The following is a 140568-nucleotide window of genomic DNA, read 5'->3' on the forward strand; positions in this document are numbered from 1 at the left end:
TACAAAGTCAGACCGCTAGTCCACCTAGCTCAGTATTGTCTACACTGACTGGCAGCAACTTCCCAGGGCTTCAGCTAGGCATCTACATTAGCTTTACCTAAAGATGTTAAGGAGTGAACTTGTAAGCTTTCATCTGCTGTTACCACAAAACCTGTTGGGATGGGAAACCTGGTGTAGAAATAACCTGCTATTCACCCTGAGGTCCCAGGGCTGGTTGCAACTTTGCAAACATTTTAAATACAACATTAGTAACAACTTGCAATTACAAAATGCAATCACACACACACAAAAACAGTGTGAGTCCTGGAAACATGCATCATCTCAAGACCAGGGCAAAGCGTGTGTCTGCTTACCTAGTTACAGGTAGGTACCGGTAGCCGTGTTGGTCTGCCATAGTCGAAACAAAACAAAATAAAAAAATCCTTCCAGTAGCACCTTAGAGACCAACTAAGTTTGTTATTGGTATGAGCTTTCGTGTGCACGCAGACTTCTTCAGATAAGTTATTTTTTTACCCTGCTTTTTGACCAGTCTCCAAATAATCATGAAATTCAGCTTCTGTAAGAACCTTGCAATTGCACAGGCTTCAAGCCACATAAGACACAGATCTGTGAAGAAGAAATGGGAGAAACAACAAATGGGGTGGTGAGTTTTTAAAATATTGGAACTGAAAACAAACAAGACAGAAAGGTCCTAGATCCGACGGCTTCTGGTGTGCTGCCTTGAACTGTACTAATCTCGGGAATTTCCAATCTGTCTAGAAGCCTGCTTGAACAGTGTGTGTTTGTGGCGAAGTTTTCTCACTTGTTTATGCATTATTCAGTTTGGTTGGGGTTTATTATGGCTGGCCCAAACCAACCGTCCTTCGGTAGGTTCGCTTTACCCCTTGGAGGCGAAAAGTAAAGTAAAATATATGCTTGCAACAGGCTTGTAGCGGCGGGGGGGGGGGGGGAGAGCGTAGGAGAGCGGGTTTTTTCGGAGCGCGAGAACCTCCGTTCCTTGGCTCCTCCTCTCCCTCACACCGCGCGCTGCACGTGGCGAGAGGCGGCGGGGGCGGAGCTTATAAATTCTGCTGCGGTAGCTGGCGCGCTCCATTCGTCCACCAGCCGCCGCGATGGTGGCGGTGGCGCGGCAGCAGCGGACAGAGGCCGGGCACGCTGTGGAGACAGTCGGGACTGTTGGCGCCCTGAAAAGTTCGTATTCGAAGCGCAGGCCGGAGGGATGCTTGAAGCCGACGGGACGCGACGAAGGAGCGGGGAAAAGGGACGGCGGCTTTGAAGACGAGAGAGTGAGTGACCGACCGATAGGTTTCTTCGCGCCCTATCCGCTCTTGCTTCGCGGGGGTCGGCTTATGGCTTCGCGCGGTTTTTCCCTATCACGCTCCTGCGGCTTCTCTCTCTCTCGCCCTCCGCGGGTCTCCTGCTGGCACCTCAGCCCGAGCGAAATCTCGCGCTCGAGGGGTGACCCGTTGAAATCAACTGCGAAGTCGCTCACGATTAGCTAACTTCCGTTGTTTTCCAGCGGTTCGACGCTTGCACTTCTGGATCCCTCTGGCCCGGAGTCCCGTTTCTAATATTCGACAAGAAGGGCTTGAGGGAACCCCCCCCCCCAATCCCTCTCCACGTTTCTTGTCGCTCAGCAACGGGGTAAGGCTCCAGCAAACTGCTCCTGAACCTGGAGGTTCCATTTTACTGCCCTGGCTGATAGCCGTTGACGCGAGTCTCATGGCCACGAATTTCACCCTTTTTTATATATAAAAAAGCCGGCTATGTTAGTGGTTACTTGTATGTCCTGCTGCGGAACCGAATTGGGCACATTTGATTTTGCGGCGTGTGGAGGGAGCGAGGGCCGTCGGTGTGAGAGTGGTTCCGTCCCCCCGTTGGATCTGGACCCTGTTCATTTCCCCAATCCCCGCGAAGCTCTTTTGTTTCTCGACATCACTGAGGTTATAAGTAAATGCTGTTATTGTCACTTCGGTTTTGTTTGGTGGTGATAAGATACAGTATAGGTTCTTGCTCCAACTCTTGATAGTGGTGAAGAAAATGTTCAATGTGCGCAGCAGGTTTTGGATTTCGTGTTTCTTATCAGTGGCAGGGCAGGGAATGAAGGAAGAATAAATGATGGTGCTCCTGAGTATTAATTGTGGGAGCTCGTAGTTAAAAGTTGTGGAAACTTAAGCCTAGTCATCTGTCCCTAGAAAGCAGAAATGCAGTTCTGAAATTGAGAGTTGGAACCTGTGTGTATGTGTGGTTCGGTGGTCTATGTATAAGATGTGAGAGTAGTTAGTCCAGTTTGCATTTTGGGTCCTTTTGAATCTTCTAGGTACCCATGTTATTAAATCTAGACTAAATGTTTTGCCTTTGGTTCTGAGCACGCACACCATGCCCTCAGTTCACTCAGATTAAAACCTACATGTTGTCCATGCATATACAGTATGTTGAAATTAGTAGGAGGAATTATCCATTTACTTTGATAAATATATTTAAGGTGATTAAATGATTTTAAGGGCTAACTTAACTGTTGATGTGTTATTTAAACAGTGCATTCCCAGTTTGTTTCTTGTTCTATTGCTGAACTGCTCCCACTACTTTGGAAGAGCATGTAGGGCCATCACAATTTACTTAAAATTAAGTTCAGTGTAAGAGGTTGAAGATCGCAGCCTGATTTGCTGTAATGCTGTCCCCTCTGGTAACACTTTAAAAATGATTATTTAACTTTTGAGCATGCATATACTCATAAGGTAAAAGTGATCACTAGGTGAGCCTATTCCTGCCTATGATAGTTTATTCTCTCGTATCCAGCTAGTTACTTTACCTGTGTAAGGCAATTTCAGAAATTTGTTGCTGATTGATACTGTTTTTACTTATTTTAAAAAAATCTGCTTTATTGGGTTTTCTAAAATTACAGTGAAGAAGTGCATAGTTCCCACTCTTTGTCCTTGTTGTTCATTAAGGTGAATCTAATAGCTAAAACAGAGTAAGTGCATGACTTAAATGAACTCCCGAACATGTTAAGAAGAAAATCCTTTTTAACAATCAGTGGGATTTCTGAAGTTAAAGATTGAGTTTTAGATCTTTTTGGAAACTTTTACTTTATAATAATAATAATAATAATAATAATAATTTATTATTTATACCCCGCCCATCTGGCCAGGTCTCCCCAGCCACTTTAAACTAGCATTGTGTTGTGGTCTGTGTTTGTTTGCATAATGGACAAATATATTCTCAAAAGGTTAAAAAACAACTATTATGACAGTTGGGTTTGATTCCTTGTTGATGTAGTGTTTAATTTGCTGTAGAGTTAAGTAACTTCCAATCCAGATTTTTTAAAGAAAATCTTTCCATGAAAGGAAGTATTGAAAATCCTTTTCAAGAAATGAAAATCTTCCCAAATAATTGGTTGAAAAGGTAACTTTAAGCATCATATCTCTGCTTGGTTTTGGTTTTCACAGCTTGCATATTTTAATTGTGGTATTTCAAAACTGTCTAGCCACTCCTGAAAGTAAGGGGTGGGGGGGGTAATTAGTGTAGCACATGGAGGAATAATAATTACCATAATATACCCTTGGTTCAGATATTCTGTAGAAAATGGTATAAAGTTAACAGACACAAAATACACCAGTTTTGTTAATAACATTTTCAAGTGCTGATGTTTGGATGTTTTATCTTGCTGCCCAGAAAAGAATTAAAGTACATAAATGAGATTACAGTACGTTTAAGAATTCCACACGTTTATAGAACGTATAGCTTTTTAATTGTGTGATTTGTTAGGATAATATTATAAGGGAATATTGTTGTGTCTACATTATACCTTTAAATTGCATTCAAAACACATTTTTCCTCTCAGAGCTCTAGGTATTGTAGTTAGTTAATGGTTGCTTGGAATTGTAACTCTTTGAGGGGTAAACTACAGTGCTGAGAATTCTTTTAAGAGGGAAAATGCATTGTAAGTGTGTAGGCAGGTTAATATACTTCTGAAAAGTTATTAGGGGCAAAACCTAGAATATGTCAACTGTCCTTAATTGCGGCAAAGTGAACACCACATCAAACTAGATTAATAGATTTGCAAAACCCAGCACAAGCAAATGAATATGTTGTGTAGATAATAAGGCAGACTTAGTCACTTTTGCATGGCTATCAGAAACATGGTTCTCTTTACTAGGGGGTCAAAAATTGAATTAGTTTCTTTTGTCAAGCTACATGGATATGACTATATTTCTACATGATATATGAAACATGTATCCTGTTTTTAATTCTTATTTTGATTAGATTGTATATTCTAGAGAGCATTTTTATATATTCTATTGTATTAACTAGCCATCATCATGTTGTAGCATGTGGTGGAGGAGTGGTACTTATGAGTTCTTATCTTCAGCATTGTGGTTTATTGAGAAGAGAGCTGAGGTTGGTATGGAGCAAATGCACCAGCAGGAACGCTGGATGAACCACCTTGTTCCTCTCCTCCCAGTAAGCTGCAGACTGGAGGTCAGGTCAATGCTGCCACATCAGCAGCTGCTACTGTGGTAATTCACTGTGAGGAAATAATTGAACAGAGCAAAAGCATAACAGACATGTCAAAAATATATAAAAAGTCTGAACACTGTAATTGGCAGTTCTTACAGAGAAATCAGAATTTTGTTTGCTCCGGCAGGTCTGGTAAGATCGGTACATAGGTAATGGTTTAGTATTGTGCCATAGTATATGGTGTAACTAGTCTCTCATTTATTCTGTATTAAAATGCATATTCTTCCTAGAAATATTAAAAAATAAGCTTGATTTCAGAAATTTGTTACTGTAAAAAAATGTTTCTGTATGTTTAATATTCAGGGAAGGAAACAGCTCTTCTCTAAGTGACAACTGTTCTGGGATGCCTTGTGCCCAATGTTAATTGCACAGTTTGTAGCCCTCTAAACACAAGGGTACATTTTAGGAAAAACTCCCAAACAAATCTTCTTTTTCACAGATCTGTACTTTCCCCCGAGCACGATTCAAAGTGTTGGTGCTGACCTTTAAAGCCCTAAATGGCCTCGGTCCAGTATACCTGAAGGAGCGTCTCCACCCCCATCATTCTGCCCGGACACTGAGGTCCAGTGCCAAGGGCCTTCTGGCGGTTCCCTCACTGTGAGAAGCCAAGTTACAGGGAACCAGGCAGAGGGCATTCTCGGTAGTGGCACCCAACCTCTGGAACACCCTCCCACCAGGTGTCAGAGAAAACCAGCTACCAGACTTTTAGAAGACATCTGAAGGCAGCCCTGTTTAGGGAAGCTTTTAATGTTTAATAGAACATTGTTTTTTAATATTTTGTTGGAAGCTGCCCAGAGTGGCTGGGGAAACCCAGCCTGATGGGCGGGGTATAATAATAATAATAATAATAATAATAATAATAATTAATAATAAATTAATTAATAATACCTCTTCAAAAAGTATAAAACTTTATTAGTAGTGTCTCAGTAAAGGTAAAGGTAAAGGTAAAGGGACCCCTGACCATCAGGTCCAGTCGTGTCCGACTCTGGGGTTGCGGCGCTCATCTCGCTCTATAGGCCAAGGGAGCCGGCGTTTGTCCGCAGACAGCTTCCGGGTCATGTGGCCAGCATGACAAAGCCGCTTCTGGCGAACCAGAGCAGCGCACGGAAACGCCGTTTACCTTCCCGCTGGAGCGGTCCCTATTTATCTACTTGCACTTTAATGTGCTTTCGAACTGCTAGGTGGGCAGGAGCTGGGACCGAGCAACGGGAGCTCACCCCGTGGCAGGGATTCGAACTGCCGACCTTCTGATCAGCAAGCCCTAGACTCTGTGGTTTAACCCACAGCGCCACCTGGGTCCCTAGTGTCTCAGTACAATGTGCTAAATCTGACCTTTTAGTATCAAATATCAACATGCTTACAGGTGATCTTAATCTGCATACTCTCAATGTTTGTTTTGAATTTAGAGTTTAAGAAGATAGCGTGTCAAGAAAACTGCAGTGTCCTGGAGGGTGAGAATTAGGGTCTGGCTGTGTGCATGCTGAGAAGCTGAAAAATTCCAGAATTCTCTCTTTGCCTGTATCCTATTAGCTATTGAATGTTCAGGGTTGGGGCTAGAAGCCCTGTAGCACTTAGGCAGCACAGCAAGAGTTTGAGGGAGGCAGGAGTCCCATTCATTTCTTTAGCACATCTGAAGATCTCTCTCAACCCCATCCCGCTGGCCTGAATAGATATCAGGTTGGCCATTCTGGAAACAGAATGCTAGACTCCTGGACTGGTCCTGTGAAATTATCCAACAAGGTTCTTCATGTGTTCTTGATCTTAGTGTTGTTGTTTTTTTGAATGCTCACTGATAGTATGCATCCCACACATAATCTCTGGCCCACCACAAATCATACACCCACACCTCCAGGAAAACTTTATCTACAAGATGGCATTGAATCTTGGCCAGTGCCACACTGAGCAGAAGCACTGATAAGTGCATGTACCCAAGCCCTTGAGAGTATCTTGCACCAAAAGTATTTGGTCGTACTGTATGTCAATCAGCGTCATCTCATAGAGGATGTTTGGGGTTGCCCAAATATTATTTTTTGTAATTGTCATATAACTGTTTTGACTGGAGAAAATTAGTGTAGATCTTGAAAGCTATAGTCATCCAATCATGGATATGCTTGTTTTGGAGGTTCAAGGACAGACTTTGACTGGTTGAGCTCTATTTTGATCTTCCAGAGAAATAAAGAACTAGAAACTTGTAACCAACTTAAGTAATTCAGTGTGCCCAAACACTTTTCTTTACCCTCACCCCCATAGACTGCATAGCTCTGTGATAAATGCTGGTTGTGCAAATTTTCTGCAGTTTTATTGATATTCAAAATGTTGCATATTGCTGGAGATGCATAAGGCCTTTGGTGCTAATAGACCTCCATGAATAATTTATGGTCCTTGGAATACAAGCATCCTTGGAATACAATTTTGTAGAGAATGGAAATAATAATGTTGGAGACTTCTATGCCATTGTTTTGGCTGGGAAACATGTACTGTATCTCCCTCTAGTGCCTAGTTCATAAATAACAGCCCACCATAATTCATTCCCTTAGCTCAAGAGTTACTGCTGTAAAAAACACACATGTAAACTTAATCTTCTTAACAAAAAAAAACAAACCCCTCAGAATTGCTTCTGAAATACTAATAACAGTATTTGGTTGATTATTTTACCTTATAGGATTGCCTTCAACACTAACTAAGTTCCTGCCAACCTAGCAGTTCAAATGCACGCCAAAAAAAAGTGCAAGTAGATAAATGGGTACCGCTCCAGTAGGAAGGTAAACGGCGTTTCCGTGCGCTGCTCTGGTTTCAGTGTTCCATTGTGCCAGAAGCGGCTTAGTCATGCTGGCCACATGACCCAGAAAAACTGTCTGCGGACAAACATCGGTTTCCTCTGCCTGTAAAGCGAGATGAGCACCGCAACCCCAGAGTCACTTGCTACTGGACTTAACTGTCAGGGGTCCTTTACCTTTTACCTTTTTAGGTTCATTTAGTTCAGTGGGTCTACTCTGTAGAACTTAGGATACAAACCACAGTTGTAAAATGTGATACTTTCGATAAAAGTGCAAGAATAAAAGCAGTTGCAGTTTTGAATATACTTACATTTAATATGCTTACACGTATTTTAAATTTCTACTTGCATTTCATTTAAATATATTGCTGCATGTTCTCCAGTGCAAAACAAAAGTAACAACTGATAACCGAATTTAATTGCAGTTACCGTAGGCAGTTATTGAGCCTAGTGGTATTGGGGGGGAGCCTTAACTTGCCTGCACTGAAATGCATTCTTTTATTATTAAACTTTTGGGGTGGAAAAGAGGCATTCCTGCTTCAGAGTTAATAGGGAATTTGAACATCCAGGTGCAGTAGGAATTAAAAACAGAAACAGAATGGGCAATGATGGGAGATATTTAGAGACAATAAAGTAATTGTGTAGAAAGCAAATGTTACTACTACTACTACGATTACTGGCATTTTTATCACTTTTTCAATCCACAAGAATTCCCGGAGTGGTGTACAAATTTCTGTGAGGACACTCCCTGCTCTCAGGTTCAAGATTTAGGGGACAAAAGAAAAAGAGACTGGGAGGAAGTAAGAAAAAAACAAGTTACAGTTTTAATAACAGTTTCTGCAATTCATTACCGATTTAGGTTGAAGACAAAATAGAAAAGGAACCAAAGATGGAAGTGATACAGAAAAACATAACGTCAAATACAATGGGTATATTTTTGCCAGATCAAAGTTGTTTGAAAAAATTTACCATCCCTAAAAGAGCTCCTGATAAAGGTACAGTAGACAAATAACAAAAAACTCATTTTTGATCATGTGTTATAGATCTGCCATAATTTAATAAGCAAAGAAACAATGTGATAGAAATCATGTCATTTTCAAACAATTCATGTCATTGTACTTCATTGTATATACTTTCCCAGGCCAGTTGTATCCTGACAGTTTCTGATGTTTCTGATAGGAATTGACACTATCTGTGCATTTTCGTCTCTCTTCTGAAGATTTTCCCCATATGATTGGCTGCCATAGCACCAATGTTATATGGATTGTTATCCCTAAAATGAGTTGCCTGACTTTGTCACTACAGTTCTAGTCAACAAATCCAAACCTTTTTATTGTGCTAGGCCTTCAAATTTTAGGTTTAGCTTTTGTCTGTGCTGGATTTATCCTTGTTTTCAACGTTTTTATTCTAGTTCAGCCCATCTTCAGCCTTTTTATTCAATAATACTATTCTGTGAACTCAAACAGAGATGTACCTTCATTATCCATGATAATATTTCAATAAAGATTGATTGAATTAATTTTTTTGCATATTATTCTGTATCAGATTCAAAATTTAGTCACATTTGCAAAGAGAATCTTTATGGTTTACTTGTGTTTAAGCATCCTTGCCAGCTGTGGGAAGTGGCAGATGCTAATACTATTGTCATTATTATTAAATTTAAATCCTGCCCTTCCTCCCAAAGGAGCCTAGGATGTAAGATTCTTCTGAGTACAGTAGAACCTCCACTTACAACCGCCTCTACTAGGGCCCAATCCAAGTTGTGACTGCGGCAAACCTGGAAGTAAATATCGGGTTTGCTGCAATTCATGCATGTGCAAAAGCGGCTTCTGCTGTTTGTGCCTGTGCAGAAGCGGCTGCTGCCGTCTGCACATGCGCAGAAACGCGCTGCTGCCGTCTGCACATGCACACAGTGGCGCTTCTACCAGTGACCCAGATCAACTTACGGACAGACCTCTGGAACTGATCACGTCTGTAAGTAGACGTTCCACCGTAGTTCTTCCTGCAAGGATTCCCACCTTCTGCTTTAAATATTTTCCTCCACTATGATGTGCCACCACTTTCTGAGTAATTGTATGGCAAAAAAGGGCTGCTCCCATTAGGGATGCACAAACATGCTTTAATCTGTTCCGATCTGCACTTTCATCTGGTATTTTTCCTTCCACTGTAGTTGGCTTATTTTGCACTAGTCTATGTTCCATTTTATCTACTAACGCAGAAACATGTGTAGCTTTTATAGAGCACGTAGACATGCATAACTCAGCTACCCACAGATATTTACAAATTTGTTACCTCTGTGTATTGCCTTTCAAATTTAATTAATTTCTACAGGGAATGCCCTGTTAGTCTTTTGCAGCAAAACAACAAGGGGCTTAAAAATCAAAGTTAATGAAGTGCCTAATTGGCCATCATATTCATCATAATGCTATCCATGGTTGCAAACATAACCATGTCTAATAGTCCCATTGTATTCAGAGGGGCTTACTCCCAGGTAAAAGGGGTTAGGATTGCAGCCGTTCTTGCTACCTTGGTTTTGCCGGCCACTATGAACTTGCCATCCTATCTCTTTTCCCTCACTCAGGCATCGGCTATATTTCGTTTAGCAGTTCAGTTATAAGTCAAGAAAATATGAAGGGTGAGGTAAAGGAAGGTAATTTTAAATTTAATGTCATTTTTAAGGCAGAAAGTTCAGGTGGTCAGCAATGGGTAGTCAGAGACAAATGATTCTTTCTACTTTCTACTCTTTCCATAGGGAAAGAACAGCATTGAATGATACATTCAACTGAGTTTGAAAACAAATAAAATGTAGCAGAAAGGCTGAAATCCTAACCCCATTTACCTGGCAGTAAGCCTCACTGAAGTTCATTGAGATTTACTTCTGAGTAAACATAGTCATGTAGTCTTTATTGTAGCAAAAAATAATTAAGAGCAAGAACAGTAAAGAGGCACTTGTATACCTCAATAAATATGCAAAAGCTATGATGCAAAGCAATTGACTTACATATTTATAACGTGCATGTTAAAAAGTTGTCAAAAACAAAGACGAAAGCTTTCACAGGAAGACTCCTTGCCACAATGGGGGGGGGGTATGCATGAAAAATGGTTTACAAAGGGACATGAACCATCTTAATAATTATCTCAGTCTCTACTTGTATTCTCTTTCAAATAAAGGTTTACTTGAAGCTTGCAACCAAATTAGCTTAAATTAGTATGTGAACTTCATCCCATATCCCTGTTTTTGCATCTTTTTGCTTCCTTAGTTTTGCAAGGTCACAAGGCTGCCATGACAGTAGAAGCCATAACTAGCATAATTCCTGACTCAGCAACCATATTCTTTGATCTGTTGACCAGCTTTCCTATAATTCCTGTCTGTCTCCCACCCTTCCATAACACCTGTTCTTACACTGTGAATTTTCTACAAAGCTTGCTTTCTGATCACCATTCTTCCTTGAGTTTCCTTTCTTTTCTTCCTTTTCTGTTTCTTTTTACCACATAGAGGGGGATGCTATTCCTAATAGGGATGACTCCCCCTACTGGAGAAAGACAGTGTCTTCCTTCAACTTGCAACATCCTCTCCAGAGGGACAGTTGTGTGTGGAAAGAAATGCTTGCTTGAGTGCTTGTTTTGTGTGGATTTTCCCTTTGTCTAGTCCTTCCTTCATCATGTATGCTAGATCATCTGAATGAGTTTTTTCACTGTGTTTTCCTGTTGATTGCCCACCTTCATTTCTTTATTTTAAAGTTTTGCTCTCCTTGCCCTCCACCCTCTCCATCTTGTATCCCACAGATTGATGGAAACACAGACATATATAGAGGGGCCGGGGGAGGAAAAAGGAACCCCCTGGTTTCTTTATATCCTAGGACTTCTTCTCAGTCCTTTCGCTGCCTCTGTACAAATTTTAATCCAACCCAAACTGGCAGCTTCCCTTCCCTTACAGAAGCTGGATTGGAAACTCCTTAGTACCTAAGCAGCAGGATGCTTCATGCCACCACACTAGTTCAACCAAGCAGTGTCACTCACATGTGTCCCTGTATAACATAGATACTACTTTAACTGTCAATGAATTAATTTCCATGACCTAATTTAAGCAAGTTTTTCTCTCGAGATTTTTTTTACTAAACCTTGTAACTTGACAGTAATCTCTTTGGGAGATTCTTTTGCCTGTGACAATCACGGTGTTGCCAAGAATGTTGCTTAGTAATCCTCATGACTGGAATTCTAATAGATTTCTTAATTTTTTTTATTTATTTGTGTTTAGGTTTGCTAACGGAGTGTTCCAATAATCAGAGAGAGTGTACTGAGATTAAAGAACGGCTGAGTCAAAGCTGCCTTGACAAAGAATGTAACCTCGAGTCTTTGTGGCAGTTCAATAAGATAGAAATGGTTCACAATAAAGATCTGGAAGAAGAATTTGTCACAAAGAGGTGAATTGTGCTTATATGAAGATAAATTAATCTATTTTATTTATCATATTTGTCTTCCACCCTTACTCCCAATAAGTTTATATGTGGTGTTTTCACATTGTATTCTAAAAACAATTACATGAAAAAGAGAGAGAGACTGACTTGCCCAAACCCACCTAGTTACAGGTAGGTAGCTGTGTTGGTCTGCCGTAGTCAAAACAAAAAATAAAAAAATTCCTTCCAGTAGCACCTTGGAGACCAGCTAAGTTTGTTCTTGGTATGAGCTTTCATGTGCATGCACACTTCTTCAGATACCTACCTAGTGAACCCCACTGCATGGCTGGGGTTTGAACTCATGTCTTCTCCATTCCAAATCCAACACGCTTGACCATTACATGTGCAAAAGCTATAGGAGCCCTATCAGAAAACACACACACACACACACACAAAACTAGCTATCGATGGTCATAATTGAACACAGATGCTGAAGTTTAGTTCTGGTTTCTCCTAGTCCCACTTGGGCAATTCCTTCTCCAGGCCTGAACCATACACATTGGACTGCATGATGCTTCTACTGTCTAGGCCACCTGCCTTCCCTTTTGTTATAACCCCCCCCCCCATCCTGAACCACATATGCTAAGCTCCATTCCGCAGGAAATACATGCCCATTCATCCTGAATCATCCACCTCCTTGAGACTCACATGGTTCAATGAATTGTAGTAACAAGATTAACAGTATTACAGTTTTCAGTTTTAGAGATAGGCAGCTGCTTTACTCATCAGACCAGGCTCTCTCTTTCTTGGATATAAAACAATCCATGGCATGTAGAAGTGCCATCATACTAAAACAGCCAGTTATAATGTACTAAAGAAAACCAGCAACTATTAAGCAGCCATCCATTTGCAATGTGGTCAGGGCCAGATTGTTACCTTTTCTTGCAAGTGGGTATAAAGCAAATCAAATACGACAGTATTGTGAAATTGCTTATAATCTAAGAAAGTGAAGAAGCATGTATCTGAAATGTATAAAATTATTTGGAAATGTGTATTAAGTTGTTTTTTTTATTGCTAGGACTAAGTTGCGTGAAGCAGGAAGGCAAGATAAAGAAACATCTAGCTTTTTACTTGTTTCTCAGAAGGAAGTCTCAAACATTTGTCAGAGTGGCCTGCACACTGGTCATTCCAAGAAAGAACAACTAGATATTATGAAGCAACTTGGAAATCCTCAACTTGGGATATATTTATTCAGACACATTGATGTTGCTCTGAATTATGCATCCAAACACTCACTCCCAATAGAAAATATAATTATTTTCAGGGTAAGTATTATACAGAAATGGTAAATACTAGGCAAGTATTGTGTAGCATGAGGAGTTGTCGTTTTGTGTCAAAATCTCTTCTCCCAATAATTTTTCTCTGAATATAATGCATTTTTGTATGCAGAAACCAAATTTAGGTTGCTAGGTAGGATGCTGAAAGTTGGGACCATTCTCTGAAATGCTACTGGCTCCATGCGCAAGGCCAGCTAGACAGGTGTAGCTTTATAGTCTCAATGCGTGGGTCAGACGATGGTGTTGGGAGGAGCAGTTTGGATTTGTTAAGCGCTGAGTGTGTTCCAGTCACAACAAAGAGGTAATTACAGGCCATCTTCAAACAGTGAAAGGGCAGTCCTCATTCATAACCTAACACAGAAATACCATCAGATAATAGTGGTTAGTATACCTCAGATTCATATACATTTTTACTAAAATCTCAAGAATTTATATTTTAATTTCCTATGCAGGATTTAAATATCTTGCATTTGGACAAGTGTTATAGCTACTCTAGTTATTAAGCCTCTATGGGTGAGTGATAAGATAACATTTGGGGGGGGGGCGGGGTTAAAAGAAACCCAGCTGAAATCAGAATATAGGAGTGGATTCTTGATATTTGTCTGTATATGTTTTATTTTCATGTTCGTTAACTCACAGTTCATTATTTTACATTGACTGGTTTTTTTGGGGGGGGGTTGAAGTTACATGCTCTTAAGGGGAGTGGAACCTTTTTCTGTGTTTAAAAAGCACTTTGTTCTATATAGTTACTTCAAAGGAAAAGATGTCCAGCTAGGTAACTGAATGCTATCATATGAGCATTTTACTGAAAATAACTGTTTTGTTTGATTAAATCTGATAGGTTCTCTTAGGAAAAGTGAAAAAAATCCAGCCTCCTAAAGGCAAAAAGAAAGTTGCTTTGGATCCAACTCCAAACTTTGACTGCCATGTGTCCAGAAATCATCCTTCAGTTAAGGATTCATTGGAGGACCAGGCCATTGGTTCTTTGGTAGGGAATGCTTAACTTTTGCACATGTGACCTAATCAGATGTCATATATTTCATTATGCTTGTTGTATTCTTGAAACTGTTTGTTTTATTTTTAATTTTTATTATTTTTTTATAGTAACAGGGTGAGTACAGAATACAATTTAAAAACAGTACAATCATCAGAGGCTGCTGCAAAACTAGAAAACTGTTTTGTAAAAATTGTAAAACATGCTTGAAAGCCCACCTTAATAAAGTCTTTGCCCGACACCCAAAAGACACGTTGACACCAAACTATCTTCTCTGAAAAGGACACTGAGGCCCCATGACAGGGAAGGTCCCCTCTCTGGAGGAGGTCCTCAGATGAAGAATGAAGGAATGCTATTGTTGCTATTGGGTTGTGATGGGATTTGAAATGTGAAAAAACACAGACTCTGACCTGGTAATTCCTTAGGAAGAGAGTTCTACAACTGCGCATTACCCTATCCTTTGGCTGTACTCAATCAGACTTTGTAGCTTTATTTTAAGAAGCACGCTAGCTGATAGTTGGTGAAAAAGGTCATTTAGATAAGCCAGACACAACCCATTTAGAGTTTTAAAGGTTAATACCAGCACATTGAATTGGATGCAGAAGTGAACTGGGAGCCAGTGTAATTGGTGCAATGTGTTAAACTCTCCTGGCCTACCCAACTCCCACCCCCACCAAACATTTGTACAACTCCATTTTGCAGCCATGGAAGTTTTGAAACCATTTTCAAAGCAGACGCACAAAGAGCACATCATAGTTTAAGGTGATAAAAAGCACTCCTGACCACAGTCTGCACTTGCTAGTGTTAACTCTAGAGACATTCCCAATCTGCAAACTTGGTGCTTTAAGGGTTGTGCAACTTCCCATCTCCACCTAGAGCATGTCTCCCAAACCACAGCACCCCTATCTTCTCAGATTTAAGTACAAGATACCCCTTTTTGCAGATGGCATGCTGGGTTTTTTTTCCAGTGGACCCACAGAACTCTTATCCCCAAATTTATGACAATCATATGTAGGTCTGCCTCTGAAGACGGTTCAGAAACTTTAGCTAGTGCAGAATTCAAAAGCAGGTTGCTCACCTGAGCAACAGGGTTTGACCATATTGCACTGATCCTGGTCCAACTGCACTGGCTACCAATTAGTTTCTGGGCCCTATTCAAAATGCTGGTTTTGACTGATAAGACCTTAAATCGCCCAGGACCACAATACTTCAAGGACTGCCTCTTCCCATATGAACCTACCCAGACCCTGAGATTATCTTTTGAGGTCCTCCTCCATGTGCCTTCACAAAAGATCCAGAGGGTGGCAACATGAGAATGGGCCTTTTTTGCAGTGGCTCCCTGTCTGTGGAATGCTCTCCCCAGGGAAGCGCCAGGCAAAAACAATCCTTTGACCAGGCCTTTGGTTGATTCACATCTTAAGCTCTTTTAAAATGGGTTTGGGGGGATACTGGGTTGTTCTTGTTTTTATGCATTTTGTGGTTTTATATTCTAGTTTTATCCTGGGAGCCAGTGTTAGTAACTGAGATATGAAAGCTAAGAGCTAAATGGCACCTTAAACCTAGGTTATGGGTGCAGCAACAGAATGTCTAGGCACACTTTTTTACAACAAGAATGCAAAGCTGAAAATGATTGAATTGCGGCTAAAATATTACGTTCATTTTTCACATGGTCTAGTCCTTCTGTTACCCCCCCCCCCAATAGTCTTAAGAGGGTCTCTTCTTCAGTCTTCAGAGAGAAGCTGGAAGTGGAGAGAGGCGGAAAAGGGGCCTCCTGTCCTTCCACTCTGCAGTTTCAGTCTGAAATCGTGAGGTGCAGTACTGCGCCCAGAGCTCAGAAACTGCTTGCACTAATGAAATTCCCTGTCACAAAATGCACCTAGAACAATGGGAGTTTCAAACACTGCTGGGAACCTGTTGGTATAGAACAGTATGTAAATTTAATAAATTAAATAAAATAATAGACTATTTTAGCCACTTGTACAGATACAAAGTTAACTAGCCGAAGTTGGGGGCAATGTCCATAGGGCATAGGCCAATACGCACCCACCATACAGATTGGCTGCTAAAGTGGAAAAAGATGATGTACTTAGGTCTCCCAATTTCTAGGTAAAATTCAGTATGCAAGAAACACTTGTTAAAATATAGGGAGGCCTAGACCTAGAACACTGAGCCAGTCTTAACAATAATCCTATGGGGGGCAATAAACAATTAAAAAGAAAATTCTGGCCAGACTGGTATATGTGCTTAGGGGCCTCCCACGTACACCCCCCACCAACCACCCTGGAAATACTTCATTCCAACTGATGTATTAAGAAAAAAAATTGTGAGCTGCAAACAGACCTCATCTGGCATATACCAAACTGCAGCTCCCAATGACAAACTTACAAATATTATCTAATTGCACAAGTTCCATAATGGCAACAGGAAGCAGAATATGAAATCCCACATTAGACAGATAGAACTAGATTTTCTTAGCTAAACAACTGGGCAGCACTAGACTCCTAAGCATCTGGGAAACCCTGCAACTTCAACCCCCATCATAGCTGCTATCGCACAAGCCTGGGTGGCAATAGCAAACCAAGTGCACTTTGACCCATTTGCCCACCTCACCATCAGACACAATCAATCCACATATAACAGCCAAAAATCTTGACTTATGAAAAACATGGGCAGAGTAAGTATCTCTCACAGAACATACATACATATTTTTTTGGTACGGCTTTTCACAGTTCAAGCCATGCTCAAGGCAACGTGGGACTCTAACTAAAAAACCTGAGATTTAGAGTCTCATACTCTACCAATTGAGCTAACAATCAGAGCTAACTAAGTGGAACAATTTTTACATAAACCAAAAGATCTAAAGTACAGATCATATTATAAAGATAATAAAGTATATGAGCAAAATTTGGCCAAGATGTCCTGAATGTAGCAGACACACTCCGGATCTCTTGCAAACAGCACATACCATCACCTCAAGAAAACTCAGTAATTCCCTATACACAGTATGTAATACACTAAGGCCAATTAGACATACGTGGAACCAACAATTAGAAGCCTGTCTTGATAACTGCACAGTGGGGAAAAGACCTGTGTTGCATCAAACCAGGTACTCATGACATTAGACTTAGAAAATATTCCTCCAGGAAACCAACACACCTTGGATGCATGGACCTGACACCCACAGATCATTGCTGTTGATGTAAACAGTCACAAGCAGGGTTAACTCACCTGTTATGGAGCTGTCCAGTAATCAAACCCTCTGGGTCAGAAGTACAGACTAGAATTAACTTGGTTCTGGACAAATCCCTATTAAATAGCAGGCATCATTGGCTACATAGCTGCTGGGAAGGCAAGTTTCATTGAGCCATGCTCACAGCAAAATGAATAACCCACCCAACATTGAAAGCCCAAGTCACACCAGGCACAGAAAACTGGATACAAGACCTACAGCTAGCAGCACATGAGAAAATTCTGCTCTATGAGCTACATAAAAACACCCTTGGATTTGGAGGACCATTTGGGAACTTTTCACCTATAGCCAGAAGAAGTGGGAGACATACAGTAACAAAGGGATGGGAACTTGTCCAGTTCAACAATTCATAATCTGGGACTCAAGCAGAGCATTGATGCCCCTTTATTGTCACCCTTATCTGAGCACATGAGCCTGGACCATGAATAACTTGCCAAACAACCAAACACCAGAAATTAAAATGAAAAAGAATAACAAAGGGGTGTGTGTGTGTGTGTAAGTAAGTAAGTAACTGAAATCCAATGTGCAAATACCAGAATGGGAGGGGATAAGTTTGGGCCAGGCCATAATCCCCATCCCCCATCTCTCATGGAATGTGGATGTCTGCATATAGCTAAAGAGCTATGTGTGATGATTGTAACAACTTGGGGGTTGATGTCATTATAACCAACTTCCTTTTACAATAGCTTTTCATGATTTTGGTAGCAATTGCTTTATAGCAGGGATGTCTGGTAGATCCCTGGCTGATCCTGGTAGATCGTGGGATCCATAACATGTACAAAAAGTTACGGGGGAAATGCTTTAAAACTCTGTGTAACCCTCCCCCCAAAAAAGCTCAACAACTGGGCAATCAACACCCCCCCCCCCCCGCGCACACTCCTCCTCCCTCCAATGACAATGGGTAGATCACTGCCAGTTTTTTTATACTGGAAGTAGATTGCAGTCTCTTGGGAGTTGGACATGCGTGCTTTATAGTTTGAGTTCATACAGAAAGGGTTAATGCTTCTGTAATTGATCTAGTTGGACTCCTTTGTGGTGCTAGGTGCACATAGGCCTCTTGCTTGTGGCAGGACTGACAATTGGGATGAGGGCAGGTCAGGAAACTGCTGCGGGAAGCAATATGACTTACTATTTTGATTACTACAATGCATTGTATGTGGGACTGCCTTTGAAGATGGTTCAGAAGTTTCAGTTGCTGCAGAATATGTCCCTTTTAGTATTAGAGCATTACAAGCACATGACTGTACTGTTATCATCTTCACTGGCTACTGGTCTGTTTCTTTTACCCATTCAAAGTGCTGGTTATGACCATTTAAGCCTGTCAAGGCTTGAGAACTTGGTATCTGAAGAATCGGCTCTTCACCTATGTGCTAACTGAAGGCTCTGGTGCTGAGCGCATTGCAAGCCCTACCTTTTATAACCCCAGAGCAGACCTGACTGACCCAAGTCTTCACTCAGGTCAACTCGGGAGCCCTGCCTGTTGGAAGCCCAGTTTTATTGCTGATAGGCTCCCGAGTTCTTGTAGGAAGTTTGGCACAGGAAGAGAGAGTTAATGAGATAGGGAACAGGTATATATAAATAAAAAATTTTTTAAAAAAATCTGCCCATGCCTTTTCAAAGTTTAAGGCAGCTTCTAATCAAATATTAAAATTGCAATAAAATAATTAGTACCGTAATTAAAGCTCTTACACTAAATATTTGAATGTTTCCACAATAACTATAGTGTTTGATTTTAGATTTTTTTTCTTTAATTTTAGTTTTGTATGCTGTTATAAATGGAAAGAGAGAGATTTTTTTTAATGTAGTGGATGTTTTACAAGTCAATATTGCTGAAATATGACCAAAACCTGAAGTTATTTTAGCTTTGTCTATGATGCAATTTTACTAATCCTGCAAGTGATATTTTTGTGATATTTTTCATATTTGCAGATATATTTTTATGAATACAATGAACATTCAAAACCAGTGGACAAGCCTAGGCAGTGCCTTCCATATGCAGTAATAGAAGTAAAATGCATTAATCAGAAAAATGCAACTGTCTCTGTTTCAACATCTTTGCAGTGCAGACCTCAAAAATTGCCTAAGCATGTGGGTAAGCTGATTTTATAAATGTGTATTCTTAAATTAATACACTTATGCCTGTTCCCGCCCCCTCCCATTTTGTATGACACTTGGGTCAAACTCTGTTTTGTACTAGGCTGCTGTGTTCTTCAGCTTCATGCTTCCACCACTTACAGGCCTGGTTCATGCATGGCATTGCCCGTATTTTTAGGCAGAGTGTAGATTTTTGTTTTTTTAAATGTCTGAATCCAGTCCAACAGACTATCTATGACTTGTTCCTGGATGACAAGCAAACAGCAATGTATTTCCTGGGCTCGTGAAAAGTAACTCGTTTAAGCTATGGTTTGACATTATGTCTGAACCCTAACAGCATTGTTTTAACCATGCTTTGTTCAGCCACTCTAGATGTTCCCCTATGCTACAATGGCACTATTTGCTCACCTGTGAAACATCTTGTTTATTTGTTTGTTATTGCCCTAAGGTCCCTGGGCAGGTTACAGCATTAAAATACAATATTGAAAACAATTCAAAACAGCTTATAGCCATAAAAATAAGATGGATCCTGAAAACATACACATTTCAAGTGTCAAAAGCAAAGGTCTTCCGCATTCTCCAAAACCAGATATACCTCCGTGGGGAGGGAGTTCCACAGCTTAGGGCTCACTACAGATAATGCCCTCTACTGGCCTACCCCGACCCCGAGTCTCTGACAAACCATGGGTTAATGTAAATGCAGCTGTTTCCTCGGGTCTTTGTCTATTTAGATTGCCTTTTTTTCTTGTGTCGTTCAGCTATTCTGTTTCTCTACCATTTCCCCCTGCCTGCCTATTACTCTTGTCTGTTGTCTCGCCTCTCTTTCTGGCAACAAGGTTTAGCTTTTTCTGTCCTTAGATCTAGAGTAGTCTTTAAAATAAAATTAAAAAATCCCCTTTTATTGCTTTCACCTGCCTTGCATATCTTTCCTTTAGGCAGCAATCCTAAGTTCACTTACTTGGGAGGAATTCCTATTGAAGCCAATGGAACTTACTTCTGAGTAAACATACATACATACACCTTATTTTTGTCATCTGGTATTCCTCCCTGTATATGAACCTGCTGCCTCTTCTAGCAGAGGGAAACTTTTGGCATAATTGGGCTTGTCAGGCCTCCCCAATTGGCTTGCAACACTGCTTTGGACAGGCCACACCCACCCATCACTAAACTGATGTTGTATGTTGCCAAGCATGACACTGGTAAAGCCATGGCAGCAAGTGCTCCCAATTGTGCCTTTGCAACCACAGATTGAATTCGATGTTGTTCAAATATCTGGTGAAAGCAGCATGACTTGCATATGGTGCCAAATTAAAATGACAGAATGCAAGCCATAGTTGCAGATGAACCATTGTGAGTGCACTCTTAAGTCATGCATTCCAGTTGCTCCTTTCCCGTGACTGATGTCAGATGCTCTGTAGCTTTTCTCCCTTTCTTCTCTTCCCGTCTTCTCTCCTTGTGCATGTAGCTGTTCCTTCCTTAAAGTATGTCTGTGCAAAGTTACTTTCCATCCAGACTGACCTTTTTCCTCACAGAATGTTGTGAATGTTCAGTTTGTTCTTTTTTTTAAAAAATTATTATTTTCAAAAGCCAAAAAGATACAAATAAATACAAATAAAAAGAAAAATAATAAAAGGTATAAATCACAAAGAATACAACTAAAAGTTCAGAAATAACAAAGAAAAATAATAATCAGTTTGTTCTTTTTAAAAAGATTAATGGTTGGTGGAAATGTTAGGCACATTAATTTGTCTACTTAAGTTTCAATTGTTCAGTAGCCAATAAGATCGCAACTGTTCTTTGATGTCATAGGAAGCATCACTCCTAGAGCTGCCACATTTTAACCTGAAGATATTGCACATAGTTTGGTCAAAAATACCTTCACAACCCTATACTTTAATCTGTTTCCTTGTATTTACAGGAAGAGGAAGAAGACTACCACTGGAAAACTGTACACGAGTGACAAGGATAGGCAAAAGCCAACTCATCTATGAACATTTCAGAAAGCCCATGATAGGTTGTGCAGTAAACTCAGAAAATAATGCATCTCCTTCATTTTCTGGAGGCATACAGAACTGGAACAGCCCTATAGTTGATACCCAAATGAAGCCCAAATCTACTGGAAGGTGGGATTCCAAACAAATAGAAACAAATGAAATTAATCTTCATTGTTCCCCTGATCTGGGTGTCAGCAGAAATGTTAGAAGTGCCCTTATTGAAAACTCTAACAAAAATCCTTTGAAAACTCACCCTGAGGTTTCTCCTGCCTGTGATAGTGGCTCAAGTACTGTAATTACTTCAAAACTGATTAAGGATCCAAGGTTAACAAAAAGGGAACAAGTCCTAGGGAAGCAAAATGGAGAAACAATCTTGGATGGGATTTCTCAGTGTGAGAAGGAGCTGGACTATAACTTGGAAATGAAAGTATCAGCTGCTTTAAACATGCCATATCCTGTAACTGAGAATTTTCTTCTTAACTCCAAAAATGCAGTTGGTCAGAAGCAATATATAGAGAAAACATCTTGGGAAGAAAATTTGAAAGGGATTATATTGCCATCTGTGTTAAACAGAAATAAAGATTCCCCAGTGAATGGTGAGCAAGGGTTATGTAATGTCAACAAAAACATTTTGGGTTCTCAGAATACTGATACAGATCACTGTTTGAAAACCTATGTAGGTGATAGTTCTTTAAAATCAAAGTTCTGCAAAACTAGTAATTCAAACAGAACCCTTATGGAAGATGTAACAGGAGAAAAAGGAACAAGACATTCAAAATTGCCCTCATTACACATAAATCCTTCTAAAACAATGATTAATGAATGGAAATTTCCAGACCAAAATCCAGAAAGTACAGCATTTGGCAATTATAAGATGGATAATAGAGGAGAAATGGAGAGCCAATTACAAGATGATGATGCTTACCGGTACATTTCTGAAATGCGTTGCTCAACCAATTTGGATACAAAATGTGCTCAAAACAATTTTACTTCATCAGAGGAAGAACACAACGATAGTGCTAACAGTTGTAGTGTCCATGATTACACATTACAGTCTGAAGTTTGTAAAAAACTGCATATTTCTGAAAATGTTATGGGAGAAGTCTGGGATGAAGATCTCAGTGGTGAGCAGTCTACAGAGAATCAAATGGATGCAGAGAATTTTGAACAAAATGACTGCCATGCCAAGATTGAAGCGCCTGTAATGATTAATAAAAAAATATATACAGCATGTGAAGTAGCAAACAGCTCAGTAGGTGAAAAAGAAGAGTGTACTATAGAGAAAGTAAAATATAATCCTATCTTAGAGAGAATCTTGCATCAATCCCCAGCTTGCTGTGGAAGTGACACAGTAACGAGAAATTTTAATGGAAAAAGTATGTGTCTTCCTGAGTCAGTGTCATTGGATAAAAATGTTTTTAGAGATAGCAAAGAATGTCTTCTTTCCTCAAGAATATCTGTTGATGAACAAAGGAACTGTAAAACAAACAACACAGCAAATACCAATGATTTTGATCAAATTTACACAAGCGAGTTGGAAGAAAAAGGTAAAAGATACACCCCTACAATGCAGATGCCTTCCTCAACAGAAAGTTCAGCAGAGGAAACATCAGAAAAAGAAGATTCTGTGAAGAAGGATGGGATAAGTGATATAAAATGCTGTGTGGAGACTTCAGTGAAGCCTGAAATTATGGATTTGGAAAGCTCAGGTTCTGACTTCAACTTCAGTGGTCAAAGTAGAGGCTCAACAACAGAAGCAAAGCTGATAAAAATAAACAATAGCAAAGAAAAATGTGAAGACCTGCATAACCAAGCATTTCTAACTAAAGGTACAGACAAGGTGACTTATCAAGAAGAATATTGCACTACCTCTGTTCCTGTACCTTTGGATAATATAAAGTATATAGAATCAAAAAAACCTCAATCTCCGTCTGAGATTTCAGGTCTTTCAAATGCAAATTTTGAAGAGTTGAACGATAATTCCTCTTGTGAAGATGATAGTCTAGAAGCATTTGAACAGGATTTAGAGGTAAAATGCAATCACCAGAACCTGAACGTTGTTAGTGACTTTGAAAATACATTAGGAGAGTGTAAAAAATGTATCTCCACATCACAGAAGCCATGTAAACATGAAAATTATTTGGAGAAAATGGATGAGTATCATTATTTACAAGGGCGTATGGATTGGGATAATCTCTCTGAAAAACCTAGTCAGAATACAAAGGTTTCTGGAAATCCCTCTGTGGTGGAGAATAAAAATGATTTGGAAGAAAAACCTGAATTGTTTGTATTTCCTGACCTGCAGATTACAATCACCAACATAATTCAGCCAAAACTGAATTCCCCTCACAGCTCTTTCAGAATGAAGACAGATATGGGGAAATGTTCAGGACATAAAAAGGATATTAAATGGTTGCAGGAGAAAAATACCAAACATCACAGAAGGAAAGAACAGAACAATTCAGATGAGAAGTATATATTTTCTTCAGGGTCCAAGGGACAAGTTGAAACATTTGTGCAGTCTGAAGAGTATATTAAGAATGTTTTGAATACTCTTAACACTCAAGCATTGTTATGCAAAAACAAACATCTTTCCCAGAAAATAGATGGAGCAATGTTTCACTTAAGAAAAGCACATCGGAGGGTTCAAAAATCTTTAAAAATATTAGCAAAAGTTGGAAGGAAAAAATCAAGTGAATCATCAAAATCATGTGAAGCCCTACAATGTGGATCCTCATCTAGCTGCGTTTCAGATATGCCTTGTAGCTGTGATAACATGAGAAATGCAAAACTAACTAAACTTCAAACAGTCTCCGAGAAATCTACTAGCTTTGATACCATGGAATTGAAAAGTACAAAGCAAAGCAGTGACAAACACATTATGAGCAATGAGCAGAAGATTAATTTAAATGTCATCTCTGGATATAATACCCAAGAAAATGTAAGTACCAGCATGGTAAGCCTGGAGCACGACATCAGCTCTGAAGTTAATCGATGTACAAGCAAAGATAGTGTAAAATATTTGAATACAGCTGTTGAGGAAAAGGAGTCTTGTGTCAATCGAGAAGACAAAAGAAAAGATGAAAGGACTTGTGACTCTGATATCAAGGCAAATGCAATTAAACGTGCCATACCAGTTCAAGCTGCATCAGAATCTTCTGCAAAAGTGAACATTTTAAAACCAGATAATATTTCCATAATGCTGGGAAATGTTTTTTCTAATGAAAACAAAGCTCTGGAAATAGCCCCAGCACCGCAAATAAAGATAAGCTTGAGTGCCAAAGCTTCATCCAATGATTACGAACTGTCTCCTGTGTTTTTGGAAAATAACTGTTTTTCAAATGAACCTTTTAATAACTGCAGAGACCTCAGTCATGACATCAAACATCCAGAAGTAGGATTTGAACAAAAATCCATTGATTTTATCATTAAAGTATCAGAGATCTTGAGAAAGGCAGATGAAGCCACATCTTTGAATGTATTACTGGAACAAGTTACATTTTGCAGAAGCGTTCTTCCCTCCTTTGTTAGAGCTTTTGAAAAAAAGCAGGAATGCTCTTTTGAACATGTCTTGGTTTCGAGGGAGATACTTGAGAGTACTAAAGAAAGAAGGGTGCAGGCTATTAATAAATTGAAACCTTCTGCTATAGAATCCCTGATTGAACTACAGATCATAATGGAAACCATTGAATTCATTGAAAATAAGAAGAGACTTATAGAAGGTGTACCAACCTTCCGAAGCTTGCTTTGGTATGATGATTCACTGTGTAGTGAATTGTTTGGTGGGCAGTCAGGTTACCAACAACAATCAAATTTCTATCCTGCTTTTCAGAGGAGACTAGAATATAATGCTCTTAATGAGTTACAAACCCATCACAAACAATTAATGGATTCCTTTAATAACACAAGATGGGAACGTAATTCTTACTATTCCTTCTTGAAGTTGAGGCGAGAAATAGAGGAATGTGAACAAGCAATGAAAAGCAATTCCAATTTCTCTGATTTTTTCCTTTCTGTCCCATATGTTTGTGGAGCTAACTTTGGAGATACTCTTGATGACTTAGAACAGGCAAGAAAAAATACAGTAGATTTAATAAACAAATCTAAAACTCCTGGCATTAATCTGAGGGCAGAAAAGGAAGAGCATCTTTGGGTCATAATGGAGATTATTGCTACAAAGGTAGAATTCATAAAAACCTGTGAAGATGTGAATATAAAAGCATCACTGTTTGGACTTGAGCACATATTTTTTGATGCTGCTAAAAGTCTTGCTTGGACAGAGAGAGCTAAGTTTATAAATGGAGATTTTAAAGGTGAGGAAAGACAAGCAATCAAAATAAATGAAGCTGACCTATCTAAACTCTATGAGACTTATCAGCTTATGATAGAGGAGTTTGGAAGAAGAAACTTCAACAGTGCAGTTGAAGAACAGACTTTCAAGAAATCATCAGTAGACTCTTGTAATTGTGAAATGGCAGGCAAGCAACAAGAAGCAAATTATTGTGTTACAAAGTCCCTCATTGTATGCCAGGATATTGGTTGTATTGGTGAAATATTAGGTGAAGCACAGTCTTCAGATACTGAGAGATTACAACAGCTCTTGTGCAGATGTACGGAGCATATGGAAATGTTGAAACAGTATTTTCAGATTTTACAGGAAGAGAGTGACAGTGTTTTGATCACAAAAGAAAATGTGCTGGGATTCTTGAAAAGCAGTGGCATAAATTCTGTCATTTTGAAACCAGAAGCTGTTGAGGTGTATGTTGAAATGACAATGGTATATGAAACAGTTCTTTTTCTTAAAAACTCAATAGCAAGAAGAGTAGATAAACCAAGATTTCGAAGTTTATTATGGTTTGATAAATCACTTATACCTGAACTTTTTCAATGTCAAGAAAAAATGGCTTCCTTCTCTTACCGGAAAGGCAACCTTATAGAAATTATAGACTCTTCCATCTCTGAACTTAAAGATGAGTGGAAAGCTATTCGTGGCTTTGCACAAAATTTGAATTACTCATATGCGCTTCGTATTCTCTCAAGAGAGCTTGAAGAACTTTCAGAAACTAGAAACCTGCTGCAAATAAAGTCCTTCAGTTCTGTGTGTGTCAACTTGGTACCGTATACTATAAGTTTAAACTATGGAAGTACTGTGTCTGAACTAGAATGCAACTACAATCAGTTTTCTTCACTTCTTGACAAATTGATGATGTGTGAAAGGAAGGATTTAGGAAAAATGGCTCACATTATGAAAATAATGAAGACTATTGAGCATATGAAGTTTATCTGTTCTAAACAGGAAAAATCACCTTTGCCACTGGTTATATATCAGATGGTTAAAAACTGGAGAAAATCTTGCCAGTTGAAAAGACAAGGTCTGGATACTACTGAAGAACATAGCACCAAACACAGTATGTGCAGCAGTGGCCCCCCAGCTTCCCAGGCTTCAGATTCCCAGTCTCAACACAAAAGACCTGTCAGTATCACTTCAGAAGATTGTTCCAGTTCATCTGATGAGACGAGTGATCCCTCGTGTACAAAAAAGATGAAGGTAAAACCACTTGGCTCAACACTTTTGTTTTTAAAGAATGATATAGTGACAATGCTACATACTTTTATTTGGTTCTAAATATATTTAATGTATTATTTTTGTTCACAAATGTGATGATAGAATTCTTTGAAAAAATTGCCAGCATTACATATGGCTACTAGTCACAATGTATGTATATTGCTCAGCATTTGCAATATTGCTTCTAAACACTGCCTCTTGATACTGGAAGTTGTATTGTGGCTACTACTGACTGGTTATGTCCTAACTAAGCTTTCTATGGGAATATGGGTAGTATTAGTGGCATTCCAGGAACATTAAGGGCACATTAAATTACCAAATATTGCAAATAGGGATGTTGCAAATATTCAAACAGAGCTTGCCAAAAATGTAGGATTGGTGGGAGCAAGGCTGTCCTAGCCTTACCCACTGTCCAACACCAAAACTCATTGTTGGGGCATGGAAAGGATGTAGGAAGTGGCAAACAGTCCTCAGGCCCTGCAGGATTATCTTTTCCCACAAAAGACTGGGACTGCTGCAGTGGTGACCAATCTCATTCCTCACGAGAAAAGATGTTATGCTTAAGGTATCAAAAGTGCCCTCTGCTGCCTGCCTGCTTTCCATGTTCTGCCCAACCCAATGTATTAGACCCCTGGTGTGATGCAAATCATCCTTTGTATCTTTCTGAGCACATTCCAAGTGTTTGTAGGGGTTTACATAGAACAGTCTGAAAAAGCTCAAGCCTTTGTAAACATTTAGTTTGAATCTGTCTAAAAGTAATCACATAGTGAATGGGTTTTGGTCTAGGCTCACCTGGATAGTAGAGCATTGGAGCAATGTTGGGTAAGGCCACCATAAGGAACATTATTATGGTTTTGTAAAACCAAATAAGAAAATAATCTGGTGTTACAAACTAGCCCACATATTATTGCAGTTATGGAGGTTCCCCCCCCCAATAATAATCCTGCCTTTAATTGTATGATTCATATACAATTAAACGTTTGTATTTGAAGAAACTACTAAGAAGGGAAATGTTTTTCCTCCCCCTTTTATTAAAGATTTTCTTGGGTTAAAAAGAACATGCATCTCTATTTTCAGATCATAAAGTCCTTTTAACCGATCAGTTATATTTGTTGTGATGTGAGACATTGATGTTGTATACAATATAAGGTGGGGGGGTTAGTAAACTTTACTTCTTTTACATAGTCAAAACAAAATAAAAAATTCCTTCGAGTAGCACCTTAGAGACCAACTAAGTTTTACATAGTGTATGTGCAAGGCTAAGAAGGGAAATGTATGCACAACTGGAATTAGCATCATCGCTAGGTAGCAGGGCCAGTGGTCAGGAATGATGGGAACAGAGTCTCATGATCCAATCTAAAGTCTTATCCAACAGCACAAAACTCTTTCCCATTGTTTTTACATTTTGTAAAACTCACAGAAAAGTGTTAAAATAATTATTGTGCATAATACACTTACATCAGTTTGTTTTCGTATTTTCACTTACTAGATTGCTGATTCATTGACAACCACAGAAAAGATAAACGAAGAAGAAACTAGCAGGAATTTAAGGTATAAATAGTAAAACAGTATCAAAATACCATTGCCTAGTGGACCTATTTGAAACGTGTTACTTCCATAACTTTTCATACAAATTTTGTGGATCTGGCCCTTCTCAGTGTTAGAACTTTACTTAGACGATTTCTATCACACTGTTCAACCAAAAAGGCTCCCAGGCCTTTCATGCTATCAGGTGGAACTATATCGCATATGTTTGTAATCACCACTTGCAACAACAGCTTTCTAAGGCATCAATCAAAATATGGAACTCTGGAAATTATCCTTTTGATTATTTTGCTGGATTGTTTAATTCCATCTGCCTACCTTATTTCTACGAGTTACATTTTTTATGTTTAGATTATTTTATTTTTTATTCTGTTTTGGTTTGTACTTGTATTTTGAAAACCCAATTAAAAATTACTTATTTATTGAATTTATAAACCACCCTATATCCGAAGGTCTCAGGGTGGTTCACAGAACAAAACCAGAATATAAAACCACAAAATATATAATCAAAATATAATCAAAAAACAACCCAATAAGCGCACCCCTCCCCCCAAATCCCTCACATTTTAAAAGAGCATTGGGTTTAAAAATGATTTTAAAAAACAAAACGCCACCGGAAAGGCAACCAGGATGGCTTACATAGAAACAATTAAACTAAGACAATTCTTGTCCCCAGGCTTAAAATCTAAAAGCCCAACTACGAAAGGAAAACGGAATAGGTAGGAGTAGGGGGTGAAGGGAAGCAAACTTGGATACTACTCCTTAAAGTTAAATAGTACTTTTTTATATAAAAAGCAGCTGGGATGGAAACAATTCAGGGACAGGTCTTTCAGCAGAGGTGAGGGAAAGGTCCTGCTTCTCATGTCTCCTACTGTGGCAGGGTACTGTAATGGCTGATTCTAGATGACTGTTGAAGTAGAGAAGACAGTATTTGGCATATAATGTGCACATATCTAAAAAGACTTCTAATTAATGTTATTTGATACACATTTAGAACAGAATGTAAGCAGAGATGTTATAAAGGACGTGAAATGCAGAGGAGTATAAACAGTGTTAATTAAATTATTAACAGTGGCAATTCACAAAAATAGTTGTGTTGCTAATGTGACATCCTGGCATTGGCAAGCCAATTAATGCATGCCTTACAGACAGTACATGTACGTACTGTCTCCCCACATGAGCCCTATGCCATTCCCAGATTTGTTTCAAAGGGTTAAGGGAAATGCCAGAACAGATTTAGGGGGTACACACTGAGAGAGAAAAAAGTTCCATTGCACAGTAAAAAGTCTTGCATTGATAGAACAAATGGGTTGATTTCTCCCTGCATTTTTGATGTGCCATATATATTTTTTTTAACCAGCTGCCAAAGTAGCCTTTCATGTGAAATTCCTTATGGACCTTGATTAAAATAAACTCCGTTATCCACATTTATACAGCCAAGTTGTTCTTTTGAATATCATCAGATAGATCTGGTCAAGGAACAGTCTTCCTTGTTCTTTAAAAGTCATCTCTTCATAAAATGTAACCTGAGGTAACATTATTTATCTCTGAGGATTCATGTGTTTTTCTTGAAAGAAATTTCATTATTGAACAATCAGATAGATAACTTGAATTTTTAGCAAAATTTTCACATTTTGGTTTCTGTTCTCCTATTACATGATTTGTGTGCTCTTGTATGGAAGAAACCTGTGTTTGTGGGAAGGTCTGCTGAACAGTATTAGATCTAGTATTAGATCTTCACGAAATCTAAAGTTGATGAAACATACTTTTGAGAGGTCTTCAGCCAGTCTTGTTTTTGCTTTTTACTTCTATAAATTCCATCTATTAAACGCCTTTTAAAACATTTCCCTTATTTGGAGGTAGACATTTCCTACATACACCCTTTGAGGGATTAAGATTGCCCATTTGGGCAATGGACATAACATTTGAATATTCTGCACACATAGGCCAATAAGTTTCTCTCACATGCACCTTGAGTAAATTGTCCAGGGTCATTAAAACAAAAAGAGATTGTGAAGAGCTCCAAAAAGACCCCTCCAAACTGAGTGAAAGGTCAGTAAAAGTGCAAATGCAATTGAATGTAAACAATTGTAAAGCGATGGATGGTGGGGTGGGGTGGGGATACTTTATTTCACATTTACACTGGCAGTGACAAATCAGGAACAAGAACTTGAGGTTGACCCAGTATGTAGCAACAGTGAAAAAGTTAAATTATATGATAGGGATCATTGAGAAAGGAATTAAAACTGCTGATAATGTGATTATGATATGATATAATATAATGTGATTATACAAAACTATGGTGTGGCCACTTTTGGAGTACTGTGTACTGTTCTGGTCACCTCACCTCAAAAAGCATATTGTAGGGTTGGGGAAGGTTCAAAAAAGTGCAACCCAAATTACCAAAGGGATGAAGCAACTCCCCTAAGAAGAAAGGCTGCAGTATTTGGGGCTTTTTAGTTTGAGAGAAGGGGAGTAAGAGGTGACATGATAGAAGGTTTTAAAATTACGGCATGGAGAAATTGGGTAGAGAAAAGTTCTCTCTTGTACACAACACTAGAATTCATGGATATCTAATGAAGCTCTGTGTTTGAAAATTCAGGACAGATCAAAGAAATTTATTCTATATGTAGTATGTTCACTCCCACAGGAGGCAGTGATGGCAGCAATCATTCTGAATACCAGTTGCTGGAAACCACAGGAGGGGAGAGTGCTTTTACGCTCAAATCCTATTTGCTGGTTTCCCATGCCACTGTGTGTATAGGGTGCTGGACTAGATTGGCCATTGGCCTGAGCCAGCTGGCTTTTCTCACGTTTTTATCAAGCTAACACATGTTTTTATTTGATTATGATAACCTATGATCAGATCATTTGATGAATCTAGTAACCCACAAGATTAGCTACCCACACCTTTTCTTTTCCATTATTCACACTTAAGACAGCTGGAGAATAGTGATGCTGTGTTTCCACCTTGAAATGTTAGTATTGAAACAAAATATATTACAAGATTATAAAAATAGGAACCAAGCAAATGTTTAGAAATAAATACATAAACAATTTATGTTTCTGTGCATCTTCGAGTAAATTCAGATCAGGTCCAAATTCTAATAGGCCATTGATATTCTCATGTTTCAAAAATCACTAAAAAAAAAAGTTTGATTTTTGTTTTGCAGAGTGAGTGGAAAATATAATTTCCCCAAAGAGAAAGAACTACAGTTAAGCATTTCAACAGACAATATGTGGAATAAAAAACCTGGCAATTTGAGAGAGACAGCACCGATCTCACCTTCACAATTAAAAGATTTGAAAGCTGCTTATCCCTTTGAAAGCATTCAGTCTTCACTAAATGCCTCAGAACCAAAGTTCATTTGTTCAAACACATTAGCTGGTCAGCAGAATCTAGCAGATCTAAAAGATTTCAACAAGAGCAGCTGGAATGCAAAAGACCTTGACCAAGAATATATTGCATCCCACAATGAGGGAGGTGAAAGTCTTTCTTTACCTTCAGTGACAGTTGAGTTATTACAACAATCTCCTGAAAACTCTCCTACTAGAGATGATGCTAATTCTGTGTTGGGTACACTAAATGAGCACCATAACTTAAAATCAGATGTCCTGAGAAATGCTTCACATTTAATGCCTGAATGTAGCACAGCTTTGAGTTCACCTCTAAAATCTGATCGAAACGAAGGGAAATGTGAACAGGAAAAAAACATGACCCCCAACTGTACAACCACATATAATTTAGATCCTACAGTGATGACAGAACTAAATAAAGTCATGGAATTGGAGCATTTGCAGAGGGAACTATCATACAGCGAAAATAACAAAACTAACTTTTCACCTTTAAATCAAAATGAACATATTGAGGACACCTCTCAGTTGCAGAGTTCTCCTGTGCATATTTATGGTGCAGTTTATCCTTATTACTCTTGGTACTTATATCAAAATCATTGCAATACTCACTCAGTAACTCAGACATACCAGGAATTAAATTCCGGTGAAATGCATCCCCTGGCACCTGGCATGTCCACAACTACAAGCATAGTGTATAACACAGAGTCTAGTATGTTTTGTTCACAGACTTTTAGTCATTTCAGTGTTGGAGAATCACAAAGGTTTAACTTAGCCCAAACCTATCCAATGTATGGTTATGTCAGTTCTACCGTGGCCTTTCCATATACCAATTGGCAACAGCCATCGTGGTATACAGAAAATCAGCCTTGGACACAAGTTGCTTTTCCGTATCCTTCCAATAATGGCTCAGAAGATTATGTGGCTCTACAGTAGGAACTAAATCAATTTTTAAAATAAGCGTGTGGTTTTTTAAAAGTGGTATTTAGTTGCCCATTTTTATGTGTGTAGTAAAAATCTAGTAAGATCAACATGATACATTTGACATGAGTCAGATGCTTAAAATACCTTTTTGTGAATGAAGTAACCATGTCCAACAAGTAATACGGAGCTATCCAATGCATATAAGGTTCTGGGAGGCATTTCCCATGTGAACCAACCCTTGGAGGCATGTTGAACACCATTGCTGTTACTTTATCATATTCTTTTAGGTTTCATTCCTTTAAAAACAGACCTGAACTAGACCTTGGACTAATGTATCCTAGGAGAGTGGTTTAAGAATTTTTATAAAGCCCTGAAGGAAATTAATAAACTTTTATTTGAAAGTTAACAGACTGGTCCTGTACTGGTTCTTCATCTATAATTCAAGCAGAAACGTGTGCTGTTATAGTAAACATACCATCCAGAAATGAAACACCCATAGATGCCCCACATGCTATTTATTGCCAGTACTGTGAAGTCATAACTGCTGAATCTGCCCTTTGGATGTTATGCAAGTAATTATAGATGTAGCTGCACTTACAGAAGAGCAAAGGGTTGTGATGTTACATATGGAACAAAGGCCAGTACATTCATTATGCAGTAATGGGTTAAGAGGTATAAATCCTGTTTTTCTTCATTTTCAGCTGCCTGACAGTAGTCCTCTTTCTGTTCTTGGTTGAATTTTTTGTCCCTTTTTTTACTTCATTAAAATACTTATTAAATTTGATATTAAATAACGTAAAGGCTGTTGCCTTGCGTTTCAACCAAAATTAAAACTAAAAGGCAACTCTGAATCTTTCAGAATCTTTATACGTAACTTAATACTGGGCAGTTTATTTGGAACACAATTCTGCACCGTTTTACAAAATCTAAATTGGGGTACAGGTGAAATTAATAAAGCATAATAGAAATACTTAGACTCAAGTCACATTTTATTTCAGTGGTATATTTCATTTGTGATTCTGTTCCTATGAAGCATCTCCAAGTGATTTCACAATGCACTCTTATACACACACTGAAATTTGACGATGACACAATCCTTGTGTGAAAACAGGTAAAATGGGTGAGCAGAATTTCTCTACAGTAGTTCCTTACTGTGTAGTAGACATGTTTTTTGTGAGCATGGACTTTGATGAACAGCTGTGTAGCAATATATGTGCTGTGTCAACCCAGATAAGATTGGGGCTAGTACCTACACTGGACTTGCTGCAGTTCCTCTGCACTACTACCACTTTTTGGAAGAGACATGAGTTCATCTCTGCATTCCTCAGGAAAAATGTTTAGCTATGTCTGTGGAAAAGAGGTTAACTGCACTCAGCACTGTAATAGAAAGCCAAACTAGTGCTGTTAAATCCTGAGATGTGTGCTAATTCCACAGAGAGTATTTTTTCAAGTCCAGTAGACTGCAGCCTGTATTCATGGCTTGCGGCATGACATTAGATAGCTGTTGGCACTCTGGGACCTGATGTTTAAATCTGCGAACTACCCTGAGATCTTTTGATGAAGGGTGGTGAAATAAACAAATTAAGGTCTTACAGTAACTGTTCATCAATGTACCAAGCATACAATTACACAAGTGTATGGGCCACATGTGTGAAGCAGCACAGGATAACAGCCCTGAAACCATTTTTTACTCCTAAACTGACAAAAATGTTTCTCTGCGAGGAAGGGGGAGGGGGAGGGAATCTTCCCATTGTCTCAGGAATTGAAGCGATTACCATCTCAAAGCAATTGCCAGACATAACAGGAAGGGCAATCAGAGAAGGCATTATCAGGTTGCCTGGCAGGTGGTGGTGGTTAGTCCTGTCCAACTCTTCATGACCCCATGGACCAGAGCACACCAGGCACTCCTGTCTTCTACTGCCGTCCGCAGTTTGGTCACTCACGTTGGTAGCTTCGAGAACGCTGTCCAACCATCTTGTCCTCTGTCATCCCCTTCTCCTTGTGCCCTCCATCTTTCCCAGCATCAGGGTCTTTTCCAGGGAGTCTTCTCTTCTCGTGAGGTGGCTAAAGTATTGGAGCCTCAGCTTCAGGATCTGTCCTTCCAGTGAGCACTCAGGGCTGATTTCCTTCAAAATGGATAGGTTTGATCTTCTTGTAGTCCATGGGACTCTCAAGAGTCTAACAAAGTTCTCAGATTTCTGTTATAGACCACCCTTTTCTATGATGTAGGTATGATGCTTCTGGGGGTGGTCTTGGACTCCAGGGTGGGCAATTTTAAATGTCTGTATAAGGGCAGGCCGGCCTTTGTTCTAGGTTCCTTTTTTCTCCTGCGTGAGAGGGAGGACCCTGTTGCAACAGGTATCTGAAGAAGTGTGCATGCACACGAAAGCTCATACCAAGAACAAACTTAGTTGGTCTCTAAGGTGCTACTGGAATGAATTTTTTATTTTATTTTGTTTTGACTATGGCAGACCAACACGGCTACCTACCTGTAACCTGTTTCAACAGTTCAATAAATATCAAGCTTACTGGCTGCTTTGCTTCTAAATATTCTCTGGTTGGCCTCTGTTATTTTCTCCTACTGATAGAGAACCTACAACGGACTACAAGGGCTCTTGTGTACCCCATAAGGGAATAAGGACAGATTTTGTTTATTACAGTGGTATATAAATGCAAGCAAGCAAGCATGCAATCTTCTGCTCTTGAGCTGTATACCTCATTCAGTGCTGAAGAGGCTCCTAAAACAGTTAAAAGTAGTGCTTAAAAAAAGAGCACAAAGTAAAATCATAGAACATTATTAGAAACCGTGGCACTACTAAAAATTTCAGGACATTTAAAATGCCCAAGTAAATAATAAATTCACTGAATGTTCCAGAGAGTTGGTTTCATGGAAGTCTTGGGACAGGGGAAGAAGGATTTCAAATAGGAGGCACCACCATAAAAATAAAAACTTTCCAACGTTAAAAATCAAGCTTAACAGTATTTGTCAGTTCCCTGGTCTATGACAGAAAAAAAGTGCTTGTGGGCTCCTTCCCCAAAATGCACCCTACAGGCTGTGGCAGACCTACAATTTTGGGACCCCAAAGCCTGAATGGTCATGGGGGGCATCTTCAACGGGGTTCTTCCATGTCCGATCACCAGTTTAAAAATTTAAAAAACCACATCTCAGATTTTCCTTAAAATTGCTGTACAGTACTGCCACACTCCACAACATCTGTGCTCCTGACTCAAACTTTGGGATTGTTGAAATACAACAAAACCCAATTTGAGTTGTGTGACACAAATTGGGTCTACCAGACCCCCCCCCCGCAAAAAAAGAAAAATGTGCACTAAAACCGCTTCTGGGGCCCCTCGGGGGATTAGGGGCCGTGAAGCTTAAGCTTCAATCATTTCATAGTAGATACGCCCCTGCCTTCAGGCTTCGATCCCTTTTCCTCTCTCAACTCGCGAACGGAACAGAGGCGAGGTAAGAGGGCAAGTTCTGCCTTCCGGGCGATAGGTGGCGCTGCAGCAGGCCCGTTTCGCCGGAAGCGCCTCGACGTGAGGCGTGGGCGGAAGTGCGCAGCGCCGCCGCCATTACACGGTGCCGGAGGGAGAGAGGGGGTGAGGGACTTGAGGGTGAGGCTTGGGCCTGTGTCGCGCGCGCGCTCTCTAGGCGGGCCGTTGGGCTTGTGACCGTTGGTCCTGGCCTCCCCCTCCCCTCCCCCTCTCTATCTGTCCCCCGCGGTACCATTGGCTTGTCTTTTTTTTTCCCTTTCCCTCCCTTTTTTCTTCCTTTCCTTTGGGCCGGTCCAGTCTTGAACACGCCGCCCTGGCCACGCCGCCCGGCGCTGCTCCCTTCTCCCACAACTGAGCGGGCGGCTGGCCAGAATGGAGGACAAGAGCTTCACCAAGGAGCTGGACCAATGGATCGAGCAGCTCAACGAGTGCAAGCAGCTGAGCGAGAGCCAAGTGCGGAGCCTCTGCGAGAAGGTGCGTAACGTGGGGGGGGGGGGCGGATCCTACCGAAACAGAAACCGTACATAGATCTAAGAGGGAGACTAGAGAGAGAGAGAGGAGAAAACAAAGCTGAAAATGACTCGGGCAAAACGTTTTGACTTCTCCCTTTGCCAGTAAAACGGTAAAACCAAGGAGACAGATTTGAGAAGGCTAAAGGTGAAGAGAGTTCTCTTTAAAGGGCTGCCTACGGCTGTGTAAACGTACTCCCCCCCCCAAAAAAAGACATTTGCATATAGCATTTATATTAAAGGCAAAGCTGACAGTCGATGAATGAAGCCAGTGGAGTATATCAGTGTCATATTTTAAACTTAGGCTTTGCCTTTCTTGGACTGTGGCTGTCTCTGCTCTCTGCGAATTTCTCTCCATCCTCATCCTTCTTAGTAGCACTGTTAAGATTTTGATGCCTGGGGCCTGGTTTGAAATCTTGCTGTGTTCCTGGCGAAGGGCACTGTAGAATTGTAGGGAATGTTACAATTCACTCTCCTCCATTGCAATTCACTCTTCCCCACGCATGTTGCGGAGGGTGGGGGCCACAGATAGATGACCGCAACTGTATTGTTTTTTACAACAACAACAACAAAACAAAAAACCCCACAATGCTCTCAGCACCGGATTTCCTGCAGTAAGAGGTTGCTTTTGCCATTCGTCATTTACACGCTGACCCACAGAGTATGCGTCCACAACAGCAGGTTCTATTATATCCAGGTATGAGCCACAGTACTGTATCAGGTGAAATGATGCAATGCTTGTGTGGTCACTACGTTTTGAATGTATGTATCATACATTTTTTAGAGCGTTATGCAAAATAGCACACGCTTTGTTAAAGTGCTTTGGTCACTTTGAAGAGGAAAAATGGCTTTGTGACACAGTTCTGTATATTCCTTTACCTCCAGTGATGGCATTTTCCTCACCGTTTTGCACACACCTGATCCAGAAATTTTGGAACATTCTAGTTTCTTTATCCGAACTAGGTTACTTGCTTTCCTTCCCCTCACAAGGTTGAATACAAAGAAGCCTTGATTGAGTTTGACTTCTTTCAGAAGTTTTGGACAGCTTCCCTCGCAGAAGGCTTCTTTCATGGCTCTAGCTAGCCTATGAGAATATAGAGTTAACAGTGTGATCTATACTTACCTGCTCAATGGGAATTAGTCCCATGTAGGTGTGTATAGGATTGCAGCCTAAACAGTACAAATAATGTTTCCATTTTTCTTTTTGTTAGGAAAACAGCTGTATGTGCTTTCCACATATTTCAATAATGTAAATATTGCAGTGCTCTGTATAATTGGATACAGAACTACACCCACTTTTAAACTAAACATAAAACATCCATTACACTTAGCATTATGGACGTAGTTGCCCAGCCACCAGGAGTGTGACTTTGAAAGCTATGTAGTTACAGCCAAGAGGGAGCCACAAGAATCCCATAGTTTGTGCTTATTTCTTGAGTTTTATCATACCTTAATTTATTGGTATGTCTTTGAAATCAGAATTTTAAAAATGCATGGCTGCATATGTTTATGTAATCAGAAATATGCATAAATTAGTGCAAAAACATTGAAAAATGGCTTCCAGAAGACTACATTTCTAGCACTTTTACCACTAAAATTTATACATAAATCAAGGATCTGCATGATTTATGGAATTGAAATGAGATTCATATTATTTAATCCATAGTAGATCATATATTCTAACTTCTTAACAATGTTTGCTGCTGGTAGTAATGATAGGTCTGGAAATGGAGTGCACCTAGGATAATGGTTTTAAGAATATTGATTTTGCTTATCAATACAATTTTTCTTGGAGTTGATAAACACATCCTGAAGTGTCAGGCAAGTGCTTTTTGAACATTGTAGGGCCTTGCATTTGTTGAAATGGGGGTTGGGTAGAGGTTTTGGGTTTGGTTGGTGATACTTGCAAATGGGAGATAATAGGTAGTTCCTGAACACCTGGAAAATTCCTAAACATTATGCCAGTTGTGACTGTTGCCCATTGGGACTCGTAGGGCAGACTTCAGGGAGGCAAACAATAGGGTGGAGCCATAGCCAGTTACAGACAGAGCCAATTAATTCTAATTTTGCCCCCATCCTCTTTCCTGTTGAGTTCAACAAGGACAACACTGAGATTAAGGACAGTCACTAGATCTTCTGTTGCAGCAGTTTTTCTTTTCATTTGCATAAAAAAACTGAATATATTTTGGTTTCAAATCTGATTGGTTGTTTTTTCTCATATTAGGCTAAAGAGATACTTACAAAAGAATCAAATGTTCAGGAAGTACGTTGTCCTGTTACAGTTTGTGGAGATGTCCATGGTCAATTTCATGACCTTATGGAGCTCTTTAGAATTGGCGGGAAATCACCAGACACAAACTATCTCTTCATGGGAGATTATGTTGACAGAGGCTACTACTCAGTGGAAACTGTGACTCTTCTTGTGGCATTAAAGGTAAGGTTTGTAGGTTCTGACTCCTGTGGTTTTAGATTAAAATATGCTTAGTAAACATTTTGCAATGAGATAAGCTCCATGCCATCTGGAATATAATGGTGATACCAGCTGATGGATCATTACAACATGTGTTTGTTCTTTATGGCTAGGTGCGCTACCCAGAACGCATTACAATTCTGAGAGGCAATCATGAAAGCAGGCAAATTACACAAGTATATGGCTTCTATGATGAATGTCTACGGAAATACGGAAATGCCAATGTTTGGAAGTATTTCACAGATCTGTTTGACTATCTTCCACTTACAGCTCTAGTTGATGGACAGGTATGATACTATTATTTTAGTGATACTCATAAAAAAGCTTGGCTTTAGTAAACCCGGAAACCATCACCAAAAATGATGCAGATATGTGGAGGGAAAAGGGAACTCGTGACAGCCTAGCGTTTTATCCCATATGCGGTTTTGCCTTCATATTTGTTGGTAATAGTACTGCCCTGTACTAATGACTTAAATTTCATGTCTGTCAGGGAGCAAAGCATTGCTCGGGAAGAGAGGGGGGAGAGCATAGATGAAAGGGCAGAGAGAGAAAGTTGGGATTCAGCCAATCAGGGGGATGAGCGTAAATATCGAGCGCAATTACCAATAATAACTACAGATACTTCCTCACCCCCCAGCCCCCATCAGCAGACGTCTCAGGAAGAGCGAGAAAGCACTCACGCTGTCAGTAGCAGACAGGGGAGGGAACAAAGGGGGAGACGGAAGTTCAGACGTCATTTCAGGGCGACCAGAGGCTTCCTCTGCTGGAAAAGGCGCGAGGACTCTAGTCCGGAAGTCTGTTAGCTAGGAGTGCAGTCATGTTTTATCACTCTGTAATTATCAATGTCTAATAAACAGCTTTTAAAGCTCAACGCTTGAGTCGGCCGTTACTCACAGCAACATCAAAGGCAAGAGAAGCCGTGACAATGTCCTTAATTTGAATTGTTAGGTGTAAAATGCATATTTTTTGTATTTTGCAGATAACACTGTGAGGTGTGAAACATACTTGTGTATGGAATTCAGAAACCCTAGTTTAAGAAATGTTGATGCTTTTTGTTGAGTTAGAACCAAAAAAAAAGAAAAAAGAAAAAAAGATTAGCCATTAATTAAGCTACAGAACTTTTCACTGTGCAAAATATTGATCACTTTCTAGTGCTATTTAAATTTGAATTTAAAATGAGTTTGGCTTGAGTATAGAAGTGCCTATGTAACAAAAGTTTTATTGGTTGAAGTGACACTTCACTCTAGAACAAAGGAGCAATTTAAAACGTCCTAGGATTTTGAGTTACAGGTAGGTAGCCGTGTTGGTCTGCCATAGTCAAAACAAACAAACAAAATTCCTTCCAGTAGCACCTTAGAGACCAACTAAGTTTGTTTTTGGTATGAGCTTTCGTGTGCATGCACACTTCTTCAGATATTTCCCTCCTCTAGATGATGCAGATAGAAGGGGATTGATGAAATGCTATGAAATCAACTATATTCACAGAGGGTGCGGACATTGTTTTCATTACTCTTTGCCCTGTATTATTCTGGCTTAGATGTTAATGCATTTTGCCACATTTTTAGCATTGTGCTACTAAATTGATTGCTTTTGTGAAACTTGATTCAGTTTGCTGACATACTATGGGTAATGGTGATCACGTGGGTGCTGATATATAGCGATTATTATTAACCATAGTTAATTGAATCAATGCAGCTTCATAAACTGGCTTTTTGTTGACTTGTTTCAACAAACCATTGTTAATATTAATTATAGCTTGTCCAGGTTTAATGCAAGCTGTGTTTGAGCAGAAGCAAAACTTCTAAACTCCTGGCAGCTGAAGAGGAGGGGGGAGGGAGGAACCTTGAGTTTGAGGCTCACTGCAGCTTATTATTGTAACCCTAAACAATGGTTTTAGTGTTGCGTCTAAAGTGGCCCAAGGAAAAACCTGTTTCAGGTGATCACACAAGCTGGTGATTTTAATCTTCGGTAGAAATTTCTGTTCTCTCCGTGTGCAAAAACTGAGAAAGAAAGCAACACACAAGGCTCATTGTCAAGTGCATGTTGCAACGGTAGCATAAGAATTGGTTCTTGGTATCAGCAAATACCTCAAGAGAATGAAGAATACAACCTCTTGACAGTGCACATAATACATTTATTCTGGTTCTTATTCTTCAGATATTTTGTCTCCATGGAGGTCTTTCCCCATCTATAGATACACTGGATCATATTAGAGCTCTTGATCGTCTGCAGGAAGTTCCACATGAGGTAATATCAATGAAAATGCATTGTAACTCAGAGTATACATTGAATGGCAAATATATACATTAAATATAGAACAGGGTATGGTACTATACCCTATTCATGCCTGGCATGCTCTGGTCCATGGAGTCATGAAGAGTCGGACACGACTAAACAACAACAACAAATGGTATCATATCTTTGAACTGAATCAGGCAGATATAATAGCTAGAGAAAAGAGTTGGTTGCCTCAATTAGTCTGCAGATCTTTAACCTTTTAAATTATTTTTCATTCTAGTATTTATAAAAATGGGATGCAGTCCTAGTTATGTACCTGAGTAATTTCTGTTGACCTTTGTGGGCCTTACTTCTGAGTAGACATAATTGTACAGTATGAGGCATTCCCTGTTGCATGTGTGTGTGGAAATGTCTTTTAAGATTTTGCAAGCTCTGATCAATCTTAAAAACCAAGTGTTTTTCTTCTACAGTACTATTTTTTATGTGTGAACTTAATCAGTTGATTAAAACTTTTATGAATTTAATTGGATGACTAGAAAATGAACAGACCAGAACTTCTACTTTGTAGTTTACCATAATAGGGTCTGTAAGAACAAAATGTCTGCACAGCTTGGGTGTCATATCAAGCCCTGAATTGGTGGTATAGATACTTTGTTCCAATTATATTTTTTCAGCTCTCCCTAAATTCAAAGATCTCAGGGTGGGTGACAATATTTAAAATGATAACAACACATCTAGTTAATTAAATGAAAGCAGGTAAAAATGGGAAATTTTGTAAAGGTAAAGGGACCCTTGACCATTAGGTCCAGTCACGGACGACTCTGGGGTTGTGGTGCTCATCTTGCTTTATTGGCCGAGGGAGCCGGCGTACAGCTTCTGGTCTTGTGGACAGCATGACATGTGACGTGGTCATGTGAAATGTAGCAGTGGGCTAATATTCATAAATGCCCAGCCTGGTGTTGGAATGTCAAAAGCATTGGGGCCTGATTTATTTCCAGGAAGAAGGCATTTCATAGTCAGGATGCCACCACAGAGAAGGCCATGGACCACATATCTGCAATACTTCTTAACACAGATGTTTTCCAAATGGTTTATTATGTGCACTCATAGCAGTGATACATGACTCCTTCAATTGCACTGGATTTTAGTCAACACAGAATGCACTTGGATAACAACAGTTCTGTAGCAACTGGAGTTGCTCTCCTGTAACTTTACAAAGTGGCTAGTACATTGCTGCAGTTGAAATGTTTTAAAAGAGCAAGACTAGCTTTTTGAGAAGTTTGAGAATTTGTAGATCTTCTCTAGAAGTTTGTGCAGTTGGCATCCCCTTTCCTAAAAGCACTTTGCATCAGGATTTAGCATCTGCATTCCAACATATGTAGGGAGCACAAGGATATGTGGACTGATCCAGTCCCCAGCATCTCAGGTACACCCAGCTTTTCCAAGTTAAGCAGGGAAATCTCAATGAGAATTCTAAACATGCTTGAATAAGTGAGGATAGTGAGCATGCTTGAATAAGTGAGTCCACCCACCTTAGTGGGGGTGGGTGGAGTGGACAAAGTCATGCAGGGACCTTGGCAGACAATGCCTGAATAGGCTATTGTCTTGTATAAATTGAATTATTCTGGGCATTTGTAAATGTAATAATTTGGATGTCCATACATTATTTGAAAATTGTGGTGTTAATTACTTTAGAAAGTTGAGATTATGGTTGTAACCTGGCTTTGAAAGTTTACCACATGCTGGTGCACACACTTGGTTTAGAATGTTTTACTATAATCAGTGCATAAAATATTTGTAGCTCACTTTGGTTTGAGCTGCAAAGTAGATCATGGCTCCTTTCTTCTGTTTGCACCACAATGACTATGTAGTTTAAAAAGAGACACATACGTGCATCTACAGTGCTATATAGTTAGAAGGTACATTTTAAACTGATGCTGATGTCATGCAAAGTTTGCTAGATGAGTCAGTTCTGAGATTATGCATAGCTTTCACATTGGAAGGGTGTAGACCCTTTAACTAAAACATTTCATTTGTGTGCTTGAAGCTGGAATTATGCCTAGGTACTTTGCATGCAAGAGCTGATCTTGCAGGATCCTGGCATCCCTCAGCTGTTCTTTTGGATTCTGCTTCTTTGTTTAGCTGTCATCTGGTTTCCGTTCTTCCTTTTGGGAATTGCATTAGTTTTTCTCAGTGCCTTTACTGCCTCTGGTCCTTTCAACCTAGTTTTCGAAATTATACTTTTTCTTTACCAGTTTTCTCTAAACAGCAGTGTGGCTTTTCTGTTCAACTTGATCTTTTGCCAGATACACGCACATGCTTTATTTGGTATTGTTCACATACTGGTGAAGTTCAATTATATTTTCCTGTTTTTTATTTATTATGCTTTTTTATTTATTGTCTTATTTTTTCCTCCTGCTTTTAGTTTTTCTGCTCCATCTGTGTTTGATTGTTGCTGGTATTAACTTTTCTTTTTTGCTTGGAATGTATGTATTTTGTTTTGATGTTTTTACTTCATGCACCTCTTTGATTGCCAAACTCATCTGCTAAGTTTCTCATCACTTTTACAGGGGGGGTTGGGTAGGGGGTTTCTATTGATACTGTTCTGATTTTCACACTTGTTTTCTCTGAATAGGTTTCATTTTTTTCTTAGATTTCATTTTCAAATTCCTGAAAACTACATCAAACAACTTTTCCTATTTATCTGTAAAAGGTTTTTTATTATATAGAATATACAATACACTTAAGAAATCCAGGAGCTTAACACTTTTTAGATTACCTCTTGCAATATTTCCCCCCTTATGTAACATATTGTACCATTTTCTTTGAACAGGGCCCAATGTGTGATCTGTTATGGTCAGATCCAGATGATCGTGGTGGCTGGGGGATTTCTCCACGTGGTGCTGGCTATACATTTGGTCAAGATATCTCTGAAACATTTAACCATGCCAATGGGCTTACATTGGTGTCTCGTGCTCACCAACTTGTAATGGAGGTATAATTACTCTGTTGCATCTAGCCACCTAAGGCTTAAAAATGAAAGTCTGACTTTTTTGGAAAGAATGTTGTATAGTCTCAGCATCTTGAATTTTTATGCTATGTAGTAGGCACCAAAAATGTTCTGTATCTTAGAAGGTGTAAATTAGTATAGTATTCTTCAAGAATTATCAGAACACTATTCAGAGTAAATAAAAATGTTTACACCTGTCACAAATATATGGTTCAATTAACTTTATTTGCCAATGTGCCAGTTAATCCTGTAGTATTAATGTCTCTGTGACTGATTTCAGTTTATACTAAATTAATTTTAAAGTGACATTTCAAGTGAGCATCCTACATTTTCCAATTTACTAGTGGATAGGGTTTGATAATTCACCACAAGAGTTATAGAGAATGTTTAAAGATGTAAAAATTGGTGTTTGCATTTGAACATAATTAGTACATTCATTGAGATAGTGCAAAGCATGTTTGCTCTGACTGAAATAGTTTGTTTTGTACCAGTGAAAATATATAAAGCAAAGTAGGGTGCATTCCTAAGGTGGTGGGGAGGGAGAGTCAAAGATGGTCCTGCTGGGCTTGTGCCAGCACTGTGAAAGGGAGGACAAAGGAGCAGCCTTATGCTACTCCGTCCTTTTCTTTTTATTTAAACTATTTCCCTACCATTGGAACTAATGCAAGGGAGATAGAAAGGAATAAAGTTTTCAGCTCCTGGGCTGTAGTTTAGTCCCTGGTGTGGGGCTTGTCAGGGGACTGGGAATACATTAGATCAAAGTCTTTTGGCCCATCCCCAGCATGTTTCTTTTTCACTCCTGATCAGGGTAGAGCAAGAGTTGTGAAAGTTTCAGCTATGAGGAAGGGGAATTTAGCATCAGAGCTTGCTTTCTGCTGCCAGACAAGGGCATTAGATGCTTCCTATGACCCCTGGATCTCCCTCCCTCCTAAGGGTCATGGGATTACTGGCCTTATGCTTTTTAATCTAGTTACACCTTTTTAAGAAGAAATTGGTTGAGACTTTTCACTGAAAGCATTTTCTCCCCCCCCCCTTTGCAGGGTTACAACTGGTGTCATGATCGGAATGTGGTCACCATTTTCAGTGCACCCAATTACTGCTATCGTTGTGGGAACCAGGCTGCTATCATGGAACTAGATGACACTTTAAAATATTCCTTGTAAGAAACATTAGCTTGTTTTAACAATTGGGGTGGGGTTGCAAGGGGTAAAATTCTCTGGCTTGTGTTAAGTGTTGATGAATTCTATAGAGTGCACCACTTTTGCAGTATGGGTCTAGTTTACATATCATGCTGGGAGCCTAGTTATGGTTTAGCACAAATGTATGGACTCGTGGAGAGGAGATTGCAGCCAGTTTGCTCCTTTCCAGTTGTCTTGCTGTTGCACTGAGTGGGACAAAGCTTGGCTCAGCATGTTGTCAAAATCTGGGCTCGGGGATTAGCTCATCTGGACAAGCTACAAGACATAACCCATAGGACAAACTTTGGTCACAGCTTGTGGTCAGGCTGCAGAGAGCTAAACCACAAGTCTGAGTTTGGGTGACATGAAGTTATGGCTTAGTTCAGTAGCAGGCCAGGGGGGAGAAAAACTGCTCATATTCCAAGGCTTAGTGTGATGTGCAAACTAGGCCTTAATGTTCAGAAAATGATAGCTAAAACATAAGTAATATTTTTGAAACTATGTTAAGGAATACTGCATTTTGTTTTTAACATCACTCAAGTTAAATTGCTACCCTCGTCTAATGAAGGAACAGGACACATTAATTTGGGAATTACACCACAAAATAGTCACCTTCAATGTATGGACAGAATTTTAAACAAATCATGAATAAAACTATGCTAAATGAGTCCATTTTTATTTCAGTGGAACTTTTCCCTCTCAAGCCCTAATAGAGGGTGAAAGTATGGGAAATGATGACTGAAATATTGATAACCTTTGTTGCAGTTAATAAAAAATGCAATTTCCCTTTTTTGATTCAGTGTTGCATACCATTTAGTGAAATATGGGTAATTGTCTTCTGTAGTCAAGCAAGCACAAACATTGTCCTCTTGAAATCCTAAACCCTTGGCTGAAATGTTATTTTCAGTTTTGGCAAACCTGAATGATCATTATTGACCTGACATTCTGTAATAAAATAGCTTAATAATGGAACTCGTGGAAATGAGAGTAGGGAGAGGACAGGTATGGGATTTAATTAATAAAAATGCAACAGTGAGCACTTAGTGCAACAAAGCACTTAACCAGCCTTTTCCTTTTAACAGTCTTCAATTTGATCCAGCGCCTCGCCGTGGAGAGCCTCATGTTACTCGGCGTACCCCAGACTACTTCCTATAAACATCTCTTCCTCAGCCTGACCTTGATCAGTAGTAGTACACCTCGCAATTTTTTGAAAAGCAACAATTTGTGATAGGTTGAGGTCTGTCTCAGCGTAAAGCCTCTTCATGGACCAAACTGTGCCATAATGAGGATGATGAGCTTTTGAGCACAACTTCAGATGGACTTCAACGCACTAATCAATCCTTTATCAGCCAATCCAACAGCCAGTTTGCCTGCTGTAACTATAGTAATTGTTTTCTTCCGGACTATTCAAAGAGGAAAGGTAACTAACAAACTCATCTCCCTGTCATGCTTACTTGTAAATTTTAGTTGTAGTGTTTAACTGGCATGTATTAACATTTTGAAGTTTAAGAAAAATGCACAAACTAACTTCCTTCTTACGCCTATCGCCCTCTATTTTATTGACATAAGTAACTTAACTGCAGAAGAAAGTTCCTCTTGGGAGTATGTTGTCATAAGCTTTCCCTCCCTTTAAGCTAGATTACTGTTCTGTGTTGATCCTACCTTTTTCTGTATATTTGTCAAAGTGCTTGCATCTTATTTGATGTATTTGAGCAAATAAACTTGCAGATCATTACTCCAATCAGATGGGTACACTGAAATGAAATAATTTCTCTTTCTCATTCATTATAGGGGATTTATCAGTTGTTGGAATACTGCTTCTTGGCATTAAATATCTGGCAGCTAAACACGCAGGGCCAGGGCCACAAACATAGCATGAGACTGTTTGCACTCACTCTTCCTTCCATAGTAGTATAAAGGTAATAGCTAATAGTTTTCTAGTTTATATCATTACTTCTAAATATTTAGTACTCACATTTTGATATGCTGCATAAGACGGTGGCTATATTCCCTCAAAATGAAGTAAAATGCTAATTTGTTCTGTTTATGTAAAATTATATTAGCTCAAATTCACATTCCAGATTTAATTTAACAAAATGTGGGTGAACACACTGCCTATTTTTCCTTATAGTTGGTACCTTTTATAAACTTAGGAGAAATTACAACTTGCAAAAGAACTAACATTTACTCTCCCTCCACAACTTAGTTTACTGCAAAATAATCACTTAAAAAGCTTCTGTAAAGAATTAAATGACAATTCCATCCCACAATGTTAAGATGATTTAAGGCAACTTTATTCTTTGAGCATTCTTATTCCAGTACTGCATTTTTCCAGGGCTTGTTGATAGATGGGCAAAGATTTCATTTACAGTTCAGTTGCAGTTAGAAAAGACAAGTTAATCTTGTATTGAATTAGAGGGGAGAACATGATTCTGTGAAGATTGGATCTAGGCACCTTATTTTAAAAAATCAACGAAGTGTAACAAGTTCTTCAGAAGATGTTGGGTGGATGGCCACTGTCTGGTCAAAATCTGCTTTTGTTGCTCCCATTTTGACAGCCACAGCAAAGCCTTGAAGCATTTCATCACATCCTAACCCTTGCATATGAAGGCCTACCACCTTAAAAAAAAAAAAAAAACATGTTAATTAAGGCTTTGGTTTTGTATTGGTGCTTTAATGCTATAATCAGACATCTCATTGACTCCCCAAACCAACTTTCTCCATCAATAAAAATAGGCTTATATTTACAGTGTTCTCCTTCTCCAATATTGCTCCATTTGCTAGTTCTGCACAAAGCAGAGCCATGTGTAGTGTCTAGATAAGTATAAACAGACTAGTTGCTCACAGAATCTTTATTCTTCCCCGTTTTGCTCACCTTCTCCTGTTTAGTTGCACACACCAGTTTCATTACACACTTTGTTTTCCTTTTAGTTACAGCATGATACATTGGGATAAAAGAAGTTGTATAGGTTTTCACATTCTCGCTTCCATATGTAGTTCTAGCTTCCGCTGAAACAGACAAACAGTAAGACAGAAATAAGCATATAGCCTACATAGCTAAAGAAGAGGAACCACAAAGCACAGCAATAATTGCCTTGCTTTAAAAGCCAAAAGGCAGGCTAGACGTGTGAATTGCTATACTAAAGTTTCCCAAAGTCTGACGTGTCTAAATACAGATGTTATAAAGCAAGAATTGGGAAACTGCAACCCTCCAGCTGTTGTAGGCGTGTCAGGACATCCACCAATACTTCCTATAGCACCTACGATAGTTATTCATAAATATCACAATGCACAACACTTTTTCCTACTCAGTTGCCATTCACACTTGGCTGGCATCTCCTACATTGAAGCCACCTCTCAAGCACGCCCACATTTCAGTCAAGATGGACACACCTCCAGTTCTGAACAGATGAGATCTGCAAAGAGTGTCTCTCTGTGAGCAAATATGCAGTGGCTGGTGCAGGTTCCACCCCCCCTCCATGTGCAGGGCATGCTCACTGGCCCCCAAAAAAATTGGTGACCCCCTCCTGTAATCAAACAGCTCCCATAATCCCTAACCACTGGCCATGCAATATCTGAAGGGCCTCACGTTCCCCATCCTGGTTTAGAGGGCCTTGGCTGCCAATTTTGCAACTCACAACTCTTAAACCTTCCATGTTTTTAACAGTCCCAATTTTACATACTAATATAGTTTTTTATGCTTTGAACAAATTAAGAAAATGTCTTCTGCACTGAAGTTCAGGAGGATCCTTAACCATAGTCAAGGGGAAATGGGAGATGGGATGAAGCATACAATTCTACAGCCACTCTAAATTCTAGTTAGCATCTGCAATGTGTTTATGTAGACACAGCCTTTTGTTCTTTATATAGCCTTGCCAAGCCACTGATAAAATGGTATCACATGTCACAAACGCTTAAGGTTACAGCTCCATTTCATTTGCCCACTGAGCCATAGGAACAAGCAAGACAACAAGGCCTAAGAACCTACCTTCTGTTAGTCCCACCGTTCCAATAGGTGGGTGACTGAAGACCACGGTAGGAATGTTGGTGTAGTCAAGTTTAGAATCTTCTTTCCTGTCAAAAATCCTGTGTGCCAGTTTCCTTCCAGCAGCTATTGCAACTGTAAGAATGAAATTTAGGCGTGTCACCTGGCATAATAGCAGGCAACTGCCCATTGCCACTCTCCTCCAAGGGATGCGTGCAGTACAGGCAGCCCCCTCCTCATTTACGTGGCATAGGGTAGTAATGATAAAATGTGGTATCTGCCCCAGTGCAGGCGTGCTTACACATGAAGTGATCCAGTGGATGCAGCTGCATGCAGGAAGTACAAGCAGCCCCCCATTTATGCAGGGGTTACGTGCTGAGGCACCGCGAAGGTTGGTGAAATTGCATATAAGGTAATTGAAACCCATTGAAAAAGCCTGCAAATACCCCTTTCTGTCCCCGCCCTATTAGTTATGTCTTTATGACGTTTCCAGGTCAGTTCTGGGTTCAGCGCAATGCACATATACACAGTCACACATGTACTGAACACGTGTGAACAGGGAGCTACCTGTATTTACTTCTCTCCATTGCACTGCCCATTTATTCCTACTCTTTGCTTCCTGATTTTTAACCAGTTACTGATCTGTAAGAGGGCATCTCGCCTTATCCAACAATTGCTACGTCTACTCAAGAGCCTTTGTTGAAGAACTTTAACAAAAGGTCTCCTTTATCACCCCCTTTTCCCATGCTTCTTATGCCTGAAGAACCAGACCCAGTGATTTGTGAGTTTTTAATTTGCCAGGGATGGGGAAAACCTGGTCCTCCAGACATTAAGGAACTACAAGTCCCATTGTCCATGCTGGCTAGGGCTGATGGGAGCTGGAGTCCAACAACATCTGGAGGGCCAAAGGTTCCCGGTTCTCTGGCCTAGAACTTCATCTCATCTCCGGAATTTGCATTCTCCATATGACAGGGAACTAAAAAGCTTATGTATTGTTTACTTGGTGTGGCAGATCTAAAGGCAAACCTGATAGACTTCTAACAAGTCACATTGCCACACAATTCTTTAATTTTCTGCGAGTGTTTCAGAAATCAGTGATAAGGGAGATGCTAAGAGGTCACATCTTATTGATACAGTAGATTTACTATGATCAAAAGGCAGTAGTATTCTGTATAGCACCCAGAGAAGTGGATAAGCAGAAAATGATCCCCAGGCAACCACTTGATTACTTCCCCGTCTACCTCCCTGTTCTCCTCTCCCACGCTATTTTTGGTGCAGGACGCACAAGTTCCCACATAACGTTATAGAAGACCTTTGAGCAAAATAGCATACTAATGTTACCTGGTGTAAGTAGAGCTTTCCCACATACATCTCCAACAGCGTAAATCCCCTTTCTGCTGGTATTTTGGAACTCATCAACAATAATATGACCCATAGAATCTACTTTAATACTCTAAAAATGGAAAGGATAGTTTAAGTCAAACATGACATTCTGGGAAAAGAGTATCCAAGACAAACAGCACTGATTCATCTCTTATTTCTAAGCTGTGTAACTTTTCAGAAAAATTATATGAATAAAGGAAGGCAGGCCTTTTTCTTCCCACATAGCCTCAGCACATAAAACACACGGAACCATTTCAGAGGAGCCATGCATGAGCTGCATGCTTAGTGACAGGAGCTATGTGGGATATTTTTTCCATAACATTTAAATGCCATTTACTATGTTCAGAGCCTTGCATGTATTATTTCAATAATCCTATGAAAAATGTAGGTTAGCATAAAATTTGCTGGTGGTGGGTGAATTGTTACTTAATATGGTGGTCTGCTCTTTTTATAAGTATTTCTATTCATTCTTTTTAATACGCTAATCAGAACAGCTTTCTAACTGAACAAAATGAGTGTTTAACTGACTAAATACTTCAGCTCCACTCATAACCACAACATGATGCCAACTATCAAATAATCCAGATTCTATATGTAATGTATCAAAATCCCACATTGTATCAAAGAAATAAAACAATTCCTGCTCACCTGCTGGTCAAGATTTAGCCCCTCTGTGTTTGGCTTTCTACCGATGGCCCATAACAGACAATCAACACCCTCAATAGTTTTAAAGGTGGGTTTCTGACTAGGAGGAGAGGATGCTACAGTTACCGACAGCAGTCCTGAAGGTGACTTTGTGACCGACTTGACCTGTTGAGAAACAGGAGACTTGAGGACAAAGAGCAAAACAGTACGTACAATGACCATCAAGACTAGCTGCAAAGAAGGTGGATTTAGGGATCAACCCCTCATTTCCTGCTTCAGATTTGTTTTATTTATTAATCTTTTACAATATCTTTTTAAAAACTCTTCATTAGATTTGACATGTTGTCAAGTTATAGGCATGGCTGCACGCCTGCCACAATTCTGTAGAGAAAAACACAATTATGTTGCACCAGCACAGACACTAGCTTTCTTGGGATCTCTCAATTGCATTTGAAGAAAAACCAACAAGGGCTGCTGGAATCTTGAGAAGTCGCAGCAATGGCCAAATATGTTTTCCAGTGATCGGAGGGTGGGGTTGGAGTGTCATGCATTGCTCCTGTGCTTCAAACATGCAGAATAAATTATGCAAAATAAGTACTATGGGGGAAATGTATGCAAAATAGATTAAATAAAAAAGTGTTATGTGAAAAACTGGCTCTAATTGTTCTTGGCCTTTTCCAGTTTTATATCAAATTTAAAATGTAAGGCCACTGGACAGGGCCTGTCTGTGTTTTCTGAACAGTGTCTAGTTTGTTTTTAGGGGAGGGAGCCCAGGACCTCCATACACACTGCCCGCCCAGGCCTGTGCCACAAAGAGGTCACTTTGGTGCTGCTAATGCAGCAGAAACAATGCGAGAGGCAGCAGTTACGAGTTTCTGGTTTCTGCAGCCACAGCAGGCGCTGCGATTCTCCAGCAATTTTATTTCACCCCAGGAGGCACTCTTCATTGTCTCCTGAGACAGATGCCACCTTCAAATAATATAATTAATGCAAGTTGCAGAATTCAACCTTTCTTCATAGAGAATGTGTGACTGACTGGTATCGGTACTCAGCCTTGATTTAAGGAGAGCTGCAGCTTTCCCAAAATGTACCAACCAAGGTGCAATAAATAGGAGCTCTGTTTTTCTTCTTATGATCTGGCTACTAGCCCTATTAAAAGCAGCTATAAATACACCAATAAGAGAAGCAGCATAGGCAGTAAGTTGAAGAAAAAGGAGGGTGGGGGAGTATTTTGTTACATGTTTGCTACTTCCTCTCATTAAGTGTAATACCACTCATAGAAGGAATTAAAGCACAGTTCCTCAAACTGGGGCTTAATAAAAGGTACCGGTATTAATCCGTTAAAACAAACAACATAGCAAAACATGGGAACATCCCTGCATACTTTGCCCCGATAGACGATAAAATCATTCAGCCCCACAAAAACAATAAAAATGCACATTTTTTCTATTTTTAAATTAGATTTATACATCGTGCTTCATCACAAGATCTCAGGGCGCTACACAGGCTAAAATACAAAGGAAAAACACAAGTAAATAATTAAAAAAAACACAATACCCCCCTAATATAGGCATGCAGAGATGATGATATAGTACATAGATAATACCTGAGAATGTTTCCAGACTTCTACACCACCATGCTCCAGCTCCTGAGTACAGTTTGAGCTGATCATTGAATCAAAGTTTCTCAGCACCTGTCCAGGAAGAACATTAAATAAGTGTGCAGACACACAGCATATCCACATAACTCATTCAAGAGAGCTAGTGTAGCAGTTACAGCTTTTTCTGAACGCTTGTAATTTCCATATCACTCAATTTTTATAAGAAATTCCTGTAAACCACTTTGAGGTCCACGGGGAAAAACAATATATAAATACATTTAATAAATAGTAGTGGCTAACACCAGGCTTTAAACCTAGCAAGGGCAACTCACAAAACCACAATTCTCTAAGCCTCTCCACCCCAAACCCTCAACATGTGGATAATAATACTGGCCTACTTTACAGAGGTGTTGTACAGATTATTGAAGACATAATGGGAATTGAACAAACACTTAAGTATTATTTTTTCCTCTTGTTTTATTGCAATCAGGCTTTTTGCCCAGAAGGAACCTGGGCAAAGGTTTGCTGCTTTTCAGATTACAGGTCAATTTCACAAGAAATGAGAAGGGGTGGTACATTAATTGATTGATCAATCAATCCATATCAGTTAAAACCTCTTCCCCCACTTAAAATAATGCATACCGGTATATACATATATATTTTTGTATGCCACCTTTCCATAGTTCAAACCATGCTCAAGGTGGTTTCCAACATTCTAAAATGACATAATTATGAACAGCAAAAGTAGTAATAAACAATAAATAAAACATCAAAAATATACAACCAAATTAAACAATTTTCACATATATCATAGTAAGATCTAAAATAAAGATACAAAAATTAATACAGTACTGATAGCAACAACCCCCCTCAACAAAACACACTAAATAATGCCCCAGCCCAAGAGGCCGTTCAGCAGTCTTAGCTTTTGTGGCTGGAGTCAGTCCGGGCTCCAGACCAGGTGGGAAAAGGCCTGCAAGGCAGGGAGCAGGTCTTCCAGAACTCACAGCCAAGATGGTTTCTGGCCTGGATCTGGTTTATTGGGAATTCCTCTTCCTCATCCCCTAAGACAACTGTGAATTAAAAGCACTTGCAGCTCTCCACTTTACACAGCACTGACACCGGAAGAGCATGGCAGCCTGACTGCAATGGGAATGTGCATCCTAGCCAGTGAGTCAACCACAGAGGCTGCACCTGTGGCCTTGGACAGAGCAACAGCTGGACAACTCAAGTAACAGGGTCCGATTAGCCAGTGCTAAGAGATACCATGTCTTGCAGCAGACAGGTCCTGGATGTCTCATAGCAATTGCAAGAGAAGGTTTGCATGCAGCCGGCTGCCGGGGATTTAAGGAAGGGTCCTGCTTGCAGCTTTGGAGAACCAAGGGAGCTCCTTGGGAGAGGAGAAAAGCTAGAGAGGTTCCACTCAGCTGGCAAGTCAGAGTCTCTCTTCTTGTATAGCTTCTTGCAGAGGTTTTCAACCTTTTTGAGTCCATGGCTCCCTTGACCAACTACATTTTTTTCTGCAGCGCCCCCTGGCCAGCCCCAGAGGTACCATTCGCCGCGGAGCTTGTAGCCAGAGCTGCTGCAACAAACAGCTGGGCAAGCCTTTGGGAGGCAGAGATGCGAGAGAGCATCAAAGGAGGGAGGGAAGGAAAGAGAGAGAGAGGCCAGTGTTGCCCACGGCACCCCTGACTATCATTCAAGGCACCCCAGGGTGCCACAGCACGCTGGTTGAAAACCACTGGTTTATTGGAATGGTGTAAAGAAATCACCCTTTGGCTCATTTTTAAATGGCTTTTTACTCAAGAGTTCTGGGCACAGTCTTCCTGCGTGTCCATCTTGCCAGATGAGTGCTTCCTTGCCCAGCCAATCAGTGCAAGGAATTAAAAGCATGCACAACAGAACCCCAGCCTTGCTTTTGATTGCATTGGCCAATATAGAGCAGAGCAGTCAGGACAATGGAAAAGTGAGTGTGCCTTACCTCACCATAACGTATCAGTAAGGACGTCTTTGAACCCAGGGCTGAAAGAATGCCAGCTATTTCCACAGCTATGTATCCAGCACCGACGACAACACTGCGCCTGAAAGAATAATGGGTTTTGAGGCATATCACACACACCCTACGATGTTCCTGTTGGAAATATATTCTACTGCACCCTGAACTATGCTTTGGCTGAGTGCCTCGTACTAAGGCAGTAAGGATCTCCACTCAGCACACAGTTAAAACTATGGAAGCTGCTACGCAAAATGCAGTGATAGTCATCCATTTAGATGGTCCTAAAAGGGAATTGGACAATTGCACGGAGGGAGGACTATGCTATCAATAGCTACTAGTCATGAAATCTATATGCTACCTCCAGGATCAGAGACATACCTCTAGGTACCAGTCGCTGGGGAATAACAGCAGGAGAGGGCTACTGCTCTCATGTTCCACCTGTGGGTTTCCTATAGACATCTGGGCAACTACATGTGTTCAGGTGCAAGTAAACCTCCTCCCATCTTCCAGAGTTCTGGCCAATGAGTGCAGAAGCACTGGCAAACATTTGGCTACGTGCTGTAGGTGCGTTTTATAAATGACTAAATAATTATATGAAAGTTGGGTTAATTTAAATTAACTTAATGACTCAAACTGAGCTTTTTGCTGCACTGATTTGCAAACCACACCACCACAAGCCTGCTAAACTTTTCTCAAAATACAAACAATGCCAATACAGAGCAAACCGTGTGTGTGTGTGTGTGTGTAAGAACATGTCATTAGAAGGGATGAGGAGGAATGTTTTGCACGGATATTCAACTGCTCCTAAACATGAATTTTATAGGTTTCACGTATCTCCCCCAAATCAATGTGTCAAACATCTATTTACAAGCCAGACATGAGACTTTGTGCTGATTCTTGCTATTCTGAGCTGCAACCCAGAAAGTAGGATTGGGACAATCCAAAAGAACAGCTGTTGCATGAAGGAGCCTGAACTGTACAACCTCCAATTTTAGTACTACATAAAGTCAGTCAGAGGATGAGATGGTTGGACAGTGTTCTCGAAGCTACTAACATGAGTTTGGCCAAACTGCGAGAGGCAGTGAAGGATAGGCGTGCCTGGCGTGCTCTGGTCCATGGGGTCACGAAGAGTCGGACACGACTGAACAACAACAAAGTCAGTCAGCAAGGTAAGCCTCCTTTAGGTGCAATTCAGCCACTGTTAAACACTTGTAAACCCCATTGCTTTCAAAGGAAGACTGGGTGCAAACTTCTACCTACTTCCGTAATGGAAGCAAGCCTCACTTAATTCAGCAGGACTTACTTCTGAAGAGACGATGCATTTAATGCACTGTTAGGCACATACTTAAGCCATCTTGCATTAAAATTAATTGTGTTTACAAGTGCTTTAATTTGTCTGGATTTTGCCCGCAGATTTTTCTCAGGCAACAAAAGGAGCAAAGGCTCTAATCTAGCTCTGGTGTTGACTAATAGGACTCACCAGATGCTATATGGGGCATCTTTAGCAATTATGCAACTTGCAGCAGTAAATACAGCACTATGAGGGAACTCGCTAGCCTTTTTCCTGCACTTAGATATTTATAGAGATTTGAGGGATGTACGTGAGCCCCACCTCACCCCTCCTATCGCACAGTAACCCACAACCAGCATGCTCAAATAATCTCCATTACAATGTGGAAACTGAGAACAGGTTCACCCTGGATTGGCAACTTACTTGGGCAGCTCTTCAAGGTCAAAAAAACCATCACTAGTAATTCCCAAGCTGGCCCCTGCAAAGCAATGAGACACTACCCTGAATATCAAAGTCCACTTATGTATAAATAGATCTTAGCTATGCAAATATTCAACTTTTCTTACAGCTCATTCACTAATGCAGGCCCGCTTCATACAATACAATTCAATACTGCAAGCAGGAAAAACAGGCTTCTCCTAAACTGGGGTGAAGATGGTAAACATCTAAAAAATGTGGCGAATACACTACCACAATTATGTCTGCAGCAATCCTGAAATTGTAAGTTCCTTGGGGCAGGGGTTGCCGGACTTTTCAAAAATTACTCCATGTACATTTATGACCCTTAATAATTAACAGGTAGAGGGGGAACATTCCTGAAAAATGCATTTATTCCCCAAAGATCAGCAAAACACAACGAGCAGCACAGGCGATGGGGGCCAGTGCGTTTGCCAAGGATTAATGTTACAAAGTACAGAAAGCTGTTGCTTAATCTTTTGAAGCAAGAAGCTCAACTGTCATCTCAGCTTTTTTAGATCTTTCCTAATCACAGGACAAAGAGAGCTATTTCCATTTGCTTTACATCATCCTCCATCTAAGGAGCCTTCGTAAGGGAGCTGCTCCCAAAAAAAGTCTTGATGAGACTCTTGCCTTTTAGAATGAAATAGGGGGAGATAACAAGTAGGGCTGGGTGATACCTGGTTTTCAACATCACGATATATCACCAGCTAAATATCACAATATATGGATATACCACGATGTCTGAAATAAGGATGGAACTATGTAGATGTGAACAGTAGGGCTGGGTGGTATCTGGTTTTCAACTTTGTGATATATCACTTGCAAAATATCATGACCTATCAATATATCACCATCTGTGAAATAAGGATGGAGCTACCGTATGTAGAGGCATTGGCAGACTTCACGGTTTCCCCCACATTGTGATTTTTGCATAGTGCATGCGCGCACACAATCCATGAGTCACAATATATTGCCAGGTCAAAAATTATGAAACCAATATCACAATATGGACTTTGTTTCCATATTGTCCAATATGGACAATATATCAATACATCACTCAGCCCTAGTAACAGGGCAATGATGATGATGATGATGTTGTCATTAGCTTTGGCGCTATTTTTGGATGTGAAGTTACTTGATATTTCTGAACTATATGCTCATTTAAACTTTGATGTATGTTAAATGAACTTTCAACCACTGAATTTTTAGCGTTACATTTTAGTGATACGATAATTTTCATTATGTATCATTATTATTGGGGTACTGTGCTTAGACAGTTTAAGTGCTTTGAGAAACAGTTGTGTTTGCAAAAAATGTGGCATATAAATGACTTACCCAGTACCTCACTTTCACTGGGGACTGAAGGCTGCCCACCAGTTGCAATCAGGATATGGGGTGCTGTATATTTTTTACCATCCACTTCAATCGTGCATTTGCCATCAGGTGTGAACGAAGCATCACCACGAATAGTTTCTACATGAGACTAATGAAATTAAGTTGAAAATGAGCTGTCAATCTATAAAAGAATTTCACAAGACATTTTAGCTTTCCCTATGTTGTCACAGTGCTACCTTGTTGGTGTGCCAATTTCTCTCATCTGTTGATTCTCTCATGAATTTAAATAATTGAACAAGTCTGAGTTATCCAAAGCTCTCCTATATATTTTGTCATAAATTCAGAGAAACTTCTATACCAGGCTTCCTCAACCTCAGCCCTCCAGGTGTTTTTGGCCTACAACTCCCATGATCCGTAGCTAGCAGGACTAGTGGTCAGGGATGGTGGGGATTGTAGTCTCAAAACATCTGGAGGGCCAAGGTTGAGGAAGCCTCTATACTGATAGAGCAGGTAGAATTAAGGGCATGTTTACAATACAGATTTAAATTCATTACTTCCTCTCTCCAAACTTCTCTAGTGGAATTAGGATCTCAAATAGATAATTCTTTGTACCCTCAGTATACAAACTATAATTCCCAGGGTTACTTAGAGAACCTATGACAGATAGAAAAAAAGATTGATATAAAATCAACATATATTAGCAATGTAGTAGGGCTAAGACATTCTCAGAGGCAGGGCTGCAAATCCTAAACCATTTCCGGATTGGTGAGAGAGATTTTACAAAAGTGCTGTGCTCTGAAACTAAAAGGAAAATATTTCCAAGAGCGAAGGATGGTTGTCTCAAAGGAGTAAGCTGATGAACCAGCAGAGCCCTCTAGATTCTATACTGTGAAACTCATCGTTTGCAGCTGGAGGAAAGAGGCTTAACGATTGGTTGAGGTGCAAACAGGAACATTTACAAACCTTGTTCAAATTATTTTGATAGATATCCTTCAGTCGTTTCACATAAGCATCACGCTTTTCCTTAATTACTCTGTAATAAAATAAGTTGCGTGTGACAAAATTATCTCTCTCTTGCACTAGCAATACTATGGCTCAAAAAAAAAAAAAAAAAAAACCTTGTCCCTCCTTTCAAATCCCAATTCATTATTTGCTTTAGAAATTTACATCCCAACAAAAAAATAAAGATGCAGGTACATTGGGTAGGCAGAACTGTTTATAAAGCCAGAAGCCAACTCTTTGTAAGCCAACATAATAAAACCAGAAGATGAGCCAGTTTTTAAATAGCTTCAAAACTTTTTTCTCCATTGACTGAGCTGCTGTGCTGTCAGAAGATAGCCTTGTGTATCTCCCATGCATTTCGATGGGACAAGAATTTTAAAAAAAAAACCTCCTAGTAGATTGGAGAAATCTGTAGAATGGGATACATCCAGCTACTATTAATGATGCTCCAAATATTTCGCACAATCTTCCACTCAATTCAATGGGGCAACAAGCATATCAGAACCTCTTAGTAGACTGTACCCCACTCATCGCATTCGTCTGATGGTGCATGTTTATTTCCATAGAAGTAATTTTAACCCGACTTACCGCCAGTTAAACTTCACATCGGATACTTCAAAACCATAATCTGCATGATCATGGATGAATTCAGAGTGGACAGCAGTGTTCCACATTACCTGTTTGGGGAGGGGAGGGTGCCGTGAGAACACCAGGGTTTAATTTAAAAATAAATGAAAAACCCAAACACCGCTATTTATTGTATAATGCAGGATAATGTGAATAAACATTTTGATATGTTGGGGGGGGGAGGTATAATGCATAAGGATTTTACAATGGGACAGCGGTTTAGACATATCAGGCCCACACAACTTGCAACCACCATGATAAACGTAATCACTAGGCATGTACTGTAGCCTGCGAAATACTTTAAAACTCAATTTTAAATTCACTCAGTCTTTCTCTAAAGCAGTTCCTCTCCTGGTAACTACCAGCTTTTTTTTAATCAAGAATAGTCTGAAAGATTCCCACTCACCCCCAGAGGCAGTGTGACAGGAGACCTGTATCTTCAGGTCAACTGCCCATAACCTGCCATTTACAACTCTACCTGCTTTGCCCAAAGGATGGCTTCTAGGCAAAGGGCACACTCCATTGCAGCCTCCCTGCGGCTACTTGGAAGCATCTGCTGTCTGCAGCGGATGAAGACACCGGCCTTCAATTTTCTATTAAATGATTTTATGACCCAAATGTTTCTTTTTCATTTTATTTTCCCCAAATGAACACCACTGCATTAAGCTATTTTGATTGTCTTCCCATCAAAACGCGCCATGCAATTTCTTATTTTAATATTTGAGCCTGTTCACGAGAAGGCAAGAGAAAAACCAGTAACGTTTTCTTTCTAGCAATAAAGGACGCTTGCTTCATACATTGCAATGTTGGCTTCTCAACCCCTCAGAACCGGAGCAGCCAGAAGAGCCTTGGGAAATTAGGCACTTAGCAGGAGTAACAGCAATCCTAAACCAGACAGCGGAGAAGTGGAGCAATGGCTCCCCCGGTGTATACAAAGCCACACCAGCTCACAACGGCCAAGAGTGTAAAGACAGTAGTCTCTTTTTTCCTCCTTTTTAATTTTAATTTTGATTTTTAATTTTTTTGCTGCTGCAGCAGCTCACGCCTGACATAGATGGGGAATCCCCAAGGAAGGGTCCCTGGAGCGATCTACAAGGCTTAGGTCTAGCAGACCTCAAGCCTCTGGGACCCCCCACCACTGGTAGGACAACCAGTTAAGTGGAAAGGCACATGGTGTCTTTTACAAGCCATCTAACACCCCCCCCCAGCCATCTGTTATCATTATGTTATTATTTGGAATCTTGTCTTTATGTTGTATGTTGTAGGTTATATGTTGTATGTTGTGATTGTAAATTTTTAATTTGAAAAACTAAATAAATAATATATGTATATGTATATGTATAGACTCTTAGAGAGTCTAAGAGTCTATTTTAAAAACCATTTCTAGCTGTTACTGCCGCTGAGTTTTCACTTCACACATTTTTAAAAAACAACAAAACACAAATTAATAGTGACACGTTAAACGGTTTGTTTTTACCTTTTTAGGAACACATCCAACATTCACCTGAAAACGAAAAATAAAGTGTCAAGGTCCAACGCTACTAAGCAAGTATTTAGCAAACATGCACAAACCATAGCTGTCAACCCTCCCTGCTGTTCCCCAATGCTATAATAAGGGAATTTCCCGCCAAAAAAAGGGGGGAAGGTTGACAGCTATGGCACAAACAGGTTAAAAGATAATTTGTTATGGATAGGTTTTTATTATTTATTATTACAGTAGTTCAGAGGCATACTGCCCTAATATACAGCCAACGTGAGTGGTAGGCATTGCTATCTTCTTTATCCTCCATAAATTTGTCAAATCCCCTCTTAAAACCATTCAGCTGGTGGGCGTCCTTACATCTTGAGGTAGCAAATCCCATAGTTCAACAATGGACTGTGTGAAGGAAGTATTTTCCTTACCTGGATATAATAAATATGGAGATTATAAGTGACCTACCACTTGACCTACCTACCCTCTTGTAAGGGTGACTGAGATAATGTATGTGAAGTACTGAATGAGATGGAATTGCATTGCTGACTAACAAAACTACAGTATTTTAGATTTGGATTTTATTGTTGTCTTGTATAACATGTTACTACTGTCTTCGTATGAGTTAATTGCTTCCAAAGCTTGGTTACATTGTTGCCTATACATTTAAGAAATAAACATTTGACTACAATAAATATGAGGTATCGCAATTATAAATATAACAGTTGCCTCCTCCATTGCTGAAATTCTGTAGAAAGCTCCTCGGAAGCAGATGTGCAATGCAATTCAGTCACGTTCTAACGTGGCAAGAAACAGAACTCAGAATGGGGCTTTGCAGAAAGAAACAAGACATGACTCTTCCTCAGAGGAAGAGAGCAAGTTTAGCACCGCACTGCTTTGTGGTGTCACCCGACAGGCCCTGCCCCCATATAATTAAATGATTACAGCCATTCGTTCCAACTTGGGGGGTGGGGGTGGGAATGGTGACACTTGGGAATATTACAGAAGGTTAAAATGTACCCTGCACCACAGGCAACTGGGTAACCTGGCCCTCACAAATCAAGACCCAGAAAGGATGGCAACAAACACACGATTAAAAATTACACTTATACCATGTCTTTCCTCTGTGAACTGAAAGCAGATACACTGTATGTACTTTTATAACCCAAGGAAATATTTAATAAAAACAAAGTTTTAAAAAGATACATAATCTCCGTATTATGCTCACAACAACCCTGTGAGGTAGATTAGGCTGAGAGCAGAGATTGGTCCAAAGTCCACCATGAGCTTCATAGCTGAGGGGGAGATTTAAATCCTGGTCTTCCCAGGACTTTTTAACCACTACCATAATAAATGACATGTCGCACAGGCATAGCCAGGATTTTTGTTAGGTGGGGCAGAACTTGGGGGGGGGGGGTGCAGAAGCAATGTGATTGATCAGTTAAGTATTTCTATTGTTTTAGTTGATGGGGGCAGCTGTCCCCACCCCTTGGCTAAGCCCATGGACATGTGGTACATAACTTTGTGAAGTGTACCACATTTGGGGCACAGAAATAACGCTTGGCATGCGGAAAAACAGTGAAAGCACTCTTTCAGTAATTCAAAGTTTCAGGTTTTTTGTTTCCCCTGAGCCATTTGAAACGTAAAGCTACTAGGGCTGGCACACGAGGGTGGTGTATGGAACGTCCTAAAATTTAAGTCATAATTTCTGCCTAAAGAGCTAGACCTAAAGATAACACACAGTGGCCTTCTCTCTCTATCAAATGCATGCACACATTTCCTCTGTTCCTCCTTCCAAGATCAGTGTGTGTGTGTCTGTGTGCATGTGTGTGTGTGCACAAGGAAATAAAAAACGGAAAACAGATTAATGTTCTTATTACAATTTTCCTGTGCTCCTGATCATCCTTAAGTGTGGGGCGCGGGGCAATTACCACCCGAGAGATGTGCTCACAGCTCAGGGGTTTGAGCATCTGACTTGCACACAAGGAGGTCCCAAGGTTCAATCCCCAGGCAGGGGCTGGGCCTGGGAGAGACACGGGAGAGCCCTTGTCGGTCCGTGTTGACAATACTGAGCTTGAGGGACCACTGTTCAGCTTCATATAAGCATAGACTTGTAGAGCTGGAAGGGGTTCCAAGGGTCATCTAGCCCAACCCCCTGCAATGCAAAAATCTCAGCTGGATCATACACAGCAGGCGGCCGTCCAACCTTCCTTTGCAATGCGTTTCACGGAATCATAGAGTTAGAAGGGAACCCAGGGTCATCTAGTCCAGCCCCCTGCAAGGCAGGACTCCTAACTACACCATGAGCCACAGAGGGCCGTCCAACCTTCCCAGGCGCCGTGTTTCCTCCAGGCCAAGTTTTCTAAGCGCCAGCCGCCAGCCCACCTCCCTCTCCGGGACTCACGCAGGTGCCGCCGAGCCGCCCTCTCTCCACCACGGCCACCCGGGCCCCGAGCTCCGCCGCCCGCCGAGCGCTGGCCAGCCCGCCCGAGCCGCCCCCGAGCACCAGGTAGTCGAAGGCCGTCGAAGAGGAGGCGCGGAGCTGGGCCATGGCGGCGGCGGCGGCTGCTGCAGCGCGACTAGCAGGAAGGAGGAAGGCAGCCACGGCCAGGGGAGAACGCGGGCGCGGCCACCGCATCCCGCCTCCTGTCCTGCCCCCGCAGCAGGCGAGGCGAGGCGAGAGAAGGAGGGCAGGCGGCGCCGGCGGGGAAGGCAGGCCAGGCCAGGAAGCGGCGCTGCTTAGGCCGCCTCGGGGAGGGAAGGAGCCCCTGCGGGAGAAAGCGTGCCCTGCCGGATTTACGTATAAGCTAAACAAGCTATAGCTTGTTAAGGGAGAAAAGCTGGATGTATATTTCCAAAATATAAGATAAAAAAACAAATAAAATACAGCAAGTGTGTGGTGTGGACCGTGTGGTGTAGGCCCTATTTGTTAGGTGCAAATGGCTTTAGATACCTATTAGGTCCATAAATTTACCATATAGCATATATTCAACACAAAAAAAACAGCGACAATTTGTTTTTGACAAAGGACAGCAGGTCATATAAAAGGTCCCATTACCTTCAGTAGCTTAGGACCTGATCAAACCTAAATCCGGCCCTGAACATTTTTAATTTTTTAATGAATGTTTTATTGCAGATTTAAATTCAAACATTAGACATCATCATCATCACCATTTAGGATTCCCTGGATCCTTTGACTCCCCTCCACCCTTCCATGGTTACCATTTCAAACTTTTTCAACTGCTTCACTTACTTTCTCAAAAAAAATCATTTTTACCTTGGTTTTTAGTACACTGCAAGTGTTACTCAAATCCTGCCAAAATTTTTAGTTGTTTAGTTGTTGGAAGGGGCCCCAAGGGCCACCAGGGAGATAGATAGATAGATAGATAGATAGATAGATAGATAGATATAGATAAAAACAATTCTGTAACTTCTGCGTCCTCTTTTCTCAAGTCGATCCTTTTACATGGTTTTGTATGTTTTGTGGTATTTTATGCATTGTGACTTGCCATTATTTTTATTATACTTCTTTGTTTTAATTATTAACTGTTTAATTATTAAACAGCCAATCGGAAGCCACGCCTTCGTTTTTTTAACCATTTCGGCAGTCGAACAGACTCCCGGAACAGATTAAATTTGAGAACCAAGGTACCACTGTATAAGCTGTTTATTTTTAAATTACGTTTTTTTAAATTATGACTTTATTGTATTGGATCAGATTGTTCTTAGGTGTGCAATCTTTGCTGTCTATTTTGTTGTTTCTTCAGTTTGTCAACCGCCTTGTGCTTAGTAATGTAAAGGTGGTATGCAAATTAAAAGTGAAATGAAATGAAAACTTGCTCAGCCCACTTCAATGCTCAACAAACATTTGTTGTTTTAAAGTTTATTCATGATGCTAGTTGACCTTGGGCTAGTCACACTTCTTTGAAGTCTCTCAGCCCCACTCATCTCACAGAGTGTTTGTTGTGGGGCAGGAAGGGAAAGGAGAATGTTAGCCGCTTTGAGACTCCTTCGGGTAGTGATCAAGCGGGATATCAAATCCAAACTCCTCCTCTTCTTCCTCCAGTTATGCCACCCATTTTGCAGCTTCTCCTCCACCCTAACATTTGTCCGACTTCACCTCTAGGGTGCAGAATTAATTAGCGACAACTCAATAAAACCACATACAATTCTTTACAGACCAGCATCTTTACTGACGATTTTGTCACAGAACAACATATACAAAAAACAGAGTCCATTGCCTGTATTAGGGGGAAGTTATTGACAGAGGGAGACTGGGACTTCAACTTGATGCAGCCAGGGGGTGATCCAAACTTCAAAATAGCATCTGAATGTCTGAGAAGGGGCAAAAGGAGAAAGATGAATATTAAAATCAGCCCAATGTTGAAATCTATAAAGCTGTCCCATGTCATTATCCAATGGCTTGTTCAATATCCTGACCAGGTATTTCAAAAAGGAACTCACAGTTATTCCACCTTCCTCTTTGACAACCCCAAGGCAAGGAGATGTGGCCACAGTTCCTGCAACATTCATGCACAACTCCCTACTCTGGCCTCATGCCCAACGTGATCAAGGACAGAGGCCTCTTGCAATGCTCTGGCTTAGGAAACGGCACCCTTTCTTGCAGTGCTTTTGCTATCTGATAACCTCCATATATTACATGTGGAAAGATTCTGTATCAGCAAGGGAAGAGTCACTCGCTGCTCTCATGTTATGATGTTGCCACTACTGCACGACTTCTCATGTTGCACAGGGAGAAGTCCCAGGCCACAGGGGAGCAACGAAGGCCAGACTCCCTTGAAAAAGTGCCTTCTGTGGCTCTTGGTTCCCCTACACCAGTAGAGCCTGCCCCCGATTTACCAGGCAGCAGCAACCATTTCAAATTTTCCACAGTGCTCTTGTACACCTTTCTCCTACACAGTCACCCCAGAGCATTGTGGGAAATTCATCATGGCCATTTGTAGCCACTCACCGCTTGGTAGGTGGGGGTAGAGGCTCAGGGCAGGTGCCAGTAGGTGCCTAGTGCTGATATCAGGCCTGGGCACAACATAACTAACGCAAAAAAGCAGGGCTTTTTAAAGCCATAACTTGCTGGAACTCAGTTCTGGCACCTCTCAGGTGGGCACCATTGTCATTATAAAAGAACCAGAGAGTTCTGGCACCTCTTTTTCTAGGAAAAATAGCACTGGGAAGGAGCCATAGTGTAGGTTCCTCTCACATTGCCCAGTGCTTCTTACATTACCTAAGGTATTCTGTGAAAGGTACAGTCGTACCTTGGTTTGCAAATGCCACAAACCCAGAAGTGAGTATTCCGGTTTGCGAACGTTCTTTGGAACCCAAACATCCAACGTGGCTTATGTGGCTTCTGATTGGCTGCAGGAACTTTCTGCAGCAAATCAGAAGCCGCGCCTTGGCTGCCCAATGTTTTGGAAGTTGAACAGACTTCCAGAATGGATTCTGTTCAAATTCCGAGGTACTGTATTTTTAAAAAAGCTCCCAGATTCGAAAGTAACAAAATTTGCACCATCAGGACCTTTGAGAGGTAAGAATTAATCACAGCTGTCTCCCCAACATGAATTTTGCATGCTGTACATTTATGCAATGAAACACATCCAGCCGCCTTGGCTTGTGTGCTGCATGAACCAAGCATGTTCTCTGGCTCCCTTTGCCATGTGTATGAGTTCTGCAGCAGACCAGTCAATGTGAATAGTGTTTCTTGAAGATAAAATTTGAAATCTACAGTTTGGTTTTTTACACGTGGCTTCCCATATTAACTTATTGAATTATAACTGGGATGGGGAATCTGTGTCCATCAGCACCTGGAGAACAATAGGTTCTCCCCACTGCCCCATTTATCACTCCCAGGGGTAGGTATGTCAGCTTATTGCAGCAGCAAAAACAACAAATTATCGTGGCATCTTAAAAACTAGCAAATTTGGTTATGACACAAGCCGGCCTTCCCCAGCTTGATGCCCTTCAGGGTTTTGGTTTTTTCCCCGTTTTATATTGGTCACCGTGCTTATTTTGCACACATTTAAGTTCTAAATATAATGTTTGCACTTCTAGACTCATGGACATTGATAAAGCTGGGCACAGCTAAGTCGCCAGTGAAGGGATACCAATATGCATAGGACTCCATTCCCAGGGGCCAGGCCCCTCAAAGTTGATGGGCAGTGCCATTCAAATGATTTGGTGCACCACATCATTTGTTCAGTTATGTGGGATGGGGCCTACCCCCCCCCCCAATATTTTATTCAAGTTGGCCTCCCTGCAATATGGATAGCACAGCAGATCCTGGCTGGATCTAGACACACACACACAAAAAAAAAATGTATCAGGAAAACGTGTTGTAAACCTCGTAATGGGAAATCACGTTGCCGAAATTGTAACTTCACAGCGCCATCTGGTGTCACAGTGTTCTAGCGCATTTAAAATGCTTTTTCTTTACTAATGTATCTGAGTCCCTCGTAACATTCCACATTATTCCATTAGGAAACCAATGAGAAATCTGAACACATCTTACTTGTCTCAGTGTCTTTTTCGTCTGGAAATTACATCTGTCCAAGTCGGGCTCTGGATGTATCCTTTTGCTGCATACTGTCCGGCAGATATCAACATCAATTTGTATTTCACCCCTCTCACAACCTAGAGAACAATTTTCACTAAACCACACATAGCAAGGACAAATTGGAGAGAGGGAGGGAACTTCTTATATACTGAGGGAGCAGGAAGGGAAGATAATAGTTTTTGCAAAGGCCTTATATATTTTTTTCCTCCGAGAGGGAGGCATGTTGCTGAGTCATGTTGGTGCCTGTAGTTTGTATATTCATTTCACTGTTATCTATTTATTGGTTTTGAAGGACAAAAACCTGTTAAACCTGTTTGACTAGAGACTACATTGGGAGAAGGTGATGAAACAGCAATATTAACTGGGGTTCCATTTGGATCATATATAACCTCTTAAAACAGCTGCATTGGTTGCAGCCAGCTCATTTCTGCGCCTAATTCAATATGTTCATATTAGTGATTAAAGCCCTTAACAACTCAGGTCACAAATACCCGAAAGACCATCTCCTTCCCTATCAACTTTCTCTGGCGTTAAGATCAACAGAAGGGGGCCCACAGAAGCTCAGGATGGTGGCAGCCCAGAAGATGGCATTCTCTGTAGTGGCAGGAGAAATGTAGACCTTCCAGAAGGGCTTATTTAGCCACCAGCAGAGCAGCAGCTGAACCAAGATGCATGTCATAATAGCTCACTTCAACAGTGTGGCTTTCAGACGCACTACAGTACAGTGATAATTCCACCTGAGTGTGAGGTGACTTACGGGAATATTTCATATTGCATTGGCACCAGAAAATGACAGGTTTCGTTTCATTGCTGAATTTGTTGCCGTAACAGCCAGTTTCCTTACCTGCCGCATGGCTTTGTTTATGTGAAATTCTTTAAATAGAAAGATGTCATTTGAAATGTTGTTGTATCTGTAAACACCAAGCCTAGCAGCTCTCTGAACTCCTGGATCGTTGGTCTTCACAGTGATAGGAGATCCAGGTTTTATGGCTGATTTAGGCAAATGCCTCTTGCTACCTGTAGAAGCACAATTCACAAATGAATAATTATTTATAAATTTTGTCCAGCAGACACATGGAAATAACCTTGTGACGTATCAGCTAAGTTCTCAAGCCCAACTGATGGTGCGGCAGAGGAACTGCTTTTCTGTCGCAATCCCATGTCACTCTGGTCATTTGTGCAGAGAGAAGCCACACAAGTTGGGAAAATGGCTGATGGCTGCAAAAAGTAGAGAGGCTACCAGGAATGGACAGATTTGTCAGCTTCAGATGCATTTAATAATAATTAATAATAATTTTATTATTTATATCCCACTCATCTGGCTGGTTTCCTCATTTTCCCAATCTTAAATTCAGTTCTCTGCATTTGTGCAGAATTTGTAATTTAAAAAATATATCCTCATAAAATGTCATCACTTTTAGTACAAATTTCCAAAAAAGAAAAAAAACCCACCCACATTTTTGTATGCAGTTTTGTCTAATATACACATTTTGCAAGCATTTTTTCCTCAAATATAGTGCATTTCTAATGTTTTCACTCGTAAGTTCATTGTATGCACCCCGATACATGCATTTTTGCAAAAGTTATTTGGCTGGAAAACTGCATTGTGAAATTCAGAGAAGTGTGAATTTCAAAGGATGGCTGTCCTCTCAGTTCTCGTGTTTTTTTCAGAAAGTGCAGATTTAGCTTGGTTCACCTTTAAATGTGATTCCTGCTTTGCAGGGGGTTGGACTAGATGACCCTTGGGGTCCCTTCAAACACTACAATTCTATTATTCCATTATTCTACTTGCCCCACTCAAGCTCAGCTTAGTAGTATCTCCCATCAGAAATGATAACAAGAAAAACCCTTCACCAAGTACAGGGGTGGGGGGTGGGGGTTGGGCTGTATGCTTGAGTCCCTTTCTAATTCCTGGACCCAGCAAGGATTCAATTGCTGGAATAGCCAGGCCAGCTTCCTGGTTAGGTTTTGCCTAAGCAGGGGCAAAATAGGCTTTATTTCACAAGGGTCAAAGACCCAGTTTGGCAAGAAGAAGAAGAAAAACCCCACATTTGCATACACACAGAGGCTGAGAGCCTCAATGGGACTCCCCTGGAGGCTTTACCCAGAGCAAAAAAAACCTGGCTAGCCCCCAGTAGCTGTGGCACTGGTAAGTATGGGTCATGAAGGCAACAAAGAAAGTGTCTTTTGTCAGTCAGAAGAACAAAAAGGCAAAGCCGAGTTGCGTGTGTGAGCTAGAAGCTAGAAGTGGAGACTGGGATGGCGTGCAACTATATTTACACAGTGCATATGCATTGGCATGGCTGGGACATTACAGAGTGGAGCATTTAGGTTTCGGAATTTCACACCTCCACCTCCCTATTTTGGAAAACAAATGTATACGTCATTTGAATGAAAGCGGGGGCAAATCTGACCACAACACAAATTACAATTGGAGTAAGCACCTGGGAACCAGGCAAATAGTTTTGTGAGACAAATGTGACCCAGAGCTGCTTGCTTTGTTTTTAACTACACAGGGCTTTGTGGGTTTGCCTAAGGTGCTAGCTTGTCATTCGTTTGAAATACAAGCAATGGCTGTTTTGATGTGTGACTGTGCATGCGTGCATTGCACCGACCCCAGAAGTGGCCAGAAAAGGGGGCAGAGTGGGCTAACATGCTCTCTGCTGATGCTCGTGGGGGTCAGCAATGCAACCTGCATGCAAAATGGCCATCACCTGTATTCCCAACACCACCAAGAACAGTTGCTGCCTATCGGAGCCTCCAACTTTACTGAAGAAGCTTGTCACTTGCTGTTTGGTGAATTCAGACTGAAAAACTGGCAGCTTTCAAAGCTGATGTCGTATGGGGGGGGGACCAGCAGCTTCTTCCTTTCACTCACAGTTAAAACCCACTCTGTGGTTTTATCGTTACTCTGCAATCAGCAGTTGACTCACAGGACACGACAAGAGAGTGTCAAAACTGCAAACTTTCTCCAAAGGAAAGCTTGAAATGGCAATGCATTTAAACAATAGGTCAAGTTTCTGGCAGGACTGTGTTGTAACTTGGGAACACACTGTGCAACCCACAAAGTGCTGGTTTTGCAACTGTGTTAATGAAAAAAAGCAATTGTCTGGATTTATGCACGGTAAAAATTGTGCAGTTTCTCTCCCTTGAACAGTACAGGCTGGTTCATACGTTCATATTAACAACGTGATCACTACAAGTACAGATTGATCACAGCTAGAGAAATCAGATGATACATGCATGTGTGATCTAGCTTCACACAAAAGCAGGGACACACTGAATAGCCTCAAACATGACACCACACATGCTGAGCAGCCCCTCCCCTGGCATCTGTGTGCACAATGCAAACATCTGTAGGGAGGGGTTTTTCAAATGTGCGGGTGTATATGCAAAGCCCCTCCCTCCATACATTTGCCGTGTGTCCATGAATGGAGGGGGGTCACTTAGCATGCACAGTATATGGGGTGGGGCTACACACTCTTACATTGCGTTATTTACTCAGCAAATGTGTCTGAATGTTGCACACTGTGAATGTGTGTCCAAATCACTTTTAAGTGGAGATGTTTTATCCCAGTCTGTATCTGCCTTGGACTTGATTTTTTTTTTAATTCTTAATGCTTTTATTGTTGTGTTGATTTGAGATTTGCTTTTAGAAAGCGTTTCATAAATGGAATTAAATAAACAATCTACCACACTTCAGAATGTGTGTATAGCTCTGTTAGGGATAGACATAAATGCAATGGAGGAAGTGGTCCCTAATTTCACACACATTCCCAGCAGAATGTATGTGTGGCTCCACTGAGGCTATACGCGCATTGTAAAGAGCGAGAGAGGAAGTGGTTTGAAATTTCACACACATTCACAACATACTGAAGCCAACTGGATGCATATGGGGAACTGAGGATGGCACATGAATGATGTCTTCATCCACAGTGGTCACTGTGACAGCAGCAGTTAGTAGGCCCATCTTCTTCTATGGTCTTCTCTTTCTGTCCCCCTTTTCTTTTTCACTCTGAATGCCCAGCTGAGCAAATTCTCAAGTATTCCCACCCTTTGGTTGGCATCCCACTGCTAGTATTAAAAACAGCTGCATATTCATTTTAAATAGCCTTGAGAAACGCCTAAAACAATACCACACACACACACACACCAGTGTTAATCAAATATTAGGAGGGGAAAAACACCCTTAGCTTCTTCACCACTCAGAATATAAACCACAATGGAAAAAGAGAGATTTCGGCTTATCTAACAGCAGTCATTTTGTGAGACTGCTTTTTCTGTGCATTCATGTCTGAATAAAGAGAGAACCTCAACATCACCCCCACCATCATTATTAGTATACTGCTCTTCATCCAAAGATCACAGGGCAGTTCACAACATAAAAATGAAAGAAAAAAAAGAGAATACAAAAGGCACAATAAAACCAAAAACAAGCCAATACCCCCCCTTCCCACTTAGCATTAAGTTTTCGGCCCTGATCCCGAACCTTTAAGCACAGCCTGGCATCCAGCTACTTAGCAAGAGAAGTTTTCCATGCATGGAGATGTCATGGGCTTGGGAAGGAGGGAGTTCCATGTGCTGTACCTCTGTCTCAGAGGGTTTGCAAAGGAGCAACAGGTGGCGTCTCTAATCCTGTCTTCAAATGAAACATTATAAAATCTCAAGTTGACCTAACTGCTACTAGGAAACCTTGCAACAGCCTCTCTTTCACGAGGGTGTTACAGTCTTTGATTCAATCGCATACCCTCTCCACCCAGTGCAACCCTGTTTCTTAGACGTAAATAAAAAGTAGTGGTCTCAACGGATAATGGCTGCGCACAGAGCATACATCTAAAGTGCATGGCTTACCCCCAAAGAATCATGGGAACTGTAGCTCCACAGAGATGCAATTCCCAGCGCCCTTGAGAAACTACAGTTCCCATGATCATTTTGGGGGAAGCTGTGTACAGTGGTACCCCGGGTTACAGACGCTTCAGGTTACAGACTCCGCTAACCCAGAAATAGTACCTTGGGTTAAGAACTTTGCTTCAGGATGAGAACAGAAATCGCATGGCAGTAGCAGCGGGAGGCCCCATTAGCTAAAGTCTCAGGTTAAGAACAGTTTCAGGTTAAAAACGGACCTCCAGAATGAATTAAGTTCACAACCCGAGGTTCCATGTGCTTTAAGTGCATTGCGTGTAAACACCCAATATTGTACACAAACATGCAGATGTCATGGGAGAATACTAAAGCTATTTTCTGATCTTACCAGTTGAAGTGCTGGCCACATCGCAGAGAAGAAGGCAGCAAAGAAGAGCCATCTTCCTCCACTCAGTGGAGACCATGGCTACCTTCCTAGAGTAATCAGCAAAGAGACGAGGGCTGCTTGACTCAAGCACTTGCTTTTTTGCACCTAGCAGAGGAAGTGGGGTTTCCACTGCCTGTTCAGGAAATCTCATTGGTCAAGAAGAGCATATTAAAAAGCCTTGATTGCTATCTCCTGTTCCACTCATTGGCCCTTGCAATATCCATTAGCAAATTTCTTTTTGAAGAACTCTGGGTGATGTTAGCACCTAGTGCAGAACAGGGTTTGTTTGTTTGTTTTTGAAAAGGGAAGCCAGATCCGAAATGGGCAGGTAGAAGTAGTAAGAGGCAGTTCAGAAAAAAACATCGGGGGAGTTCAGTCAATCAAGTCATGCAAAAAGTTGTGCTATGTTAATAGAAAAGGGTTTAGCCCAGACGCTGATCAAGTATACCCATTTCTCTCTCCCCCTGCCAACGACCCTCCCCACAGACTCCACTGCTCCGGGTATTCACCAGTGCTTCTAGAACAAAGGAAATAGTTCTAGAACATGGTTCTAGCCATGTGGTGTTGCGATAAGGGTGGGAAGCCAGAAATATCCAATATCGCATTCATAGCATGGACCTTACTGGAGTCAACATGGATGTGAAATATTTGTGTCCCAAATGCACAAAATTATTAAAGCAGTTTGGAAACAGATAAGTCTTCTGTCTAGGTTCCTCACTGTAATGAGAGGCAGCCACAAGAGATACAAAGGAATTATGAGTTCTCAACTCTCCCAAGATCACTCTTTCCTCAAAATCCCAGTCCTGAGGAGCTCCTCCCACTCTGTGTAGATTTCTAAAGGCCATGGGATTTGACACTCACCAAGATTATGTACACATACAGAAAAGGCATAGGTGCATTGTAGCCGCTCATGCTGAGCATGAATTATAATCACATACCACTCGGCAACTGTAAATTTTCCTATAAGACCACTACCAGTGGTGGGCAAATCTGTCAATTTCTGTTTCTCTCAGTTTCTCATTTTCCTATTCTAAAGTTCTCCACCTTTCTACATCAATTTGCAAATTGTTTTTTTCTCTCTCTCCAAAAAAGTCATCTTGAAAAAATGATCAGTATTTTTGTGTGAATTTCTTTTACTGTGCACATTTCCCCCCCCCAAAAAAAAATTCTCTAGCCAAGTAATGTGTACAAAAAATTTAAATAGTGTGGTGAATTGTGCATGAAAATGCATATATTACTAGAGGCTCTCCTGCGGGTCTTAAAAGAGTGGAATGACTCCCATGATCTATCTTCAAAACAAAATAAAAAAATAAAAAAATCCTTCCAGTAGCACCTTAGAGACCAACTAAGTTTGTTCTTGGTATGAGCTTTCGTGTGCATGCACACTTCTTCAGATATCTGAAGAAGTGTGCATGCACATGAAAGAACAAATTTAGTTGGTCTCTAAAGTGCTACTGGAAGGATTTTTTTATTTTTTATTTTGTTTTGACTATGGCAGACCAACACGGCTACCTACCTGCAACATGATCTATCTTATTATTACACTTATCTTTCTCCTCTACAAAGAATACAGGCAAATTGTTCTGAAGCCATACTGGCTCTCCTACAGGACAAGCGAACCAAAACATTACAGACAGACATATGCTCAGTTGAGGCAAGCACAATTCACCAGGGGGCACTCTTACCCTTTCTAAGAAATTTGAAATTTGGCCAAACTGCAGGAGGCAGTGAAAGATAGGCGTGCCTGGCGTGCTCTAGTCCATGGGGTCACGAAGAGTCGGACACGACCGAATGACTGAACAACAACAAGAAACTTGATTCAGGACCATCCTTGAATCAAAGTTCAACTTGCTATGGACTCTTCTGCACCGCTCCCCAAAAGCCACATTTTTCAAATCTGTTTTCTGCGTTGTGGCCCTCTATGGTTCCATACCTATGGGAGCTGTTTGCTGTTCTTGAATTCCATTGTATTTCAGATCGATAATTGTGCTGCTCACTTAAAAAAACTCGCCCTTGGACCCTTCATAAAACCCACTCCCTCTTTCCAGGGGAAATAAGGAAAACGCCTGGGCTCTGCTTACTTCCCTCTTCCCTATATTTTGGGGGCATTGTTAGACTGCTACTATTTGACTAAACTTCATTTCCACGTCTAGCTAACAATACGATTCAGCAATCATCAATCCTGCTATCAGCTCTATAACCCATGCAGGTGGTATGCTGTTAGTCCACTGCGGCTCTAAAGGAGGAGTAAGATGCACTTCTGGGGAAGCAGAGGTCAGTGGATCTGCTGAATCGTATTGTTAGCTAGTCAGTTGCTTTCTAGTGGTGAAGCTTTTGCCAGAATGTGACAACCGGTCTCAGAAGGGGGAATAGCACATTATGTGACTTTTCTGGTGGGTCTGTCATTCCCTTACAACATTCCCCCCCACACACATGGAAAATCCACCCTGTGGTCCTTACTAACACAGCCAACAACTCGGCCTACTCAGAAGCCAGCCAAAGGGACTTCCTCTCAGGTAAATGTGTTCCTTCCTGCCTTTCCCACTTGCTACCTTGCATATGTAGTAAGGTTAAAGATTGCTGGGAAATGATATATAATGAATTGAAAATGATGTTACCTTTACCTAGATTTAAAGTAGATAATTAATTGAGCAAATTAAGTGAATTTGGATATGCAGAAGATATGTGAAAAAATTAATTTAAGGAGCTGCAGAAAGAGGGGGAAGGAAGTCAAACTCAGAAATGTTAGAATGATTGTAAAATTAATGAAATGTATAAATTTGAAAAGTATATGTATAAAAACTTGCTACCTTGCATCTAGCATGCAGGGGCCTGGTGGAGGAGGGAATAGAGGAGGAGTTAAGATACAGGGGGAAATGGGATAACCCCAAAACCCAAAACCTTGAAATTACAAATGCACATTACACAGCACAGTGGCATGTAACTGATTTAGAAATGCTTTTGGCATTATTGCTGGAAAGCGGGTTTTAGCGCCGGGGGGGGGGAACAGTGGGGATAACCCCTAAGCTAAATAACAGCACAGGGAGTGAACTAAGTGCATGAATAGTTGTGGCTAATCCTTGGGTAACAGAAGATCATATCATCTTACTTCTCTGAAATCCTTTGCAGCCCCACCTTTCTGAGTACATTGGTTGCCACTTCCTAAGCAAACACTTTCTCACAGCCACATGCCTAAATCACATCCTAATGCCGATTTGTTAATTATGAGCATGTTGACACTAAGCATGCACCTGGTTTTGCTACCTCTCAATCTCGGGGTTCTTCCAGATGGGGGCTGAATATTGCAAACTGATCATTGGCAGGCGACACATTTTTCAATAACTTTTCAGATTTCCCACCAAAAATGTAAGACAGCCCCAGGAAGTCTTCCAGCAAACAATCAGATCTTCTTCAGTTTTCTATCCCCTTCCTGCATGTTTCTCTGTGTGAATCTGATTGTGCCAGGATGTCCTCAAATTAGATGTGTTAGTAATACAGTGAGAGCAATTTTCTGCTTCAGATTCCATTTCCTGCGCTCCTGTCATAGTCATCCCTGATTGCCTCATCTCTTCGTCTCTCGGAAAGGTCAATTGTCCTCTGCCTGGAGCCAATGATGGATCACAGGGATGCTCTGGGAAGATCACACTAGGACTCAGGATTTTAAAACCTGATTTATTATTAGATGGTGTTGTTCATTAGTTTTATGGCAAGGACTATAAGTGAACATTCACTGTAACACTTACAGTTAACCTCCCTTTACCCTGCTTTTTAAAAAGACAATCATTCTCCATCGTGACTAAATGGCACCATTCTTGGGGACTTCCTGGGCTTGTCGGTAATTATTTGAAAAATGCAAGAGCACAGTCCAGACCAATGTAAGCAATGTGTGTCCATGGAAGAATTAAACACCTTCTTGACTTTCTCTCACTGAAGCGAATGAGATGCAAAAGTGCTTACTTACCTTTGGACGGCTCATGCCTCAAGTTTATTAAAAATCTTTGCATCCTATATTTTTACTCAAGTATTTTTAAGTCCCCTTAAAAGCAGATGTAGACCAAGTCTGATGCATCATAAAGGCTACAATCCTACACACACTTAGCTGAGAATAAGTCCCTTCGAACCCAGGTGGGTTTACTCCTGAGTAGACATGCATAGGGTTGCACTGGAAATCCCTCTGTTGACACTTTTTATTTCATTTTTTTTAATTTACAGGCTTTTAATTTACAAGCTTGCCATGTGACCTCCAAAAACAGACTCACAGTTATGAGAAAGTACATCACATCTGGCCTTGAAACAGAGGCCTCCTTGCACAATAATTTGGTTGTACCAGCCAATCTGAAAGCAAGCAAACCTGGACACTGAAGTTTCTAAGTTGCCAGAACACCTGTAATCAAAGTTGCACCTGCACCTGCATCACACCTGGCTCAGGTCTCCTCCCAATTCTCCTTGCTTCATGATCCACCATTTACTGGCAGAAGATTGGCAAGCTATTGATCATGAATTGTTAAAAAACAAAAAACAAAAACACCACCCTACATAGCAAGCTCCACAGCATGTTTCCCCCATAAGGTCACCTTGTCTGTTACCTTTGCAGGGAGAATTGCTCCTCCAGTAGAAAAGAAAATGGGGAAAGGGAAAGACCAATACAAAAAACATTGTCTTGAAAAAAGACCACTGAGTGGTGGAATGTGAACCTACCTAAAGCAGCACAATCCAAATGCAGGTGACTCTCACTTCAGGTACAGTGAACTCGCGAAGCCTGAAGGAAAGAAGAGCTGGAACAAAAGAAGTGTTCTCCTACCTGCAGGTGAGCCTCATTGTGGTTACATGGAATAGGGCCTCTTCTGACAACTGAGTCACCACAACCTGAAAGAGTCTTAGCACAAAGAGTTGCAGACGGAACACAATAGAGATTTCCTCCCTAACCTGTGATCTAGAATCACTAGTTTGTCCTACCAGCAAGTGAACCTCATTGTGGGCAATGGATTCAAACTACAAGAAAGAAGATTCCACCTAAACATTAGGAAGAACTTCCTGACAGTAAGAGCTGTTCGACAGTGGAATTTGCTGCCAAGGAGTGTGGTGGAGTCTCCTTCTTTGGAGGTCTTTAAGCAGAGGCTTGACAGCCATCTGTCAGGAATGCTTTGATGGTGTTTCCTGCTTGGCAGGGGGTTGGACTGGATGGCCCTTGTGGTCTCTTCCAACTCTATGATTCTATGAAAATAGCACCTCCTTTGCAGTGGCATCCTGATGGCAGAAGTTATTATTCCTCCCATTGGAAGCACATCTGGTGAGCACATTGGTTTTTCAAGTTCTCTTCTGGGGGGAAAAAAGATTGAATGAACAGGATTGCTCAATACAGGCTCCTTGGGAACTTTAGTTTGTACTTTATGTGTAATTACATTTATATCTTACCTTTCATCCAATGAGCTGAAGGTGGTGTGATGGTTGTATTGTGACCAAAAAGAACCTTAGCAGAAAGAGCTGTGGATGGAACACAATATAAATTTTATTTCCAGTGAAGCAAAGAGATGCTGACCTAGATGCCATTAAGTCAGAATGCATACACCTGTCTTGTTACTAGCATTGTGATATAGCATTTAGAGAGATCACTTGTTTGTGTGTGTTGCCACCTCAGAAAACTGAAGAGTATTTGATAGTTACCTTCCTTCAACTGCAACAAGTGAGAGGTTAAAGCCAAAACAAGCAATTGGTTAGATCTAGTTTTTAAACCGTTATTTTAAAAGTATCACCTTGAAAACAAAAGTACTGAAGATGATCCAGGTTTTAATATTAGAGTCAATGCTTTGTGCTGTGTGAGCTATGAATTAAATAGCTGTTCCTAGAAGTTTCTTAGCAAAAATAAAACATTTTTTTAAAAATCCAAAAACATGGTTGCAGCAGATGAATTTATCAGTTAAACTGTAAGCTGTAATGAGAGAGCTATTGCAATCACAGCCACATTAGGTATTGGTGATAGTTTTGCCTGCCCTGTTGCATCATTACCTTTTGAGGTCCATTTCCCATCTCTTACATAATGTTCTGCACAGGTGGTATAATGGTCCCCCTCATTATTTCATCCTCACAACCACCCTGTGAGGTAGGTTAGGCTAAGAGGCAGTGACTGGCCCAAGGTCACCCAGGAAGGACTTTCCTGGGAGAAATAATACACTTTCACTCAGGGTCTTGGAGTTGCTACATCCCTGAGCAGTTGCTCTGCATCTCCTCCTCCACAGGAGCCAAGGGCAAGCCATCTCTTTCGTATCATTGCCATCAGCAGCTTCATCCTCAAAATGCCTTCTTTGCTTTTTCACACTGGAATTGGCAAAGTCACCTTCATTTTGCTTGTGGTTTTTACCTTCCTCAAATGTGGCATGTTTGGGACCTTCTGGATTTAGAAACATCTCAAGGAACAAAAAACAACAACACCTCAACAATATTTTGGTGCCCATCTTCTGCAATTCCCCAATAGCTTCAAATACTCTGACCCGTGATGAGTGCATTTTGCTGCTGCTGCTGCTGCTGCTGCTGCTACCTGCGACACTTGCTATCCACCAAAATCTTGGCACACTCATTCTAAGGGAGGGTTACAGGTGCTAGATGCCACTCTCAGGGCTAGATGAAAAACAAAGAATTTATAACCTCAGGAAGTTGGTACACACAAGGACTTTCCAGAATTTCTAGCAAGGGACAAGAAATACCAGTAAGTACCGTATTTTCCAGCGTATAAGGCGACTGGGCGTATAAAACGACCCCCCCCCCAAATTTCCACTTAAAATATAGAGCTTGAGATATACTTGACCGCAGATTCTCTACCCGGCGTATAAGACGACCCCCGACTTTTGAGAAGATTTTCCTGGATTAAAAAGTAGTCTTATACGCCAGAATATACAGTATGTCTACAATGCTCCAAAAATCCCTCCCTTCTCATCTCTCCTATTCCTGGCTTCAGTAAAAAAAAAAAAACTTATTATCAAAGTATTACTAAGAACATTGCAGAGGGCTTTCAGTTATTGTGTTACCAGCTACACTTCATCAGCCTGGATCCACCAACACTTCTTGCTTCTAAGTCTTTCCTATGCTAAACTCTTCCCATTCTTGGCTTTTCTAGCTTCAGCAATGAAAACCTCACACATTTCCTAACATCAGATGGCTTCTCCAGTTGCCTTTTAAAAGAAAAACATTCCATTTCCCCTACCCATTTTTCACTGTGCTTTAAGCAAACTTCATATCTATGTGCTTTCATATGCTCCTTTTTACATCCAAAGATTAGTTCGTTTGAAAAGTAAGCAAAACTTGATTTATCCCCTTCATATTCCTTCATTTTCTCTTGGCTTCTCCAGTTGTCATGTGGTGTTTTTTTGTGATTATCCTTAAAAATCTTCATCTTGGTATTTTTCTGAGTTTTCTGTTTAGATTTTGCTTGGCTAAGCTTTCTTTTGGAGACTTTCTCAAAGTCCATCTTTTATCCACAATTGACTGTCCCTCTTTGATTAGGATTAATTTTTCTTTGGTCTTCTACTGTATTTTATTTCCGTTTCCATTTGATTTAAAAATTATTGCCTCTCCTAACACTTTTTAGACAGATACTATATATTTATAGGCTATATATAATCAGCTCACAGGTGAAAATTACTCTTTTTGTACCTCTTTTTGAAGTTGTAAACAGTAATGTTTCAGTAGAGTAAAACCCCTTTGTTTACTTAAAAAATCTAACCTAAACTGGTTTCAGTCGTGTTTACAAACCTGTTTCATCTTCCCCAGCCAGGTCTCTCTCCTAATCCCTCTGCCCCTTAACTCCTTCAGCTTTGACCAATGAGAGGGCCAACCCCAGCAGTATAGCCAGGGACAGGCTCACTCACTGGAATGTGGCTCGCTCCCTCCACCACCTGTCATAATGGCACATAAAAAGTCCCTTGCAGCATTAATACAGTGGGTGTAAATGTCTTCATTTTCAGCATGTAATGATTGCAGGGCTTTGGTGAGGAATTAGTATTTTCTTCCCACATTCATACATTCTGGAAATACCGGTAAATGTGTTTCACACTGTTCCTTTCATATTCTATGGGCCTTAACCCTTCATGTTTTTAGGATTGCAGCTGAAGATGTTGGATTGGGGAGGGCATGCTCATCACTTATTGGCATTTATTAACCCATCACATTCTCGAGTGACCACCATAGTGAAAAAGGGCTGAGGGAAGAGCTATGGGAAGAGGGGCTTGGGCCAATGGGCCTAGCCAAGGTGGCAGGGGGGCAGGTGCCCACCTAAATCGATAAAAATACTTAACTAACTGAGGTTTTGCCCTCCCTAACAAAAGCCTGCCCCCCCCCAACAAAAAAACTGGCTATACCCATGCTTGGCACTCAGTGGCCCCCATTGAATTCTATGGAACAAAATAAACAAGCTGCAATCTGGGGCACAGCTGAAAAAGACAGCAGTTGATTCTCACTCCTGACCCTTGAGACTGCATACATACATTTTAGTCTAGAATCAATGGAGTCTGAGTGCTGGTGTGTGTTTTTAAATGTACAGGCAGCAACTATTTTACGTTCATCCGATTGAGGTGTGACTGTCACACACTCATCTCGGTGGACCTGGAAGTGGCCCAAAAAGGGAGTGGAGCGAGATGGGGGCAGGGTGGGGGCTGGAACAGGGTGAGCTTACGCATGGTGAAGACCTCCATGCAAATGGGCAGTTGCCTGTAATCCACACGTTCTAGAGCTATTGCACATCTTTTGTCTGAAAAGTGCTTCTTGAGATTGTGTACACCCTATGGGAGCAATTCAGTGTTGTGTTATTATTGAATGTTCTGTCAGCGCAAGTGGTTCAACTTGCCAGATGGAACAGTCCCTCCTCTCTGAGACTCCATCCCAGCATGCTTTTCTGGGGGGTTCTCCTGACCCTCCCAGAGCCATTTTGGGGGAACACACAGGCAGGGGGCAGGGGGGAAGAAGAGAAGGGAGGACACTATTTCACAAGCAGATCTCCATATGCAGGGTTTCTGCTGAAAGGACTCATTAGTGTCATGAGACAAAGGTTCTTGAGAGCAGAAGCAATAAGGCCTACAAGGCCTACACAATCATTCAAGCATGCTAACTGCTAACTGTTAACAGCAAACTGCTAAGCCACTGTGACTCCTGACTCATCTTGACTGACTCAGTCTCCTTGTAAAAATAGCCATATCTCTGTGGGCCTCAGTGTGTGTCTCTGTGTGTCTCAGCCTGTGTGTAAGTTGTGTTGCTGCAGACAGAGCAGCTCCAGGACTTTAGTAAATCAGTAACTAAGACTGTGCCTCTATGAAGAGTCAGATAGCTGCTATGAGCACTCTGTGTATGCTCTTTAACTATGCTGTTTATGAACAACTTTGTTTCCTCAAGTAAAAGTTTTATTCTGTTTATGAAGAAGACTCTGCTTGATTAATTTACCATTGCGCAACAATTAGGTGACTCCCACCCTATACCTTTACAGAACATTCAAAACACATTATTCCCCTCGATTGATTCTGGACATGGCCGTTTGTTAAGGGTTTCTGGGGTCAGCTATGTAGCGTTTTGTCTCCAGGTAGGGACATCAAAGCATCAGCTGATGCATGAATGAGCATATGATTTCCTTCTTTGTACAGGTGCACATTCATCCCCACTGCCCAGCAGAGGCAAATTTCCATATGCAATGGTTTGTTGATGGTGGCTGGAGCATGCTGGGCTTGGAAGGGGGTGGGTGGAAAAGATGTGCTTCCTGGGAGGCATCTGTGCTCTGGCCACCAAAAGGTCATCTCAGGTGAGGGGAGCGGTGTCAGTGGCAACTGGTGAATGCAGTTTCTCAAGGCACAGACTTACGAAAACGTACCAACACTCAACCATGTTGCAAGAGATACTAGTTACCTTGCAAACCATATCAGTTGTACATGCCTGAGCATCAGCACTTGACCTGAAGGAATTGGTGGCAAAATTTGCAAAGCAAAAGTCATGCAAAGCGAAGGTTTCATGTGCCCGAAATTTAAACTTTTAAGAGGCTTAAATTTTAACATCACAGTTTACAGTTCAAATAAATATAGAAGTGAATAGGGATTTGCTATTTTTGGGAATACTGGGAAATAACAAAGTAAAAAGTAATATGCAAGAGCTGTATAAGATTATGATTCTAGCCGGAATGACAGTTATTGCACTGGGATGGAAAGAAAAGGCTAAATGGAAAATGGAAAAATGGAATGATTATGTTTTTGAATATGTACAATCTGAAATATTTGCACAGATAGCGGCAGAGGATAGTTGGGAAAATAAATGCCAAAGAATTACAAATAAATGGGCATTTTACAGGAATTGGATAGAAAGGGGTGAAGCCAACCCAAATATACAAGCTCGAATGAAGAGGCTGTGTACGTGGATAAAGATCTGAAGAAGGAAGGTCTGTCCAGAGGGGAGGTTGGGAGGGGAGGGGAGGGGAGGGTGGGAGGGGAGGGGGGAAGGACGGGGGGGGGGAATGTACTTTGAATGGATCTAGTGATGTAAACCTCTTCAGGAACCACATGTAATAATAAGTTAAATAAATAAATTTAATAAAAAAAACATCAGTTTACAGGATTATTTGATATTATTTGTGTGCTAAAACATTTTCTTTTGGATTTGAGAAAGATAAAGATTCTTGTATTACTTATATTTGCAATGTATGCTTATATATTTGCAATTTATGTCAAGTTTTGTGCTTTTTATTTTTTTCGACAATACATCTGCTTTTGAAATTTGAAGTTAGCATGGCGGGGTGCAAGTTGTTAGCCTTGCCTAGAGTGCAAAATAGCCTGCCATTGGCACTGCTTAGAAGTTGCTCTGTAATGCAGAGTAAGGGCAAGCTAAAAATTTTGTTGCCTTAAGGCAGCCTTAGCTTGTGCTGCCAGCTTTTTTTCTATCAGGACTTTTGTTCCATAAACAGTGGCGTGACAGGCAGAAGTTCAGCTGTTGTACCTTCAAGCTACCTGGAGATAAATATTGGGGAATCTACTGCCTGTAATGCAGCTGTTAAATGCAAAGTCGCATGCCCAGGAAACAAGGTGACAACTTCAGGAATGATGAGAAAACAGCAGTGATCCCTGAGTTGCATTTCCACTAGGAGCAGCTGGACCTAATTGCTTTTATAACCAATTAAGGTACACTTGCAAAGGTCTCCTTCAGCTCTGGAGGTTATTTATGGCTAGTAAACTCTAGAGAGATAGATGATTTACTTTGGGAATTTTTTTTCCAGCCAGAAACAGGTAAGCTCTGCAAAGGGACCGGTGACCAGCTAGCTTAAAAAAAAATTGTTTGTCCTTGTAATTGGAAGCTGTAGAGTAGAATCTTTATGTGACTGTTTGCTTGTCTGAGGTTTCATATTCTACCCTTAACACACATTTGAAGCATATTACTTCCCTCAGATAACTCTGGGTCCTGTAGTTAGTTAAGGGTTTGTGGGAATTGTAACTCATTGAGGGTAAACTACAATTCCCAGGGTTTTTGAGGGGGGAAATGTGCTTTAAACTATATTGTGTATATCAGTTATACAAGAAAGCTCACGTGGATGAACCGCAGTCAGTTTGTGAGTCAGGAAACTGAGAAAGCTCCCATACATCAGGTACATCAGTGTTGAAGCAACTGAAAAATAAATCTATAAATCCCAAGATACTTCCCTCTCCTATTTCTATTAAACTCTTAAAACCACAGGACCTCTGCTGTGGGTCTGAAGCTAGCAATCCATTATCCTTCAAAATAAATGAAGGCGGTTATGTGGCTTTGTAATTCTGAAAACATATTCTACAAGTGTCATCGAAACATTAGCTTGAACAGTATTAATGTTTTTACATTATGCTGTGGTACCATAAACTTTACAGAAGCAAGAATCACTAAGCTCAATGTGATTTTCTCTCAGTCAAGTAAGTGCAGAATTGCAGACGGAGACCTTTCTCTTATAGGCTCAGATGGCATCAACATTTGATAAGTCTGTAGGTGTTTCTTGGGCTGCTCGTGTGTGTGTTTTAATAAGCATTTTCACGCTTGTATACTTTAGTGTAATTAGGGAGACCCTGAGTATGCAGAAATCTCTCTGCTGTTTTTTTTCGGTGGTCCCATTTCGCTTCCAAGCTCTGGGTGGGGAACTTTTGGCCCTCCAGATTTTGCTGAACTACAACTCCCATGACCCCTGGCTATCAGCTATGCTTGCTGGGGAGAGTTGCTGTTCAGCAACACCTGGAGTGTCACAGGTTCCTCACACCTGTACTGTGCAATTAACCATGCAAATGTAATATTAGTGGAAAGTAGTGGGGCCTGTAACAAAACGTTGCAGTGTGAGGTGCTGTGGGAATACACTTCGTGGGTGCACCTGCACCTGCGGTCGTTTGTTTGTTATTAATTATGCGCTATTTAATGTGTCCCTCCGCAAAAAAGTGAAAGTGAAAGGAGGATCCAGCAGGCGGCTTGCCGCTGAGATCCCTCCGCCGGGACTTTTTGGCTCCAAGTTCAAATTGTTTGGTGGTCAGTTAATCTGCTTCCCGCCCTTTTCAGGGGCAGCAACAGTGTTCTGATTGGTAAAAGTATTGATCATGACGTTGTTTGTTCTTGTCAATAAAAGGCTGCGGCTCCCCGTGCTGGGCAGTGAGGAGGAGGGTTAGTCAGGAGAGATACGAGAGATAACAAGTGTAGAACAAGAGATAACTAGCTAGCGTGGAAGACGGTGGAACGGACAAGCCCAGAGAGAAGGTTGCGTGGCAAGGTACAGAGAGAACGAAATAACCCATGCGGGTCAGCCAAAGCCGTCTTCAAAGAGACCATGGTCGTAGTCTTTATTTCATTTTAGTTTAAATTTTACCGTTTACCAGTGTTTTATTTGGCCGCCGTTTTGGCCACCTTTATTTTGGTGCTTTACTTTCCGGAACAACTTAAGAGGTCGCAAACGCCTACAAATCCATCTACGAGGCATTCATTCATTCAACTCACTCATCCTTCAGATTCAGGCCGGCGGACAATCTACTTCATGGCACGGTGTGAGCTGGGCTCCGGAATTACCGGCTGTCCCGTCCGCAGGCTTGGCCGGTGCCCCGTGCAAGGGCACACGTGAAGCGCTGGCCACCAGATCCCCCAGCAACTGGTATTCTGCGTGCGGTTGACTTTGTCCTGTGCGCGGGAGGCTCCAGCCAAAGAATCCCCGCAAGGTGCTGCTGTCAAGGTCCAAGAGTCCATATTTTCCCCTCCCTGGCAGTCCACTGGGCTCCCTTGGCATGCACAATCATATACCTCCCTAGGCAGTTTGGAGAGTGATTGCTTTCCCCTTAGGGTTTTCCTCCTGAATAATTGTAGTACTTCTGCAAATCCTGGAGTTCACCCTGAGCCTGCTGATACTGTCCTCTTCTGCATGGGAGGCATCATTTGTAGCTACATAAGGGCTGGAACTCAAGAGATCACTTACAGTACACATTTGTTTATTTCATAACATTTATTACCACTTGATTGTAAAAAAATAAAAAAATCACCACACACCCTTAAAGCAAATTATATATGACGACAATTCTTTTGTAAGAATAAAATGTGTCTGCCTCAGACTTGAAGCACAGGGCAAAGGAAGAAGTGGCCTCAAAATTGATTAGCATTTTATTATTTAGCACCCGTTCCTTATACTAAACTGCTGTTGCCTTGGAGTTGAAATTTCCTTCCGGGTGCTCTTTTCTTTTTTCTTTCTTTTAGCACCTCAGACCATTGCTCTCAGAGTTCACACTTCACTTGCAATTCCATTGCAGATCACTTTGCATCTGGGCCACTTTCGACATGGCCCACGTTCTCCCCAAACTAGCTGCCTCAGGAAGATTTTAAAAAAGCATGCTCCCATGATGCTTTGTCCATCTCCCAACATTTCATAGATGAGAGATGGGGTGTTCTTATGCATTTGTAAAACCTTATTCCCACACCACCTGTGAGAAACCCCACATGGGAAGGGGGTATGGGTTTGTTCTTGTTCTTATTATATATTTTGTGTTCTTATTTTGTATTTTGATGCTGTGAACCTCCCCGAGATCTTCAGATGAAGGGCAGTATACAAATTTAATAATAATATCAACAACAGTAACAACAGCAGCAACAACAATAATAATTACACTTACATATACATGAGATATGTTCCTGAATGGTCTCTTGCCTACTGTACTCATTTGTTGTTAAATAGGCACCATCTATTAGCAAACACGCCAATAGCCCCCACTCACAGACTCAATTTCTAGAGACCACGAGAAAGAGAACACAATTTGGATAACTTTGTTGTGTGTGAGTGTGCGTGCACACACTAACGACAATTTTATAAAAAGACATTCTCCAAAGCAAAACAGGGACAAAACAGAGACTGCGATTCATCAGAATCAAGATAATAACAGACCCTGCTTAAGAGACAATACTTGAGTGATTGAATCTGTAAGATTGTGTACAAAGATGATTGTACTGTGTCATTGCAATGGACACATATATAATCAGTTACAGGTAGGTAGCCGTGTTGGTCTGCCATAGTCAAAACAAAATAAAAAATAAAAAGAAATCCTTCCAGTAGCACCTTAAGAGACCAACTAAGTTTGTTCTTGGTATGAGCTTTCGTGTGCATGCACATGAAAGCTCATACCAAGAACAAACTTAGTTGGTCTCTAAGGTGCTACTGGAAGGAGTTTTTTATTTTTTATTTTATTTTGTTTTGACATATATAATCAGTTCGGGATGCACTGCTAGCCTTTGTCTGCACACTGCACAGTCTTTGGAGTTAGGTACACACTCACACTTTATGGATGACTTCTGCCAGCCATCTGCTAACCTGGTTGCGAGCCCCAGCTGTGCTTGCTGGGACAGATGAGAGCTGTGGCCCAGAACATTTGCAGGCCAGCTGGCTGGGCAAAGGCTGCCTTATGTTCCGCTGGGTTGCATGGATGGGATGTGAGCTTAAAGTTGTATTTCATACTGCTAAAATATTATGTCTTTTTTATCTGGTTTGGAAATGACTATGGTATCATTCTTTACTGGTACAAGAAGGCACGAGACAATACAGACCCATATACATTACTTGGGAACTTTACAAGATTTGTATTCCTTGTTGGATTACGTAGCAGAAGTTTAGTGTTTGCTTTTATACCTGCTTGTTTTTATTATCTATATGTATAAGTGAGGTTATTTGGAGTGTTATGGGACACGTGCTCTTTCTGGGGTAGTTTGTCCAGCGTTGGTCCCCATCCTGCACTCAGCTCTCATCCATGGCTCCTAGAAACTGTCAGCATGTGAGAGTGACCACACCCCAGGAAATAGTTTTGACTGGCCAGCTAAACCAGGTGAGGGAAGCCAATGGATCTCAAACCCTCCATGAGTTAGGGACTTGACCTGCATTCGAAGACAGGCACTGATGGATTGAGCGGACAAGACCAATAGTGGGTCCGATGGTCAAGAAGGCGGTTTCTGCATGTGCCGTAGAGGGAAGTGAGAGGCAGGTGGGGATTGTCAACCTGAGAAGGTAGCCCACCTAGGAGAAGGAAAACTCTGATCCTAAACGTCCACTGCCTTTGGAGATATATTTGGGAGAAGAAAAGGCTAAGGAGTAAACCCTACACAAATCCCGAGTGGAGTCCCTAAGATGGTTGGATTGCACCTTGTACATCTCCTTCCAGCAACTCCAGCAGCCAAGCTGGTGCCAAACGTATTGCTCTGCTTTCCTTTGGACCATATCAGTGAAGCCTGGGACCCCCATACACACTGCTCAGGCTTGTGCCCCAGAGAGGTCGCTTCGGTGCTGCTAACGCAACAGTTTGACTTCACCCCTGGAAGCATACTCCATTGTCTCTTGAGACAAACCAGCAACAAATGTGGCTAAAAACCTGGTGGCTGAGCCCACAAGTCTGCCCCTTTATATACTCCTAGAGTAGACTAGAGGTAGGCAGCTTTCTGTCCAGGCTGCTTCAACAAGCCCTGTCCCTGTGTGGTCCTTGGCCACCAAATCCTTCATTCTTCCTCTGGCCACATCAGATAACAGCCTTTTTGTGTGTTGTAGGTGTGATGCATCTGGGTGATGAGTTTGGGTTACACCTCTTCCGTGATTGATGTTTCTGGGGGTGGGCTAGACTCCAGGGGGATTTTGAAATGTCTTTATAAGAGCATGCTGGCTTTGTTCTGGGTCTTTTTCCCTGAAAAGCACCGCTGTTGCAACAGCTTCAATAAAGATCAAGCTTACTAGCTGCTTTGCTTCTCAGTTTTCTCTGGTTGGCCTCTGTCATTTACTCCTACCAATGGAGAACCTGCAGAGGACTTTGCAAGGGCTCTTGTGTACCCCATAAGGGAATAAGGGCAGATTTTCTCTTACAACACCTGCACAATATAATCCCTGCTTAAAATGATTTTTTGTTAATTATTCAGGAAACTCACCTGTGTATAGTGTTCCTGCACCATATGTCAGTTTAAATCATGAATTTGGTGCACTTCCAGTCTGCTGCTATTCTGGAGTAGGATTCAGTTTAGATTGTGCCACAAACCTACTTTGCCTCCCCCCCACCACAAAAAACCCTCCATACTTTTTTTTTTTGCAAGAAGGAAAGTGACTGGAAAGGATGCAACATCATCTAACCTCTCTGCAAACAAATTAGGATGAACCTCTGCAAACAAATTAGAATGGATCTTGCTGGAAAATACAGATATATTGGACCTAGAAGGGTTTAACAACAGGTTTGGGTGGCATGCGTATCTGTGGAGGGAAAAAGTTAAAGTTCATAAAGATTTCTTAACACATGTATTTAAAAAATCCTTGTACGAAGTCTGGGAAAGATATAAAAACTTATTAGAAAGGAAGACGCCAAAATGGTTATCCCCAACAGAGATCCTGACAGTGAAAAAAGTAAATATGGCAGGGATCTGGATTACATATGAAGACCTATTGGTAGATTCAGATAAAGGATGGAAGTTAAAACCTTATGAGGCCGTAATGGATAAAATGACTGGATGGATACAATATCATCAAGTGAATGAAATATTTAAGGAGGATAAAAGAAAAGGCGGCTTTGAAAAAAGCAAATCTAAATTTCAAATGGAGATTGTGGAAGGGAAAGGGAAATTGCTGACCAAAATGTATGACTACTTATTAGAGTGGTACACAAAGGATGAACTTGTGAAAGAGGCTATGATAAAATGGGCGGTGGATTTGGGGTATAACATTCAGTATGATAGATGGCAGAAATTATGGAATCACACCATTAAATTTACGGCATGTACAGTATTAAAAGAGAATCTGATGAAAATGTTATACCGCTGGTACATAACCCCAACCAAATTAGCCAAAATGTATAGAACAGGAAACAAGAAATGTTGGAAGTGTAAGATGAAAGATGGGGACTTCTTCCATATGTGGTGGGGGTGTGAGAAAGTAAAGCAATACTGGGAAGCAATATATAATGAGCTAAAAAAGATGTTGCAATATACCTTTCACAAAATACCCGAAGCCTTTTTATTAGGATTAATGGGAAGTGACATCATAAAGAATGATCAAAAGATATTCCTGTATGCTACCACGGCGGCAAGAATTTTGCTGGCCCAAAAATGGAAAACGCCGGACCTACCTACAATTGAAGAGTGGCGGAACAAATTAATAGAATACTTGGAATTAGCTAGACTAACAGGAAGGATAAAAAACCAGAGAGACCAAAAGGTCACAACAGATTGGAGTAAATTTATTGAGTATTTTAAAAAGTCTGGTAATAAAACGATAACACCAACAGGATTTAACAAAATACTTGCAATGTGAAAATATTCGATAACAGATGTAGATAAGAACAAATTAAGAATGTAAATATGTAAGAATGTACATATGGGGAATGAACAATAATTAAAGCGAGAGAATGATGAGAAGACTGAAAACCAGGGATGGAAGGGAGGGAAGTCACAATACTCGGCAGAGTATAGGGATACACAAAGAAAATATTTGAATATAGAATACTTGGAATTAGCTAGACTAACAGGAAGGATAAAAAACCAGAGAGACCAAAAGGTCACAACAGATTGGAGTAAATTTATTGAGTATTTTAAAAAGTCTGGTAATAAAACGATAACACCAACAGGATTTAACAAAATACTTGCAATGTGAAAATATTCGATAACAGATGTAGATAAGAACAAATTAAGAATGTAAATATGTAAGAATGTACATATGGGGAATGAACAATAATTAAAGCGAGAGAATGATGAGAAGACTGAAAACCAGGGATGGAAGGGAGGGAAGTCACAATACTCGGCAGAGTATAGGGATACACAAAGAAAATATTTGAATACATAATTGTTTGCAACAAGTCATAGAATTATGTTTAATATTATGTGAATTCGTTGATGTAATTAATAAAAGCAATAAAAAACTTTTTTTTTAAAAAAAGGATGAACTCTCAATAAACAGGTCATCTGGAAATGTAATTAGTTCCTTAGTGGGTGAACTGAGCTTTCTTTTATTTTATGCAATTCAAATATGCAATACCACACCCACCCCACATTCTTTGCGGGAAAAGAAGAACCCGGGCTGGCTGGTCAGTCAGCTCCTATGCATTAATTACACCTAATTTCAGGAGGCTAAACTACCCCAGAAAATAAGGTGTGACTGATTAAAATACCTGAGCTTAATCCATAGTCTGTTTGTTGGAACATTTTGCCATGCGTAATCTTGTTTTTCAAAGTTCAGCTGCGACCCAGATCCTGCTGCTCTAGAAGCAGATGTATTTGGAACGGAACTCACAATCTGCATAGCTGTCTTCTAAGAAAAATGAGTTGCAGCTGAATTTATCCTCTGCGTCACTCACCGCTGCAAATACTTGGGCTCGAACCGACATTTTCAGTAAAGGAGTCTGAAGAACTTAGGAAAATAGTACAGTGGTACCTCGGGTTACATACACTTCAGGTTACATACGCTTCAGGTTACAGACTCCGCTAACCCAGAAATAATGCTTCATGTTAAGAACTTTGCTTCAGGATAAGAACAGAAATCGTGCTCTGGCGGCGCAGCGGCAGCAGGAGGTCCCATTAGCTGAAGTGGTGCTTCAGGTTAAGAACAGTTTCAGGTTAAGAACGGACGTCTGGAACGAATTAAGTACTTAACCAGAGGTACCACTGTATTGACAAGAGATGAAGCTCTAGGACTTCTTGACAAGTTAAAAATTAACAAATCTCTGGCTCCGGTTTATATTCATACAAGTGGTCTTTAAAAGCTCAAACATGAACTTGCTGATACAACAAATATAGGGGCTACTCTCTGCAATAAACCCAAATGCTTTGCTCCCGTTACCCTGGACACATAACTTCCTCCTCCTAGAACGTGGTGTGTGAGTGTGTCAGCTGCTTGCCTATTTTAGGAGAAGGTCAAACAGACTGCGTAAGAGCTTCGACACTGTGTCTCTGGTACAATGGCCTTGCTACATTAGAGTCACCGTGGTCTGCTGGCACAGGGAGATTTTGTTTCTGATCAGGGGGTGGACTTTGTTCAAAATTTGGCGTCCCCAAACGCACCTTCAGCTCAGCGTCCTGTGCAAGGGAACTGCCCACACCGCCCTAAATCCAGGACTGTTCTGATCCTATGCTGCAACAAGACAGTTCAGCCAGAGGATAGGATTGCACCATGAGTCATCCTAAGACTCTAATGGTGGACAAGGGTGACTGGAACTGGAAGCAAAAGAGGGTTATATTTAAAAAAATAAAAAACTCTGAAGGTACCCCAGACATATATGGTTGTAAATAAAAATAAAATCAAGAAGTGGACTGACAAAGGCCTGTGAGCTTCCAGGATGCTCAGAATGTTGAATCATCAAATTGTAGAGTTGGAAGGGACCTGAGGGTCATCTAGTCCAACCCCCTGCAATGCAGTGGAGGAAGAGGAAAGAGAAGAGGGAAATGACATGTTCAATTTCCAAACAGCTTATGATAGGGTTTTTGGAAGGTGGCTTTTCATTCCTTGCACTAGATGAAGAGGGATCCAGGAAGGGATGGGGATACACTGCAACTTTCCCTTGAAAGTCTTAGAATTCATAGAATCATAGAGTTGGAAGGAACCCTGAGAATCATTTAATCCAAGCCTCTGCAATGCAGGAAGATGCTGTTGTCCCATAAGGGGATCGAACCTGCAACCTTGTTGTTATCAGTACCATGCTCTAACCAACTGAGCTTTTGTCTCTCCTGTACTTCTGAATACCAGCCACAGCCTAGAATGCTGGACTAGATAAGCCTTTGGCCTGAACTCAAGGAGGGTGGGCAGGCAGGCAGGTGGGAGAACAGCAACAACATGGGACCTTGAATTGAGATAATAAAGAAGCCACTTGGGAGTTTTTGTTACAAGAAATTAGCAAATAAAACTAACAAGGTATCTATGTAAGTCAATGCAAAGCTACCAAGAAACACAAGTTTAGAAAAGAAAAAGGCCCATTCAATAATTACATGCAGAAATATTGTGCAATTTCCAGGAATTGAGAGACCACAGAAGGCTTCCTTTCCACTGAAAAGCACTACAGTAGTTTGTCATAGGATAGCTATGAAATTCTATCTGCGGTGCTTAAAATTGTAATGACCGGAGATTTAGGAAACAATGGCAGATTTGAGGTGTTGCCACTCATTTTCTGACACCTGGGTGCGAACCATCTCTCTGAGGGCCTTGTCCTTAAAAAACTAAAGTCCTTCCTGGTAGAAAACTAGGGCCCCAACGAGAAAGGTTTAGCACAGTCCCCTCCCTGATGTGCTGGCCTGCTGCGTGCATGGAGCTTGAATGCTCATTATTTAACCGGGGACAACATTCAAAAAGATGCCCGCCGTCCTACAGTTCACAGTACTAAAACCGAGAAAACGACTGCCTCGGTCTACCCACCTCCTTCACAGCAATGAGCACATTCGCACGTGCTTGTCGCGAACCCCGCCAGTTGGGGGTCAGCAGCCAGCAACCTCTACGCGCGCGAGGATTTAGCGCCGGACCTGCTTGCCGGCGCGCACGCAAAGTCGCCGCCAGGGGGCGCGCTAGATAAGCCAGGCGAGCGCGTGTACACGAAGAGCGCGAGAATAGGTTGTGTGAACGCGGCCTTCACTGCACCAAATCCTCAAAAGTCAGCCAGCCGGCTTAGGGAGGTTTAACGTGGGCTTGCTTTTAGGGTGAGCGTGGCGGAGGGGTCTCCTCGCAGCCTCCGGGAGGCTTGGCAAAGCAAAGGCTCCAAGCCGGGGGTTGCCTGCTGCCACATTACCTCCAGGAGGAGGAGGAGCTCCCCAGCAGGAGCCACCGCCCCTCCGCCGCGGGGAAAGGCGGAGCCCCAGCCTGACATCACAATCCGCCCCCCCTTCCCCAATCCGCGCCGGGCAGGACAGCAGGCAGGCAGCTACGGAGCGCCTGGGCGCCTTTGTAGCGGTGCCGTCGCTTCCCTGGCCTGCCGAGCGCGCCGCGATGCTGCGCCCTCGGATGCCGCGCTCGGAGCAGCACTGAACCGGCGGCGCGCACCATGAAGGAGTTGCCCGGCGCCTCGCTGCAGAAGGCTTGCCGCCTGCTCGTCATCTTCTGCGTCCTCCATCTCCTGGCCGTCGTCTTCTACTGCTTGGCCGGCAGCACACTCAGCTTCCAGTGGAGCCTGGAAGCGGCGGTGCCCCGCGGCCCTGCGCCCTCCCGGCGGGACCCCGCGGCGACGGCCCCCAATACCTCTAAGCCGAACGCCTCTTGCCCCGAGCCTTCTCCTCATCTGGGTAAGTCTCGGGATCGGCCGGCCTCTCACTCTCCAGCTTGCTTCCTCGTGTCCCGTCCCCCACTCTCCTTCGCCAGCCCCGACGGCCCTTTGCCCACCACGCTGCCGTCGCGGGTTGCCCCCCCCCCCATCTCAGCCTCCTGAACCCCACGCGCTTCCCTGGCTCTTCCTCCCAGCTCCCCACTTTCTTCCCCCACCCTTTCCTGTTCCTGTCTCTTCGACTGCCCGTCCTTCTTTCGGAAGCCTCTTTTCAACCCAGGCGCGGATTCTCGTGCGCCTCTAATTTCCCTTTTATACCATCCCTTTTTTTTCTTTCCTTTGGATTAAACGTAGCGGAACTTATAATAAAAAGCTAGCGTGCTGGGTTCGTAAGTTTCTTCCCTAGTATGGCTTGTTACACAAACTGGGCAATGCCTTTGCTTGGCTTGGTCTTAAACCGTCTAAAAACAGTGAGCAAGCTTTTGAGTTCTCCAGAGGTCTTCGTCGGGCTAAATAGTACATGAAACGCGGTGGGGTGGTGCGTGTGCCGAGGAACACAGTGCCTCATAGCTTTTGTATCCCTTGTGGTAAAGCGTGTGAGGAGGGGCATCTTTTACCCCATAAAGTCTGCGCTCTTATTTGGAAGAGGGGGTCCCAGTGGGACCTCTGCGTAAATACGCACAGGATCGGACTGCGTGGCTGCTCACTTGCGGATAGGGAACTTCCTTTGAGTTCAGTGGGACTTGGGCTGAAGTAAACTTGCCTCGAATTGGGCTGCCGATGGTAACTTCCTCTTATGCTACAGCCACCCCTTTCCTCCCTCAAAGCTCCCCCCACCTTTCCGGAGTGGCTCTTTATAGCTCTAGATCTGTCTTGCTGAAGGTGCAACTTCTGACAATGTTTGTGAAAACGTTTGTAAGTGGATGAATCACATGTGCCACGTTGCCGAAGAGGCGCTTCTTCCTCCTCCATAGGCAAACATGTTCTCTCCCCTTACTGAAGAAGAGGTGTCGCTGGTTTAACTTTTAAATTTTATGCGAGGACAGCTATCTGGACGCGCCACAGAACCCCGTGAGCAATCTCCATTTCTGTATTGTTCCGGATCTTTCCCACTGGAAAGAGAGCAAACCTCTTTAGCAAGTGTGCCAAAAGTGGTCAGGGGTATGGCATATTGCTACGCTAGTGTGCACTGCTATAATATTTCCCTGCCTCTAGTCTGCTGAGCCAGGAACCAGCAGAAATGCAGGCCTCAGTCTTCTCCATAGCTGGGCCAGTGGGCATGCCAATCTATCTACACTTGCTGCAGTACTTCTATGTTCATACAGTTTGCTTTGTTTGTTATTAATTTTGCAGATTTATAAACTGCCTCCCTGAAGTTGTGTACGGTAATTTTATAACCTAGTCACGTTTTCTTTCTACCTTTGTAGCCTCTTCCTCCTCGGAATAGTTTGTTAGACATCATTCAGGAGCCAAACAATTCAGGGGACGTTCTAACCCAGTGGATATGTTTCTTTTGAACAACCGATCCCTACACGGCAGCAACAGGAACCATGTTTCTGTAATGTTCTTGCTCTCACCTCTCACCTGCCCACATTTCTGCCTTCAGTTTTAATCCTAAGGGCGATTGCCACACCCTAGCATCACTATACATGCCATGGGTGAACATGCTGGTGTCTCAGGAAAAACAAGCCAGAAGCTTCTCGGAATTGCTAGAGTTAGGTTTGCAGTTTTGGGGGTGCGTGTCCAAATGGTATTCATTCCGGTTCTAATTTCCAGGGCTGTCTTAAGCATATGCGGCGCTGGGGTGCAAAGATCCGCCTGGTGCCCCCCCCCAGTTGCCCAGTCCCAGGTGCACAGGAGGGCGGAGCTAGCCGGCCGCTTCAGCATCTCTATGGCTTGGTTGCCCCCGAACTCACGGCGCAGAGCCACCTGCAGCAGAAGAGCCTGTCACGGTGCTCCAATTGGCGGGCTCTTCCCTGGACTCAATTCTCGGGCCCCGGACTCTCTGCCTGGCGCTCCTGAGAGCCCGGCGCTCAGTTGCCCCGCACCCCTAGCGCCTATGAGTGAGATGGCCCTGCTAATATCTTTAACATCCACATTGCTGTTTCTGTTTAGTTTCACTTCTGTGGAATATTTCCCTGATCATCATGCATGTGCCCTGGATGCTCCTTTAGCTCAAGGGTGGCTAACCAGTTTTGGTTTGGGTGCTGCATTCACCCTCCTCTGCTGAGCTGTACAAATCAGCTTAGGAGGAGCTGTTACCGTTCCCTGCTCATCAAATGAATCATCCGATTGCTAGAGGGCGGAACATTTGCTTTCTTATCAGATCGCTGTGCTAGGCCATGGACATAGCCAGGATTTATAAGGGGAGCGGGACAGGCTTTATGTTGGGGGGGGGGCAAACTGAGTTATCTCTGATGCAATTGGTCAGTTAAGTAATTTTATTAATTTGCTTGATTTTGCCCTGGCTTCTTCGCCCATGACCTAGGCTGATATGTTTGAACTTTTCTGCTCAACCCACTTAATTCTCTCCCCCCCCCCCTTTGCTGCTACAAAAACCAGTGGAGTCCTAGAGCAGGCTTCCTCAACCTCGGCCCTCCAGATGTTTTGAGACTACAATTCCCAGCATCCCTGAACACTGGTCCTGCTAGCTAGGGATCATGGGAGTTGTAGGCCAAAAACATCTGGAGGGCCGAGGTTGAGGGAGCCGGACCTAGAGGGTCTGGGGGGGGGAAATGGGTTGGTCTCTCTCTGTGGGGCTTATTGGGCCCCCTGGCTATACTTTAAGTTTAAGCAGTCATTTTGTGAGGTTTTCAGATATCGTGCATGCTGAATATTTGTCCCTGCCCCTAGAGACTGTGTTTTCCTTAGCAAGTGCTTGGATTTGTTGCCTCACCTTTCTTAGAGTTACATTACTTTTTTTTTTTAATGTCCCATGCATAGTTACAATGTGAATAGGATAGATACAGTACTGTGGGAGGAAATGTATACAATACAAATAGGATAGAAACGCTGTTTTAAAGAGAGAGAGAGAGAGGAGGAAATGTATACATTAAAAGAAACAAGAGCCCCAGGCCAGATTCTAGATTTTCTAGATCCATTTCAAATAGGGTTTTGGCCTGGTTTTGGCACAGAAACTGCTTTCACCACCTGTATAATGATCTCTGTCAGGAGAGGGACTGGGGAAATGTATCTCTGTTAATTCTCCTTGACCTCTCGGCAGCTTTCAGTACCATCGACCATGACATTCTTCTGGAGCAGCTGTCTGAGGCGGGTGACACCACTTCACGGTGGTTCTGCTCCTACTTGGATGGCCATTCCCAGAGGGTGTTGCTTGGGCAGTGTTCTTCAGTGGGGTTCCTCAGGGGTCAGTTTTATCCCCTATGCTATTTATCCCCTATGCTATTTAACATCTAAGGAGGTGGCCTGCTTCTGATGGGGTTACACATCCTCTGAATGAGCAGGTACATTGCTTGGGGGATACTCTTGGATCCTTTACTGTCGCTTGAGGCTCAGGTGGCCTCAGTGGCACCAAGCGCCTTCCAAAACCAGTTTTGGCTGGTGGCTCAGCTGCGTCCCTATCTGGACAGGGATAGCCTACCGGTAACTACTGTTGTCTATGCTCTGGTAAAAGCTCTAGGTTAGAGTACTGCAGTGCGTTCTACATAGGGCTGCCTCTGTGGATGGTTCAGAAACATCAGCCAGCGGCCAGTTTGCTCACTGGGGCAAGAAGGTTTGAACATATTACACTAATCTTGGCCTGACTACACCGGCTGCCAATTAGTTTCCTGGCGCAATTCAAAGTGCTGGTTTTGACCTATAAAACCTGGACCACAATTCCTCAAGGGAATTTTGAGCTGGTATGGTGGGTTCCATCTTTTCTTTGACGCCTTTTCCTGTGCAAGAGGCAGTCGTCGAGAGTTTTGTTCTGACACTTTTGCAGGTCTTTTCATGGCTCAAGATGCAGCAGCTGTGACTTTGCAAGCCTTGGTTGAATCCGATTCACACCCCCACCCCATGTTGTTGTGGGATATGGTGCTGTCTTATTTGTTGAAAACTGATTTATTCTTTCAATTGTGTTTATGTTTTGTTAGCCACCTTGGGAGCAGCAGCTGGGAAGGGTGGGGTATGAATTTTCCTAAATTAAGAAAAGGAATATCTGTCTTAAGTTATTTTTCCACTTATCCAGCTTCTATAGATTATATACATCCTGGTGTCCTTTATGCTGTTTCTGTTAATTGTACTCTAGTCCCATTCCCACCCAACCATTACATATATGTCTAGTATCAAGGACTATATATATTAAAGTGATGCTTCGTGGGCTTCTTTTTAGCAACTCAGACAACCAGGCTCCTGCTGATCTCCCTTGCAGGCACTGTTTTGTTCCATACCCACTTCAGTAGTGGGTGTTCCCAGAACTGGGTGTTCCCAGACATTTGCTACAATTTAGGAAGCCCCTTTTCTTCTCTTGCCACAGTTCCTGAAACAATAATTTATTATTAATCTTTGCTTTGTTCCTAGTTACAACTTTGTTCCAGTATACAAATTTTAACAATAGTTTTTTGGAATTTCATGGTTTATTAAATACTAAAGTTATTGTTTTCATTTAAAACTTCTGGACAGACTTGTACCAACTGAGAATGTTACCAAGGAACTTGATTCAGCTGGCACTCTGCATGTGCCCCAGAACAATGTGATTCCTTTACCTTTTAGGTAACTGTGCAATCGGCATTCTGAGAGGAAGCAAACCTTGGCATGGGCTGGTTGCCCTTGTCGATAAAGCGAGAACTTGTGTGCATGGGACTGAACTGTGAGAACTCCGGGTGTAAGAGCGTACTTGGCAGAGTTGAATTCCCAGATAATGTCTTCCTTGAACATGGAAGGTGTTTACTTTCGGCATACATAACACAACTTACATACGCAAAGTGCTGAAAGGTGACTGCCTTGGCGGGATTTGATAGTTTCCATTATGCAGTCACGTTAGGTTAGTTCGGAGGGATTCTTCCGGAAGAACTTCTGGGGTCAGTGTGGAGAACAGCGGTGGAAACTCTGGAACATAAAGTGTTGCGGTGTAGTCTGTTTAATTGCTGTGGGCATAAATTTATAGCAAAGTGTTTGGAGAACAAAAGGGACTGGGTAGGTGGCTGCTTGTATGCTTGGGACTGTGAAATGCGAGAACTCTGGATAATGCTTAACTCTGCAGCTTATCATTTGTAGCAACTGCCAACACAGGCACACGCCTCTGCTTCAGAGTTAGACAACATGGTGCCATACAGGGGTGCCAACTTGAATAAAAATGGGGGGGGCAAGTAAGTCCCACCCCTCATATTTGATCACAAGATGTGGCACGCACACACCATTTGAATGGCAGTGCCCATCAACTTTGGGGAGGGTGTCCAAAATTTTATGGGGACAGGGCTGAAGAGGCCTTGGTCCCTAGGAGTTGGCTCCTATGGTGCCATACACACACACACACACACACACACACAGACATATACAGTGGTACCCTGACTTACGAATTACTCGACAAACGAATGAAAAAAGTGCCTGCCCGCCTACGAATTTTTTGACATCTGAAGGACATCTGTTGGCAGTTTTGGATGGGGTTTACTCAACTTACAAATTTTAGATGCGGTTTACTCGACTTACGGATTTTTCTGAATTTTTCGTTTCCAATGCATTCCTATGGGAAAACCGCTTTTTCGACTTACGAATTTTTCGACCTATGAATGTGCATTCGGAACGGATTAAATTCGTAAGTCGAGGTACCACTATATATGCACACTACAGCTCCCAACACCTCTGACCATTGGCCATACTTCCAGTTCCCACATGGGTTGTTTTTGTCACGCAAGACCAAATCCAGTCTTGAATTGAGAGACTGTGTTCCGATTGGCTCTTGCCCCTCAACTCCACCCCTTAGGGCAGCCCAACCTGTCTGCACTGGTTGTGACTCAGCAGATATTTTGGAGTGTCCCTTCCATTTTGGAGCAGAGAGAATTGTAGCAGATCCTTTACATCCCGGTCATCATCTGCTTGATTTACTTCCATCTGGACGTCGCTACAGGACTTCATATACAAAATCGGCCAGGCACAAGAATAGTTTTTTCCCTTGTGCCATTAAATTGTTAAATTCGTAGTTGTATAGCTTAAGGGGAGGTAAAATATGGGTGGTGTTTCTTTACTTCTTTGTATTGTGAGAGGAACAGTGTCTGTATGTTTACATTGCAATGTAGCCGAAACAAATTCCAAGTATGTTGGAAAATGTACTTGGCCAATAATAAATTATTCCTATTCCTAAATTCATTTAGCACCATCCTCAGTCTAAACGCATTCTGTGCTGAGGTGTGCCTTCCCCTCAGTAACCTGTGCCTTTTACAATGTGTCTCGAAGAGTTCAGGCTCATCCCCATTTCCTTTTGTGCTGGGATTTATAGGTCCAGCTCCTGCTGCTTTTTTGTACCATTGCTTTAGCTGAGAAAGCCACAGCTTATTATGGGCGGCTTCCAGCACACATAAAACATAGTAAAACGTCAATCATTTTAAAAATCTGCACAAAACGGAAATGTGAATGAAGGAACCCCCCCCCCCCAAAAAAAACTGGCTTAGCTTTTTGTGTGTGGAATCTCATCTCTTTGATCCAAGCTGGTTTCTTCTGAGCACATGTGCTCTAGCTAGTCTCCTCTGCCACTTCTACTTCATTCTCTTGCATATTTTCTATGTTTCTTGCTTTCCTCAGGTTAGTCAGGAAACTTCAGGGTGCGACGCAAGCCTCGTGTTCTCCCTAAAGGAATATTTTCTCTCTCTCAATCTCTTTTGAAAATTTATTGGGAGGATTCCAAAGAACCCAAGTTGTTTGTTTAGACACTTCATGGAGCGCAAGTACAGTCTATGAAGCCTTCCGTCTTCCCATTGCAGCCAATGTCCTGAATTATCAACAGTCTACTTTTCAATATTGGCAGAATGCCTATATAAGCTTGGTGCTCAGTTGCTCAGAGAGGTCTGCTCTGCAGCTACAGTGAAGCATGGCGAAATCCACTGCTTTCTTTCTCCTCGCCTTGGAATAGATAATTATTAGCATGTTGTTGTGCTTTTCTTCCTCCCTCCTCTGTTGCTCAAGTCATGCAGTTCTTCTGCCCTTGTGGAGTGCAGACATGGTTTGGGGCTGGGTTACTTAAAGGACTGCTGTTATCCAGCCTGCCCAGACTCTGAAGATCTACACTGGAGGGCCTGCTTAAGTGTCTGTTGGTGAAGGAGATCCAGGCAGTTGCGGTAGGGACTTTTTGGCAGTGGCCCCATTCCTGTAAACGTAAGCAGGCCCCATGCATCACAGTCTTGAAGAGGGTCTTAAAGACCTAACTCTTCCCTAAATCCTTTGCTGATTGATATAAGGAGGGGCTATAAACTAGAGGTATTGTGCCAGAGTCTGACTTTTTAATATATTTTCCTAGAATCATAGAGTTGGAAGGGACCCTAAGGATTATCTAGTGTGGAATGCAGGAATATGCTGCTGCCTCATACAGGAATTGAACCTGCAACCTTGGCGCTATCAGCACTATGCTCTAACCAACGGAGCTTTTGTTTTGGTTTGCTTCTGTTAGGCTTTTGATAGTGCTATGAAATGGCTATTTAAATGGTTTTGCACAGTATCTGTACTTGGCTTTCTCTCATATCTATTTTGAGCTTCTTTGTGGAGCAGGGTTCTAAAAAAAGCAGGTTATAAGTCCTTTAAATAAATACAATTCATTTGGAAGCTCTAAATGAATGTTTTGGAGTTTGTTGACATCATTGGCAATATTCTCTTTTCTTTTTCTCTCTTACATAGAGTGTTAATAGTTGATAGGTTTTATCACTCTCCCACTTAGTTAGAAGTACAGTTGTTTATTGTAGCTCGTGGCTATTAGTGTTTCTTTTTTTAAATTAAGTCAAATCAAGCTCTAGTTCTCTCTAACTTAGCTTATATTTGAAAATCTAAATTAGTTTTATATGTGAACTCAAATATTTTATTCATTTTGGTCAGTATTTTTTAAAAAATCTTTATCCCCCCTCATAATATAATTAAACCACAGATATATATACTCTAACGTGCCCAAAATTGTTCCACAGTCAAATTCACCTATGAAACTGATTGCAAATCTTTTTTATTGTTGTACTATTCCTTGTTTTATGTTAGTATTTTAGAATATAAAAGTGTTCAGTTTACATTGGAAGAGACCAGTTTTTATTGTATTTGCATACTCTGCTATTACTTTGGGCCTTATCTCTATGTTATGCATCATAGCAACAGTCAATGAAACCACACAGACCGTATCTATTGTAGTAACTCTGAGGGAATGTGAACTAAAAGTGCAACTCTTTACCTAAGGATTGTAAAAAACGTCACTTTTTTGGGGCGTGGAAAACAGAAACCTAAGTGGCTGTTCCCATTTATTGAAACAGATCAATGTTAATCCACCCACGGAAAGTCTAAGGAAACAAGACTTTCTTAACACCATTTCTAAACACGCAACATTGTTCGCATCAGACATAGGGCCCTAGCTCAGTGGTAAAACCGCTGCTTGGGATGCAGAATGTCTTGGGCAGGCATAGGCAAACTCGGCCATCCAGATGTTTTGGGGCTACAACTCCCACCATCCCTGACCACTGGTCCTGTTAGCTAGGGATGATGGGAGCTGTAGTCCCAAAACATCTGGATGGCCAAGTTTGCCTATGCCTGGTCTCGGGTCCAATTGCCGGCATCCCCAAGTAAGGAGTGTGAGAAAACACCGCCTGAAACTCTGGAAAGCTGCTGCCAGTCAGTGTAAACAGTATTGAAGCAGACCTAACTTCCTAATTTTCAAAGATTAGAAACACTGTCATTATTTTGGCATTTATTGATGTGGAAAGTGAGGTGGGGCAGTGTTAGAAACTCGAATATATAAGCTAGGCACCAAATGTCTCCTTAAACCAAGGTTGCAGCCACCAAAACGGAATGTATACTTGCCATTTTGGGGCAAGACAGCTCTAAAGTCTTATTTTTCAAATGATGGGCTGACTGTGATTGATTCTCAGTTAAACATCTGGCTAGTTCAGGTGAAAACCTTGAGCTAGGTTAAGAACTTGGGAGAACTTTGAGAAGAAAAGTCACTTGATCCAGGGACAGTCCACATATATATATATATTGGCCTATTATGCCTACCTCTTTTTGTTAATGGTGACATGGACCATTAACAAATAACAAATTACAGTCGTACCTTGGAAGTTGAACGGAATCCGTTCTGGAAGTCCATTCGACTTCCAAAATGTTTGAAAACCAAAGCGCGGCTTCTGATTGGCTGCAGGAAGCTCCTCCAGCCAATCGGAAGCCGCAGAAGCCCTGCCGGATGTTTGGCTTCCAAAAATAGTTCACAAACCGAAATGGTCACTTCTGGGTTTGTGAAGTTCTGGAGCCAAAACGTTTGAGAACTAAGCTGTTGAACTTCCAAGGTACGACTGTGCTTCAATGCATCCCTCTCACTTGGGCAGACTTGCTGCTGTTCAGGGTGCCAGCCAGACTGACATGCTGTCCTCCAGAAAACTATTAAGTGGAGTGGAGGGTTAAACAAAGCAAGTTGCTTTTTCCCTCCCCAAGATTTCCCAGTTCCCATACCCAGTGGACACTCCCAACTTTCTGCAGTTTCTGGGTACTATGGAGCACACTTAAACCTTGCTAGTGATGTCAACAAAATCACCTCCTTTTTCCTATATGGGTACCCAAGAGCCCGTATAGAGTCCTTAAGTGGCTTCCGTATCGATAAGAGAAAATAACCAGAGAATATTGAGAAGCAAAGCAGCTAGTAAGCCTGATTTTTATTAAACTGTTGCAACAGGGTGCTCACCGCTGCCGCCCCCCCCCCGACGCAGGAGGGAGGAGGAACCCAGAACAAAGGTGTGCAAGCCCTTATATAGACTTTTGAAATTGCCCACCCTGTAGCTTAAGACCACCCCCAAAAAGCGTCATACATACATCACAGAAGGAGGAGCTCTACAACAGAAATCCTGTCTGCCAGAATACCTGACAATGGCCAGTGATTGCTTACTTGGGCAGCCTGGCCATTCTTTCATGATGGTAAAATAATTCCTGAATCCAGCTCACAGGCTCACCCTATTCATACACAAAGATGCCCTAAAGACAGGTAAGCAAAATAGAATGGAGAGGCTTCCCCATTTCCTTCCTCCTTGCAGAGAAACATTTGAGGTCAATTTGGGAGAGTCAAAATGGTTTCAGGATTGTTCTGTACTATTTCAGACACTTGGTTTACATACTTATATATATGTGTTTGCCTTGTAAATTTATGAACATTTAATTTATATATTTGAGACCGTAAATTCTTATAACACTGGGCTCTCAGGTTCCCCCCTCTCCATTAAACCATTTTTTAATTTTAAAAACACAAGCATACCTTTGGAGTCCCTGGAGTATGTAGAAGCAGCTTGCCTTATTTGTAAGTGCTTTTTTGCTTCTAAACGGTAAGCGCTTGACTGTCTGAGCTTGCTGTTAGTATGCACTTCCCACCCCTACCTCCCGTTATCCTCCCAGTTATTATAAGCTTTGTGTGTTTGTGCCTGCCTGGGTGTCTGTATTTGTGTGCGCATGTTTATACTTGCATTAAACATGTATGATGATAGATGGGTGCCCAATGTCTACATCTTTTCCACTACTTTAAATTGCACGCAGTGAGAGCCATTGTTCAGCCCATTTTTTTAATGCAATAATGGTCTGGTTTTGCCAAATGTCTTGCTGGAAGGGCTTACTGTTGGCGAAGTTACCAGGTCCAGAGCTAAAGATGCAGCCACAATGATCTTGGTTTCGCCTTTTGTGTGTTGATGTGGAGATTAGTGCCTTTGCTGTTGGCTGTCTTCTTGGAAGGATGCCAGCGAGAAGGCCTTTGTTTTCTTTAACATCACATTTATGTAGATTGTGTTCCTGTTCCTGTTGTACATTTACTTTGAGCTTGATGGTGCTGGTGTTCTACTGTTTTTAATCTGTCCCCAATGGTAGTTTATCCATAATCCATTTGTGCAATAACAAAGGTAATCATTATCAACTCCCGTTTTCCTTTCCAGTCTTGCTTCCTTCCAGTCTAGAAATGCAAAAGAAATACTGAAATGTATTCCTGAAATGGCACCTGCTTCCAAAGATAGCAGTGGAATATATGAAAGTGGAAAGGAACCTAGGAGTTCAGTGTTTGGCACAGTTTAACTCCCCAAATCTTGATTAATTCTAACTTTTATTGCACCCAGGAATTTAGGATGTCTTGCACTCCACAAACTCTGTAAGCAATATGCTTACAGACATAACCCCTGAGTTCAATGGCATTTACCCCCAGTAAGTGTATTAGCTGCAATCCTGTGCGTGTTTGCTAGGGAATGAATCTGATTAAACTCAAAGGAACTTATTTCCAAGTAGCCATGGGGTTGTGCTGTTGATCATTAATGTGAATCATTTCACAATGAGCATTTTTGTTGTGAAGCAATCAAATTAATATTTTTTGGTGTTTGTTCAAGGTCTACCAACAGTTATAATTTTCAAAATAATGTTTAAAACAGAAATTGTAATCAAAATAAAGCAAAGCAGCGACCGATTTTAAAGGTACTCATATAAACAAGCAACCGATTCTTCAGGGATCAGGGCATCGTGACTTTTAAGAATATTTGATTTTTCATTTGGCTGCAATCAAAAATCAGACGGTCAAATATTTGACTAGGCAGTTGGCTGGTGTGCAAACACCAAATGGTAGTGATAAAGTTCCTTGTTTCAGTGTTGCAGGTTTGGGACTCACAACATTGTGCTATATCCAACCTATATATAGCAAGCAACGTGTGTGACACACACACACACATATACAGGTGAAACTCGAAATATTAGAATATCGTGGAAAGGTTCATTTCTTTCAGTAATTCAACTTAAAAGGTGAAATATATATATATATATATTTTAAAGGAACCTAATGCAGTTATTGAGATAATTCATTTTCCAATGCAATGTGACTTTCCTTGACTCTTAGCTTTCCATGAATTGCTTTGCTGAGCTGCTGCTGCCTGAACTCTGATACTATCGTAACTGAAATGCAGCACTGGAACTTGTTGTTTTGACCTTGTGTTGTTGAGGAGACTAAATATATCCGCTGCCCGAAAAGGACACGCAGTATGGAAATTTCAGATGGGAGGCAGACTCAGGCCTGCACAACGTGTGAACCACTAAGCCAAACACAGCCCACGAGTCACATGTGTAGACAACCCCTCCCGTGCTGTTGCCCCTACCCCCACCCCCCGGCAGTGAGTATTCCGAGATCCTGTGCTTCTGCACATGGAGGTTCCATCTAGCTATCACAAATATTAGCCATGAATTTGCCTTTTTTTTAAACCAATGATGCTAGTGTGGTTGCAGCAAATTCAATATGTTAATGATGCATTGTGTGAAATACAGTACTATTTTTCTCTTGTCCATCCTGAATCTGCTGCCTATTTTTCCTTGGATACAGTGGAACCTTGGTTCTCAAACTTAATCCATTTTTGGAAGTCCATTGGACTCCTGAAACATTAGAAAACCAAGGCACGGCTTCCGATTGGTGCAGGAGCCCCAGAAACAATAGCCAACAGCCGCATCAGATGTTCGGCTTCTGAAAAACGTTCAAAAACTGGGACACTTAGGCTACTTGTGGGTTTTTGGCATCCGGGAGCTGATTTGTTCATCAACTAAGCTGTTTGAGAACCAAGGTTCCACTGTATTATATAAAAGAGGGAGAAAATTAACTTTTGCTGCTACTGCTCTTTATGTGAAAACCATCTGTCATGTTTCCTAGTTGTCTTCTCTCCCCCAACTGAAAAGCCCCCAATATTTTAGCTTTTCTTTATTCAGGAATGGCCCAGGCTCTTAGTTGTCTTTTTATTGATTTAGGCATACTTTTGTTTTAAGAATCTAATATTGATCATATTGCCTAAAATAATTTTGTGCGCTTCTTAGACCATCTACATAGCACAGTCCTATTCAGAAGCAAGTCCTGTTGAGTTCAGTGGTACTTATGGCTAGTTGAGTGTGATTAGGATTGTGGTCAAAGATGTTTATTAGTTAATTTAGTGGAAAGCCGGAACAAATAAATCAGTACATGGCACATAACAGCCTTTCTTTGACAAGGTGGTAGAGCGCTCAACCATTTATGAACAGAAATTGCAGAAGGACAAGAAGGGAGTGCTTTTCACTTTCCTAGATATTTTAAAGTTTTTGTTTATTAGGACTTGAATGGAAGATGGGAAATGGCAGAAATATATTAAAATCAAACTCCTAAAAGTGTTGTAAAATAGAATGGGAGTCAATAGGAAAAGTGTGTCTGATCATGGAATATACTGGTTGCAATTGGGGATAAACCTTCCTCTGTGGTTTACTGTCTATGACATCAGGTGTTGGGGTTTTTTGGGTAAAGCTTTTTTTTAAAGTTTATTTCATAATGTCTAAAAAGCAGAGAGTGCAGTTAAAAGATGAGAAACAAAAACAATAGATAGGCACCTAGAATAAGTACAGTTGCATATGACATCAAATGTTGACATTCACATAAAGGACTAGCCTTAATGAAAAGTCTAAGAATTTTCTGTGGCTCAGTCTTAACCTTTTTTGTAGTCAGTAAAAGAACAGTATTGTAAGGGCGTTCAGTGGCTGCTCATGAGTAAAACGCCGAACGCAGAACTCCTAAACTAAGTTCTTTATTCTGCAAGTTATTTACAGTGGAGCAAAAGTTCAAACGTCCATCTCGTCCCTCTGCAGAGTCCAGGAATGAACCCTTCCGGTTCTTTGTCCAGCAAAAGAGGCGCGGGACTCTAAACCCACGCCTCCCCCTTCCACGGCCTTCCTGCCTGCGCCCTCGGAGCGTGGGAACCTGACCCTGTTCCCCGCTATCCCCTCGGCGCTCAGGCTCTGCGCTGGAGGAATGGTCGCTTCCGGCGGAGGAGGGGGAGGACGAACTGGTAAATAGCGGAGGGGGTTCTCTATATTGCAAACGCTCCCGCGAATCTACCATCCGCGGGGAGGGGGGTTTCCTGACAAGTATATTAGACAGTACATTGGTACCTCAGTTCCCGAACACTTCTGTTGTCGTATGTTTCTGTTCTCGAACACCGAAAACCCGGAAGTCAATGCTCCCGTTTTCAAACGTTTTTTGGAACCCAAATGTGCAATATGGTTTCCGCTGAGTGCAAGAAGCTCTTGCAACCCATGGGAAGCCGCGCCTCGGTTTTCAAATGTTTCGAAAGACGAACAGGCTTCTGGAATGGATACCGTTCGAGAACCGAGGTACCACTGTATCAGAAAGTGTACAGTACTTGTAACTACCCTAGTTACAGGTAGGTAGCTGTGTTGGTCTGCCATAGTCGAAACAAAATAAAAAAATTCCTTCCAGTAGCACCTTAGAGACCAACCAAGTTTGTTATTGGTATGAGCTTTCGTGTGCATGCACACTTCTTCAGATACACTGAAACAGAAGTCACCAGACCCTTATATATAGTGAGAGGGTGGGGAGGGGTATTACTCAGAAGGGTGGTGGGAATAGGTGATTGGCTGATAGGTGTGGTAAACCTGTTGACGACTGTTAATGACTGCAATTGGTCTTACAGGAAAAAGTAAGGGGTGAGATGGCTAAAAATAGCTATATCATGTATAATGAGATAAGAATCCAATGTCTCTATTCAGACCAGGTCTCTCCATGGTTTTAAGTTTGGTAATAAGTTGCAATTCAGCAACTTCTCTTTCCAGTCTATTTCTGAAATTCTTTTCATGGATTCTTATCTCATTATACATGATATAGCTATCTCACCAAGGTCAGAGGTGTGAACCTGTGCGACGGGGTGAGATCTCATTGCTCTGTCCCAGCTACTCCCAACCTAGCAGTTTGAAAGCATACCAGTGTGAGTAGATAAATAGGTACCACTGTGATGGGAAGGTAAAAAGCATTTCCGTGCACTCTGGCTTCCATCGCGGTGTCCCGTTGCGCCAGAAGTGGTTTAGTCATGCTGTCCACATGGCCTGGAAAGCTGCCTGTGGACAAACGCCGGTTCCCTTGGCCTGAAAGCAGAGATGAGCGCCACAACCCCATAGTCAAATTTGACTCGACTTAACTGTCCAGGGGCCCTTTTCCTTTACCTACTCCATTTTGGTGCATTTCCCCCAAAATGAGTTTTTAACCAAATTGAGAAATCTGTCCTGCAATTATATTTAGCATGGCTTCAGACATATGCTGGTTATGTTGGAAAACGTAGGGTAGTTTTTTTTCCTGCATTGCTGCTAGGCACATGAACACAGATGTACCCATGAAGAGTTTGAATACTGGAAATGTGCTCAGATGCACTGCGCTATTTAGCAACATTGTTTGTGTGTGCAGAGCCGAGCCTGACCTTTAACATAGACAGTGTATGCTCAAATCTGCTCTAATTGAAGAGTGCGCCTCTCGAAAGACTCTCATCCATGTCTGTCATCATTCACTAGTTTTTCCAGAATTGTGGCCATGGGCATTTGGTTGTAGATGGAACTGTATTTGTGTGGATAAAAGTCCTCTTGTGAAATAGTTGAGGCTGTTGAAAATCTGCTCCGTTGCAAAAACTGGGGGAAACTCCCAAATTAAGCAAGCCCACTCTCTTGGCTTTTCTTGTTCCTGGACTTCTCAGTGTTTGATTACCTTGATTTGTAGATGATTAATTATTTTGCATAAGAGCAACTGTGCAGGAGTGTCTTGTTTTCCATATTATGTATGCTGTGTCAGAGTGTCCCAGGAAGGCAAACTTTGAGCCTAAAGAATTGTCCCTGCAGAGAGGGGGTCCCCCTTGTCCTTCAGCAGTTTGATGTGGTGTTCACTATTATTCAAATCTGTCGCAGATTGGAGTGTGTACAGATGTTCCTCTGTGATCTTTTACTTGTTCTGGTGGTCCTAGCCCAAATCTGGCTTTGGAAGCTGGAAGCTGGAAGCCAAACATAATAAAGGAGGCTAGGGGTGTTTCCAGGCTATCGCTATGTTGACGTACCAGCAAATTCAGGTGGCACAAATATTGACGATTGGAAGGTCTTGTGCCACAAACCAGTGTTCGAAATTAGCTAGGTGCCGGACACATTTTGCGACCAAGTGAAAGTGCTGGGGCACCAGGATGGTACCTGACACTTCCACCATCAAGTGACTTTTCTTCTTTAAGCTCTTAACCTAGCTTAAGGTAGTCATCTGAACTGGCCAGATGTTTAACTCGAGAATCAATCACAGTCAGTCCATCATTTGGGGACGATGACGACTTTAGAGCTGTCTTGCACCAAAATGGCAACAAGACATTCCATTTTGGCGACTGTAACCTTGGTTTAAGAAGCCATTTGGTACTTAGCTTATATATCTTTGAGTTTCTAAAACTGCTGGCTCAGTATAGTGGGTCTTTCTCTGCCCTTGTTTTCCCTGCCTCTTCTGCCCTGCTGCCCCTCCCAGGCCAAATGCAATAAGCAACTGTTTATTATACACAGTAAATGATTGGGCAACTATAACCCCACCTTATGTATCAAGTCACATTTTTTTATTACGATCAATGACCAGCACAGCCTATGTATATGTAGCTGTTGTTGTTCAGTCGTTCAGTCGTGTCCGACTCTTCGTGACCCCATGGACCAGAGCACACCAGGCACGCCTATCCTCCACTGCCTCCCGCAGTTTGGCCAAACTCATGCCAGTCGCTTCGAGAACACTGTCCAACCATCTCATCCTTTGTCGTCCCCTTCTCCTTGTGCCCTCCATCTTTCCCAACATCAGGGTCTTTTCCAGGGAGTCTTCTCTTCTCATGAGGTGGCCAAAGTACTGGAGCCTCAACTTCAGGATCTGTCCTTCCAGTGAGCACTCAGGGCTGATTTCTTTAATGATGGATAAGTTTGATCTTTTTGCAGTCCATGGAACTCTCAAGAGTCTCCTCCAGCACCATAATTCAAAAGCATCAATTCTTCGGCAATCAGCCTTCTTTATGGTCCAGCTCTCACTTCCGTACATTACTACTGGGAAAACCATAGCTTTAACTATACGGACCTTTGTCGGCAGGGTGATGTCTCTGCTTTTTAAGATGCTGTCTAGGTTTGTCATTCCTTTCCTCCCAAGAAGCAGGCGTCTTTTAATTTCCTGACTGCTGTCACCATCTGCAGTGATCATGGACCCCAAGAGAGTAAAATCTCTCACTGCCTCCATTTCTTCCCCTTCTATTTGCCAGGAGGTGAATATTTAGCTAGAGGCTTGGAAATGATTGAAGAAAGAACTGGGAAGTAAGATGTGGAGGAAAATCTTAGCAAAATAAAAGTTGGCTTCAGTGTCGTGTATGCCAGGCTCACGTATGGGTTTTTCATGCCTCCATGTTCAAAATTCCCTGCTCCTTGCCCTTATCTGTACTTGTTTTCTTTTATCTGCCCAGCTAGAATGATTCTGTGACGGCTGGTTTTATTAAACTGGCAGGCTGAACATGTTAGTGCATTGCCCTTCTTAGTTCCTTAAGATATGAAAGGAAATGCCAAGAAGAAGATTTTTATTTATTTATTTTTAAAGTGGACAGACTGTCTTTGCTCACATCCAAGCAGAATCAAAAGCAGCCATTTGCTTTCTACCAGTCCTACCCCATGGAAATGTGTGCCCCCTTCTTTTGTGAATGACCCATTACCTCCGTCCTAAACACACGCGTGTGCAAGTCAGTGGTTGATCATCTCTGCTTTGCTGAAGGCCCAAGGCTGAAATCCTGGCAACTTTGGGTAGGGCTGGGAATTCCCCTGGTCTGAAACCCTGTAGAAGTGCTGCTGAACGTAAGACAGCTTCTTTGGTTCCCATTTGATACTAGTAGGATTTTTCCGTTAAAGTAGACACACTTGGAAGTGTTCTTACAGCTTCCTAGCATGTCGCAGAAGTGTGAAAAAACTGGATTGCACAACTGCTTCTCTCTGCTTCTTTCTCTTTCTTTCCTATTCTCTCTTTCTGCCTCTTACAGCATGAGGTACAGGCGGGATGTCAGGCAGCCCTTTTTCGGTGATGATGCCATAATGATGGGATGTTCTTGCTGGAGGGGACCCATTCATGGCCATATTTAGGCCATGTTTAGGAAAGTTTTTAATGTTTGAAGTTTTATTCTGTTTTTAGTCCTCTGTTGGGAGCCATCCAGAGTGGCTGGGGAAACCCAGCCAGATGGGCAGGGTATGAAAATAATAATAATAATAATAATAATAATAATAATAATAATAATAATAATAATAATAATAGTTGAACTTTAGTTAGAACCTGCCCATCACCAAGGATTTTGAATATGTATGTGGGGATATGAAGGTGTAATGCTGTTGGTGGGTTTTTCGTGTTTTTCTGTTTTGTTTTTTTAAACAACAACTGAGAATATTGTAGTGTTACTGAATTGGCTCATTTCTGCTAGTTCTCAATTGGTAGTTTTGTGCATACATCTGTAAATCTATTTGATTATTGGTTGCATCTCCAGCAGTAAGGATGTGTAAGTCAAGGTAGAAGTCCTTAATTTAGCCCACTGTTTCCCAAACTTCTGATTACAGAGGGACATTTATTTTGCGGTTAAAATTGAAAGCACACCTCACTTCTGCATCTTGCTTTTAGAAGGCTTGCTTTTAGAATGCCTTGGAGTAAGAACTACACACTTACAGGCGAATCTACCTTTTATGTAGTGGTTGACTTTGGATGTTGAAATTTTAGCGGTGCTCTGTGCAATGCCAAAATTTGGTGCCCCCCCTTTGTTGTTTGTCATTGTTGTGGCACCTCCTGCGGTGCCTCTTGGCTCGACGTCCAGTGCAGGCAAACCAGTCGTATTCCCCTAAATTCGCCAGTTTTATGTCTGTGTGCATCTCTGTTTTGAGTGTGCATCTCTAAAGAGGCAAGTTCAGACCAGGCAGAGATGCAACATACTCTCCTCTGAGGGTGGTTAATTCTAGTGTGTGTATGAATCAGAGGGCTTGACTGATAAAAATCTCACCCAAAGCTGTGAGGTAAAAGAATTTCCTACTTCTGCTGAAGACTGAATGGAAGGAGGCAAGTCCAGAGCAAATGGACCATGCAGAGATGGAGGCAGGCTAATATGTGTGTGTATTTTTGCTCATGGAAAACTTCAGATATTTCATTATTATGGCCCACAGTTTGCGAATTAACAAGTCTACCACTAGCGCATCTAATTTCCCTTAAGAAGGTTGAATACGCCTGGTGTCTGCTTCTACATGAGTCTATTCCAGTCTCCTGAGCTGGTAATGTTGTTTTGAAAGGCTGCTGGATTCTCTGTGTTTGTGTTAAAAGTGTGCATTGGAGCCAGGCAAGTCCGTTGGCAGCTTACAGTACCGGAAACCCATTTTGCTTTAGAATTCTGGTAAAGGCGTTTTAGGAGTTGTAGTTTCGGTGGCTGAGCTAAACCCCAAAGAAGTTTCGTTTTGCATGTGGTTAGTACCTAAAGTTTAAAACACACACACACACCCCAGAAGTTGAAAATGTTCAAGACGGTTTAAGAATGACTGTATATATTGCTGCCTTGTATCTTTAGCATCTATGTCTTGGTTCTAGGTAGAAGTGGGTGGATGACGGTTAGGCAAAGTGATCATGCCACGTTGACTTCTATTTTAATAACCCTTTTGGATCAGGCCAGCTTGCCTTCTGGTCCAGCACTCTGTTCTCACAGTGGCCAACCAGATGGCTATGGGAAGCCTGAAAGCAGGATTATGCCATGCCACGCCACGCCACGCCCCCACCCCATGTTTCATCCTACCTGCCCTGACCAGTCCCAGACTCGGCAAGGTTGTTGCCTTGTGCGCCTTCAGACTATGATGAATAAGTCATTTGTAGTGCATCAGCTCATTTCCATTTGACAACTCCTCTTCCTGAGCTGTTTCTGTTGTAGCTGGGAACTGCTGTGTAATGTTAAGAATCCCTGGTTGTGTTTGCTTGTTTTCCTCTCCCCTCCTCATTCATTTTTCCTTTAGTGTCATGTCTTTCAACCTGTAACCCTCTGTTCAGGGACTGCCTATAGATATAACTATTAGCTGCTTATAAAACTGTGCTACAGAAATGTAGTACCCTATGAGGCTTTATACACAGCAGATGTAAAATATTCTTATTTTTGGCATACAGTGCCAAACTTACAATGCACGATCAGTTTGGCGATAAGCAGGCATTCAGTATAAGAGGCACGCCAATGAAAGCAAAGCTCAGTCGGGTTGGAACTGCTAAGTTCCACATAGAAATCTGTTTAAAACAGATTCCTCCTCCATGCGTATCTGTAGTTCACAGTGTTAACTACACTGTAGTCTATGGCCTGCACTCTCTTGCTGTCTTAGCATTGATCATCAGGGCTTGAGATCCATCCAGGTCTCATAAGTATCTGACTCTGCCTGCATGTAAATAAGTGTTAACGATATTACCAGGGCTGCCATTATAACAGAAACAAAAAGGTGGGGGAGAATAAAAACTGTAAGTAAAATGCTTCATTCTGAAAAAAAAGAAAATAAATAACTACAGCTGTATCTTGGTTTTCGAACAGCTTAGTTCTCGAACGTTTTGGCTCCTGAATGCCGCAAACTCAGAAGTGAGTGTTCCAGTTTGCGAATGTTCTTTGGAACCCAAACGTCCGGCGCATCTTCCGATTGGCTGCAGGAGCTTCCTGAAGCCAATCAGAAGCTGCGGTTTGGTTTTCAAACGTTTTGGAAGTCAAACAGACTTCCAGAACGGGTTCCATTTGACTTCCAAGGTACGCTTGTATCCAGTTTAGCTGTGTGGTAACATCTACAATGGGGACTGGCAACTTGTATCCACCCATAGCTTGGATGAGAGACCTTTGTGACCCAAATACAGATAATGAACATTTCTCACGGGGGTTCTGTTCCCGCCCCCTGCATGTGTTGGCGGTGCGTGTGTAAGTGCCCCCACCCCGTTACCCCCCAAATCTTGCCCTGTTCCACCCCCGTTTTGCCTTCTTCCGGATCCAGAAGGACCTGTGTGTTGGCGATTGCGCATCACTTGAAGGCGCCTAAAACGGTTGCCATTTCTGAATCATCAGGCTATAAAGCTTCTCTAATACATTGTCCTCCATGAATGTATCCAGAATGAAATTCTGGACTCCCACCCCTGTTCTTTAGGAGACTTTTTGCAAACCTATCATTTCTTTGAACAAGGCGCCAGCAATCTCGCACCGTTGTCTTGTCTGACTTGACTTGTGGTTTTTCCCTCCCTCCCAGTTGGCCCTTTGCGTGTGGAGTTTTCGCTGACTGTGGATTTGAAGAAAGTGGCAGACGACAACCCAGAAGTCAGGGAAGGAGGCCGCTACACCCCAAAGGAATGCAATGCGCTTCAGAAAGTAGCACTTATCATCCCGTTCAGAAATCGAGATGAACACTTGAAATACTGGCTGTATTATCTTCATCCAATCCTTCAAAGGCAGCAACTTGATTATGGTATATATGTAATCAACCAGGTAAGAGATCGCCAGATTCCAATTTGCGTTTCCAAAAGAAGCATGTGCATGCTGTCACTTTCTTTCAGACATGTCGTGGACTTTTTGCCGAGTGAAATTGCTAAACGGTATTGTGGTGTTTAATGCTTCATGGTTGGTTTAACTCTGCAAGCAACAGGAGTGTTGTGGAATTGTGCAACTGTAAAAACAAAGATTAGGAAAGGTTTCCCTCACACTTGTATAATATGCTCAGCTAAAGATTCTGATGGTTAAGGGTTCCTTCGTATAATACGTTTTACAACCCTTAGACTTGGTCATGGTATATGAGCTCCTGGAGAGCATTTCCTTTACTTCCTTCATATAGAAAACAAAATCTTTACAAATCTATTTTAGCTTCCCCTCAACTTCCCTCCCCTCCTTTCTGTGGTTATTTATTTTATATCTTTTTATTACTGCATATCCGATTCAAATATATTTACAATTTTTCCCTTATCTTCCCCTCTAAACAAGAAATTTAACAAAAAGCAAAAAAGAAGGAAGAAAAAAGGGGGGATTAAGAGAAGCGGGGGAAACCCTCAGCTCATATTAAAATACATGAAAAATAACCATAAGTATATCTATATTAATTTAAACAGATACAATATATGCAGTCCAGATAGGTATCCACACAAAGTTGACATTTATAAGAAATGTGTTTTATAATTATAATTTATATAACCAACCTTTTCCACAAGATCTCAGGGCGATGTACAACATTAAGAACACATTTTGTAGAGCCTAATAATAAAAACATAACAATAGACAGCATAATAATAAAATAATATAGCAAGGTGAGTGTATATCCTTCCGATTTTTATATTTCTGTTTGCTAGATCTGAGCTGTTTAGGGTCATTGGGCTGACAGAGCCTCTTTGTACCTTGATGCTAAATCAGTGGCAATAGTTTGTTGGTACAGCAAGAGAAGCCTATTCCCTCCCTTGGCTACAAGTTGCCCAGACTGAGGGGATGGCTGTGGATCTGTGAACTGTCTGTTTCCAGGGCAGCTGTCTACCAGCTCCATCTGGTACGCTGGCTGAGACTGCAGACTGTCTCCCCAGAGTGGTGCATGCTCTGGTTATCTCCTGCTTGGACTACTGCAATGTGCTCTATGTGGGGCTGCCTTTGAAGGTGACTCAGAAACTACAACTAATCCAGAATGCGGCAGTTAGACCGGTGTCCGGGAGTGGCCTCTGGGACCATATAACACCGGTCCTAAAGGATCTTCACTGGTTCCCAGTACATTTCCGAGCACAGTTCAAAGTGTTGGTGCTGAACTTTAAAGCCCTAAATGGCTTTATGGCATCTCCATCCCCATCACTCAGCCCGGACACTGAGGTCCTCCTCTGAGGGTTTTCTGCTGGTTCCCTCACTGCGAGAAGTGAGGTTATAGGGAACCAGCCAGAAGGCCTTCTTGGTAGTGGAGCCCGTCCTGTGGAACACCCTCCCATCCGATGTCAAGGAGACGAAGAACTACATAACTTTTAGAACAAAATATAATAAAAAAATTCCTTCCAGTAGCACCTTAGAGACCAACTAAGTTTGTTCTTGGTATGAGCTTTCGTGTGCATGCACACTTCTTCAGATACTTGAAGAAGATATCTGAAGAAGTGTGCATGCACACGAAAGCTCATACCAAGAACAAACTTAGTTGGTCTCTAAGGTGCTACTGGAAGGAATTTTTTATTTTATTTTGTTTTGACTATGGCAGACCAACATGGCTACCTACCTGTAACTATAACTTTTAGAAGACATCTGAAGGCAGCCCTCTATCGAGAAGTTTTTAATGCTTGATGTTTTGCTATGTTTTTATATATGCTGTAAGTCACCCAGAGTGGCTGGGGAAACCCAGTCACATGGGTGGTATATAAATAATAAATTATGATCATTATCATTATTATTTATAGGACTTGTAGCACCTGATTGGTCATTTTTGTGTCACCTGAGGTCCCAAGCCAAAGGATTTGGGAGTTGTTGTACTACTATTTCAGTTGGGACTGCCTGCAGTTCCCTTCTCTTGCCAGCAGTTTTGGTTGATCTCTTAGGTACTGCAGAACATTTAACTGATTGTTGTTGTTTAGTCGTTTAGTCGTTTCTGACTCTTCGTGACCCCTTGGACCAGAGCATGCCAGGCACTCCTGTCTTTTAACTCATAGGCATGTATTATAATGGACTATATTTAGTTCTGTTGCATTGACTGAATATCTGTGACATTTAGGTGCATTTTGTTGTACTTTGAATGAATTTGAAAAATTTAGTTGCCTCCTCTAGTTATTATTACAGAGACTGCAACACCACTGTTAACATGCAGGGTTTTTGCCTGCCTGCTCAGAGTTATCTCTTAATGTCTTCTTTGTCTTTGTGCTGAGCTTTGGGGAAGCAGAATGCACCTGTTTTGGGGGGTTTGTGTTTTTTTTTAGCTTTCTTAATCTTCATGAGCCAGAATGATGCTTTTTTCATGTGCCAGTTTCATAGGGTATGTACATCTGCATAACACAGCCGTCTCAGACTTTTTCCACAGAGTAACAAATAGTTCTAGATTTGGGGCACATTTTTTAGCAGTTTAGGCAGGTTTCGTTTGAATGAGATTTCAATAAAGCAGTTCTGAAATTACACTGATGACCTGGGAGAAGGTTGTTTGTTAGCTTAAAATCAAGAGACGAACTTCATTGTTGCCATCAAGAATATAACATGTGTTTCCCCATTTGGCTCCCAAAACAACAAGCAGGAATGTTCCTTTGCAAAGTTAGAATAGCCTGTTTTTAATATTGGTTTATGGCATCTCATCTTCCCTCTTGCTTCATTGCTCAGGGATAGGACCTGATTTCACAGTAATGGTTTTGTTCTGGGATTGTCTATCAGTTTCAGTGCTGGCTGTGTTGGGGAAATCCAGGACACCCTTCCTTCTTTTCTTGGGATGTTGGCAGGACAGATGATGGTCAGTGGTACATGGAACTTCTCTGCTCAGGGTCATTAACTAGTGGGGGGGGGTCCCCAAAATGGTGGCTTAATTTTTCAAGACATGCTTCTGGAGGTCATGCAGTTTGAGTATCGCTGGCATAAACATCTGATGGGGTCTTACTCTTTGCCATCTGAAACCCCTTGATGAGCAATTGAAAATCCCACCTCTGGGTCTTGCTTTATAGTTCCTACTATAAAAATGTCTTAAGAAGGAAAATGCTTATCACGATTTGTTCAGTTAAACGTCTGTCTTGTCCTTTAAATTTTTTGTTTGCTTCAATCAGCATAGGATGGGATGTGAGGCCATTTAATTGTGTTTCCCTGTGGCTGAACGAAGGTTTCTAGTTTGCTAAGGAGTCATTTGTGCAGACATAGAAATAAGTTTCAATGGGGTAAGTTGGTGGCACCCTGATGCAAAATATGCTTGAGCTGGAAAGAAATTCTGTTGACTTTGACAGAGGTTACTTACAAAGGTTATTAGCATTCAGGGCTCTGATGAAGTTCTGCAAAAAGGGGCTATATAATTTGGAAAGAAAAACAGGGGATGGTGGATAACAGTAATCATACACAGGCTAGGTGTGTACAGAGTATAATTGTGTCGCTGCTTTTTCCCATTATGCTGCAGAAATCATACAAAAGTTACCCAGCCTCATGACCTAATTTGTCAATGAAGCATTCAGTTTAGTTAAATTCATTAAAGCAGTGTTAGTTTTGTGTGCATCAAGCAACATTGGCAATGAGCCTAAATTATCCAGATGGTTTTTTTCTTGGAAGGGTTATGAGGAACTTTTAAAACCTGCTAAGAAAACGTTCTTATTTCTTTGCTCTCTTGACAATTGCTTTCTCTCTCTCTCTCTCTTTTTCTCTTCCCTTGTCTGTCCTTCCTTTGCATCCATTCTTCCTTCTCTTCTTCCTTCCTTCTAGGGGGGGAAATCTTACCTTTCTCTTGTTAAACCTGTCCTATAGCAAAGCAATCGCTGAAGCAAGGAGAGTGTGCATGTGAGCGATTGATTCTTACTCCATCTGCGTCCTTCTGTACTCTGCATCTGGTAGGAAAAAAGAAAGAAGGAAGGAATGCTGACCACCCTACTGCTTCAATGGTAACGTCCCACCTCTTAACCTTCGGTGCAATGCAAATTCAAACTTGAATCTACTGCAGGTTTACCATTGACTTTTGGAACCTCTGAAATTCATTAAATTGGGCTGAATACTGAAATGGAGATGTGGGGGGTGGGGGTGGTTGTGATGTGAGAATATGTAAAATGGATGCTGGGCTGCTGGAGACAGTGGAAAAAACTGGATGCTAATTGCCCCTCTAGTACGCAACTTGGCTCACTCTTTTTAAACCACGTAAGTTACTTGCCTTGCAGTCACATCTCAATGGGTGCATCTGCTCTCTGTTTGTTGCACAGAATTCTGGCTGAGATGATTGCTCAGTGGAGACTCAGCAGCCTGGTTTGCAAGACATACTAAGCTGGGGTTGGCAAAAGAAATTAGCTGTGGGCCGTTCCACTGTATCTCAGATCTTGTGGCAGGCCAGAGAATTGGCACTGGGGGGAGGGGTTGGAAGAAGAAGCAAGGGGGCCAAGTAGTCCTTGTCCCTACTCCCACCCCCACCTGCTGCGCTTACCTTCCACAGGAGAACCAGGGCGGCGGCAGCAGAGGGAAGATGAGTGGTGTGAAAGGGCTGGCTCCGGAGAGGGGCTGCTTAAAATGGCGCTCAGCCCAGCCCCCTTCCTTCTCTAGGCAGCGCACGCCGATCCACAGACAGTCCGTGGGCTGGATCTTGAAGGCAATTGGGCCTGATATGGCCCATGGGCCTTAGTTTGCCGACCACTGTACTAAGCTATGGTTTATAAACCATGGTTTAAAATGATCCAAACAGGGCCCTGCAAATTTACTATAGGTTACAAATTATGGTTAGCAGGTGCTTGTTAACCAAGATTTGCAGTCAGTTTATAAAAGTTGGTTTATGTTAACTTTAGCTTATAATTAAGCTATAAAACAGGCCTGTTCTACAGCATAGAGATTTGATTCTGGGCCCCATCCAGCTTTGAAATTGCATTGACTTGTCTGACAAGGAACTCTTGTGGGCCTGCCAGGAAACTCCTCTGCAAAAAATTCGTGGGAGCATTATAGGGTTTACATAGCACATACACCACGGGCCAAGACCTCTGTATGCATTTGAGTGTGTTGTTGAGCAGACTTAACAACCTCCTGAGGCAAATGGTTGCAAAACAGCAGCCTGTTTTTCAGGGATGCTCCCCCATAATAGATAGTCTTCTCACTAGACCAAGCCTTGGTGAACTTCTGCGAGCATCGGAGAGCCCTGGAACACAGAGCGAAAAGCTGGCGACATTTATAGAAAGAACAGGGCAGCTATTTACTTGTTAACTTAAGAAATCTGCGCCTGCAGTTGCAACTTCCTAATGCGATAACAAATGAGAGATTTAATTAACAAGGACATGAGCTCTCTCCTACAAGACAGAGGCAGGATGGGAAGCCTCTAACTTCTGAGCTCTGCCAACCTCAAGGAAGTAGAAATGTCCAAGTCTGAACTGAACTCGCCAAGCTTATGCTCTTCATTCTTTCTTAGATAATATTTGTGCGGGATAATTAATGAGCGCCAGCTGTTGCACATGTTGCGATTTTGGAGCAAAGAGCTCTGTCTGGGATTGGCTGACTTAGTAGAGCCAACGGGATTTTTGTCTGCCCAGACTTGACAGAAACCTACAGCTGCTGCTCCAGGCAGAAGTCCAGCTGGCTCTCTGAACCAACTGGTAATTAAGTTTGAGGCTTCTTATTTGAGGAGCACAGTGGAAATGTGTTGGGTTATCCTCAAAATGGTGTCTGCAGTCAGCTTTGCTGATTTCTAGTGATATATAATATATAGTGACATAAAACGCTGAGGGCTTGTCTACACTTGTCCTGTGCCTTAGAAAGGTCCGAGCGGTTTTCCATTTGTCCCTTGCTAACCACCCCCACCCCCGGAAAACTCACTATTTAGCGTGAAATTGGAGCAAGCGTCAATCCGGAGAAAACCGGATTGACATTTGTTCTGTTTCAGCTGTTGTTGGCATCCTTTTGTTTCAAGTGACAGAGGAGTGTCACCTGTGGGGCAAAGTCAAGCCGCAGGAGAATAACAGTGCCGGCTGAGGCTGCAGAGGCTGGCAACGTGTAGCCGCTACCTCCCGCAATACATTTGGCACCAGCTTGACTGCAAGAGTTGCTGGAAGGAGGGCGTACAAGGTGCAGGACTCCCTCACCTGGCTTAGCCGGCCAGTCGAAACCGTTTCCCAGGGTGTGTCTGTTGTCACATGCTGACAGCTTCTAGGAGCCACAGGTGAGAGCTGAGTGCAGGTTGGGGACCAAAGGTGGACTAACTACCCCTGAAGGAGCACAATGTGTCCCACAGAGGTACTACCCATCCCCTAAAACCCCATACAAGTTTTCCTTGAGAGCCAGTGTGGTGTAGTGGTTAAGAGCGGTAGACTCGTAATCTGGTGAACCGGGTTTGCGTCTCCGCTCCTCCACATGCAGCTGCTGGGTGACCTTGAGCTAGTCACACTTCTCTGAAGTCTCTCAGCCCCACTCACCTCACAGAGTGTTTGTTGTGGGGGAGGAAGGGAAAGGAGAATGTGAGCCGCTTTGAGACTCCTTCGGGTAGTGAAAAGCGGGATATCAAATCCAAACTCTTCTTCTTCTTCCTGTGCGAAAGCAGCGGGGCAAGCAAAGTTGTGGATGAGACTTTAAACAATTAAGAACTAGGACACCCGTCTTCAGAGGCAGTGTAGAGATTGTGAATTTTGTGAAATCTTTGAAGGCAGGGTGCTTAGCTAAGTCTTCTTTTTGCTAGTTTTATTATTTTAATCATTCAAATTATTATTTATACCCTGCTTTTTAGCCCTGAAAAGTGTCTTCCTAGTTAGCAAACGAAGAGGGGGTGTTGATAATACAAATTCTCTTAACTTGCGCCAAGCAAAAAAGAAAGATAGAGCCGTTTATTTGGGGCTGGAATTGGTGCGTTGACTTCAATATTTTAATATATAAATAGAAAATATGGTGGGAAGTTGTAATAACAGAAATAAATGCCACCCTAGTTCATTAAGGAGCTCAAATTAGGTCTGCTTTCTGTCTTCTCAGGAGAGAACTCGGAGGTGATGTCAAAATGTTTATGTTGGGGGTAGCTAAATTAATGATAGCCCAATACTGGAAGGAAGCTGTTGGGTTGAGTAAAACTAAATGCTGTGATTAAGTGTGGCATTTTTTATTAGTGGAAAAGTTAAGAGTCCCCTCTCAATCCCTCTGTGCATTTTTTGTTATTACCGGTAAGACTCAGGAAAAAGGAAGAGAGAGAAAACTCCCTCATTTTTTCTGACTTTCCCTTTCGCCTGTGGGTTTGGTCCTTCACATCTCTCTAGGACAGGCAGCCTCAGCCCTCCAGATGTTTTGGCCTACAACTCCCATGATCCCTAGCTAGCAGGACCCAGTGGTTAGGGATGATGGGAATTGTAGTCTCAAAACATCTGGAGGGCCGAGGTTGAGGACACCTGCTCTAGGGGTTAAGGAGCTGTTTGAAAGGGCTGGTTACCTAGCAGATACCACTGGGCTTGACAGTTTTCCAAAACTCTGGGACAAGTTCTTCCCTTGTGTCCCCGCAAATGGAAGATAGAAATGTGATTTCTTTGTTGTTACCCTTATTTCCCACCCCACCTCCCCAGGTCTACCAGCCTTTGTTCAACCAGGACTTTAATCTTTTTCTCCCTCTGCCTTTTTCCTTGCCCTGTTAAATTTGCAAAATAAGAAGAATTAGAATGGCTAGAGCCTCTGCAAGCTGTACATTGGTTCCAGATGAATTTGTTTCCCCCCCCTAAGGAGGCATGTTTCACCATACTCTGCTGCTGGCCAAACTAGATATTCTGTGGTTTTGGGAAGCTGGATCTCTTCCAAACCTCTAAAAAGCAGTAGGGAGTGCAATTTTGGAGGGAAGAAAATAGGTGGGGGTTGGATCCACCCAGTCTCTCTCGGAGGTCCAGAGAGGCCTAGGCCACTTCCAGCTTTTGAGGCCGTAGTCACAATATATATATTTTTTAAAAACAGAAACACACAGATACAAAATAAGGCACAAAAAGAGTGGGTGGTTTGGACACATTCAGCATGGTCTACATTTGTGCCATCAGAACTGATCTGTTTCTATTTATTTCCCTATATATGGAAGGTTTTAAATGTTTAATGCTTTATTACGTACGTTTTTATATATGTTGGAAGCTGCCCAGAGTGGCTGGGGCAACCCAGTCAGATAAGTGGGGTACAAATAAATTATTATTATTTATTGTTATTATTAACATTTACAAACCGTCTCAGTTCTTTAACAAAACTCTATCTGTTAATAAAAAATAATAATAATATATTTTACCAAATATATGGAGGAGAGTTAAGTGGCTGGCTGTTGTCAAAGGGTAGCAGATGATGAAACTGGAAAAATAAATAAATCTTTCCTATGTAAATGTTCTCTTGCCCAGCTGAATGTCAGCTTTGACCTGCTTTTAATATTTACATCATCTTGAACTGTTTCCAAGTGTTCAGTTTGTCTGTGTTACTTACATGGCAGATGGATCAGCTGACTCAAAACCACCTGACCAAACTTGGATGGACTGCAAATGCATTTTGATTCTGCAGCCCAAAGCAGAAGTCGTGTGTGTTGTGTAAACAGACAATGGCTCTGTTGCTTCTGTATGGAGTAGATGAAATAAGTAAGAGTTTTTTTAGTGTACTGGTCCAGTAAACGCTTCTGCTGCGCAGACCAGCAACACTTCTCTTTGCAGAGAATTAAACAAGTCCAGCTGTGGGGTTCTTGTTGCAGCAACGAAATGAATGACACACGGAAGCCCGTCTTTCTAAAGACAGGTTTACTGCAGAGAGATAACATTCCTCCAGAGCTTTCAGACATGACTGCTCCACACCCAGAGAGGCAAACAAAACAAACACTCTATTATACTGAGCATCTTAACAACTTAACAAGCTTAACAACTTAAATCATGTGACTTTGCTAATTTGCCAGCGTCTCAGGTTTCAAGCCCTAACAATAAATGTGCAGGTAAATTTGGGCAACACAATTTTGGACTGTTCCTTCCACCCACCACCCACCCCACCCTCCAAAGGAGGAGGTCAGTGCAAGACCCAGGAGGAACCTTACTGCTGTCTTGTCTTGAAAATAGTTTTAAGATAGAGTTTTATTTTCTTGGTTCAAATCTCTCTCCTTATGTTCTGTTTCACTTCGTCAGGTTTCAGCGCTGTGTCCAACCCCACTTCTCCATTTCTTGTTACATATGAACTAGCAGATACTCTGTTTCCTAATTTGTTTTCTATATTGATTTTGCTTCAGGAAAGAGCCTGTCACCAAGCAGCAAACAAGTTACCCCAGAACATTTTAAGCCAAGTATTTTGCACTTTTTAAAAAAGGAAATACCGGTAGTTCAAATTCTGACCCAAGGAACTGAATCCTGCAACCTGTATACATTATGCAGATTTAGTAGATTTTCATACTTTCAGGTTATCCCCCAAGCTCAGAGCCTTTGGTTAAAACAACAACTGTACTTCATGGAAGTGCTGTGGGTGCCAGCAAAAAATGGCAGCAAAAAGGAGGTGACAGTACTCTCCATTGGTGTTTGCCGTGACCAACCCCCCTGCCCTGCTTATCTGTATAATGCTTATTTAGAAAAAAAGGAAAATTGGAAATGCAAACATACATTTACCCTGTTTCTCCTAAAATAAGACATGGCCATAAAATAAGCCATAGCAGGATTTCTATGCATTTGCGAAATATAAGCCGTTCCCCAAAAATAAGCCATACCCCGAAAATAAGCCATAGTGACGTGGTACCTCCCATTAAAACAGCCTGGAGAGGCGTGGCTATGCAGCGTACCGATGCGACACGGTTAAAATAAGACATCCCCTGAAAATAAGCCATACTGTGTTTTGTTGAGCGAAAAAAAATATAAGACGGTGTCTTATTTTAGGAGAAACACGGTACATAAAGGTAAAAGGACCCCTGACCATTAGGTCCAGTCGCGGACGACTCTGGGGTTGCAGCGCTCATCTCGCTTTATTGGCCAAGGGAGCCGGCGTACAACTTCCAGGTCATGTGGCCAGCATGACTAAGCCGCTTCTGGCGAACCAGAGCAGCGCAGAGAAACGCCATTTACCTTCCCACCACTTTGATGCGCTTTCGAACTGCTAGGTTGGCAGGAACAGGGGCCGAGCAACAGGCGCTCACCCCATCGCAGGGATTCAAACCGCCAACCTTCTGATCGGCAAGCCCTAGGCTCTGTGGTTTAACCCACAGCGCCACCCACGTTTACATACACATGCAGAAAAGCACACACACAAAATTACAACACGGTAAAAAGCAATATACTGAAGAGTATTTCACCTTACATTTCAGTGAATGTATTTGTGGTTCAGAATAGCTTTTGGTTTTTTTACAGTAAAATCCTCTGTATGCCCTATTGAGTTCTGTTGTGCTTACTCTCTCAAAAAATTGTGTTTAGGGTTGCAGCCTAGAATTTGGGTAGCTTTTCATCGAGCCATTTATAGTTGTCATTCTACAGGAGCTTAATGGTTCTCTAAATATCATTAGGACCTTGCACCTACCCAAACCTTTCTTTGGCAAGAATTTAACCTTGTTGCATTATAACCTTGTTGCATTTAAATAAGTTATAAAGGTGTGTCAGTTCATTAAACCATAATCAAGGTATGGAAGTGTACAGAAGTGAAAGTTGGTTGTCTCTGGTTAGATGGCTTCTTCTTAAGTGCATGTGAAAAGGAGGAGGATGTACATGAAAGGATTTTATATCCGAATCCTTTGCTCGAGGCACTTGGCTTGTGATTTACTTCCTGCAATTTTCCCCCTGTGGTTATTTATTGCACTGGGGAAAAAGGTGGGGAGAGTTGGAACTAACACAATTCATTCAAAGAGGGGATTAACCACTAGAAAACAATGCCAGGAAACCTGCTAGACAATCTTGGTTTGTTATGTTTAAATTTCCCTAAAAGGAAGCACAGTCAGCATTAATAGTGCATTTCCAATATACAGAGAGCTTCATATACACTAAGACAGGTGCTTATGAGCGGCCACCTAATGAGTTCATGGTTTGTTAGTTATTTTTTATTGATTTTCAAGATGATTATATAAAACCAAACCTATCTGCTGTTACATTGGTGTAGGTGAGCGCTTCATACAGTATCATTATATATATTATATAACTAAAGGGATGTGAGACAATTGCCAAATTGTCTGTGTGCATGGTCTATGACACCAATATAGATTTGGCTGTTTTTGGCAAAGAGATGTACATATTTTGATCCATGGTAAATTGAATAAAGTCCCACCATACTGCACTAAAGTATTGTGGTTTTGCTTTACCCTGTATCAATTGTAGGTTGGACATTATCTTTTCTGAGATTGCAATAGACCAAATGTTCTTAGGCCAAGATTGTATAGACAGCTTGTCTATTTCCTTCCTGTGCTGCACTCTTGAGTTCATGGATGAGATGAGATTTTACCTGAGGTCTTCTCAGCTCGCCCTCTTAGCTGCCCACCTTAGTGGAGAAAGAGGAGAGGGACATACATAGATGCTACTTTGGGCAGCAACCAAGTCATCTTTGTGTTTAGGGTTAACATCATTTTGTTAACCCTTTTTATTTTTGTGGCCATTCAGCAAGGGGGCTGGGGACACGGCCGCTAGGCCAGGCTGGGCTCCAGGACCCAGAGACCCCCGGCAGCAGGCAGGGCAGGAATCAATGGGGGGGTGCCTGGCTCGCACCCCCTCAAAATCATGCACCTGGGTCTACAACCCATCCTCCCCACGCTACAACCCTGTAGTAATCTACTAAATGGACCAATGTTCTGATTCAGAATAAGGCAACTTCCTGTGTCCTATGCAGTTATCTTAAATGTCTGCTGTCTCCCACTGTAGCCTATACATTTTAACATAATAATGCTCATGCAGCATATCTTAACTGTTGTATTTTATCCTCCAAGTCACTTCTTTCCTGGGGTGGGGGGGTGGGGGGCAACTAACAAATGTAGTAGTAACAAATCTCTCCCTCTCTGTATGTGTCTGTGTGTGTGTGTGGTAACCAGGCAGAAGGCTGTCCTCTCAAAATGCCTTAATTATTTCTGAACTGAAGGTTACTCTACTACTAGTATTGAAAATCCTGTTCTGAAAAGTATACATTTAAATAGGCTTTAAAAAGAGGGTGAAGACCTAGCAATACAACTGTACTGTCACGAAAGAGAGAGTTGCAGGATTGCCGCGATAAGCCTTAAATGATAAACAGCACCTGTCTCTTCAGTAAGCCTTCTCCTCTTCCGCAGCATGGCATTTTCCAGTGCTAACCTTGAATGCTAGCATGAATTGTGGTTTCAGTGTTATCTGCATTGTTATCAGTGTCTTTCTGCATGGAACCTGTTTGCTTGATATGAGGTAGACGTAAATTATTAGCTGCACACACACACACACACACACACGATGTTTATTTGGAAGCTGTGAGAAGGCACGGAAGCTGTGGTGCTGCATTTGTCCTGCCATTAGGATCTTGGATGGGTGAATAGGGCTATGCTTGTGGGGTCGTTATTATGAAGATTTTCTGTCCGTACAGGTTCAGTGCCATTTCACATAACCCTACTGGGATTGTTGCTTTAATGTGTCTGGACTTGAGCCATGCCGATAGCAAACGGGTTGTGAGATTACGTCACTATGGTGAACAAGTGCAAACCTGCTGATAACACTCTGTTTTGTTAAATTCATCTCCTGCCCTTCTCCTTTCTGAAGACTTGGGAAGTAACAATTTCAGAGGGGAAACTATAATAGAAAATTAAATTAATTTAGCAGTTACATAGGAATGAGAGAGGCAATGCAATGTAGTGTCAGGCAGGACAGACTTTAAGCTTGCAAGGTCTACATTGCTTTACTTCAAACCATGAAGTCCACCCACTAGAGCCCAAACACTGGCTTAAAGAAACAGCCAGCATGCCCTTTGAATTAAGGAGCAAGACACCTTGAGGTCATTTCAGCCCAGGATTTTCTTTTCATTACCAGAACTGAGCTCACAAGCCTTTTACTTAAATATCCATTATTGGTCGTCGTCCCCCGTCCCCGTCTCCAGCTTTCTCCATTTCAGTAGCCTAATTTGGCGATGGAGTTGCTTTTGTTAACCAATGGGGAGACAGAAATCCTTTGTGATCTACTGCAAATTACCCAGAGATCTACCAGTAGATCCTGTTTTACCTTTACCACTCCAGATAGCCACTGTCAACCAATGTGCTGAGCTAGATGGACCAAATGCTCTGACTTGGTAGGCAGCTTCCTATTTGATAGAACATCAAATCCCACTTGGCCATAAGGTTTGCTCTTTGTTTGCCTTACCTACATCCACTATACAGTTGTTGGGGCTAAAATGTGAGACCCCTCTAAAATGTGGTCAATTAATCTTTGTTTAACCTTTGTTTAAGCTGAGCACCAGGTCAGTCTCATAGCATTTATGAAAGCTATTCTGGCTTGGAATTTGGTAGACATAAATAATTTTTAGAACAGTTTTCTCTATACTTTTAGAAGCAAAGCAGTTCCCTAATGTACTTCTGAAATATTTGCTCATGAAAAACTTTTCTTGAGTGAGCATCACATTTTAATTCACCTTTCTTGCAATTTGGCTTCTATATTTCTATAGTAGTCAAGAGCTGCTTTTTTTGTGTGCAGTCGGCCCTAGCTGGTTTTCCTGAAGGGTTAATTAAAATAAGAGAAACGTGTGGTTTCAGCCATGTCCTATATCCTCCTTAAATTGGCAAGGACACTTTTTAGTTTCGATGATTTAAGGATTTAAGAATCCTGGAATTCTTGCCAAGTTTGTAAACAACTTCATTATATTTGAAAGTCAGAGCAGAGCAGATTACAATTTAGAAACTCTGAAAACAAACTGACAATACATTATTGCAGAAACCATTTACTTATTAAAATAGCTATAAGAATAAGGCAGATTTAAGAGCACCTTCAGGTATCTTTTACTCCCTTGTATTGCATTAAAAAACCAGTATGAATTACATGAAAATTAGGGAACTCCCAAAATACAGCAGCATGCTCATGTTTCAATCTTTCAAAAACAAAAAACAGGCTTTTCCTTGTATTTCCTCTTATCAATTTCCACAGGCCTTCTTGCTTATTACTTGGTTCCAAGAATAATATCCCAGAATGAAACTGAGAACTCAGCGTCCTTTCTCTCCCACTTCACTTCCTACGGAGAGAAGGCTTACTAGCTACCTTCTAGAAGATGCCATGTTTTATTTTGAATATGGGATCTCGTCAAGTACACAGCTAATCCTAAATCTAGGACCTCAGGGAGGTACCACTCCACATAACGTCATTTATTGTGCTCCTCAGGAGGAGTAACTTTTACACATATATACAAATATAGTAATAAAAGTACAGCTGCATCAGATGTTCAGTATTTGTATCGAGTGAGATCCAAATTGCCTCCAATATCTTCCTCTTCTTCTATAAACCCCTTTATAGAGCTTAGGTATCACTTCTAACCTATCACTTACTGGGAGGAAATGAGTCCGTACCAATTTCCTATACAGTGGTACTTTGGTTGAAGAACAGTCCTGTTTACGAATGATTCGGTTTACAAACTCCAAAAAAACTGGAAGTAGTGTCCCGGTTTGCAAACTTTATCTCGGTCTAAGAACGGAATCCGAACGGTGGAAAGGCACCGGCAGCGGGAGGCCTCATTAGAGAAAGCGCACCTCGGTTTAAGAACGGTTTCGGTTTAAGAACGGACTTCCAGGACGGATTAAGTTCGTAAACTGAGGTGCCACTGTATTAGTACAGTGGTACCTCGGTTGTCAAACGGAAACTGTTCTGCAAGACCGTTCAACTTCTGAAACGTTTGACAACCACAAAGGGCGGTCGGCAAAGTCAAAGGAGAAAAAAAGGAAAAAACACAATGGAAGCCATTCAACTTCCGAGGCGCATTCAAAAATGGAAGCAATTACTTACGGTTTTTCGGCGTTCGGGTTCCAAGACGCTCAAAAACCAAGGTACCACTGTATAACTGTAGCTCAGCAAACTGAGCTACCTAACAAACTGATTTCAAGTACAGTGCCAGCTCTGGTGTGCATCATGTTACCTAATTTTGTGCAAAGGAGGGGTCTGTGTGTGCCCTGCCCATAAGAAAGCAATAGGCCAGAGCAGGTCAAGTGATATTTCCAGGCTCCTACAAAACCTTCTGGGTTAGAGTTGTTCAGTGGATCACAAACCACGGCAGGAGACAAAAATGGGGTCTCCTGTGAACTTCAGGGAGAAGTCAATGCCTTTAATAAGGAAAATAGCTTCTTATTGACATTTTTTAAAATCATAAATCTTTTCTGAAGCTGATCTCTCTCACACACACAGTCCATATCTCATAAATGAGATTGGGATCTGGTGGAATCATCTGGCTGGTGCATTTTTTGGCATCGCTGGGGCGTACCAAAATGTAAGTGGCTTATAAGCAAGATTCTGGAGCGAGTGGTTGCAGACCAGACAAGGTTTAGGCTCGGTTTGGGCACAGAAACTGCTTGGTCCCCCTGTATGATGACCTGTCGAGAGAGAGACAAGGAGAACATGTCCCTGTTACGGTAATTCTTCTTGACCTCTCAGTGACTTTCGATATCCTGCTGGAGCGACTGTCCAGCTAGTGCAGAATTCAGCGGCCAGGTCAGAGAAGCAAGTCGGTTTGATCATATTACACCGATCCTGGTCCAACTGCACTTGCTACCAGTTAGTTTCTGGGCCCAATTCAATGTACTGGTTTTGACCTATAAAGTCTTAAATGGGTCAGGACTGCAATTCCTCAAGGACTGCCTTTTTCCATACGAACCTACCGGTACCTGGACCCTGAGATCATCTCCACAGGCCTTCTCTGTGGAAGAAAGTATTTTAGGACGTTGGAAAGGCGTGAGATTTCAGCCTCCCCAAGGTTTGCTTTCAGCCTCCCCAAGGTTTCAAGAGATGTCTGTGTGGAATGCAAAACAAGCAAGACCCTGGAAAAGGCATGTTTCTTTCGGGTTGAACCAGCTGATCATAATTTTAAGCTAAACTGAACAGAAAAACATGGTGAATGAAACGATTGAGAGAACTTTGCCACCCGCATGTCTACATTACTTCTTGCGAAGGGCCAGGCCTATAATAAATAGTAAATGTTAACCAGCTTTTATTGACTGTGCTTAATAGCCCTTCTTTTTCTTACATTAGGGTGGAGAAGCAACATTTAACCGTGCGAAGCTTCTGAACATAGGCTTCACAGAAGCTTTGAAAGAATACGATTATGACTGCTTTGTATTTAGCGATGTTGACCTAATCCCTATGGATGACAGAAATATATACAAGTGTTACAGTCAACCCAGGCACCTCTCCGTGTCGATGGATAAATTTGGATTCCGGTAAGAGATCAATTGCTAACATTTATTCGACGCTAGCAAAAAAAATCACATAATAATAGCATGGCTGTTAATATCAAGAGTGAATTAATGTTAGGAACCTGTATCCATGTCGGCTTGCCCACTCTGCACTTGGTTTCCAAAGTGGCCTATTTCGCTCTTCTCTGGAATTGCTCTACTCTCAAATCTGTGATCTGGTTGCCTAAAGTATATTTTTATTTGTTTCTTTAGATACTTTACTTACTGTTCTTCAGCCAAGTGGCTCTCAGAACAGTTTATATAAAAAATAATGATGCTTTTTTAAAAAAATAACTACAGTAAAAAGCATTTGCCTTGTGGGAAGCAAGGTCTGAGGTCTATTTTAGATGTAATGGGGAAGCCACAACATGAATGAGCTGTTGTTTTCCTGCACTCACTTCTCCTCTGGCACTTGACAGAGAAGAGGGAAAGGGGGGTAAAGCAAGATCATCACAGCTTGAACATGTAACAGGAAATTATGGTTTATTGTCGTGGCTGAATTAGGCCTGAAAATGCTTGCAGGTTATTGTAAGCAACTTCATTAGGAACGAGTTTTGGAGAGAGCAAATGGGCTGTTGCTATACTGGTGGGAAGATGATTGCCTGAAAAGTGAAGTCTTGGGGTGTGTAATGTGCTACGGACAAAACAAAGAATGCCGATAACTATGCAGTTATTACGTTATGCTGTATTTTTGATAGGGCATGAAATGAAAACCAGTTGCCTTCATTTAGTGCAATAACAGTCCGACTTACCTGGGGTGGGGGAAGGGTTAAAGTGAATTCTGAGCTTACTACATCCTGATCTTTAGAAACATAGATTGTTCTCTTTAAGGCATTCAGGATTTTGTGTGTGTGTTGAAACACATATTCCTATGGCATTTATTGATGTTACATTGCTTTAATGGAAACCACCTAGAGTGGCATTTATTGATGTTATAATTGCTTTAATGGAAACCACCCAGAGTGGCTGGGACAACCCAGTCAGATGGGCAGGGTACAAGTAATAAAATTGTTGTTGTTACTGTTCTTATTAATGCAATTATTATTAATACTTTAACTTACAATTGCGACTAGACAAGCAATCCTAACATCTTGGTGATAGCAAAAACTTTTTTCTCTCTCTTTCAGCTTGCCTTACAATCTCTTTCTCTCTTTCAGCTTGCCTTACAATCAGTATTTTGGAGGAGTGTCTGCTTTGAGCAAGGAGCAATTCCAAAAAATCAATGGCTTTCCCAATAATTATTGGGGCTGGGGTGGTGAAGATGATGACATTTATAACAGGTAAGGCTCCTGGGCCTCCCAATTAATATAGATTTCTTTCACTGTTTAGAGGAGGAGGAGGAGAGGGGGATTGCTCATCTGGCAAACTGAAATGTTTAATAAGCAGCAGGACAGTCGTCATTAGTGTGACATTGAATCCCATTCCTTGTGTGCACTTACTACAGGAGGCACTTCTTAACGTCCCACAGTTGACCAAGAAAGTGGCTGCTTACAAGCATGTGCCAGGAAGTGGTGAAAGAAATCCCGCTGGCTATGTAACCTGTCCCCAGCTGCCACACCTGCCTTTCTAGCTGTGACATTAGCAAATAGCTTAACTTGTTTGTATTTCAGCTTGAGCTCCAGACATTAGCCTGCAGTGGCTTGTATCCAAAGAGGGCCAGGGAATGGTGCTCCTCCATTGTTTCCCTTTTCTTCCTGGCTCGTTGTCAAACGGAGCTGGCAGAAAGCAGGAGATCCTGGGACAGTCTGCTGCTTTACACTGCGCTGGGGTCACTGTTGTCCTTGTCTCTTTAGCGCTGCTCACTAAGCTGGAGAGCAAACAAGAGTATGTCTTCCCACTGTCAGGGTCAAGCCTTTGGCAGCCAAGTGTTTCCATTCAGGCCCTTTGAAAGCTTGCTTCCTCTTCACTGGTACTGTAGGGAAGCAGGCTGCTAGTCTTTGGAAGTTCCAGGAAGTCTTTTCATAGTAATGCCAGGATGTTCATGTCTTCGGAGGAGTAGAAAAAGTGGGGAGTGTGGATTGCAGGCACAACAGTATGGGAATTTAAGATGCTGAGTGCTTAGCCCTGAGTGCTCACTAGAAGGACAGATCTTTGCTCACTAGAAGGACAGATCTTTCCAGTACTTTGGCCACCTCATGAGAAGAGAAGACTCCCTAGAAAAGACCCTGATGTTGGGAAAGATTGAGGGCACAAGGAGAAGGGGACGACAGAGGATGAGATGGTTGGACAGTGTTCTCGAAGCTACTAACATGAGTTTGGCCAAACTGCGAGAGGCAGTGAAGGATAGGCGTGCCTGGTGTGCTCTGGTCCATGGGGTCACGAAGAGTCGGACACAACTGAACGACTGAACAACAACAACAAAAGTCTTAAATGCTTTTTTAAAAAAAAATGTAGATGGTGTTTTAAGAATACTGTCAAAGGAAATGAATTCACTGTTTCGTTTCCTCAAAATAAAGGTACTGGGGCTCTGGGAACCCTGGTCAGAACTTCCTGCTCTTTTAATTCTAAGTGTGCTAAGCACAGGATGTGGGAACTGTCAGAAGCCAAAGGAACTCTGAGCATGCTCAGAAGTATCCTTATTGTATATTTTCATTTTATTTAAAGAACGGGTGTTCCAGTAATGGCAGAGGGCCGTGATGCTAAACGTTAAGCCAAATGTTAACTCTGTTAAAAGTTAAAAGCAGAGTTACAAGACCAAGAGTACCTCCTTTCCCGTTTCCACTGTTGCTCAGAAACCCGCTTTTCAGCCCTCAAGCCCTTTATTGCTAGGCTGAAGACATGTTTTCAGCTACTTCTTATTTCGGTGCTCCTTAAGGTGAGCCGTTCTTGACACGAGAAGGTAAACAGCTCTTGGCAATTATTTATTTAGTTAGTGCCACTTCTACCCCCCTCACGCCCATAGCTGAAAAACACAATGTAAACACAAAAGTTGGGGAGTTGGGAAAAGTCGTCCAACAAAACTAAAAGTCAGATGAAATGGGTTGTACAGACTAAAAGCCAGGCTGAACTGTAAGAGTTGGGGGGCAGGCATGGAGAGGCTTGTAGGCAGCCCAGAGCAAAAGCATCCCAACTCTTGCTTAAAGGAAGAGAGCCCCCAATTCCTTTTGGAAACAGTTCCATAGTTGACGGTGACTGAGTACACACATCCGAAGCACACTTTGCCTCTCAAAGAATTCTGGGCACTGCATTTTGTGAAGGGTTGCTGGGAACTGTGACTCTGTGAGACGTAAACTACAGTTCCCAGAATTCTTGGGGGGGAGTACTTCAAATGTGTTTTAAAGGTTTTAAATGTGTCTACGCAGGCAGTGTCTGACTAATGTGGAATAAACAGGAACTATTACTGCTTATGACTTGGAAACCACAGTTTTGTTAACGTGGCAGGAGCCTTTAGTGTGCGTGCGGCAACATAACTGTGCCCACCAGAAGGAGATTATATCCACAACATTGCTGCAACAGATATCAAGGCCCTACTTCCTAGGCACAACAGTTCTCACAGAGTAGGAATATAAAGCAGGGCCTGGCTAGGGAGAGGCAGTTTCTGAAATACATGGGGCCTGGTCTGGGAAGAGCTTTGAGAACATAAAGGACATTACATTATGGAGCAGGGGACAGGCAGAGAACAGTTTGTTGAACAAAAATTATTGTGGAAGCCTTCCAAGAGTCTCTTGGCACTTAATCTGTATTTCCTGGTGCCAAATTTCCTGCCAAATATCTCTTGGATTACTAATTATGACTGGGAAAAGTTACATTAGAATTTGCATTTTAAAGAAGATATTGACTTCTTTCCGGATCAACCTTCAGCCCAATACAGTGAGGTAGTGCCATCCGAATTCACAGGGATTGAACCAGCATGTAGACAGAGTAAAAACTGATCTTTATATCTCCTTTATATAGCTTTATATATACCGTGAAAGTGATTTATAGGGGTATTGCATTAATTACTGTGTGAAGCATTCTGAACGCTTGGAATTGTGCTATAGATAATAATGTGATAAGTGTGCTATAAACCTATAGAGAAATAAGTGATAACGTTATTTCACTTTCATTTGATAAGCTACTTTCAGCTGGACTGTTACGTTTCGTTCCATGCGCATCTTTAGAGCAGGGATGAGGAAACTGTGGCCTTCCATATGATGTTGGACTTTATAGCACTCTTGACCATTAGCCATATTGGCTATACCAGGGGTGTTCAACAACACCTGGAGGGCCACAGGCTTCCCATCCCATCCCTGGTTTAAAGCATGACTGTGCTTTTATGTAACAACAGCCCCTCCATTTGTGTGCCTTTTGCAGGATTGTTTTCAAAGGCATGAGAATCTCCCGCCCAGATGCTGCAATTGGGAAATGTCGGATGATTCGCCATTCGAGAGACAACAAAAATGAGCCCAACCCACAGAGGTAGGTCCTTCTTCACTGCATTCTGTACAAACATTTTCAGATAGTGGTATTGGGTGGCAGCCAGTGGTCTCTCTCATGCTGACAGGTGCTTTCTGATCTAGCAAGGCTTCCTTCAGTGGGAGGTGATTTCCACCAGTTTCCCCCTTCAAAGTTCCTTCAAAGCAGACCTTGGAGGCTCACAAGGGGCAGGAATTCGCAAAATAATAATCATAATAATCATAATCATAAATTGCCTACCTTACTTTCTGCAAATGGTAGCCATGACTGGGTGAAAGGAGCTTTCCGTCAGCATGAAGGACACCATTGGATACAACACATCCCCATTTTGCTGGGCTCTCCTATTCTTAAATTTAAATATCTAACAGTGAAGAGACTTGTATGGCCCACTCATATTTAGAATCGGTTGCTGGGGGGAGGAAGGCGGGGGGCTGTCTTTTTACAACGGAAAGAGTGTACAGGTGAGGGGTACTTAACTCTGCCATTCTCCATCTCCCTCTGCTCAGCAGTTCAAATATTTTCCTCTCTAGCCCAGCTCCACCTCGGCGTCAGAGCTGAGCTTGGGAGAGAAAGGAAGTAATTTGGGGTGAGAGTTTTGTTGTCCATCTGCACACACTTTTTAATGTAAGAAAGCGAAACTACTCCTCCTCTTTTAGATGTGAATGAAGCAGGCACACTAGTGAAAAAGTCTGCTCCCTACCATCATGTTTACTCTGGATCCTAGGCTCTAAGCCAAATGGAAAAGCAAGAGATTGTTTTATGACCCTTTTCAGCCCTGAGTCCTAACTCTTCCTTGTGAAAATTGAAAGTTTGCACCACATCTTGAAACTATTAGCTGGTTCAATAAAATGCCATCTCCTAGATTTCTGTGTGATATCAGCACAAATGTTTATGTTAGGTTTGAGCATTTGGGACAGAAAATATTTTGTTCTCTTCGTATTAGCCCGAATGCTCTTTCAAGGAGGCAAAAGAAGATTCTGTTTGCAAATTCAGATTTCCCAACAGTGAATCTCTCTTGTTCTTACAGGTTCAACAAAATTGCTCACACAAAGGAGACAATGAACTCTGATGGCTTAAACACTCTGAAATACACAGTAGAAAGAACTGAGAAATACCCATTGTATACAAAAATCACAGTGGATATAGGCTCACCAAAAAGCTAGCATGGCAGAGGTGCAACAGAAGACTTGAAGAACCCTAAACAGGGGCTGCTCACCCTATCAGAATTTTATCCCTGCCGTTTTATTACAATCAACATGAAAAAAAGGATGCCTTATTTTGCCATTTTGAGGCCTTTCAGCTGGATGGACAATTAAGAATTTTAATCTCAAAACTCTTGCTATGTGTGTCTCTCTTTTTTAAAGTTTAGAACTGTTTGTAGGAGTTCGTAAATATGTCAATTTTTCAGGGAATAGTAGTGACATATGGGCAAAATCCACTGGGAAGTTTTGCTGTGCTGGCCACATAGAAAGGTCTGAAAGCTGCCTGAAGTGGGGCTTGCACGAGAGAGTTGCATCGTGGTCGGTGCCCATTGCTTACTGCAATGTTCTCCACTATAAATAACAGTAGCACAAACTTGGGAAATACTTCTGCTTTAAAATGGATGTTGTGTTGTGCAATTATGGGCCATTTCCCCCCATTCAATTTTAAAATTCGGTAATGTTTATGAAAATTCAGTGCTGTGGTTACCGTATGAAGGACTGGAAAATGCTGCTAAAATTGTTTTTGAGTTTACATCCTTTGATACAGCTCCCCATTCTTGCAGACAGGATTCGTTCTTGTCTTCGTAGCTATTAAAACACCTTAAAAGAAAAAAAGAAGAGGGAAGAGAAATAGGATTATCAAAAAAAAATGGCCTTCAATTCTGTTCTGCTGGCAGAGGGAATTTTCATAACTTGGGTCTCTTTTTCCTGAAAAGTGTCTTTGCGTGGCAAAAATATTCAGGCTCTGACTCTGAGAGCGAAGTTCTCAACCCAGTTATCTGTTTGAACTGGGTTTCTGTCCACCACAGGGAAAAAGCACAGTGAACTGGACTGCACAGTATTTATTTGAATCCAGATAGATCTTTCCAGCCTCCTTGAAGTTGATCTTGAAGTCCTCCTTCTGTCTTGGGGCAAACTGACTGGTTAGAGAGATCCCAAGTTCAAATACGCATGCTATGGTCCGGAGATCATGCAATGCTTTCTCCCTGCGGTGAGGGAAAGAGGTCGAGGGGCAGAATGCAAGCCTGAGACTTGGGGCCAAGCATATGAGATGTGGCCCACGGACACACGAAAAGCATTCCGCATGCATTTTGCCCTGTTAAAAATTCACTTGCTTACCTGAGTCAGTCCATCTGTGTGTAGTGTTAGCATTCCTGTTGCCTCAGGAATCTCAGCCTCTTGATCACTGGCAAACTACTGCCACACTTGAATGAATAGGCCAGGTTTTGCTTGAGGTAGTGCTTCACAAAGCCTGAGGAGCACTTCCTCGTGTATTGGAAGGTCAGGCAACGTTTACTGTGCTTCCCAGTTTGCAATATGGGCTTGCCTCTAGAAGCACGCAAAGTAGCAGTGTGTGCAGTGCAGCCAAAGATTTCATAAGCCAACCGAAGCCCATTTGTAAGGCAACGGCACCTGTGCAAATAGGTAGGATTTCGAGGAAGGCGCAGCAATAGATAGACTAAGGATCTGGGGTTCTCTAAATAAACAGAAACTCTATATGAAAGCACCTTATTAAGCAGTGAGTAGGAATTTGCCACTCTTCCGGGGGGGGGGGCTGGCTTCACTATGCAGCGCTGCCTCTGTAGTCTGTAGCAGTGGATGAACCATTGACTTGTGATGTAACTCCCTTGCTTGAGGTCAGTGGGCCTACAAAGCATCATTGTCAATGATGCCTGTAAGTCCTTGACATTGGGGGGGTTTGGAATGACTTGCATACGTACCATTTCTTGATTGCCTTATGCGTGTATGCTGAATTTCATATTCCTTTTTTACTGTTACAATGCAATCTGTTTCTCACTGAGGAATGGCAAAAGGTCTGTACCGGTAATTCTAGGTTCACAAGGTAGTCTCTCTCATATATATATATCAGAGATACGTTTACTATTCTAAGGACTCAATATTGAAAAAAATTATTTTTTTCTTGCAGTGTTGTGTGTTAAAACGTGAAATTCGCTGTTTTCATTTTTGCAACATGTTATTGAAATGTTTGCAGGGGGTTGTATATAAAAGCTGATAGCGCCATGAGGCAGC

At 41.8% G+C, this 140568-nt stretch overlaps 5 protein-coding genes across 5 annotated transcripts; 3 read left to right on the top strand and 2 right to left on the bottom strand.

The window, feature by feature from the left end:
* Positions 1 to 1103: 1103 nt before the first annotated feature.
* TEX15 (testis expressed 15, meiosis and synapsis associated) lies at positions 1104 to 33152 on the top strand. Its single transcript, XM_033173923.1, has 9 exons — positions 1104 to 1286; positions 8157 to 8292; positions 11556 to 11721; positions 12773 to 13019; positions 13873 to 14019; positions 19205 to 19367; positions 21288 to 26911; positions 28419 to 28480; positions 31648 to 33152. The coding sequence occupies exons 1-9, from the start codon at positions 1113 to 1115 to the stop codon at positions 32762 to 32764; spliced, it is 7836 nt and encodes a 2611-aa protein (XP_033029814.1). The 5' UTR covers positions 1104 to 1112; the 3' UTR covers positions 32765 to 33152.
* Positions 33153 to 36510: 3358 nt separating this feature from the next.
* On the top strand, positions 36511 to 47420 carry PPP2CB (protein phosphatase 2 catalytic subunit beta). Its single transcript, XM_033173922.1, has 7 exons — positions 36511 to 36724; positions 38984 to 39193; positions 39343 to 39516; positions 41387 to 41476; positions 44301 to 44462; positions 45518 to 45636; positions 46738 to 47420. The coding sequence occupies exons 1-7, from the start codon at positions 36623 to 36625 to the stop codon at positions 46808 to 46810; spliced, it is 930 nt and encodes a 309-aa protein (XP_033029813.1). The 5' UTR covers positions 36511 to 36622; the 3' UTR covers positions 46811 to 47420.
* A 509-nt stretch (positions 47421 to 47929) lies between these two features.
* Positions 47930 to 65636, bottom strand: GSR (glutathione-disulfide reductase). Its single transcript, XM_033173814.1, has 14 exons — positions 65617 to 65636; positions 63854 to 64217; positions 61456 to 61482; positions 59940 to 60028; positions 59313 to 59382; positions 58350 to 58497; positions 56979 to 57033; positions 55250 to 55349; positions 53275 to 53361; positions 51672 to 51833; positions 50982 to 51093; positions 49644 to 49775; positions 48531 to 48664; positions 47930 to 48274 (listed from the first exon to the last, which is right to left on the bottom strand). The coding sequence occupies exons 1-14, from the start codon at positions 65634 to 65636 to the stop codon at positions 48125 to 48127; spliced, it is 1650 nt and encodes a 549-aa protein (XP_033029705.1). The 3' UTR covers positions 47930 to 48124.
* Positions 65634 to 77452, bottom strand: LOC117061230 (cystatin-F-like). The gene is given in 5 exon segments (XM_033173933.1): positions 65634 to 65784; positions 67973 to 68073; positions 68076 to 68094; positions 68862 to 69034; positions 77269 to 77452. Coding segments are annotated over 5 exon segments (414 nt in total). The 5' UTR covers positions 77312 to 77452; the 3' UTR covers positions 65634 to 65706.
* Positions 77453 to 94634: 17182 nt separating this feature from the next.
* Positions 94635 to 138671, top strand: B4GALT1 (beta-1,4-galactosyltransferase 1). Its single transcript, XM_033173269.1, has 6 exons — positions 94635 to 95021; positions 116234 to 116469; positions 132738 to 132925; positions 134098 to 134220; positions 137234 to 137338; positions 138363 to 138671. Exons 1-6 carry the CDS (start codon positions 94784 to 94786, stop codon positions 138496 to 138498), a joined length of 1026 nt encoding a protein of 341 aa, XP_033029160.1. The 5' UTR covers positions 94635 to 94783; the 3' UTR covers positions 138499 to 138671.
* The last annotated feature ends 1897 nt before the right edge of the window (positions 138672 to 140568 follow it).

The sequence above is a fragment of the Lacerta agilis genome, chromosome 16, assembly GCF_009819535.1.
Source record: "Lacerta agilis isolate rLacAgi1 chromosome 16, rLacAgi1.pri, whole genome shotgun sequence".
NCBI classification, from domain to species: Eukaryota; Metazoa; Chordata; class Lepidosauria; order Squamata; family Lacertidae; genus Lacerta; species Lacerta agilis.

Bases quoted from the DNA above. Each gene is read 5' to 3' on its own strand.
- TEX15 (XM_033173923.1), top strand. From the start codon at position 1,113: ATGGTGGCGGTGGCGCGGCAGCAGCGGACAGAGGCCGGGCACGCTGTG. The intron at 11,722-12,772 runs GTGAATTGTGCT...TTTTATTGCTAG, and splicing joins GAAGAATTTGTCACAAAGAG to GACTAAGTTGCGTGAAGCAG. The intron at 14,020-19,204 runs GTAGGGAATGCT...TCATATTTGCAG, and splicing joins ACCAGGCCATTGGTTCTTTG to ATATATTTTTATGAATACAA.
- PPP2CB (XM_033173922.1), top strand. From the start codon at position 36,623: ATGGAGGACAAGAGCTTCACCAAGGAGCTGGACCAATGGATCGAGCAG. The intron at 36,725-38,983 runs GTGCGTAACGTG...TTCTCATATTAG, and splicing joins TGCGGAGCCTCTGCGAGAAG to GCTAAAGAGATACTTACAAA. The intron at 39,517-41,386 runs GTATGATACTAT...CTTATTCTTCAG, and splicing joins CAGCTCTAGTTGATGGACAG to ATATTTTGTCTCCATGGAGG.
- GSR (XM_033173814.1), bottom strand. From the start codon at position 65,636: ATGCTGGTCTGTAAAGAATT. The intron at 57,034-58,349 runs GTAAGTCATTTA...ATTGCTTTGCAG, and splicing joins CAGTGAAAGTGAGGTACTGG to GGGCCAGCTTGGGAATTACT. The intron at 48,665-49,643 runs GTAGGTTCTTAG...TGTCTGTTTCAG, and splicing joins AACGGTGGGACTAACAGAAG to CGGAAGCTAGAACTACATAT.
- B4GALT1 (XM_033173269.1), top strand. From the start codon at position 94,784: ATGAAGGAGTTGCCCGGCGCCTCGCTGCAGAAGGCTTGCCGCCTGCTC. The intron at 95,022-116,233 runs GTAAGTCTCGGG...CCTCCCTCCCAG, and splicing joins CGAGCCTTCTCCTCATCTGG to TTGGCCCTTTGCGTGTGGAG. The intron at 134,221-137,233 runs GTAAGGCTCCTG...TGCCTTTTGCAG, and splicing joins GATGATGACATTTATAACAG to GATTGTTTTCAAAGGCATGA.